The sequence below is a fragment of the Salvelinus sp. IW2-2015 genome, linkage group LG26, assembly GCF_002910315.2.
Source record: "Salvelinus sp. IW2-2015 linkage group LG26, ASM291031v2, whole genome shotgun sequence".
NCBI lineage: Eukaryota > Metazoa > Chordata > Actinopteri > Salmoniformes > Salmonidae > Salvelinus > Salvelinus sp. IW2-2015.
In genome coordinates, this window is record NC_036866.1 from 44611750 (window position 1) to 44755928 (window position 144179).

The 144179-nt window shown below is 43.0% G+C and overlaps 5 protein-coding genes across 14 annotated transcripts; 2 read left to right on the forward strand and 3 right to left on the reverse strand.

The window, feature by feature from the left end:
* Nucleotides 1–26085: 26085 nt before the first annotated feature.
* On the reverse strand, nucleotides 26086–38960 carry LOC111952838 (BLOC-1-related complex subunit 5). Of its 8 annotated transcripts, XM_070435313.1 has the most exons (6): nucleotides 38814–38958; nucleotides 38167–38368; nucleotides 29691–29791; nucleotides 27814–27957; nucleotides 27419–27576; nucleotides 26086–27198 (listed from the first exon to the last, which is right to left on the reverse strand). In XM_070435313.1, the coding sequence occupies exons 3-6, from the start codon at nucleotides 29746–29748 to the stop codon at nucleotides 26965–26967; spliced, it is 594 nt and encodes a 197-aa protein (XP_070291414.1). In that variant the 5' UTR covers nucleotides 29749–29791; nucleotides 38167–38368; nucleotides 38814–38958; the 3' UTR covers nucleotides 26086–26964. The 8 variants fall into 8 exon arrangements, with proteins under 8 accessions (XP_070291414.1, XP_023827547.1, XP_023827545.1 ...); XM_023971779.2 differs by having other exon boundaries at nucleotides 38167–38958; XM_023971777.3 differs by lacking the exons at nucleotides 38167–38368; nucleotides 38814–38958 and adding an exon at nucleotides 30948–31082.
* Nucleotides 38961–39074: 114 nt separating this feature from the next.
* Nucleotides 39075–46514, forward strand: LOC111952886 (aurora kinase B-like). Of its 2 annotated transcripts, none has more exons than XM_023971878.2 (9): nucleotides 39075–39203; nucleotides 39384–39422; nucleotides 39684–39768; nucleotides 39901–39949; nucleotides 40073–40264; nucleotides 40656–40794; nucleotides 41096–41244; nucleotides 41693–41867; nucleotides 45806–46514. In XM_023971878.2, exons 1-9 carry the CDS (start codon nucleotides 39195–39197, stop codon nucleotides 45977–45979), a joined length of 1011 nt encoding a protein of 336 aa, XP_023827646.1. In that variant the 5' UTR covers nucleotides 39075–39194; the 3' UTR covers nucleotides 45980–46514. The 2 variants fall into 2 exon arrangements, with proteins under 2 accessions (XP_023827646.1, XP_023827647.1); XM_023971879.2 differs by having other exon boundaries at nucleotides 39076–39203; nucleotides 40076–40264.
* Nucleotides 46515–55496: 8982 nt separating this feature from the next.
* Nucleotides 55497–91593, reverse strand: LOC111952416 (cytoskeleton-associated protein 5-A). 2 transcript variants are annotated; one of them, XM_023971054.2, is made up of 43 exons: nucleotides 91504–91593; nucleotides 89276–89363; nucleotides 87050–87243; nucleotides 85581–85787; nucleotides 85277–85448; nucleotides 84875–85007; nucleotides 83917–84017; nucleotides 83606–83719; nucleotides 83381–83485; nucleotides 83098–83187; nucleotides 82727–82891; nucleotides 82338–82466; nucleotides 81885–82034; nucleotides 81596–81694; nucleotides 81343–81453; nucleotides 80916–81008; nucleotides 80467–80652; nucleotides 80233–80327; nucleotides 79873–80056; nucleotides 79460–79602; nucleotides 79032–79206; nucleotides 78704–78817; nucleotides 78340–78468; nucleotides 77704–77898; nucleotides 77324–77456; nucleotides 73671–73789; nucleotides 70550–70678; nucleotides 69671–69823; nucleotides 69087–69290; nucleotides 67567–67702; nucleotides 65230–65423; nucleotides 64733–64929; nucleotides 63592–63765; nucleotides 63162–63282; nucleotides 62709–62888; nucleotides 62339–62526; nucleotides 62035–62110; nucleotides 61611–61799; nucleotides 61355–61483; nucleotides 61103–61186; nucleotides 60765–60927; nucleotides 56424–56548; nucleotides 55497–56133 (listed from the first exon to the last, which is right to left on the reverse strand). In XM_023971054.2, exons 2-43 carry the CDS (start codon nucleotides 89330–89332, stop codon nucleotides 55879–55881), a joined length of 6090 nt encoding a protein of 2029 aa, XP_023826822.1. In that variant the 5' UTR covers nucleotides 89333–89363; nucleotides 91504–91593; the 3' UTR covers nucleotides 55497–55878. The 2 variants fall into 2 exon arrangements, with proteins under 2 accessions (XP_023826822.1, XP_023826823.1); XM_023971055.2 differs by lacking the exon at nucleotides 91504–91593 and adding an exon at nucleotides 91353–91441.
* A 5894-nt stretch (nucleotides 91594–97487) lies between these two features.
* cstpp1 (centriolar satellite-associated tubulin polyglutamylase complex regulator 1) lies at nucleotides 97488–107412 on the forward strand. Its single transcript, XM_023971695.2, has 9 exons — nucleotides 97488–97704; nucleotides 97884–97986; nucleotides 98253–98383; nucleotides 102675–102759; nucleotides 104374–104459; nucleotides 105490–105685; nucleotides 106265–106374; nucleotides 106534–106597; nucleotides 106839–107412. The coding sequence occupies exons 1-9, from the start codon at nucleotides 97644–97646 to the stop codon at nucleotides 107002–107004; spliced, it is 1002 nt and encodes a 333-aa protein (XP_023827463.1). The 5' UTR covers nucleotides 97488–97643; the 3' UTR covers nucleotides 107005–107412.
* Nucleotides 107413–108227: 815 nt separating this feature from the next.
* Nucleotides 108228–124739, reverse strand: mapk8ip1a (mitogen-activated protein kinase 8 interacting protein 1a). The gene is made up of 12 exons (XM_023971694.2): nucleotides 124435–124739; nucleotides 123818–123929; nucleotides 122280–122621; nucleotides 118178–118271; nucleotides 116585–117625; nucleotides 116227–116302; nucleotides 111358–111524; nucleotides 110867–110970; nucleotides 110540–110650; nucleotides 109609–109679; nucleotides 109051–109149; nucleotides 108228–108875 (listed from the first exon to the last, which is right to left on the reverse strand). The coding sequence occupies exons 1-12, from the start codon at nucleotides 124536–124538 to the stop codon at nucleotides 108803–108805; spliced, it is 2394 nt and encodes a 797-aa protein (XP_023827462.1). The 5' UTR covers nucleotides 124539–124739; the 3' UTR covers nucleotides 108228–108802.
* Nucleotides 124740–144179: the final 19440 nt, after the last annotated feature.

Genomic DNA, 144179 nt, shown 5'->3' on the forward strand with positions numbered 1-144179 from the left:
GAGGCAATCAGCAGTTGTTACATCCATTTTTGGACTTAATGATGAATTCAATGAATGATATGTACCCATTTATTCTTGAAGAATATAACCTATAAATGCCTCATGAGCTCAGTTGAACTGTCGTATCCCATCGGAACCCAAAATATAAGCTTGTTTTACTCCAATGTTTGGAAACAAAGTGAATGTATAGCCTCAAAACATGGTTAAAACTATCATTTTGATATCGTGGATGGTCAGTCCTTGCATCCATAGCTCTGTCTATGAATTTGAGAGTATTTACATTTCTCCAGCCCCATTCCTCAGCTTTATACCGAAACAGTGGCGGGGAAGATGCTGTGTTATTGTGTCAACTGCTGATTGGCCCTTTAATGGACAGATTTCAGTAAGTGTTAATCCTCTCTCAACGAGAGCGGGTACAAAGTGTACTGGCCCATTAGTGTTCCCTTTTAAAAATGTGTTACCCCCCCGTATTTATTTGCAATTAAACGAGACTTGCTGCACCTTAAAATGTAGATACATACAGTACATAGTATACTGTGCCAACCACGGTGCTCTCTCTCATGCAATATTTCTAATGCCTAGACATGAATCATAGATTAATAAGTGAATAATAACATTGCCAGTGGTGGAGCTTTGTGGTGTGAAGCGCTTGGTGCCCTGCATAATCATGGTGTTAATAAGGCATTTCAAGGGTGGCTGCTGCAGTTTAAATGGAACACTCTAAATCATCTACACCAACACATCACCTCGTCTTGGTGTGTTGGGGTTCACTGTTCACTGTTGTAAGCATGAACTCAATTCAACTGTGCTCCATTTGATCTGCACAAGAGACCAATGTGATAACCATTCGTACAGCTAGGAACATGCCTTTCCCATCGTTCTGTAAAGAATACTCACTGATCAAATCCAACCCAGAGATGACCGACACAAGTTTGAAAACATCCTGGGTTAAAACACCAGGTTGAGCTCAGGGGCAACTCACCCTGGGGTGAAATTGCCAGCAGAGTCAAAAAAGTATACTTTGTCTGCGCTCTGCAGCAATGTCACCCTCCTCTACAGTAGCAAACAAGCTCCAAACAATTCCCATCTCTGATTTTTACAGACAGTCTGCTCTGTAGTTAATMTGAAGTTAAGTTGTAGTTAAATTGGTTAAACTGGGGGTCTATGTGTGCTTTAGATATTCACATGTACTCTACTTTGGAAGTGAGCTTGGCTAAATGAATGAATATTAATACAAATGTATGTTGTGCTATCAAGTGCTCTTCCATGGATAGCTTCTCCCTTATCTTTCACCAGCAACATCATATGGTAGAGGATGGAGGAGGAGAGGAACACTGACAAGAAAGGATGGCTTGGCCAAACACGACTATTAAAAAATCTGTACTTCACTGGCCTGTGAAGTGCCTTATTATGAGGGTCATATATGATTTTGACAATTCTTACAATGCATTTATAACAGCATCATAATGCATTACACATGCAGCCTAAGCAAAGCCTTACCAAACACATTGCATTGATTGCTTTACAACACTGAGTGAACCTTAGCCTTCTTGGCAAACAGGTGGTCGAATAGAGGGTCAGACATGAAAAAGCTATTGGAGAGATTACAAATGCCACAACTTCTCCACGACACCTGCCTCTGTTGTTCCTGGAATATATTATTAATTCCTGGAATGTATGAATCATTCTCATAGTGTGGAGGGATGTAAACTAATCTAACTCTCTGCCTGAAAGTCTTGCATATCAGCGGGTACAGCAATGTGATAACCATGGCCACTATCAAATGACGGGTAAGAGTCACTCCTAGAAGAAAATTGCCACGTAGAGAATCAGAGAACAGCTTCAGAGGGCACCCAGGTTGATAGAATAGATTGACAGGTCCTTAAATCTTACCGGCAGAATCATGTAGCATTGTAGGGCCATTCAACTTTTCAGAAAGAGACAAGTTTGTCAAATGAAATGTTTTTAAAAATCGTCCTGCTTCATCCATGTTTCATGAACTGAAATGAAAGATTCCCGAAATGTTCCATATGCACAACAAGCTTATTTCTCTCAAATGTTGTGCACAAATTTGTTTACATCCCTGTTAGTGAGCATTTTATCCTTTGTCAAGATAATCCATCCACCTGACAGGTGTAAACAAATTTGAAGCTGATTAAACAGCATTATCTTTACACAGGTGCACCTTGTGCTGGGGACAATGAAAGGCCACTCTAAAATGTGCAGTTTTGTCACACAACATAATGCCACCGATGTCTCAAGTTCTCAGGGAGCTAGCAATTGCCATGCTGACTGCAGGAATATCCACCAGAGCTGTTGCTAGGGAATTTAATGTTCATATTCTCTACCATAAGCCACCAATTGTATTTATRTCTGTAATAATGCCCTTTTGTGGGTAAAAACTCATTCTGATTAGCTGGGACTGGCTCCCCAGTGGCTCACCGTTACTCCCAAGTGTGTGGTTGATGGCTGGACTCCTGCCCATTCATGTGAAATCCATAGATTAGGGCCTAATTTATTTATTTAAATTGACTGATTTCCTTATATGCACTGTAATGTACACAAAGTCAAGGTTATGCTTCCCTGATGCTAATTACTGTCTATTTGCATGCTCTGTGATTACATGCTTGGCTTGACAGGCATCAATGTCATCATTTAATGAGGTTAGTTAAAGGTGAATGTGCGCGTGTGTGTGTGTGTGTGCGCAATGCATTGAGAGCACAGGACTTCTTCTTTCATAGGTCGTCACTCAAATCAGCCTGCCAACCTGCCATGTAGGCTCAGGCTGGCTCTCCCTGTGGAGTTGGAAGAGTCTGAATTTTTCATATCCTCTAATTTGAGGTGTTGTGGATAAATCCCAGTTTCACAGAAAATTCAATGAAGCAGAGCGGCACCCAGATTCAGATTTCACCCAAGTGGAACAAGAAGGGCAGACAAGGGAGAGCAGATGCGAGGAGAAGGAGAAGGCATGAGCTGCATGGTCCTCTCAACTGTCATCGCACAGATCAGATGCCCTCAGTGTGGGGGGTCTGATTCACAGAAATATGGTGGAATATACAACACATAGCACTGATGAGCTAAAACAGTGAGAGTGAATGGGACACCATCCCAAATCACCGCAAAGGAACTGGCAGCAAACCAAGTCGTTAAGCAACACAAGCCCCTTGGGACTTGATTGTGTGTGTGTAATAGGAAAGCTTTTCTTGAATCTCATTTTGAAGACAATATCAACAATACTGCCAAAACTGAATTACTTGGCTTGACGTTARGTTATTTAGCAGGAATGTGTACATTCAATTCAGAGCATGGCTGAACCATCTAGTTGCAGATGTTTGAGCTTTATCTCAAAAAGGTTACTTGAGGCACTATTCAATCAGAACCCCTTACCCAGTTTCAGCAGGTTTTATTTCAATTATGCAATATCTGTCTGTTGCATAATTCCATTCATTATTTCTTCCATTCAAATGCAGATTATTACTCAGTTGTATTATTTCTATGAGTGTATTACTTAGTTTTAGGAGCAGCATTTCCCTCTTAAACAGCCACTCGTGGTCGATGCAAGTTCACATCGTGTTGGTTTGAACACAAATAATACAACTGTGTAATAATCTGCATTTGAAATAATGAAGGAATAATTCATTTTCCAAATCAGGCTTTGTTCAACAGAGCACGCTCCAACTGCAAGTGCTTCAACGTCATTATGGTCGCATTACATTAAGTTGTTCCTCCTACCCGTGTTTTGGGTGTTGTTCTCACTGATGTATTCAAGTCCATCTAAATCCAATTGCTGTGTTAATCATGAATAATAAGGGCAGAGCCCAGTGACAGTTTAATTCTGAAGTGGGGTCAGTAAACGCTCACGACTTCAACTTATGTGTAATGTCGTGTGTCTAGGTGGCAGGGAAGTCAGGCGCAGGAGAATCGAACTTGGTATAAATGGAGTCGTTTAATAGACTTGACAAAACTCCGTAATCAAAATACAAGATAAAATAAAAGTGGGTGCAAGAACCCGTCGCGCACCAATACATAATACACGAATATACAGACAAACAATCTCTGACAAGGACATGAGGGGAAACAGAGGGTTAAATACACAACATGTAATGAATGGGATTGGAACCAGGTGTGTAGGAAGACAAGACAAAACCAATGGAAAATGGATCAATGATGGCTAGAAGACCGGTGACGTCGACCGCCGAGCACCTCCCGAACAAGGAGAGGCATCGACTTCGGCAGAAGTCGTGACATTATGTTATTACAGGGTCAGAACAACCTATATATCAAGACAACCATGACAATCACGTCTGACAGGATGGGCTGCTATTGGCAACACAAAACATATTTTTGTTGTAACACATTGCCTTTTTCATGTATTACTATGGCATATAAAAAAAGTAGAGCTTGGCCTACCATGTGCATGGTTTCGGGAAAATGTTATACTAAAGTAGGCTTACATACCTATTGTATATGTTCTGGTCTTAATAAAACTGACTCAACATTGTCCTGCATTATGTTCAAAATCAAGTAAAAAAAAGTAGACTTTGATTCATCAGAGCTATTCCGTATCACAAGAAGACTTCAGGGGCACTACAGTATTTTGTCAAGTGTCAGTGTGCAGCAGTTAGGACGGAGTCAGGCGCAGGAYACAGAACTGAGTAAAAGACGTACTTTACTCGAAAAGAAACAACACTAATTTCCACGCAGGGAAAAACACACCAGCTCACAGAAGTCTTGAACACTAAACAAAGAACAAACACGCACAAAACCATGTGGGAACCAGAGGGTTAAATAGGGAATAAATTATAGCGTAATGGGAACCAGGTGTGTACAATCAAGACAAAACAAATGGAAAAAGAAACGTAGATCGGTGGCAGCTAGAAAACCGGTGACGTCGACCGCCGAACGCCACCCGAACAAGGAAAAGTCGGAAGTCGTGACATATTTAAACATCAGAGACCACTCACCTCCAATAGAAAAACTCCTTGGGGCTTGAATGACTCCGTTGTCTTGGTGAATAACACAAAGAGACTCTGCCAGACATGAGTCCTGTCATGTGGAGCTTATTCCATTCTCCTCCTACAGTAAAGTGATAGTTCATGCACTGAATTCAGCCTAACATGGCCTTCACAGAAAAGAGCAGTGGCATAGTGGAGACTATGCACAGTATATGCAGTGGGCATTGCGTAGCCTACACTCACTTTCTTAAATGCGCTGCATGGTCAATCCGTCCACTGCATTGGCAGTGCAGAATTTACGATCATACGACCTCTGCAGAAGTGAGGGCATTAGTGAGCTGTTGTGAAGGAAGTTGTTAAGGAAGTGAGTTTGTGTTTATACAGCACATCCCGCCCTCACCTACCATCAACCAAATGTCAAAGCAGAGCTATACAAAGCCCTCCACATTGTTACAAAATTCAAGAGGTGCACAGCGATGCGGTACGTTGTTTGATTTGGCCTCTGCATGCCTCCAGAGGCTCCTCAATTAAGTCACACCCTCCATAGGAAACCTCCAACCCCATTTTCGGATCAAGTATAAATTGGCTTTTGATCCCCACTGATGCATTTCAAAGTAGTGTAGTGGAGGTATACGCCATATCAATTATGTAGTATGATAGAGAAATCGTGCACAAATTAGACTACCCAAACGCAAAGCAAATATTCAGCGGAATTTCATCTGCCAGGCGTCAAGAGCATGCAGCTCTCAATGTTGTCATACGGAGCAGCTCACAGAAGAACGACATCGGTAGCATAGGAAAGACGTTTCTTATGTCTACCAGTAAATAATAACTTAGGTAACAACGGGTAGGCATACCTAGCAGGTATTGAAAAAGTATGGTCCGAATTCTTGCTTGAATCTTTGCGATGTGCAATTCAGTCATCATGTGCAGTTTGAATGAACACTTCTGAAGGCTTTCCCCAAAAAACCTTCCCAAATAAATGTTGACGGCAAAGTAGGCCTACCTGGCAGAAGGATATACACTATATATACACAAGTATGTGGACACCCTTACAAATTAGTGTATTTGGCTCTTTCAGCCACACCGGTTGCTGACAGGTGTATAAAATTGAACAGCCTTGCAATCTCCATAGACAAACATTGGCAGTAGAATGGCCTTACTGAAGAACTCAGTGACTTTCAACGTAGCACCGTCATAGTATGCCACCTATCCGACAAGTCAGTTCAAGTCACTTCAAATTTCTGCCCTCCTAGAGCTGCCCCGGTCAACTGTAAGTGCTGTTATTGTGAAATGGAAACGTCAAGGAGCAACAACAGCTCAGCCAGGAAGTGGTAGGCCACACAAGCTCACAGAACGCTGAAGTGTGTAACTTGTAAAAATTGTCTGCCCTTGGTTGCAACACTCACTACCGAGTTCCAAACTGCCTCCGGAAGCAACATCAACACAAGAACTGTTAGTCGGGATCTTCGTGAAATGGGTTTCCATGGCAGAGCAGCCGCACACAAGCCTAAGATCACCATGCACAATGCCAAGCGTCGGCTGGAGTGGTGTAAAGCTCGCCGCCATTGGACTCCGGAGCAGTGGAAACGCGTTCTCTGGAGTGATGAATCATGCTTCACCATCTGGCAGTCCAATGGACAAATCTGGGCTACCTGCCGCCTCAGTTTGGGGAACGCCATTTCCACTTTCAGCATGACAATGCCCCTGTACACAAAGCGAGGTCCATACAGAAATGGTTTGTCGAGATCGATGTGGAAGAACTTGACTGGCCTGCACAGAGCCCTGACCTCAACTCCATCAAACAACTTTGGGATAAATTGTAACCCGGACCGCGAGCCAGGCCTAATCGCCCAACATCAGTGCCCGACCTCACAAATGCTCTTGTGGCTGAATTGAAGTAAGTCTCCGCAGCAATGTTCCAACATCTAGTGGAAAGCCTTCCCAGAAGAGTGGAGGATGTTATAGCAGCAAAGGGGGATGAACTCCATATTAGTGCACATGATTTTGGAATGAGATGTTTGACGAGCAGGTGTCCACATACTTTTGGTCATGTCGTGTACATCATGATGATTTGTATCAATCGGAAGTGCATATGTTTTGCAAACTCTGCCATCACATGTAGAACATTGCACAGTACAGAAACACCGGTAGCCAAATGGTCTCTTGCTAGGTGTACAATTGGATTAAAATGTAACTACACCTTCCCAAAAGTTTCTTTAAAAAAAATTTTAAAACATGGTCCTGGTGTGTTTTAAGCATTGATGTGGACTTTAAAACATCAACTATTGAGAGTGAAAACCTGAAAATTCTATAGGAAAACCTATAAAAAATACTTGTCCAGCTATATTTGAAGTGCATCTTATAAAGACTTCATAAAGCATTCATATACAGTTGAAGTCTGAAGTTTACATACACCTTAGCCAAATACATTTAAACTCAGTTTTTCACAATTCCTGACATTTAATCCTAGTAAACAATCCCTGTCTTAGGTCAGTTAGGATCACCACTTTATTTTAAGAATGTGAAATAATAATAATAGTAGAGAGAATTATTTATTTCAGCTTTTATTTCTTTCATCACATTCCCAGTGGGTCAGAAGTTTACATACACTCAATTAGTATTTGGTAGCATTGCCTTTAAATTGTTTAACTTGGGTCAAATGTTTCGGGCAGCCTTCCACAAGCTTCCCACAATAAGTTGGGTGAATTTTGGCCCATTCCTCCTGACAGAGCTGGTGTAACTGAGTCAGGATGGTAGGCCTCCTTGCTCGCACACGCTTTTTCAGTTCTGCCCATACATTTTCTATAGGATTGAGGTCAGGGCTTTGTTATGGCCACTCCAATACCTTGACTCTGTTGTCCTTAAGCCATTTTGCCACAACTTTGGAAGTATGCTTGGGGTCATTGTCCATTTGGAAGACCCATTTGCGACCAAGCTTTAACTTCCTGACTGATGTCTTCAGATGTTGCTGCAATATATCCACATAATTTTCCCTTCCTCATGATGCCATCTATTTTGTGACTGTCTCTTATACACATCTAGATGTGTATAAGAGACAGGTATCAGTCCCTCCTGCAGCAAAGCACCCCCACAACATGATGCTGCCACCCCCGTGCTTCACTATTGGGATGGTGTTCTTCGGCTTGCAAGCCTCCCCTTTTTTCCCATCCGGGGGTGACCCCTCCTGTCTCAGCCTCCAGTATTTATGCTGCAGTAGTTTATGTGTCGGGGGGCTAGGGTCAGTCTGTTATATCTGGAGTATTTCTCCTGTCTTATCCGGTGTCCTGTGTAAATGTAAGTAATTCTCTCTTTCTTTCTTTCTTTCTCTCTCTCGGAGGACCTGAGCCCTAGGACCATGCCTCAGGACTACCTTGCATGATGACTCCTTGTTGTCCTAAGTCCACCTGGCCGTTTTGCTGCTCCAGTTTCAACTGTTCTGCCTGCGGCTATGGAACCCTGGCCTGTTCACTGTGATTACTATTATTTGACCATGCTGGTCATTTATGAACATTTGAACATCTTGGCCATGTTCTGTTATAATCTCCACCCGGCACAGCCAGAAGAGGGCTGGCCACCCCTCATAGCCTGGTTCCTCTCTAGGTTTCTTCCTAGGTTTTGGCCTATCTAGGTAGTTTTCCTAGCCACCGTGCTTCTACACCTGCATTGCTTGCTGTTTGGGGTTTAAGGCTGGGTTTCTGTACCGCACTTTGATATATCAGCTGATGTAAGAAGGGCTATATAAATACATTTGATTTGATTCTTCCTCCAAACATAACGATGGTCATTATGGCCAAACAGTTCTATTTTTGTTTCATCAGATAAGAGGAGATTTCTCCAGAAAGTATGATCTTTGTCCCCATGTGCAGTTGCAAACCACAGTCTGGCTTTTTTATGGCGGTTTTGGAGCAGTGGCTTCTTCCTTGCTGAGCGGCCTTTCAGGTTATGTCGATATAGGACTCGTTTTACTGTGGATATAGATACTTTTGTACCTGTTTCCTGCAGCATCTTCACAAGATCCTTTGCTGTTGTTCTGGGATTGATTTGCACTTTTCGCACCAAAGTATGTTCATCTCTAGGAGACAGAACGCGTCTCCTTCCTGAGCGGTATGACGGCAGTGTGGTCCCATGGTGTTTAGACTTGCCTACTATTGTTTGTACAGATGAACGTGGTACCTTCAGACATTTGGAAATTGCTCCCAAGGATGAACCAGACTTGTGGAGGTCTACAATAGTTTTTCTGGGGTCTTGGCTGATATCTTTTGATTTTCCCATGATGTCAAGCAAAGAGGCACTGAGTTTGAAGGTAGGCCTTGAAATACATCCACAGGTACACCTCCAATTGACTCAAATGATGTCAATTAGCCTAACAGAAGCTTCTAAAGCCATGACATCATTTTCTGGAATTTTCCAAGCTGTTTAAAGGCACAGTCAACTTAGTGCATGTAAACTTCTGACCCACTGGAATTGTGCTACAGTGAATTATAAGTGAAATAATCTGCCTGTAAACAATTGTTGGAAAAATGACTTGTGTCATGCACAAAGTAGTTGTCCTAACCGACTTGCCAAAACTATAGTTTGTAAACAAGAAATATCTGGAGTGGTTGAAAAACTAGTTTTAATGACTCCAACCTAAGTGTATGTAAACTTCCAACTTCAACTGTAGGCTTTATAAGCACAAAAGAAATTGGTCACAAATCATCTATAACTGTATTTTATTGCTCTATAAAGGATTAACAAATGTGAACAAATAAATTGATGGTTATGTCACACAGTTATACCACATTCTGTATAGGAAATAGGAAAACATGATTTTTCACACAGGGCGCCTTTCTTTTGCCTGGCAGGCCATTTGGATAGTTTTTGGGCAAAATTAGAGTATACCCACTTTTCCAGGCACGACTACACCACTGAAAAAAATAAGAAAAAAAKAACATTACAAAATAAGACTCCCGAGCAGTAATTAATAAATAGTTTGTGACTAAAAATAATCATTGAAGATTGGCCTACGTGGATGGTTATTGTGACCTGGTATCACGACGATCCCACTTCAAATGTAAGAATTCTAGGAATTGTAACTGAATTTTAGTGAACATTAATAAATTAACTGCAAGATGGAAATTAGATTAATTTCTATTCTGGCCCATAATGTCACCTTGCTCTCCAACGGAATAAACACACAAAGCCGAGCAGAGCCCTAATGAGGTGCTGTTTGGGCCACATGCTTTTAGATGAGCAATGATGTTGTCACTCTGCCGTCATGACAACTGCCCTGTGGCACTGAGTCACTGAGTTGCCCTCAACATCCTGTACATTATTTAGGGCAAGGAGGAACTGCAGTGAGCTCAAAGTATTGGGACAGTGACAATTTTGTTGTTGTTTTGGCTCTGTACTCTAGCACTTTGGATTTGAAATGATACAGTAACTATGAGGTTAAAGAAGTGCAGACTGTACGCTTTAATTTGAGGGTATTTACATCCATATAAGATGAACAGTTTAGAAATTGCAGCACTTTTTGTACATAGACCTCCTATTTTAGGGGACCAAGAGTATTGGGACAAAACAATTCACTTATATATGTAGTAAAACGTTAKGTATTTGGTCCCATATTCATTGCACTCAATGGTTACATCAAACGTGTGGCTCTACAAATTGTTTTTGGATGCATTTGCTGTTTGTTTTGGTTGTGTTTCAGATTATTTTGCGCCCAATAGAAATTCAGGGTAAATAATTTTGGAGTCACATTTTAAATAGGAATATAATATGTTTATAAACACTTCTACATTAATGTGGATACTACCATGATAACGCATAATCCTGAATGTATTGTGTATGATGAGTGAGAAAGTTACAGAGGCATAAATATCATACCCCCCCCCCAAAAAAAAATCATACCTCCCGTTATTGTAATAGTGAAAGGTTAGCATGTTGTTGTGACTTGACTTTAACATTCATATGAAGACTGTTATTTATCTCATTAACTAACTATGTTTAATTGTTACCCGATTAAATGAATCATGTAACAATTAACTCATTAAGATCTGGGGCACCACTAGAGCTGTTCTTTAAAGACTTACCATTTCCCGAATTAAACTCTGAAAGGTCTTTACCTATCACATCTATAAACAATCAACGTATTACTCATAACCACATATCATATCATCATTCTGAACAGTCGTAAACTCCTTGCATCTGCAAAAGCTTGAGTCTTACTTATGATTCAGTACTACACAAATTGGTTTAAATATTTATTTACTAGCTAATTAAATGGGAAAAACAGGATAAACATACACACTGCACCGGTTATTGACTGAAGACGTAATACGCTGAAAACAGGTCCCTAGCGGAATGACAACAACATTTATGCTTGTTAAAGAAGAGATAGAGAGGGAGAGAGAGGAACAGAGACACTTAACATTGGTACATTCAGAAACTACTCTCACCTTCAGTAACCATATACTTTGCACATGAACCGTCGCCCACCTTGAATAAGAAATTATGAATGTATTTACGTGAAATGCCTGGGTTTGCCGGGGATCTCTCAGTGAACAGGGCAGCTTTGGAAAGGGGGGTGGGCCTTTTCGTGGCACGCTTGGAAGGCTCTGATTGTCCGAAATGGTTCCAACAAGTATTCTACTGTTGTTCTTTGTAGTTGTCCGGTATCCGGTGACTTGTCGTGTAGTCCTGAACAGAACTACAGAGTTGATTTTCCTTCCATTCGCTCTTGAAGATGCTTCTTTGAATATAGGCTAGCCAGCCGTATCGATGGTTTCCCAGTGGGGTGATGAGAGTAGAGTAATACGATGGTTTGAGCAGAGTAGTAGGATGGTCCTACTTAAATTAGCTTTCGAAGATACTTTACTTAGGACAGCTAAACAGCTATACAAGTGACTGTCCGGAAGGTGAGTTTATCGTCTCCACCTCATGTTGAGATTCAAAGTTCAGACCACTTTAAACGTGCAGCTGCAGCTTCACACTTTTCTAGTCCAATGTGTTTTTTTTCTTAACCCATCATTTATACAATTTGTTCGAAAGGGGCGGTTCCGGCAGGCTGGCACACTCCCTGACCTCACTCCGGGGGAGGGGCGGCAGGTAGCCTAGTGGTTAGAGCGTTGGGCCAGTAACCGGAAGGTTGTTGGATCGAATCCCCGAACTGACAAGGTAAAAATCTGTCATTCTGCCTCTGAGCAAGGCACTGAAGACATGGATGTCGATTATGGCAGCCCCCTGGACCTCTCCGATTCAGAGGGGTTGGGTTAAATGCGGAAAGACACATTTCAGTTGAATACATTCAGTTAAACAACTGACTAGGTATCCCCCTTTCCCTAACTACTCACTGTGCAAAGTTAGGTAAAACAATTATCTCTTATAGCTTCTCAAATCACATCCCTCTCAACAAAAACATGGAAACGTCATATATACAGTGGGTATAATTTCCAAGTTACAGTATTTCCTTTATAAAATGTTTAATGACATCACAAATTAACAAACAAAATGACATTAGTGTTCTATAGATCGCCTCTGACCATTCCCCACGTTCTATGTTAGAAATATTGAACGTGTTAGTTTCAGCGGGAAAAGGTCATTTGAAACAAAGCACATTCCTTTGGTGAATCTTGAGAGCGCATGCCTGAATCTCTCCCTTGAGAGAGGGCATGAGTTGCTAACCCCCACTAGTTATTTCCTTCCCCTTCTAGGGTGAGAAGGGGGTCTGATTGAAGTTATTCATTGCAAACCTGATCTGACCTATTTGGATTCTCGTGGACAGTCATGACAATGTCTTGGGGGTATGATATTTGTGACATGGTGACATGCTAGTAGAAATGAGGTAAAAGGGATTTCAGTTTCCCTGCATTAAAATCACCAGCCACTAGGAGCGTCGCCTCTGGRTGAGCATTTTCTTGTTTGCTTATGGCCCTATACAGCTGGTTGAGAGCGGTCTTAGCGCCAGCACCATTTTATGGTGGTAAATTGACAGCTACGAAAAATATATATGAAAACTCTCTTGGTAAATAGTATGATCTATAGTTTATCATGAGGTATTCTAACTCTGGCGAGCAGAACCATGAGACTTCCTTGATATTAGAGATTGTGCACAATCTGTTGATAACAAAGAGGCACACCCCTCCTCCCTAACCTTACCCAATGCTGCCGCACGGTCTTGACGATGCATAGAAAAACCAGCTAGATGTATATTTTCAATGTTCTTGTTCAGCCACGACTCTGAGAAACATAGGATATTACAGTTCTTCAGGTCCCGTTGATAGGATAATCTCAATCAGACCTCGTTCAGTTTCCTCTCCAGTGATTTACGTTCACCAGTACAACGGAGGGTAGAGACTGATTATTTATTTGCCAACGTAGTTTTGTCGGGGTCAGGGTCAAGATATACAGTGGGGAGAACAAGTATTTGATACACTGCCGATTTTGCAGGTTTTCCTACTTACAAAGCATGTAGAGGTCTGTCATTTTTATCATAGGTACACTTCAACTGTGAGAGACGGAATCTAAAACAAAAATCCAGAAAATCACATTGTATGATTTTTAAGTAATTACTTTGCATTTTATTGCATGACATAAGTATTTRATCACCTACCAACCAGTAAGAATTCCGGCTCTCACAGACCTGTTATTTTTTCTGTAGGCCCTAATAGTGTGTGGGCACCATTTGTCACTGTTATAGTGCAATTACATTACTATTACCTACATTACTCATCTCATATGTATATACTGTACTCGATACCATCTACTGAATCTTGCCTATGCCGTTCTGTACCATCACTTATTCATATATCTTTATGTACATATTCTTTATCCCTTTACACTTGTGTGTATAAGGTAGTAGTTGTGGAATTGTTAGGTTAGATTACTCGTTGGTTATTACTGCATTGTCAGAACTAGAAGCACAAGCATTTCGCTACACTCGCATTAACATCTGCTAACCATGTGTATGTGACAAATAACATTTGATTTTACTTGATTTAATGTATTGTTTAGTGTTGTGTTTTATTTTTTTCCCCACCAAGATTTACATGCTAATATTGCCACTGGTCAGGGCGCCCGCACGTCGGCCTCTCTTACACCGTCTTTTCCTTTTCCTAACAACTTAGACAAAAAGTTATACGGTATGACATCTTGGTCTACTTCTCTGCTATTTAAATCTGAAATAATAACAGAAATATCCATTACGGATCTAACAACATGGCTGTTTCAGTTACCGCAAACAGCCCCCGTTTTGACCACTACCCCAACAAGTTAGACAAAAAAAAGTTAGAGGGTATGAAATCTTCCTCTACTTCTCTGCTATTCATATGTTTGTGGAACCAACATTTTCACTTCAGATCTTACATTACAGCTGTTTCAGTAACTGCATTCCCACATTTTCCACAAACTTTTTACAAACAACTGCCATTTGTACCACTAACCCAACAAGTCAGACAAAGACATAGAGGTTATGAAATCTTCCCCTACTTTTCTGCTTGTCAAATTAGGAATAGGGTTTACCAATCTGTAGATGGAGCCGTTTTAGTAACCCATCAACTGCTCTCTTTCTTGATGCAGTAAATCATGTCAGAARCTAGCAGATTAATTATTTACCAACAGYTGTAGATTCCAATAAAACTACATCACGTTTTGAAGTTCACTTTCCGTGCTTTGTCTAACACTATCATGCATCTAGCAAAGACATTGTGTTAGTCAGAGTGCAGTATTTAGTTCATATTAAAAGCACAAACTTACTGTACGTTACCATGCTTCTCACACTTGCTTTAGCCAAAAACGGAGCAGTGTTGCCAAGGCTACTGTTACCTAGCAACGCTTGACTCACAGGTATGAATGTCTTCATAGCTCTTCAAATTCCCATGATTTGTCAGTCTTTTTCAGACCGAACAGCTCGTGCTAAGATTTAGACTACCTTCCCGGTCTGGACGACCTGGAATGAGAAAGATAAGATTTCTAATGCTTACTAGCTTCGTTCTCCTTTTCCAGGATCATGCTCCGTGCTCTAAATAATTTAACTGGCTAGGTTGCCTGTCTCTAAAGAKAAAGGTGGGCTGTACCCCACTGATTGGATAGAGCGGATTAGGAATAACTTCTACCAATAAAACGTTTTGGCTGTTTGTTGAAGTTTAGAGTGACATAACGTGGCTAGCTAACATCTAGTAACAGCTCTCTAACAGCTCTCTGCATCATCATTGAGCAGCCCAAACAAAGCAATTCTCAGGTCTAACCATGCCATCTGTATCAAGCCGTTGTTGTGACTGTGTGTCAAATAAGAGGAAGCACTGTCTTATTCTCCAACTGAAACCCAAACAGTCGATAGGCCTACTACAGTTGTCTAATGTTTCATTGCTCTTCTAGAAATGAATTACAACCCAAGAAATAATACAGAACATGAAGGTACAGCCTGTTCAGAGAAACATTGAATACTTATCCAGTGTGAAATTATAATCATATAACCACAAGGACTTAGAACGGTTCTCTACAACAGCGGAGAGTTTTCAGGCAGCTAATAGCTCTGCTCATTAGTATGCACCTAGTCCAGCCTCAGAGAAAGAGAGAATCAGGGTTCTGTACTTTACAGCAGGACATTTCAACAGATGAGAATCTTCTCACACTCATAATCCTAGCTATGGATCGATTCGGAATACAGAAACAAAAAAGAAGAAAAGTATAAAAACTGTCCATTTGATTTATATTCAAATGAGCAGTAGGCCTATGTGTGGAAATTGGATTTCTCAGAAATGAATTTCCTGATGGCAAATTATATTGGATCATCTTGCTATATTAATATCCAGGCTATGAGGATCATCAGGCTAGGCCTATTCTTCATTTCACAGCACAAAGGTAGGTTGAATAGAACCCTCCAACCACAAAGGAGTTCTGCACAAGAATGAACATTAGCTCTCTGTCTGTGTGCAGACTGACTCACATTTCCATTCCAGTTTCCATGTTCAAACAATTCCCCCTAAGCAATTTTGGGGATTTCGTCCTTGTTCATTTACATGTGAAAGGCGATCATATTTCAAAAGAGTCCCAACATTAGAATTCAAAGGCGCATACATTGAAAGTTACAGAGGCGAGGGAGAGAACTTTTCTCCACAATGCTAATGAAGTATTTACGCTAAGATTGAAATTCAACGGCCACATCCTCACTGAATAAGTGAAAACTAAAATGATTGGCACCCTTGATAAAGATGAGCTAAAAAAAGAGTTTAAAAAAGTTTAAAATAAATCATACAAATTCTGCACTATATTGTATGAAAATATACACAGTACCAGTCAATAGTTTGGACACACCTACTCATTCCAAGGTTTTTCTTTATTTTTAAAAAACAATTTTCTACATTGTAGAATAATAGTGAAGACATCAAAACTATGAAATAACTAGTGGTGCAAAGTACTTAACAAAAAATACTTTAAAGTACTACTAGAGTAGTTTTTGGGGGGTATCTGTACTTTACTTAACTTTTACTTCACTACATTCCTAATGAAAATAATGTACTTTTTACTCCATATATTTCCCATGACACCCAAAAGTACTTACATTTTGACAGGAAAATGATCCAATTCACACAATTATCAAGAAAACATCCCTGGTCATCCCTACTGCCTCTGATCTGGTGGACTCACTAAACACATGCTTTGTTTGGAAATGAATGTCAGTGTTGTAGTGTACCCCTGGTTATCCGTAAATAAATTWWAAAAAACAAGATAATTGTGATGTCTGGTATGACTTTTGAGTACATTTTCCACCATTGGAAATAGCACATATGGAATAATGTATTAAACAACAAAGTATTAAACAAACAAAGAAAAACATTTGTATATTTTTTGTGAGACGCAAAGTAGGAAAACGGAGGATCTCCGCATGTGTGGTTCCCACCATGAAGCATGGAGGAGGAGATGTGACGTTGTGGGGGTGCTTTACTGGTGACACTGTCTGTGATTTATTTAGAATTCAAGGCACACTTAACCAGCATGGCTTCCAGAGCATTCTACAACGATACACCATCCCATCTGGTTTGCACTTAGTGGGACTATCATTTGTTTTTCAACAGGACAATGACCCAACACACCACCTCTTTTGACCAGGAAGGAGAGTGATGGAGTGCTGCATCAGATGACCTGGCCTCCACAATCACCCGACCTCAACCCAATTGAGATGGTWTGGGATGAGTTGGACCACGGAGTGAAGGAAAAGCAGCCAACAAGTTCTCAGCATATGTGGGAACTCCTTCAAGACTGTTGGAAAAGCATTCCAGGTGAAGCTGAGAGAATGCCAAGAGTGTGCAAAGCTGTCACCAAGTCAAAGGGTGGCTACTTTGAAGAATTTAAATATATTTGATTTGTTTAACACTTTTTTGGTAACTACGTGATTCCATATGTGTTATTTCATAGTTTGGATRTCTTCACTATTATTCCACAATGTAGAAAATAGTAAAAAGAAAAGAAAAACCCTGGAATGAGTAGGTGTGTCCAAACTTTTGACTGGTACTGTATATATTATTTTATACAATGGCTCAGAGAAAGAGATATTGTTTAAAGCGGCACTCAGCACTTGAAACAATAGCAAAGCGTTCTCCCCACCACTGTTTATTMTTCAAGAATCAATGGGTACATATTWWTAGTTTATAAGTCCAAASATGGATTTAGCAACTACTGATTGCCCCTTTAACAAGTAATAATAGTACAAATTATTGGCACCCCTGTTTTCAATACTCCTGCAGCCTCCCCTTGCGAGGATAACGACACAGACTTTTTCTAAAATGTTTTATGAGATTGGAAAACACATTGTGAGGGATTTTAGCCCATTCCTTCAAACAAAATCTTTCCAGATCCTTGATATCCTTCGTCTTCTCTTATGGACTGCCCTCTTTATTTCAAACCACAGTCCGGTGACTGAGATGGCCATTGCAGTTTTTTTACTTTGTGGTCAATTAAACATCTCTTTGTGGATTTTCATGTGTGCTTGGGGTTATTGTCTTGCTGGAAGATCCATTTGCAGCCAAGTTTCAGCCTCCTGGCAGAGGCAACCACGTTTTTGGCAAAAATGTCCAGGTACTTGGTAAGGTTCATGATGCAGTTGACCTTAAAGGTCCAATATATMTGTTTTTATTTCCATATCAAATCATTTCTGAGTAACAATTCAAGTATCTTACTGTGAATTGTTTAATTAAAATTGTCAAAAAGAAACAAAAATAACTTCTTAGCAAAGAGCGATTTCTCAAGCAAAGATATTTGCTAGGACCGTCTGGGAATGGCCTGAGTGGGGAGCAGAACAATTAAAACTAGCTGTTATTGGCAGAGAACTTTGGAACTCACTTTCTTATTGGTTTACTATATAAGTTACTGCCTGGTGATAWCACCAGGCAAGCCAAAACTCCTTCCTTCTAAAAGAGGCTGACATTTCAGGCAGTTTGTTCACACAGCTCTTACACTAAAATCACATTCTTGACTGCACTGAGCCTTAAACAAGAACAGTGGAAGCAAAATAGCCTCATGACATCAAAGATCCACCACCATATTTTGCAGTCAGTATAAGGTACTTTCCTGCTGATGCCTCCATTTTATTTACTCCAAAATAAAAATAAACCTCTTTGGCCATGCAGGTCCGGTTCCACAAGGGGGCAAAGGGGGGCTTAGTCCCATCAGTTGAACTTGTACCCCTTCAGKTTTAATTTTATGTCCCTATATAAAAATTTTGATTGATTGATTTAGAAGGGCGGGATCAAGTTTACTGTTGAAGTTGCTTCACTCAACTCTGCCTCACACCCCACCACTGAGCTAGCTGTAAAACTCGTTAGTGTTATTAGCCTTAGCCTACTTAGCTAGCTCGAACCAGCTAATCTGCCATGATGGTTATCAGAAATTGGCTTCGCCAAAGTACCAAAACAAAGCCAAAAGGAGGAAAGCAATGAGCAGCAGCAGCATCAAACCATGAGGCCGACGTCAAGCCCAGCAGCGATGATGCTGACGGGCTCCAGCTAGCTCCGAGTGCAGAGCCTACCCACCCTTCCACAAGCTCCGCCAGGATAATGGCTCTACAGCCCCCTCCACCTCCGACTGTTCCTGACGAGGAGCCAGCCCAGGTTATCCTAGAATCCTACCCTAGCTGCAGGTTCTGTCCAAAAACATTCATTTAATAGCAACTGGTTCATAGGAAGAGTGGGTGGAATATTTGGTTACTGCAGAATTCAATATAATTCCAATGCGGGAATCCAAATKACGCCCCTGGGTATAGCTACATATCGGTATGTTTCATCATAGAAATATAATGAACAAAAATATAAATGCCACATTTTCAAMGATTTTTTATTAGTTAATTGAAGGAAACAAATAAATTAGGCTCTAATCTATGGATTTCACATGACTGGGCAGGAGTGCAKCCATGGTTGGGCCTGTTACGTACTGTTAAATTATCTAAAACAATGTTGGAGGCGGCTTATGGTAGAGAAATTAACATTCAATTATCTGGCAACAGCTCTGCTGGAAATTCCTGCAGTCAGCATGCCAATTGCACGGTCCCTCAAAACGTGGGACATCTGTGGCATTGCGTTGTGTGACAAAACGAAGGTTACGTATGTAACCACGGTTATGTGAGCTATATGGATCACTCCAATATATTGGTATTACTCCGCGGTGGAGGAATACATCCGAGGTGTGGATTTACAGATTTACTCCCTTGTACACCCGTGTCACGGCTGGGGTCCGCCCCTATATATAGACCCCATGGCCGCGACACACGTTCTCTACATCATTTCTGAGGCGCCTCTAGCACCGCAGAGGATTGGAGTGATCCATACAGCTCACATAACCGTGGTTACATACGTAACCTTCTTTATGTTTCACTCCAATATATTGGTATACCCATACCAGATTTAGTTGGTGCTAGAGGGACCTGGCCAGCCAGCAGTGAAGTCCYAGCGCAGGACCGAGACGTGGGGGCTGTCAATGTGGAAGGGGGGTCCCGGCACATTCCCAGGAAGGGGAGGCGACGCCCAGGACCATCAAATCAACAGCAGAGGGAGGGAGGTGCCACATTTACCCAATAGTACGTAGCAAAGGTGCAAGAGGAAGCCCAGCTGGCCGCAGCACAGATATCAGCGAGGGGCACTCCACTCAGTAGAGCCCAGGACGCAGCCACACCTCGTGTTGAATGTGCCACCACAGATCCCAGCACTGGCCTGCCAGCCAAGCGGTATGCTGTTGTAATCGTGTACACGATCCAGTGAGAGAGCCTCTGCTTTGATAACCCAGCCCCCAGGACTCTTTCTCACTGACTGTGTACACTCCACATAGGCAGCCAGTGCCCGAACCGGGCTCAGCATGCCGGAGGGAGACATGACATAAGCAGACATGCCTGTCAGACAGAACCTTTGGGAGGAATGAAAGGTTGGGGCTGAGAGATATACTACTCCCACCGGGGTTCATCCGGTAACACTCAGAACTTTCCCGAAAGAGCATGGAGCTCACCCACCCTCTTCATGGAAGTAATCGCTACCTAGAAAGCCACCTGTATATAGAGGAGTTTCAGGGAGACAGACTCCAATGGTTCGAAAGGTGGCTTGCCAAAGCTGCTAAGACCGCATCCAGATCCCAGCTCGCCATTGAGCGGGTCCTAGCTAGACGGAAGCGACCAAGGGATGGTGCTCCTCTGGCCTGTCCATCCACCCCACACGGCAGGCAGATATAGCGGCCAAATACCCTCTCAGTGTACAGGCTGCCAAGCCTTCATYCAAGCGAGACTGCAGGTATTGGAGGACATACTGCACCCCGCTTGACTCGGGCACAACCTCAATACCAGTGCACCAAGAGCAGAACAACCGCCAGCGCAACTGGTATGCTGCGGTTGTAGCCGGTGCCCTTGCACTCTGTATGGTGTTCATTACGCTCTCCTGTAGTCCTAACATGGACCATTGGTGCCTTTCAGCGGCCAAGCCCACAGACTGAGGCTGTGCGGTCTCGGATGCCATAGAGTTCCCCCAGCCTGAGACTGCAGGTCAGATCTCAGTGGCAGTTGCCAAGGTTTCTCAGACAACAGGAACAGGAGAAGGCTGAACCCGGGTCGTCTGGGCCAGTATGGCCACCAGCAGCAGACGATGCTCCGCAATTCTGGTCATGTACAGCAAAGCTTGGATCAGGTGAAAAGGTGTGAATGCGTAAAGCTCCAGGCCTGGCCAATAGTGAGCCAGAGCATCCAAGTCCAGAGGCCCTGGTTCTCCGACATGGAGTACCACAGGGGGCAGTGTGCATTGTCCAGGGAGGCAAACAGTCCACTTGCGCCCTCCCGAACTTGTCCCACAGGTGCTGCACCACCTGGGGATGTAGGCTCCAGTTCTAGTGTATTGATGTGCCTGCCGTTCCAAGGGGGTAGCCAACAGGGCTGACCAACCTGCCCTTGGTCTCACACCCTCCCCCCCAGCCGATCTTGGAGGTGTCTGTGCTGACCAGCTCCCGGCAGCACATCCTCAGCATCTCCACCCCACCTGAGAGAAAGGAGTGACAGCACCACCTCAACAATGCCCTGAGGCACCTGCAGTCACCCGCAGGTGGTGGTGAGACTTTGGGTGGAGCTGGTGAGAGTTGAACCACCATTGAAGAGGCCAGAGATGGAGCAGGCCCAGGTGAATCAGCAGCGAGGCCACCGTCAGCAAGCCCAACGGGCATTGGCAGATCAGGGTGGATACCACCTGCCCCTGCCGAAAGTGGTCGAGGCAAGATAAGATCATCTGAACCCTTCTGGTGGACAGGCATGCTCTCATGAGGACTGAGTCCAGTTCCATGCCAATGAAGGCCACCCTCTGGGCATCAGGCGACTCTTCTTGTTGTTTACAGTAATTCCCAGCCCACCGATGTGGGTCAGGTGCATATCTCTGTCTGACAGGACTTGGGTCCTGGTCGTGGCACAAATCAGCCAATTTGTCAAGGTAATTGAGGATTAACAATCCTCGGGGTGTGAGAGGTGCCAAGACAGCGTCCATGCTATTTGTTAAAGTGTGGGGTGCCAAGGAGAGGCCGAAGGGAAGAACCATGAATTCGTAAGCCGTTACTTYGAAAGCGAATCAGAGGTACTGCCAATGAGCTGGGTGAACAGGAACATGGAAGTACGCATCCCTCAGGTCCAGCGTCACAAACCACTGGTGCCTGGACACGGCCTGCAACACGCAGGTTGGGGGCAGCATGTGGAACATCAGTACCTTCAAGTACCCGTTGAGGTTGCGGAGGTCCAGAACCGGTCGAAACCCACCGTCTCTTTTTGGAACCACAAAATAAGTGGAGTAGAACCCACCTAGCCATTCTGATGTCTCGATCCTGCGGATGGCACCCTTGTCCAGGAGTGAGGCGATCTCCAGCCGCAGGGTTTTCTTCAGGGGGTCYGCCACTGTRGTGGCACCATGGCTTCTGTAGGACGGGGGCCGGCACCAGAATTGGAGTCGATACCCCTCGAGCATTGCGGACAACACCCAGGGGGACTCCACCTGGGAAGGGAGTGTCAGGGGTCCTGCCGGGGCCCGCCTCCCCTATGGCGCCCCGAGTGCCTGGGTCCCCCAGGCATGTCCCTATGGCAGTGAAGGTTGACAGGTTGTTGCTCCACTGCACACTGTGCCCCTCCCCKCTGTCGTCCCTCAGCATGAGGTGATGGGGCAGGCGGAAGCACCCCCTGGCAGACGCCCAGCTCTCCTGGAAGAACTTGCGGAACTCAGCAGAGATGGGGACAGATGGAGAGTCATCACTGTCCACCAGTTTCATGTCCAATGCAGTGGCTATCCGAGTGAGTAGGCTCCTCATAGCCTCTCGAGCCGCTGGGGGCGATGAAGCCCAGCTGCCGGCTTCTGATGGCCTGTCAGCCTGGTAGCCCCGCTCACGGTGGTGAACAGTGCCAGCATCGTCCCCCAGGAACAGCCTATCACTGGCCAAAAGGGAACAGCTATCGTCGCCATCGAAGCTATCAACCTCCTGATGCAGTGCATACGCCCTCCGTTCAAGGTGGTCCCAGCGGTCCGACTCCTGCCCTTGTCCAGGACTGGCAGCAGATGGTCTCTGCCTGGGGTGGCTCCAGCCATGCTGCCTGGGAGGGGTACTGGGCCCAGTAGAAGGACTAACAGCTTGCTGGCGCACCACTGCTGAGGGCGGGAGCTCATCCCCAGCCTGAGCCCGACTGACCCACTCGCGCATGGCCTCCAATCGCGCCAGGCGTGTTGAGTGCACCACACAAAGTAGGCATCCAGTAGGGCGCTCCACTGCCCTCTCCGTGTGGCTCAAACCCAGACAGTGCGTACACGAGGTATGCGGATCCCCAAGGGGGATGCCACCATCACACGTCACAAAGGGAAGCCATAAATTCAGCCAAGCCAACAAGGCCACGGAGCAGGGGTCCGACACCCAGGGAGAGCTTATATCGTGACCCGTTTCGAGGAATAGGAACCCGGTGAGGGATAAATTACCCAGTACCTCTGCAAAAAAACAGGGAAGACCCGTGTTGGAAACGCAGGCAGACAAAAAAACAGCAACCAGGTAATGGATTCGATTTTTTTGTTTTACGCCAACTGCAATATTACCTAGCCGGTTTAATATCCAAGCAGTAAAAACAGCACCATATAATAGAGTAATTCCGTTAAGGATCTCCAAAGTTAATGTCTCAATGTAGTGGAAAGCCCACCACATACTCTTACACTCAGCAGGGGGAAAGAACAAGAAAAAAACCCTGCAGGGTAATTAGCAGAGAAGCAGCATGTTAAAGCAATTCACAACACACACACATAGAACAAGCCAGTGGGTAAGTTGTGTAAGGTAAATTACAGTTTGTGGCAGCAAGATCCAMCATACTAATGGATGCACACGGAGTCGTAATGTATCTCTAACGAAACACAAGTACGACAAACCACGGGCGACAGATTCAGAACCGCGCGCAGCGAGTGGAGCACTCAAGACAAGCGGCTGGCCCAGCCAGTGAGGATACTTCCACGCAAGATATACACTTGCCAGTGACTTATCAAGCGAACTTCAGAAAGTTTGTACCTCAAACCATAATGAAAGAGAACGTGTGTCGCAGCCATGGGGTCTATATATAGGGGCGGACCCCAGCCGTGACAGAGGTGTACACGAAAGTAAATCTGTAAATCCTCACCTCGGATGTATCCCTCCGCAGATAGCCTAGTGATTTCGAGTGATACCAATATATTGGAGTGATGCAATATAGTGAAACATAACTGCACATTTTAGAGTGGCCTTTTATTGTCCCCAGCACATCGTGCACCTGTGTAATGATCATGCTGTTTAATAAGCCTATTGATATGCCACATGTCAGGTGGATGGATTATCTTGGCAAAGGAGACATGTTCACCAACAGGGATGTGACCAAAGTTGTGCAAAAAATTGAGAGAAATAAGGTTTTTGTGCATTTGGAAAAATTCTGGGATCTTTTATTTCAACTCATGAAACATGGGACGAACACTTTACATTTTGCGTTTATATTTTTGTTCAGTATAGATACGTTCTATTGTTGTTTTCGTGGTTGTAAATGAAACTGTACTTATTGGAAACATGTTTATGGTAGGCTGGCATTGCTTAATTGATTACGTGGGTCCGAATTTGATCCGTGTTGCTGTACTCATGGTACGCATGGTTTTTCATGTTTGAAGCAGGCCTATAGGCCTATTTGTKTGACAAGACAGCTGTGCACTATAGAAGCCTGTTTTGGTTATTTTGTAACGGGCTTAAATACAGATTGTATCATGCCGCTGGCTGCTTTGTTCACATTCATTCGTTTCTTATTCACAGTTGTGTCAGTATTCTAAACCAAACTGCTATTCAGTATTTTTGTTTGCATGCATTAATTACTAGGCTACTACTTTCAGCATTTAGTTTGCATTATTTTGGTAAGACAGCTGTATTCACATAGGTTGTTTGTAATAGTGTTATTCACCTATCTTGTGGCCTATATTCATTACCAACACAGCCTTGCTTTAATGTGTAGGGCGCTGTTCATTGTGCTGATACAGCAGAGCGCAGATAGCCTAGTGATTTCGCACCAACCTGTCACTTCAAAAGCACTTATGGTATAGCGTGAAATAAGCAGAATTCAATATAACTCCAATGCGAGAACCCACCAAAAAATGTGCCTGCTCACCGATTTCAACCTCCCCCTTAGTCACTTTATCCTGGTGCCGGGTCTGCAACCGTTTGGCGTTGGAAAGTATCCCATACCTACTGTAGAATATGGTGGGGGATCTTTGATGTTATGGGGCTATTTTGCTTCCACTRGTCCTATGGCCTTTGTTAAGGTCAACAGCATCATGAACTTTACCAAGTACCAGGACGTTTTTGTCAAAAACCTAGATGCCTCTGCCAGGAGGCTGAAACTTGACCGCAAATGGATCGTCCAGCAAGACAATCACCCCAAGCACACAAGAAAATCCACACCAAAAAAAAAGAAGAGTTAATTGGAAACAAAACTCTCAGTCTCCGGACTTTAACCCTATTGAAAATCTGTCGTTGAATTGAAGAGAGCAGTCCATTAGCGCAGATGTAGCATATCAAGGATCTGGAACGATTCTTTATGGAGGAAAGGTTTAAGATCCCTCCCAATGTGTTCTCCAATCTCATAAAACATTTGAGGAAAAGGCTCAATGCCGTTATCCTCGCAAGGTGAGTACTGACAAAATCTCTTTCTCTGAGCAATTGTAAAGTATAAAATGATTCCCCCCCCCCCCCCTTTTTTTTGCATACAATATAGCACAGTATTTGTATTATATATTTTAGTCTTTTTTGCTCATCTTTATCAAGGGTGCCAATAAATTTGGACCTGACTATGTGATAACACCAAATGTCAATATCCTATAACCAAACATCACATCCAATTGAGAGGRTAAGTATCTGATTCTTTAGTAAACAGAACAGTATAAGCACCTTTATACATTTGGAAATGTATAAAGGTCCCGTGTGGCCCGTGGTCCCGTGTGGCTCAGTTGGTAGAGCATGGCGCTTGCAACGCCAGGGTTGTGGGTTCATTCCCCACGGGGGGACCAGGATGAATATGTATGAACTTTCCAATTTGTAAGTCGCTCTGGATAAGAGCGTCAGCTAAATGACTTAAAATGTAAATGTAAAATGAAAGAAATTCAAATGATTCAAATTCCTAATTTGTTTATTTCTTTCCCAAATAAAACGCCTTTGTTAGGTAAATCATTTGAAACTCACAGAGAAACCAAAATATTCAAGCACCCAACACACATAACTTTCACAAAATTCACGCAGATTACTATCGATGSTTTGAAGTGATATCCATAAATGATCTTCCACAAAGCTGTAGCTATGTGTAGGCCTAATTTGCACAATATGCCACATTTGAGACTACTAGGTTTCTCACATGCTGCACAGTGCAACACAGAATCTATAGGTCAGTTGCCAGAGCTGAATAATAAGCTAAAGCTTATTGGCTAATAAGCTAATAAGTTAGCTTCTTTTATGGGAGTCTTCTGAGCTCATCTTTGACCAATATTACTTCTAGAGATGAAGTCATTTTTGGAAGTCATTTTGTCGCCACACTTCGTGTGGTGTCCTCAAAGTACCAGTAATCCAAGAAGTTTCCCTTCAGTGCATCATCAAGTCAACTTCTGTTTTGCAGTCTTCCAGATCCTTGACTGAAGATGGTTAACACTCACTGACATGTAAACCCCAGTGTGGGGTGCAGCTGTCCCTGTACCCCACTGCTTCTGCTGGATTTGGTGGGACGTGTGTATGGCTTATGGTGAGGGGCTGAGCTAAATGTCCAGGCCTGGTGGGATGGTGAATTGTGGACGTGAAGAGTTCAGGATGGCTTGGGGAGCTGGTGGGGCAGCGTTCTCTTTCTTTTKCTCGCTCCCTCCCTCCCTCTTTCTCTAAATGATTCAATAAAGAGCTTTCAGAAGTCTCTCTGGAGTGGTGGTTGGCAGGGGCATGGGAGGTAAGACTAGAGGTCCATGACAGTGTGTATCAGCGTACCCAGGCAATGCTGCTGCTGCTACTACTACTTGGCTGCAGCGTCCCCCTCCGGCCTCATGCCGAAGGGCTCCAGGCGTTCGCTCTCCGGCAGCAGGTTGTTGAGCCTCTCCATCAGAGGGATGGTCTGGTCGATGCCCATCTGGATACGCCGCAAGATCATGGACATCTCGTTCACCTTCTGGATCTGCTCAGCGTACTTGGCGTAGCGCTTCTGGCGGTCCTGCATGATGCTGAACAAAGTCTCCACCGATAGGTCCATCTGGGAGGAAGAGTGAGGAAGAATATGCCTTTCTGGCTGTGGCACACAAGTGACAGACGTTCTTGGTGATATGGCATGTATTTCAATAGCCTAAAAGTGCCTTCCTCTCCTCCTTTCCTACATCTGTGAGTTCAGTGCAGATGAAGGAAAAGAGACAAGGAGAGGAGGCCACCTTCGTCTATCTATAGGGATGCAGACAGTTAATTACGGCATTAGTTACCTCTTTGATCCTCTTGACCAGGGCGTTCTGGTCGAAGGCCACGGCCTCAGAACACTGGCGTAGGTGGTCCTGRTAGCGGATGCAGAGCTGCAGCACCTGGGCATAGTCCAGCCGCTCCAGACACACAYTGCTGGGGGATGTCTGGCCACTCAGCACACCTAGAGACATGGACAGACTGACCCTCAAAACACTGGACATTAGCAGTSTTTCTGTAGACTTCATGGTCATAAAGGAATGTCTAGACCTATTCATACTTTTGCACATTCTCACAATGTGATTTTYCTGGACTATTATGTAGCGTATTCAAACTTGTGTCTGCTTTCTCCTCCGAATCTCTGCAATACTGTAGAGGCAGAGAAGAAGTCTAGATCCCGGTTAGAGGCCGTTGAGCTTACCTTTCAACAATGGCTGAAAAGTTGGGATTTCCTGAAGCTTGATGACATCAGGGTCATTGTGGATGTTGCGCAATGACTGTGTCCCCTGGGCCACCACCACAATGTCATCCATTTTAGCCTTCTGCTTTGCTGGTGAGGGCACCACTGCAACAACAAAGCAATAAATTAAAAAATGCCCAACTATAAGTAATACAAATCAAATAAAAAAGTATTTGTCACATGCTCCGAATACAACAAGTACCGTGAAATGCTTACTTACGAGCCCTTTCCCAACAATGCAGAGTTAAAAAGTAAGAATACTTTGCAAATAAAAAAACGGAAATAGTAACACAATAAAATAACAATRACGGAGTTAGAAAGTTGGCTGTCAGAAGTTTTACAATGTAACTTAACTTTTAATCTACATACTGTATTTCAAAACACGGCATATCAGGGYGCGGTGAGATACACAATGGGTTGGACCATACTTATCTCAGTCATAAAAAWAWAWATATATATATACTTAAAAAATKKAATCAAATGATCCTCCATCATTAAGACAGTGGATGAATSAAATACATTATTATTTAAACATTGAAAAAATGTTGGCTACAGAGAGAAACAACATAGTGCAATTTGTGTTACAAGCACTGGAGATATCCAAAAAATGAGAAAAGGAAATGGATGTTATTGTGAGACGGACGCGATGGGTATGAATACGGTGTGAGCATGTGGGTCTAAGCAAGTGTGATGTCATTAATGATTGTTGAAATTTMTGTACGTCTGAGTTGGTGTTTTTTGTATTTTTTCTTTATGTTAAAGGTTGCGCATTAAGTCCCAGTCGACGTCATGTCTATTTAGTGGATCTGTTTGTGGAATGTTAAATTGTCTATGTACACTGAGTGTACAAAACATTAGGAGCCCTTGCTCTTTCCTTGACAGACTGACCAGKTGAAAGCTACGATTCCTTATTGATTTCACCTGTTAAATCCACTTCAAATCAGTGTAGAYGAAGGGGAGGAGACAGGTTAAAGAATCATTTTTAAGCCATGAGACAATTGAGACATGGATTGCGTGTGCCATTCAGAGGGTGAACGGGCAAGACAAAATATTTATGTGCCTTTGAATGGGGTATGGTAGCAGGTGCTAGTTTCACGCTCAATAGTTTCCCGTGTGTATCAAGAATGGTCCACCACCCAAAGGACATCCAGCCAACTTGACACAACCGTAGGAAGCATTGGAGTCAACATGTGCCAGCATCCCTGTGGAACGCTTTCGACACCTTGTAGAGTCCATGSCCAGATGAATTGAGGCTGTTCTGGGGGCAAAAGGTGGTGCAACTCAATATTAGGAAGGTGTTCCTAATGTTTTATACACAGTGTATATTTGTGTATCTGAGGTGACATGCCAAATCTTTTCAGCCTCCTGAAGGGGAAGAGGCATTGTCGTGCCCTCTTCATGACTGTGTTGGTGTGTTTGGACCATGATAGGCCCTTAATGATGTGGACACAAAGAAACTTAAACTTGAAGCTCTCGACCCTCTCCACTACTGCCCCGTCGATGTGAATTAAGGTGTGCTCGGTCCTTCGTTTCCTGTAGTCCATGATCAGCTCCCTTGTCTCCTTTGTAATTGTTTTATGTTGAAAGATTGCTAACTAGAGCTYCTAAACAATGACCTATCACTATGGGCCCTGGTCAAACGTAATGGTCTATATAGCAAAATAGGGTCATTTGGGACACATCATAGGTCACCCTGCTAATATGAAACACTGTCGTTTTGTCGTTTACATCCTGCAACCACCATTTTTTTCAGTATCCTGTAAAAGAGGGCAAGGAATAATGTAGGGTAGGCACTTTGCGCGTCACCTACTAGCCTGACGATGCGTGTTCTMCCTTACCCGAGGTGCTGTAGTCAGAGTGCTTGTGCTCAGAATCACCACTTTGCTCGSCCCCCATCGTGTCGGTTATCCTATGGCTTCAATTCACCACCTCAGGAGACCTAAATCCAAACAGTTCGTTATCAAGCTAACGTTAGCTGTACCACGCAAACAGACGGTTGAATGATAAACAAGCTCCGCTAGCTAACTTAGCTAGCACATCTCTTAGCTTAGTTTGTTTTTTCTTGCTCTAATAGACCGCGTCTGATTTCTATGAAATCTTTACCATCATGATGCTATCATGGTTTAGCAAAACGATATTTAATTTAAGTAAATTATGCTAACAAACTTAAAGACAGCTAGCATTTCCGAGCTAGCTACTTCTGTAAACAAACGTTCTCTTCTTCACTAGTAGTCTGCAAGGAGCACAAACGATGTTTCTTCTGTGGGTTTTATGGCGGACTACAACCCAAAAAGGTGTATTTCCGCCACCATCTGGACGGGTTGAAACCAAAACAAGGTAAAAAGAAAATCCATAGGTGAYAGGAAAACTAAAATAATCCGACAAAATAAAACTCCCACTTTTTCCAAGTGTCCATATCTCCCTTCTCAAGAGGGTGATAAGGCTTGTGACAATATTCCATGTAACTCCGTCGCGAAAAATCTTTCAGCCCCAGGAACCGCTTCCACAATGATTTCTATCTTCCTGGACCTTCTCTCCACCTTGGCAGTGCCCTTTAATCACCATAGCTATAAAGGCCACCAAGTCCACCTTCCTAACCTTTAAAATGTCACGATCCTGCTGGTGAAAGGCAACCCCTGCAGCCTGCAGTGAAGGCCTATCCACCACCATGGACTAGTCAAGTGCACCATTCAAACCMCCAACCCTTTAACAGCTGCTGCATATGATATGCTCTGGATAGCCCTGACTTTGGCCACCTCATTCTTTTTCACCCATGTTGGGGAATCAAAACACGTAGCTTCATGGTTCCCACCACAATTGCAAAATGTCACATTTTCCTCACTTTTAAAACACATTACATGATATTTTCCACAACTTGGACATCTCCTTTCTACAAACACTTGAAACATGACCAACAACTTTACAATGATCACACTGCATTGGTCTTGGGATAAATKAACAGATAACGTTACTCTTCACTTTTTCACCATTCACCACACGATTCATCCGACGTGCATCAATCGCTCCAGAAATATTTTTAATCTCTTCAAAATAGACTTCCCACGAGACACCAGATATAACCCCTTGAGGGGTGCCCTGTTCCAAGGAGACACACACGACTCATCAAATCGGGGGAGACGCAACGCACGATCCTTCTGGTCCAAAACAATCTAAACATGCCCGCCTGTCGTGATCCTCACAGTCTTCACTTTACCCAGCACGCTCTCCTTCTTCTTTGGTGGGATTTATCGGCGGTTGGCATCCAACGTTTTGGTGCATTACCGCCACCTACTGTACTGGCGTGCGGGCCAGAGACAGGGAGAAACGAAATCCTACCTGCTCTTTAAAAATATAAAATATTTGAGACTATATCTAATGTTCTACTCAGCAAAATAGCAAAATAGGGTCATTTGGGACACATCATAGGTCACCCTGCTAATATGGTTTCATTTAAAACCAATGTCCTGTGTCCCCTTCTCCCTCATACTATATCTCAGCCTCTCTCTTTCCCTCTGATACTGCTTACACTGTAGCAATACAGTACATGCTCCATGGTCTGTTTCCTGGCAATAATCGCACTTTCCTGTTGGATGCTTTCCTATCACATTTAAGGTCTTATTCAACTGGCCGTGTCCCACCCTTAATCTTGTAAAAATACACCTCCTCTCTTCTGTCCCTTCCTACCGTCCTCCCCTCCCCGACTTTCCTCTGGATTTTAAATAAATGCCTGCCCTTAAGATCTCTATTCCACTGCCATCTCTGTCCATATCAGGCTTTTTGCCTCTGCCTTGCTCATTGAAACTACAACGTCGCCACTACTAAGTGCTTGTTTAGCCAGTACATCAACTGCCTCGTTCCCCTCCACCAGCACTCTCTCCACCAGTTTGGATATCTCAAATGGKTTCTTCAAGATTGGTAATCTGCTCAACTGCTCCTCATTAACAAGCCGTACTCCTTTTAGATACGGAGGGACATTCTCTTCACTGTACACTACTTTGCTCCATGTTCCATTATTTTGGACAATACTCAAATTCTCCTTGATTCTACCGCCATTAGATTCAGAATCCACTTCCTCGTCCGCTTCCGCCATCTTTTTCCTTTCACCGGTAAACACAACTCAGTTTCCCACAAATGAAAGAATACCATGTTAAGACTGGTATGTTGAGAATATTGGGCTGTAGAGAGAACTTTTCTACCTGTCTAAACAAAACTGGGGTTGAAAATACTCAGTAGGTTCTCTGCTAACCAAATATGTGTATTTTTGGAGGGGGAGTGTGTCGTACATACCCAGCAACGCTTTGTTCTCCACCATCTCCATAGTCCCCAATGCAATACACTGTAATAGACTGTACMWAGGACACATATTGGCTTGTAGACAGAAAACGTTACCACCTTTCTCAGCTAAAGTAGGATGGGAAATACTCAGGATGGTCTCTCGAGTGGCGCAGCGGTCTAAGGCACTGCATCTCAGTGCTAGAGGCATCACTACACACCCCGGTTTGATTCCAGGCTGTATCACAACCGGCCGTGATTGGGAGTCCCATAGGGCGGTGGACAATTGGCCCAGCGTCGTCCGGGTTAGGGTTTGGCCAGGGTAGGCCGTCATTGTAAATAAGAATTTGTTCTTAACTTCCTTGCCTAGTTAACAAAGGTGAAATTCTTAAAACAAATATATGTGTAGTTTTGGAGGGGGACTGTGGCGCACATATCCAGCCACAAAGCTTTAAACGACTGGGTACTATGCATGGTCCTGAAATAAATACACAGTCATAAAAAAAAGAAACACAAAAGCTAACCTTTTTTTATCAAAACAAAATCAAATTTGAAATGTCATGAAAATTCACCAGGCTATTTGGACACGGTATAATCACACTTTCTGAACAGCAACAGAGAAAATTATTCACAAGTTGTAGGCCGATATATGCTTCTTATCTATCAAGGTTTGCAGTACACAGTAAAGGCATAGGCCTTGTAACCTAGTTTGAAAGAATAATAACAGAGACGAGATTATTTACAAGCTATATTGTCATGATTTATCCAATCAAGGTCAGCAAAACACTTTTGTAGAGTTAGAAATGGCTTACAATAGGCAACAAAGCTACAAGGCTAACAGTACACAGCGTAATCAAGCTTTCAGAACAATAATGGAGAACATTATTTACAAGTTATAGGCCTCTGTGTGTTGCTTTTCTAACAAGGTTAGCAGTATACTGTGAAGTCATACTAACCAAGTTTTCAAAACCAATAACAGAGACGAGATTGAAAGATAATAAACACGTCTCTGTGTTATGTATTATCTATCAAGGTCAGCAAAGGCATTTTCTGTAGCGTTTCAAATGTATTACATAGTATTTTTCTCTCTGATCACTCATATAAAACCTACTCTCGCATGCCATTGTGACAAAGCGTATTCACATTGCCCTCTAATAAGATTGCTTTAGAGAATAAGCACACACACACACCTCAACTACTACCATCTGACTGTTTTCTAAAAATGAGGGCACCAATGAGAAAATTCATAGTTTAGTGTCACATCCACCACAAATCCATGAATTGCCCGATTCTGTCATGCCGRGTATTTCTTAAGTGGAAGTAGTGTATCCTTTAATTCTCTTTCATACTGACTTAAGGAATCCATAATTGTTAGATTTCATCTATAACTGTCCAATGTGACTTTAAGTTCACAGGAACTTTCACACGCTCAAAACCCCATCAATTGTGCACCGTTCCAGGCACATCTGGCATAACCTCTTTGTTTTGTCACAGCAGACTCTGTAATTCCTGACTCGCAAAAGACGCAGGAGACATTAACACAAATTGTTCATTAAGATGCGACTTCAAAAGTGCATTATACCCGTCAATTATTCGGTCATTGAACCACTTGTTGCCATTGCTTAATATGTTATCATCTTAAGTAAGTGAAGATGCAAGAGTTTTGGTTGTCTTTAGAATTTGAAGTTTTGACCCAGATGAGTGCATTTGTGCATTTGTCAGAGCACAGATGGCTTTTGTCTTTCTGAAGAAAATGTAGTACCTTTTCACAGTATTTAWTTTCGTATGATACCATATAGAACACAGCTTGATTCAATAATTACTGGAACTTCTCTAAGGTAAAGCCCACACTTGATTTTSATACTTGAGTGCAGTCGATAGAACAGAGCTCGCTATGTAGTGTGTACAATTTCACAAATACAGTGGGGAGAACAAGTATTTGATACACTGCCGATTTTGCAGGTTTTCCTACTTACAAAGCATGTAGAGGTCTGTAATTTTGTATCATAGGTACACTTCAACTGTGAGAGACGGAATCTAAAACAAAAATCCAGAAAATCACATTGTATGATTTTGAAGTAATTCATTTGCATTTTATTGCACGACATAAGTATTTGATCACCTACCAACCAGTAAGAATTCCGGCTCTCACAGACCTGTTAGTTTTTCTTTAAGAAGCCCTCCTGTTCTCCACTCATTACCTGTATTAACTGCACCTGTTTGAACTCGTTACCTGTATAAAAGACACCTGTCCACACACTCAATCAAACAGACTAAAATCTCTCCACAATGGCCAAGACCAGAGAGCTGTGTAAGGACATCAGGGTTAAAATTGTAGACCTGCACAAGGCTGGGATGGGCTACAGGACAATAGGCAAGCAGCTTGGTGAGAAGGCAACAACTGTTGGCGCAATTATTAGAAAATGGAAGAAGTTCAAGATGACGGTCAATTACCCTCGGTCTGGGGCTCCATGCAAGATCTCACCTCGTGGGGCATTAATGATCATGAGGAAGGTGAGACGTCAGCAGCTTCGAGGTGTGGTCTGCGGGATCCACCTCCTGGTTGCATCACTGATCATCGAGAAGGTGAGACGATCACCGCTCCAGAACTACAACGCAGGACCTGGTCAATGACCTGAAGAGAGCGTGGGACCCAAGTCTCAAAGAAAACCATTAGTAACACACTACGCTGTCATGGATTAAAATCCTGCAGCACACGCAAGGTCCCCCTGCTCAAGCCAGCGCATGTCCAGGCCCGTCTGAAGTTTGCCAATGACCATCTGGATGATCCAGAGGAGGAATGGGAGAAGGTCATGTGGTCTGATGAGACAAAAATAGAGCTTTTTGGTCTAAACTCCACTCGCCGTGTTTGGAGGAAGAAGAAGGATGAGTACAACCTCAAGAACACCATCCCAACCGTGAAGCATGGAGGTGGAAACATCATTCTTTGGGGATGTTTTTCTGCAAAGGGGACAGGACGACTGCACCGTATTGAGGGGAGGATGGATGGGGCCATGTATCGCGAGATCTTAGCCAACAACCTCCTTCCAACAGTAAGAGCATTGAATGATGGGTCGTGGCTGGGTCTTCCAGCATGACAACGACCCGAAATACACAGCCAGGGCAACTAAGGAGTGGCTCCGTAAGAAGCATCTCAAGGTCCTAGAGTGGCCTAGCCAGTCTCCAGACCTGAACCCAATAGAAAATCTTTGGAGGCAGCTGAAAGTCCGTATTGCCCAGCGACAGCCCCGGAACCTGAAGGATCTGGAGAAGGTCTGTATGGAGGAGTGGGGCCAAAATCCCTGCTGCAGTGTGTGCAAACCTTGTCAAGAACTACAGGAAACGTATGATCTCTATAATTGCAAACAAAGGTTTTTGTACCAAATATTAGGTTCTGCTTTTCTGATGTATCAAATACTTATGTCATGCAATAAAATGCAAATTAATTACTTAAAAATCATACAATGTGATTTTCTGGATTTTTGTTTTAGATTCCGTCTCTCACAGTTGAAGTGTACCTATGATAAAAAATTACAGACCTCTACATGCTTTGTAAGTAGGAAACACTGCCGATTTTGCAGGTTATCAAATACTTCTTCTCCCCACTGTATATATACATGCATTATAAGGTTTAATATTGTTCCACAGTTCTTTTCTATTCTCTGCTTCTTTATAAGAAATGGTCTGAGAGATGTGTGAGTTATTGCAGTCAAAACAGATTGTCTGTGAGAAAGCGCCTCAAGGCTGAAATAGATTCATAGACTCTAGAAGTCGACCGATCAATCGGAATGGCCGATTTAATTAGGGCCGATTTCAAGTGTTCATAACAATCGGTTATCGGCATTTTTGGACACCAATCATGGCCGATTGCATTGCACTCCACGAGGAGACTGCGTGGCAGGCTGACTACCTGTTATGCGCGTGCAGCAAGGAGCCAAGGTAAGGTGCTAGCAAGCATTAAACGTATCTTATAAAAAACAATCAATCTTAACATAATCATTAGTTAACTACACATGGTTGATGATATTACTAGTTTATCTAGCTTGTCCTGCGTTGCATATAATCGATGCGGTGCCTGTTCATTTATCATTGAATCACAGCCTACTTCGCCAAATGGGTGATTTAACAAGCGCATTCGCGAAAAAAGCACTGACGTTGCACCAAGGTGTAGCTAACCATAAACATCAACGCCTTTCTTAAAATCAATACACAAAAGTATATATTTTTTAACCTGCATATTTAGTTAATATTGCCTGCTAACCTGAGTTTCTTTTAACTAGGGAAATTGTGTCACTTCTCTTGCGTTCTGTGCAACAGAGTCAGGGTATATGCAGCAGTTTGGGCCGCTTGGCTCGTTGCAAACTGTGTGAAGACTATTTCCTCCTAACAAAGACAGSCAAMTTCGCCAAACGGGGGATGATTTAACAAAAGTGCATTTGCGAAAAAAGCACAATCGTTGCACAAATGTACCTAACCATAAACATCAATGCCTTTCTTAAAATCAATACACAGAAGTATATTTTTTATCCTGCATATTTAGTTAAAATAAATTAATGTTAGCAGGCAATATTAAACTAGGAAAATTAAGTCACTTCTCTTGCGTTCATTGCACGCAGAGTCAGGGTATATTCAACAGTTTGGGCCGCCTGGCTCGTTGCGAACTAATTTGCCAGAATTTTACATAATTATGACATAACATTGAAGGTTGTGTAATGTAACAGCAATATTTAGAATTATGGACGCCACCCGTTAGATAAAATACGGAACGGTTCCGTATTTCAATGAAAGAATAAACGTTTTGTTTTCGAAATGATAGTTTCCAGATTTGACCGTATTAATGACCAAAGGCTCGTATTTCTGTGTGTTATTATATTATAATTAAGTCTATGATTTGATAGAGCAGTCTGACTGAGCGGTGGTAGGCAGCAGCAGGCTCGTAAGCATTCATTCAAACAGCACTTTTCTGCGTTTGCCAGCAGCTCTTCGCAATGCTTCAGGCATTGCGCTGTTTATGACTTCAAGCCTATCAACTCCCGAGATTAGGCTGGCAATACTAAAGTACCTATTAGAACTTCCAATAGTCAAAGGTATATGAAGTACAAATGGTATAGAGAAAAATAGTCCTATAAACTACAACCTAAAACTTCTTACCTGGGAATATTGAAGACTCATGTTAAAAGGAACCACCAGCTTTCATATGTTCTCATGTTCTGAGCAAGGAACTTAAACGTTAGCTTTTTTACATGGCACATATTGCACTTTTACTTTCTTCTCCAACACTCTGATTTTGCATTATTTAAAACAAATTGAACATGTTTCATTATTTATTTGAGACTAAATTGATTTTATTGATGTACATTTACATTTACATTTAAGTCATTTAGCAGACGCTCTTATCCAGAGCGACTTACAAATTGGTGCATTCACCTTATGTATTATATTAAGTTAAAATAGAAGTGTTCATTGTTCATTCAATATTGTTGTAATTGTCATTTTAACAAATATATATAAAAATCGGCTGATTAATTGGTATCGGCTTTTTTTGGTCCTCCAATAATCGGTATCGGCGTTGAAAAATCATAATCGGTCGACTTCTAATAGACACAGAACCCTGCAGGGGAGTGAAAGAGATACGAGACTAGTCAGGCATACAACTATAAAGCAACTTGGGGAGTGGAAAATTACTGCTGAGCCCTTAGAAAACACTGGAACCATTGTCTCTCCTGCAAGTTTGTATAACTGTATATGCATGGGATTGGTCTCATGAGTAGAAGGTGTTGACATAGGCAGTTACATCACTAGGGGTTGACTGCAAGCATATTAAAGCAACTTGAACCCTTTCCTATTTTGCAGAACTTACTCGGAAACATGCATGCTATGTTCTCGTTGTCAACTTCTGTCTGCAATTGCATTAATAAAAGGTTTTTGATTGATTTACTTAAAGATATTGTCTGATAAGCAAATGATTGACAAGGAACAAGGAACCTACCCCAACATTTGCATGTTGGCTAATAGGATTGATGGTAGAGGGGGATTACTCACTCGCCGTCGGATCCTTACAAGGCACCCGAACTACATCCCCAATATCTCCATCTCTTCTTCATGTGAATGACGGGGATTTGGGCCTTGTCGGGTGTCTGAAGTAAATCCTTTGCGTCCGACTCGTTAAATAAAAAATCTTCGTCCAGTACGAGGTGAGTAATCACTGTGCTGATATCCAGAAGCTCTTTTCGGTCATAAGAGACTGTGGCAGAAACATTTCATACAAAGTAAGTTACAAATAACGTGAAAAAACCCACACAATGGCACAATTGGTTAGGAGCCCGTAAAACGGCACCCATCTCTTCCGGCGCCATCATCAGGACTCATCATGGATATAACCCATTTTAGCATGTACATTGCCATTGAGGGCTTCCACCATTTTAAAGTCGTCAACTGGGTGGGGATTCCTATAAGTTGGGAGCAATCAGCCAATGAAGAAGAAGAAAATAGCTGGAGAGGAATTTGTGGAATGGTATCAAATAATGGCTGGAACGGAGCTAATGGAATGGAACGCATGTGTTCAATGCCATTCCATTCAATCCGTTCCAGCCATTATAATGAGCCATCCTCCCCTCAGCGCCTCCACTGATCTCTATGCCCGTTGTGCACATGCATATCTGCCCTTTTATTGTCTAGAATGGTCCCACCTGATCTTGTTTCCTCCCGCTGCCTTCTATTGTGAAGAACATGTATTTCCATTGTTAGAGCCGTCACTCGAACTTCTTGTCAATATAGTCTTTGAGAAAACACAGGCCGATAGAATAAAACGGAAGCGCGTCACTGCTGAGCTTCTTCTTCTTCGGTGGGGTTCAACGACGGTTGGCATCCAATGTTAATGGTGCATTACTGCCACCAATTGGACGGGTTACTGCTGATCTGACCAATCGACAAGGAGTTATACATTTGGTAGCCAATCACACACGACAACACAGTGTCTTTAAAACATTGGCGGTCGAAGCAAACGACAGTGTAACGTTTGCTTTCAGAATTATCGTTATAACGTTTTGTTTTATGTCACATACATCAGTATGATGCAGGTAAGAGTTTAATTGTTAATTTATCAAGGTTCTTCCCACATTGTTTTTGTCTCTAGCTAATCGCTAGCTAAAGCGTTACTAGCTATCCAGCGTTGTTTGAAAATGGTTTTGGCTAGTTAAAATTAGCTCAATGGTGGAGCTAACTTGAAGTACTTGATAAACTATTCCATCTCTTTGCAGAATAAGGAGAATTGTGATCCTAAAGGGCTACATAGACCGGTAGGTTTTGCCACAAATATATTTTCTCTATTTTTGCTTCCATCATTTYCATCTGAAATTTGAGCGCGTTGTGTCTAACGTTAACGTAACTAGCACATAACGTTGGCTAGTTAACGCTAGATGTCCGTTTTAGCTCTCTAGCTAGTTAGCTACCATTTGAATGAATTTATTACATTCAAATGACAATTCAGAACGTTGTACCAGTACTGGGGAGCTGGAGGCAATTGGGTTTAATCCAGGATATTGTTTTCTACACGATAGATGGCAACTCCAATGGATTCTTTGGGTCCTCAGCGAGTTCAGATGCCCTCTGCACCAGACGCTACAGACAAAAAGGCAATTACAGGTAACGTTACATTTCTGTAGGTACTATTTTTGCCTGCGGTGTTAATATAACTTTTCAGATGCCACATCACACTACCTCAATATAATACACTACCACTTCTGTTGCAAAATTCTGTATCCCTATCTCCTTAAGGTCCTGGGAGAGAGCTTGCCACATCTTCATCCAGTGCAGCTCTAGCAAAGTAAATATTCTATCACATAATACATCACCTGACACTAAATATGTTTAATCAAAAATACCAATTTTTAGATGTACAATATTTGTACATTCAAGTTGTGGCTTAGCAGCATCTGTGTCTTTTAAGCAGGAAATTCACCATCAATGACTTTGACATTGGGCGGCCACTCGGAAAAGGCAAGTTTGGGAACGTTTACCTGGCCCGGGATAAGAAGCTGGACTTCATCGTGGCGCTGAAGGTGCTCTTCAAGTCTCAGATGGAGAAAGAGGGTGTGGAGCACCAGCTCAGGAGGGAGATCGAGATTCAGTCCCACCTTAGGTCAATAGTTTTGATTTAGACTTTTTTTTCCATTTTTAAAGGGGTGGTTTCTCAGACACAGATTGAAACATAATACTGGAATGAAATGTATTTTCAATGGATATTTTGTGTCTGGGAAACCAGCCCTTTTGAATGTAGTAGTATGGGTTGATGTTGCCTTACTATTGTGTTTCTGCAGGCAATGTTGTGGCATGTTGATTAACACCAATATTATGTCTGGAACAATACCAGTATTGTGATACTCGTTAGTATTGTGGCAAGGAAATAAAACAAGGGGATTTAACTTCTTTAGGAAAACAGCCCTGATGTTGGAAACTAACATCATTGTGTTAATTTATCAGATTATGGAAAACTCTGAGATTAAATCCTTGCTCTCTCCTCTCTCCTTTAGACACCCCAACATCCTGCACTTCTACAACTACTTTCATGACCGCACCAGGGTCTTCCTAATCCTGGAGTACGCACCGCGGGGGGAGATGTACAAAGAGCTGCAGAAATGTGGTCGCTTTGATGACCAGCGCACTGCTACGGTAAGACAGGAATCAGTGTTGCAGGCTATTTATTTATAATGGTCGACAAGATAATTAATCTATTCTTACTATTCCTTTGTTTTATTTCACTCTATTTGCCCAAGAACACCTCCAATCATAACATTTTGTGACTGAAATGTGTTTTTGGCTTATAGATGCTAAAATAATTAACTTGATATGAATATTCACACTATGGACTAGTTTTGGCAGGTAGATTCATGAGGCTGACATGACTTTCATAGCATTTTAAATGCATCACATTGTCGTAATTATCAAATATTTGTAAAATGTTCTTTGTCAGTACATGGAGGAGTTGTCTGATGCGCTGCTGTACTGCCATGAGAGAAAGGTGATCCATCGGGACATCAAGCCTGAGAACCTGCTGCTGGGATTCCGAGGGGAGCTGAAGATAGCAGACTTTGGCTGGTCTGTCCACGCACCATCCCTAAGGTGAGGGAACCCTGAACAGAACCCTCTCCAGCCTAATATGTTTGCCTTCACAGTATTTACTTTTGGTACAATGTGTGTTTATATTGCGCAGAATTGCTAATCTACAAATCACCTTGCGTTCCAAATACCAACTCATTATGTGCTCAAGCGATTAGTGATGTGATTCTTAGCCTCGTCTTGCTCAAACGGATCCCAGCAAAACAAACTGAATGTGACCGTACTCAATATGGCTGTCCCCGACAAATCTTGGTCGACTGATAGTCGTCAGTTCTTCCGACCAATTGATTTGTCAATTTTAAAATGTGTATTTTTCCATAGAGAAACTGTTTTTAATAAAAATCAACAACTCAGCAACAAACAAAAAAAGTCCTCATCTTGACGGTCTATTTTGTACATATGGGTCAGTCTAAAAACCCTATCACATGTATTTTTTGACTTGCCCCTCTAGGCGCCATACGATGTGTGGAACACTGGACTACCTGCCCCCAGAGATGATTGAGGGAAAGGCCCACGATGAGAATGTGGACCTGTGGTGCATCGGGGTGCTCTGCTATGAGTGCTTAGTTGGAAAACCCCCGTTTGAAACCGCCAGCAACTCTGAAACGTACAAGCGCATCACAAAGGTTTGCATTTTTAGATGGTCATTAACTTGTTGGCAGAGGCCGCGAATCTGCATTTTCTGGACCCCTCTTCCTAACAGCTAAAGATCCCGAAGCTTCTGTGCATGTGCGCGATTCTCTACTTTACACACAAACTCTGCTCTACCCTGTCAAGAACCTGCCTTCACATTTCTCACTGTCAATCGTGAATGCTAATTTAAGTTTTACCGGTGAATCGTCCATGCAGCATCTGCATACCCAACCATTTGATCTTAATCAATTTCGTGGGGATATGCATTTAGATCTTGAGTTATAGTGTTTTTGAAGTAGCCTACAGTGTTTTGAATGATGTACAGCGAGCAACCATAGAGTAGCCTGTTCTCTACAAGTAGAGCAGAGACTGTGCATAAAGAATCGTGCACAGAACTTCAGGGCCCYTAGCTGTCTAAATTGCTGTGACCATATATTTTTCATTAACAAAAAATATAGTTTTTACTACTGTTTTTGAAGCTGGTGGACCAAAACCGAAAGTATCTTTTGGTTTGGTCCACCAGCTTCAAACAGCTGTAAAAATGATACTTCACAAAAGTTGTGGGTCGAGTTAAAAAGTATTACAATATAAATGTACTTTTAATCTGTGCATGTTTCAAGAATTGGCATATACATTGAGATACTTGTCTTGTATATCATCTTGCAAAAACGTATACTTAACTGGAAATCAACCAATCCTCCACCGTTAACATGATGGAAAGGTAAAATCTCCAAATGCAGGTGTGCCAAGAAGACTCAATGCTCTAATCGCTGCCAAAGGTGCTTCAACAAAGTACTGAGTAAAGGGTCAGAATTTTTTTACATTATTTAAAAAAAACATTTTACTACAATTTATAAACCTAGTTTTGCTTTGTCATTATGGGGTATTGTGTGTAGATTAATGAAGGGAAATKATTTAATCACGTTTAGAATAAGGCTGTAATGTAACAAGGTGTAAAAAGTCAAGGGTTCTGAATAATATACAGTACTGTGCAAAAGTTTTAGGCAGGTATGAAAAAATGCTGTAAAGTAAGAATGCTTTCAAAAATAGACATGGATGATATTAATCAATTAACTAAATGCAGTGAGTGAACAAATCTAAATCAAATCCATATTTGGTGTGACCACCCTTTGCCTTAAACAGCATAAATTCTTCTAGGTACACTTGCACAAAGTCAGGGATTTTCTAGGCATATAGTCAGGTGTATGATTTAAACAATTATGCCAAACCGGTGCTAATGATCATGAATTCAATATGTAGGTTGAAACACAATCATTAACTGAAACAAACAGCTGTGTAGGAGGAATAAAACTGGTTGAGGAACAGCCAAACAAGGTGAGGTTGCTGTAGACAGTTTACTGTCAAAAGTCATACACCACGGCAAGACATGGTAGTTATACTGCATCAGCAAGGTCTCTCCCAGGCAGAAATTTCAAGGCAGACAAGGATTTCCAGATGTGCTGTCCAAGCTCTTTTGAAGAAGCACAAAGAAACGGGCAACGTTTAGGGCCGTCGACACAGTGGTCAGCCAAGGAAACTTACTGCAGCCGATGAGAGCCCATGCTTACTTCCCTTCGCAATCGGAAGATGTCCAGCAGTGCCATTAGCTCAGAATTGACAGAAAACAGTGGGACCCTGGTACACCATCTACTGTCCAGAGAAGTCTGGTCAGAAGTGGCCTTCATGGAAGACATGCGGCCAAAAAGCCATACCTCCAATGTGGAAATGAGGCCAAGTGACTCAACTATGCACGAAAACACAGGAACTGGGATACAGAAAAATGGCAACAGGTGCTCTGGCCTGATGAGTCAATTTGAAACCGTTCAGTAAACAAACTGCCTTCTGCTACAGCCAAAGGGCTGGACAGCGGTACACAAATGAATGTCTGCAGGCAATAGTGAAGCATGGTGGAGGTTCCTTGCAAGTTTGGGGCTGCGTTTCTGTTTACATACACCTTAGCAAAATACATTTAAACTCAGTTTTTCACAATTCCTGACATTTAATCGAAGTAAAAAATCCCCTGTCTTAGGTCAGTTAGGATCACCACTTTATTTTAAGAATGTGAAATGTCAGAATAGGTGATTTATTTCAGCTTTTCTTTCTTTATCACATGCACTCGATTAGTATTTGGTAGCATTGCCTTTAAATTGTTTAACTTGGGTCAAATGTTTCGAGTAGCCTTCCACAAGCTTCCCACAATAAGTTGGGTGAATTTTGGCCCATTCCTCTTGACAGAGCTGGTGTAACTGAGTCAGGTTTGTAGGCCTCCTTGCTCGCACATGCTTTTTCAGTTCTGCCCACAAATGTTCTATGGATTGAGGTCAGGGCTTTGTGGTGGCCACTCCAATACCTTGACTTTGTTGTCCTTAAGCCATTTTGCACAACTTTGGAAGTATGCTTGGGGTCATTGTCCATTTGGAAGACCCATTTGCGACCAAGCTTTAACTTCCTGACTTGATGGCTTGAGATGTTGCTAAAATATATCCACATAATTTTCCTGCATCATGATGTCATCTATTTTGTGAAGTGCACCAGTCCCTCCTGCAGCAAAGCACACCCACAACATGATGCTGCCACCCCCGTGCTTCACGGTTGGGATGGTGTTCGTCAGCTTGCAAGCCTCCCCCTTTTTCCTCCAAACATAATGGTCATTATGGCCAAACAGTTCTATTTTTGTTTCATCAGACCAGAGGACATTTCTGCAGAAAGTATGATCTTTGTCCCCATGTGCAGTTGCAAACCGTAGTCTTGCTTTTTTATGGTGTTTTTGAAGCATTGGCTTCTTCCTTGCTGAGCGTCCTTTCAGATTATGTCGATATAGGACTTGTTTTACTGTGGATCTAGATACTTTTGTACCCGTTTCCTCCAGCATCTTCACAAGGTCCTTTGCTGTTGTTCTGGGATTGATTTGCACCTTTCACACCAAAGTACGTTCATCTCTAGGAGACAGAACGCGTCTCCTTCCTGAGCGGTATGACGGCTATGTGGTCCCATGGTGTTTATACTTGCGTACTATTGTTTGTACAGATGAGTGTGGTACCTTCAGTCGTTTGGAAATTGCTCCCAAGGATGAACCAGACTTTTGGAGGTCTACAATTGTTTTTCTGATGTCTTGGCTGATTTCTTTTGGTTTTCCCATAATGTCAAGCAAAGATGCACAGAGTTTAAAGGTAGGCCTTGTAATACATCCACAGGTACACCTCCAATTGACTGAAATTATGTAAATTAGTCTAACAGAAGCTTCTAAAGCCATGACATTTTTKGGGAATTTTMCAAGCTGTTTAAAGGCACAATCAATTTAAGAGTATGTAAACTTTTGACCCACTGGAATTGTGATACAGTGAAATAATCTGTCTGTAAACAATTGTTGGAAAAATTACTTGTCATGCACAAAGTAGATGTCCTAACCGACTTGCTTTGTTAACTATGGTTTGTTAACAAGAAATGTGTGGAGTGGTTGAAGAACGAGGATTAATGACTCCAACCTATGTAAACTTCCGACTTCAACTGTATGTATGAAAGATATTTAATGGTACAATGATTCATACACTAGCAATTTAGCAACCAGGAAATGACAGAGCAATTTCCACTAGGGGAAACAGCCACAGTCAGAACAGCTTTCCCAGTTTGACAACCGATACCTTGAGAGAAATCAATAGGCAAATATCACCACCAGTCACAACACTGGAGGATAAGTTATACTAGGAAACACCATCATTCCACTATTAGTGCCAGAGATATTGACATTTTCTGAAATTACAACACAAAAAATGTGTAGCACCTTTTTGTTTTTTTTACTATCTGCTATATAGAAAATGCTTTTATGCAACCTAGTTGTAATTTATTCAGAGAATGATTGATYAATTCATCCAGTAACCAATGCATAGGTATGAACAGTGATTTAAGGACATCTCCTCCCTCCATGTGTCAGGTGGACCTGCAGTTCCCCAAAGTGGTGTCTGACGGGGCTCGGGACCTGATCTCTAAGCTGCTCCGCCACAGCCCCTCCAAGCGGCTGCCGCTGCGGAATGTAATTGACCACCCATGGGTGAAAAACAACTCACGGCGGGTCCTACCTCCTGCCTTTCCCCTCAAGAAACTCTAACGTCAGTTGTTCCAGCCTGTTACAAACTGCCAAGAAACCCTAAAAGCACCATAGAGACAAATATATGTACTGCTGATTGGGAGAGACTATGGTGATGGATATATATATATTTTTTTTTTGGTTGTCTTTTTTCCTTCACTTTCAAGGGTTTCACTTTTTGTTACCTGGACAATCTTCATCCACAAGGTTTAAAGGGGTCTTAACTTCTAATTTCTCTGATTTTATAAGATCTGAGAGGTTCGGGGGGAGAGTTTAGGAAAACCTGAACTAGATTACTGTCATTTATATTTCAATTTACTCCAAGAACAGGTTAAGGCTGCCCTCTACTGGTAGAAATGAGGAAGGCCATAGAGATTAAGGATGATTCCTTTATAAATCTTAAATGGCTTTCAAGAAGAGTATGTCTGTTTACTAACTAAAGTCTTTTCAGTTTTTGTACATCATGTATATAACGTCCTCTACAAGCAAAGTTTATGTATCTGTGAAATTTCCTTKTGCAACTGTTTTGAAATAAATCATACCAAATGTGAGGGAACCTTGGAACTCTCCTGCCGAATGTTTGCGCCACAAATAAATGCTGTGAAGTCAATGTGTGTTTGAGATGGTGCAAAAGTGTGGCAAGGATTAATTGAAGTTRTGAATTTTAGCAGGTAAAATTGCATATCTTACCACCTTGGAAAGGCTGGTCATGGATCACATCAACAGCATCCTCCCGGATACACTAGACCCACTCCAATTTGCATACCGCCCCAACAAATCCAAAGATGACGCAATCTCAATCGCACTCCACACTACCCTTTCCCACCTGGACAAAAGGAACACCTATGTGAGAACCTCCCTCTGCAACTGGGTCCTGGACTTCCTGACGGGACTGCCCCGAGGTGGTAAGGGTAGGCTTCAACACGTCTGCCACGCTTTAGTCCCTGTTCACCCACGACTGTGTGGCTAAACACATTTTTTAAATTTAACAAATATCAACAAACGAGGGATAGTCAAATGCATACAAACTATTTACATTGCCAGGAATCCTAAACAAACAAATCATATTCATTAATAAGTTTTAATTGCCTTTTTGTTTTTCATTTTAGTTAGTGGTGCCATATTGTTTAAACTAATTTATAAAGTGAAAAAGGCTAAACATGACTCAACACCATCATTACGTTTGCTGACGACACAATTATTTGCATTGCCCCCACGCTGCCGCTGCTCTTATCTATACATAGTCACTTTAATAACTACCTACATGKACATATGTCAATTACCTCGACACCGGTGCCCCCTGTAATATAGCCTCGTTATTGTTATTTTACTGCTGCTCTTCAATCATTTATCTTTAAAAAAAAATATATATAGGTATATTCTTAACTGCATAGTTGGATAAGGGCTTGTAAGTAAGCATTTCACTGTAAGGTCTGCACCTGTTTTTTATAGTGAAAGGGAGCATTACATTGCAGTTTTTCAAAGCACCCATACGTATTGCGGACAAGTTTGATACTGGTGTGCAGATCAGTAGATTGACTGCAGTTTGTAGGAGGGTCAAGGAACCCCAGGATTTTGTGGGTCATGTTAGCAATAAACCTGAAGAGCAGCTCTGTCACTGCTTTCAATAATCCTGTGGCCTCAAATCTCACATCTGTGCCATATGCACGAGAAGACTCGATTTCCCCGAGCATCTGTGATGTGACTTGATTTCATGACTGACAGTGGCGAGGTGGCCAGTCCATCAATAAGTATTTTCAGTTTTTCCACCGTGTACTGTGCAGCCACCATAGKCTTCCTAAAGAAATTATACAGGGAGCTACACGCACTGAAAAAGTCCTCTATCGCCTTCTCAGTTCCTCAGACATAGCGTGCACCACAACCAAATGCAGACCTTCAACCAGGCGCTACAAAAGGCCTGCTTTCTCCCACTTAAAATGAGGCTCGGGTAAATGTCAAGACAAGCCTGCGCTGGCTCCTTCCTCCAACACCAACGTCGTCAGGTAACGGAGTTGCAGGTGCTTGTTGTGATGTTACCCTCATGGTTAGCCAACTATAATTATTCAGGGCTCCAGTACCAAAACTTAAAGAAGCTAGCTGTCTGCAAAAGTGAACAACCTTTTCTCCCCTCGGTGTGGGAAAAAAACAGTTTGACCCCGTCCTGGGATCCAATGAGCTTCCTAAATAAGGTAATGAGGACAGTACCTAATGAAATTGCATGGCTAGGTGCCCAATCAGAATGCCGTTTGGGATTTGAACCACTACATTTTACATTATTACATCACCCTTTCTCCCCACTCTTCAGATCATGAGCACACACCGGCATATAGCCTCTGTCCCGGTCTGCGCTACTGGCAAACCCATTAGCCACCGGGCATGGTAATTAATATACCAATTGTTATGTTTATGGGAAAGAAAACTGAGGGTGGGCACAAATTCTAGCTGGTGATCCATACCCGGCTTTGCCACCCCGTAGAGCCGGTGTTGTGCCGAAAAGCTCCCCCATGCCAGAATCCCCCCCTTCGCGTGAACGCGCACGCACTCAATTCTTCATCGCTGCGACTTTGCTAGTTGAACATTTAGTCCACTTTTTATGGAAAGTTTTCCAGGTGATACCGTTGCGTGGAACTCAAGCCTAACCTAGTCCTGACAGGCAGCGCAGACATAATCCTCCAATGGTGGGATGGTTTTCATACAGGACTGGTAGGAACCATCGTGGGCAGCGGTCACAACCGATCTGAAATTTATGATGAAAAATGTTAAGATATTTAAAACATTAAATACATKTTCTTGAATTACAATTATTTCATTATCAGACAAAGCAGATGATACTACCTCTAGAAATATTACTGCTTATACAAATTCATACTCCTAAAAATGTGCTTTTAGTAGTGAACAAGCAATTACCCAGTTAGTGTCTTCCTCATTATTGTCCACCTCCCCACAGAAGTGGCACAGTTGGCTCAGGTCATCTAGCAAAACATAATGTCAAGTAGTCTATACATCTTTACATGTATTTTTCAGAGCGAACAGGGAACAGTATAGGTTTATTGTAACACAATTATTTAAATACATGTGTTTTAGTGGCCATCTAGTCAGAAGTTGGATCAAAGATAACCTTGAAAGATCCATAACATTTTTTTTTTTATCTACAATTATATTAAATTAGAAATTGAACATACCAGTGTTTTGAAGGAGAGTGACTGCTATTTATTTTCTTATGATGTTAACATCTTTGTCTGTATTTGAAAAGACAATCGACTCCTCCTTCAGAACACATTCAGCAAACTGGGAAAAAATGTTGATGGGCATTTCAGTCTTCCCCAACAAAATTATGTTACACTTAAGATTCTAATTCGCAAGTATACAACGACACAGCTATAATATAATTTGACAGTTCTGTTTTGCCATTTAGTCAGTATACTTTCAGTAGGTTAATTGTGCATTACTTCTACTCTTCTACTCTACTCTACTGTTGGAATGGGTGAGGAAGGTACCACACGCCCATCTGAAGATATTACACCCCTTCTCTCTCAGGAATGATCTGAACATATATGTTAATAAAAGTACAGCATTTTGAAACACTTTATTGATTACAATATCGAGATTAATAACAGTATAGCGTTTCAAAGACTTTATTGATTCCATTGTAAAAAAAATAATATTAAAAGCAGTTTTTACCTTGTCACCCCCTGGCATCCTTTTATCTTTCTGGCACTTTTCTCCGTTCGGTCCAGGAATAGAGCCCTCTTTTGGGATGGCAGCATAACCTTAGACAGATACACACATTACACATTACACACACATACACATATTACATTCACACATAAATATACACATATGGCACACACACATTTTACACACGTGTATGTGTTCACATGTATATTCCGTATTATGTATGTATTTCTTAGTTCTTAGTATTGCCTTAGCGGCTCGTACCGTCACAGTCCAGTGGTTGTGTTCATTGATGATGCCAATCATTGGATCAATCTGAATTTTAAAAGAGCAGTTGCTTGAGTTCAAAATCTGTCAAATATAACATATAATATACACTGCTCAAAAAAATAAAGGGAACACTAAAATAACACATCCTAGATCTGAATGAATGAACTATTCTTATTAAATACTTTTTTCTTTACATAGTTGAATGTGCTGACAACAAAATCACACAAAAATTATCAATGGAAATCAAATTTATCAACCCATTGAGGTCTGGATTTGGAGTCACACTCAAAATTAAAGTGGAAAACCACACTACAGGCTGATCCAACTTTGATGTAATGTCCTTAAAACAAGTCAAAATGAGGCTCAGTAGTGTGTGTGGCCTCCACGTGCCTGTATGATCTCCCTACAACGCCTGGGCATGCTCCTGATGAGGTGGCGGATGGTCTCCTGAGGGATCTCCTCCCAAGACTGAACTAAAGCATCCACCAACTCCTGGACAGTCTGTGGTGCAACGTGGCGTTGGTGGATGGAGGCGAGACCATGATGTCCCAGATGTGCTCAATTGGATTCAGGTCTGGGGAACGGCGGGCCAGTCCATAGCATAATGCCTTTCCTCTTGCAGGAATTGCTGACACACTCCAGCCACATGAGGTCTAGGATTGTCTTGCATTAGGAGGAACCCAGGGCCAACCGCACCAGCATATGGTCTCACAAGGGTTCTGAGGATCTCATCTCGGTAACTAATGGCAGTAGGCTACCTCTGGCGAGCACATGGAGGGCTATGCGGCCCCCAAAGAAATGCCACCCCACACACATGACTGACCCACCGCCAATCCGGTCATGCTGGAGGATGTTGCAGGCAGCAGAACGTTCTCCACGGCATCTCCAGACTGTCACATGTGCTCAGTGTGAACCTGCTTTATCTGTGAAGAGCACAGGGCGCCAGTGGCGAATTTGCCAATCTTGGTGTTCTCTGGCAAATGCCAAACGTCCTGCCACGGTGTTGGGCTGTAAGCACAACCCCCACCTGTGGATGTCGGGCCCTCATACCACCCCTCATGGAGTCTGTTTTCTGACCGTTTGAGCAGACACATGCACATTTGTGGCCTGCTGGAGGTCATTTTGCAGGGCTCTGGCAGTGCTCCTTCTGCTCCTTCTTGCACAAAGGCGGAGGTAGTGGTCCTGCTGCTGGGTTGTTGCCCTCCTACAGCCTCCTCCACGTCTCCTGATGTACTGGCCTGTCTCCTGGTAGCGCCTCCATGCTCTGGACACTACGCTGACAGACACAGTAAACCTTCTTGCCAACAGCTCGCATTGATGTGCCATCCTGGATGAGCTGCACTACCTGAGCCACTGTGTGGGTTGTAGACTCCGTCTCATGCTACCACTAGAGTGAAAGCACCGCCAGCATTAAAAAATGACCAAAAACATCAGCCAGGAAGTATAGGAACTGAGAAGTGGTCTGTGGTCACCACCTGCAGAACCACTCCTTTATTGGGGGTGTCTTGCTCATTGCCTATAATTTCCACCTGTTGTCTATTCCATTTACACAACAGCATGTGAAATTTATTGTCAATCAGTGTTGCGTCCTAAGTGGACAGTTTGATTTCACAGAAGTGTGATTGACTTGGAGTTACATGTGTTTGTTTAAGTGTTCCCTTTATTTTTTTGAGCAGTGTATAATATTATGAGAATAATCCAACCAACCTTAAATTTTGATTTTTTGCTCCGCCAAATGCCAGTCATTTCAAAGGTGTCAATGTAGAAAGCTTGCTCGGTTGACTGCCTGTTAAAATTCCGCACCAGATGGAACATGTAGGCATTGATGGTCTGACAGAAAAAAAGAAAGGCAATGAAGGTAAATCTGTTACATAGAAAAACAACAATTTAGGTTTTCCTTATAAATAAACAGATTAATCACACACATACAGTGTTTACATATACTGTATGTGCAACACAGTCTTACCTCACTTTCCGCTCATTTTTGGACCAGTTCTTGTGAGATCTGATAAAAGATTTCATATGGGCGATTCTAGACAACAGCACATATACATATTTTCCCCCCAAGCCTCTGCAACACCTGGAAAAATGTACCTGTACTGAGATATATAAATGGAACCTGACAAGATTACATTCATACATTTGTTTATATCAGTAGCTGCTGCTGCTGCTGGTGTGGTGGCTGAGGAGGTGGAGGGCCGTGGTGTGGTGGTTGTGGAGGCTGCACCTGCTGGTGTGGAGGCCGCTGGTGTGGTTGTGGAGGCTGCACCTGCTGGTGTGCTGGCTGTGGAGGCAGCACCTGCTGGTGTGGTGGCTGTGGAGGCTGCACCTGCTGGTGTGATGGCTGTTGAGGTGGAGGCTGTTGGTGTTGTGGTGTGGAGGCCGTTGGTGTGGTGGCTGTGGGCTGCACCTGCTGGTGTGGTGGCTGAGGAGGTGGAGGCCGCTGGTGTGGTGGTTGTGGAGGCTGCACCTGCTGGTGTGGTGGCTGAGGAGGTGGAGGCCACTGGTGTGGTGGTTGTGAGGCTGCACCTGCTGGTATGGTGGTTGTGGAGGCTGCACCTTGCTGGTGTGGTGGCTGTGGAGGCAGCATCTGCTGGTGTGGTGATTGTGGAGCTGCACCTGCTGGTGTGGTGGCTGTGGAGGTTGTTGGTGTGGTGGTTGTGGAGGCCGTTGGTGTGGTGGCTGTGGAGGCTGCACCTGCTGGTGTGGTGGCTGTGGAGGCAGCACCTGCTGATGTGGTGGTTGTGGAGGCTGCACCTGCTGGTGTGTGGCTGTGGAGGTTGTTGGTGTGGTGGTTGTGGAGGCCGTTGGTGTGGTGGCTGTGGAGGCTGCACCTGCTGGTGTGGTGGCTGAGGAGGTGGAGGCCGCTGGTGTGGTGGTTGTGGGGCTGCACCTGCTGGTTGTGGTGGTTGTGGAGGCTGCACCTGCTGGTGGTGGTGGTGTGGAGGCAGCACTGCTGGTGTGGTGGTTGTGGAGGCTGCACCTGCTGTTGTGGTGGCTGTGGAGGTGGAGGCTGTTGGTGTGGTGGCTGTGGAGGCTGCACCTGCTGGTGTGGTGGTTGTGGAGGCTGCTGATTTTATTTTATGAGGGATCCGAGGAGTCTCCTCTACATGAGGTCTCAGGTGATCCACGCTTGTTTTAGGGAAGATAACCCCCTTGTCATCTTCCAAGTCCATACTTTTCCCTTCGAGACCTCGAATCATAAATGGGCCAAGATAGTTGGGATCTAGTTTAACCCCTTTCCTCTGCTGGCTTCAGATATTTACCCTCCACACTCTGTCACCCACATTAAGTTTTGGCACTGTGCCTTTAGTTCTTTTGGAGGATTTACTCTGGACCTCAGCAGTCCATGTCCATGGCAGTCTGGAGAACCTCACTGAGCTTCAGCATATCTTCTGTTAAGTCTTCCACTGCTAAGACCTTCTCGACACTGCTGTCAATCTATAACATACATTTCTGATATTAATTTAAACTTACAAGGACAGTCTGCACTTCTCAAATCAACTAGAATGTAAAATGATGTACACCAACCCTGTAATGTTCTGGAACCCTCTGACGGGTAGCGAGCCTCTCTACCGAACATCAGGTAGAAGGGGGAGTATTTAGTTGTCATTTGATTCTTGGTTCTTAAACCATACATTACGGCACCAAGGTGCTTGTGGGGTTTTGGCCCACTAATTTAGAGATGGATCTGAAAATATGATTGAATAGAAAATTATATGGCACAAGATATTATGAGAATAATCCAACCAACCTTAAGTTTTGATTTCTTGCTCCCCCAAATGCCAGTCATTTCAAAGGTGTCAATGTAGAAAGCTTGCTCGGTTGACTGCCTGTTAAAATTCCGCACCAGATGGAACATGTAGGCATTGATGGTCTGACAGAAAAGAAGAAAGACAATGAAGGTAAATCTGGCACAAGTTATTCTCAGAATGTGATTTTTTTTTATAACATTGCAATTGATGAACTCAAAACCACTACTGCCTGTTAAATATGTTATAACATCAGTCTACAGATGTTGCTTATACCTCTGTATTGTCCCGTTCATCCTTTCTACCAATCCATTCGTCTGAGGATGGTACGGTGAGCARAGACTTCTTCGGATCGCCAGAGTCTTGCAGACATTTTTGTTGAGTTTTTATTATAAAAGGGGAAAAAACTTTTAGAAAGCTGAAGACATTTAAAACCTCTCTGGGTCAGGTGGGACGCAATCGTCCCACCTAGCCAATAGCCAGGGAAAATACAGCGCTCCATATTCAAATAAAATGATATAAAAATCAAACTTTCATTAAATCACACATGTAAGATACCAAATTAAAGCTACACTCGTTGTGAATCCAGCCAACATGTCCGATTTCAAAAAGGCTTTTCGGCGAAAGCATAAGATGCTATTATCTGATGATAGCACAACAGTAAACAAAGAGAGTAGCATATTTCAACACTGCAGACACGAATTTGTGTAGCAAGAGATAGAAATCAATCCTAATTCAGGCAACTGACTGTATGCAATGTTCAATCAGTGAGCAGAACATTTTACATGGCTCTTCATAGCTTTCTGTTTGGAAATCAGACCCAGGTGTCATGTCAACACAGTTGTAAGTACTGCTGCAAACCACAACAAAAAAGACATGCCGAGGGCCAGGCTTCCAGTCTGGAAACACGGTTTTCTACGCTCGTTGCCTTAAAGATTTGATGACAGAAATCTGTGGAAAGCTTGATATCCTGCCATTAAATGTCCAATGTTTTCCTGCATGTGTATGACACATCTTCCATTATCCATTGGCCTTTTCAGAATATTGTATGGAATAGAAAAATAGCTTGTCAGATGTCTAAAATGTTGTGTCCTTTCGGCACTTTGTCTTGAGACATTACCGCAGATTGTATATTTATGTACACAAATGCAATTTATGTATATTTGCCTTTATTGTAACTTATGAGCTGAAGTTCTGAAATGCCTTAATATAAATGTATATCACTCAACATGTGGTGCAGTGATGTGTTCAATCGAGGAAGAATAAAATGCAAAACGTATCCACATTAGGTAGTTTGTTAAAAAAACAACTTTATTGCCATTTCACTATCGATTATACACTTAAAACCCATAAGAGCAACAATTTAAGACTACTTCCATTTGAATTAAATACAAAAACAATGCATCAGAATTAGTGACATTCTGCTACAGTATGCAAGATGGGAGTATTATTAAACCAATGACTTAAGCATATTTTAGTAATGCAAACTTTATTACAAAAACAATTACTTCATGCCATGCTCCTTGCTTTACTTCGAGAACAGAATCAATCCTTCAAGTTYTACAAGTCTTAACTTCATAGATGGAAAAGCAAAATAGCAAGTTTAGCAAACAGTGGTATGAACTGACAGAGCATAGAAACAGGGATGGGGTCAATTCCAGAAGTAAACTGACATTCCAATTCCTACTCAGATTTTCCTAAATGCTTCTCTGAGGAAACATTAGTTTTTTTGTTTACTTCCAGAAATAACTGAATTAAAATGGAATTGACCCCAACTCTGCTTGGAGGCCCAGAGAAGAGACATGTTATGGTTTGACTATGAAATTCAAAACCTTTAAAAAAAAAAAATTAAAAAAAAAAGAGGGAAAAAAAGGCTAGATTAAGTTACACATATTACAGCATTCTGCACATGGAAACTGTACACTATAACCCTAACTTGACACTTAAAAGCGTTGAGTGGTTAGCATCCATGAGTATATACACACAAAATTGTGCCACGATACTCAACAAAAAAATTGTCCACTTACAGAATATTATACAATGAGACAGGTGCTTTTTGAATTTACACAGAAGAGGGGGTTACCCAGAAAAAGAAAGCCAGGATAAGAGCAGGGTTTTGGGGTGGGTAAAGCCAAGGCTTGGTGTGTATCTGGTCGAGGGTGGGGGCTGGCTAACACATTAGATAGACTGGGTATAGAGATGAGCTTGGGGGTCAGGGGTCGTTTACTGGCGGTTGCTCTTTATCCGTTCCAGCCTCTTCTTGAGGTCGTCGAGGTTGGCGGAGGGGGACGAGCAACGAGTGGGGCTGTGGGAGTGGGACTGCTCCTGCTGGAAGTGGGACTCGCGGGACTCTTTGAGCTGAGACAGTTTGCTTTGGAGCATGTCTGTGGAGGAGGCCACCGAGGGCTTGGACAGCAGGGAGGTGATGGGACGCATCAGTCCACTGTCCCCCTCCTCCTGCTGCAACAGCTGAGCCTGCTATTAGGATGGAGATGAGAGAGGGAGAGAGAGAGAGATGGGAAAGAGAAGGGAGGGGAAAGCGGGAAGGGAGGGGAAAGCGGGAAGGGAGTGGAAAGAGAACAGGTGATCAGCTTTCAAATTTAAAGTAAGCAAGCCAAGAAACAATGCTACATCACTGGATATGACAAGCTATAATATAAATGGGTACAGTCATTAATACAGCCAGTATTCAAATTCTACATCAACATCATAATATGAATGTGAAATTGTAAGCCAAGTGGCACCAATGTGATCGACATCAAACTAACCCTGGAGTTGTTCTCCAGTCCCTGTCTCTGTCTCAGAATCTTCAGTCTCTCGTAGTACACTGCGGGTTTCATCTCCTCTCCGTTCAGAGGCACTGAGCCAGAGTCTAGGCCATGTTGGGGAATCACTGGAACAGAGAAACATTTCACTTCAACAGAACTCGTCACAGCAACTGAAGCGCTTTTCAAGCAGTCCAGCACATGCATATACAGTAATATCAATGAATGCATTCGTCCAGTATTCAAACCTCTTGACTTTTTCCACTTCGATCAAATAACATTTTATTGGTCACATACACATGGTTAGCAGATGTTAATGCGAGGGTAGTGAAATGCTTGTGCTTCTAGTTCCGAACAGTGCAGTAACATTAACAAGTAATCTAACAATTTCCCAACAACTTCCTAATACACACAAATCTAAAATGGGGTGAATGAGAATATGGACATATAAGTATTTGGATGAGCGATGGCCGAGTGGCATAGGCAAGGTGCAATAGATGGTATAAAATACAGTATATACGTAAGATGTAAACATTATTAGTGGCATTATTTAATGTGGCATTGCTTAAAACTTCTTATGGCTGGATGCTTGGATGAATAAGGTGCCCAGAGTAAACTGCCTGCTACTCAGGCCCAGAAGCTAATATATGCATATTATTATGGATAGAAAACACTCTGAAGTTTCTAAAACTGTTTGAATGATGTCTGTGAGTATAACAGAACTCATATGGCAGGCAAAAACCTGAGAAAAAAATCGAACCAGGAAGTGGGAAATCTGAAGTTTGTAGGTTTTCAAGTCTTTGCCTATCCAATATACAGTGTCATATTGCACTTCCTAAGGCTTCCACTAGATGTCAACAGTCTTTAGAACCTTGTTTCAGGCTTCTACTGTGAAGGGGGAGAGAATAAGAGCTGTTTGACTAAGGGGTCTGGCAGAAGGCCATGAGCTCAGTCAGGCGTGCGCCCGTGAGAGTTAGCTGCGTTCCTTTTCATTTCTAAAGACAATGGGATTGTCCGGATGGAATATTTTTGAAGATTTATTATAAAAACATCCTAAAGATTGATTCTATACATCATTTGACATGTTTCTACGAACTGTAATGGAACCTTTTGACTTTGTCTGGCCTGCGCCTCGTGAATTTGGATTTGTGAACTAAACGCGCAAACAAAAAGGAGGTATTTGGACATAAATGGACTTTATCGAACAAAACAAACATTTATTGTGGAACTGGGATTCCTGGGAGTGCATTCTGTTGAAGATCATCAAAGTGAATATTTATAACGCTATTTCTGACTGACTGACTCCACAACATGGTGGGTATCTGTATGGCTTGTTTTTGTGTCTGAGCGCTGTACTCAGATTATTGCATGGTGTGCTTTTTCCGTAAAGCTTTTTTGAAATCTGACACAGCGGTTGCATTAAGGAGAAGTATATCTTTAAAGTGACTAGTGATCCATATTTGTAATTTTTTTGTACCTTTTATTTAACGAGGCAAGTCAGTTAAGAACAAATTCTTATTTACAATGACGGCCTACTGGGGAACAGTGGGTTAACTGCCTTGTTCAGGGGCAGAACGACAGATTTGCTCTTTCCTGAAGTCCACGGTCATCTCCTTTGTTTTGTTGACGTTTTGTGAGTTTCTTTTCCTGACACCACACTCCGAGTGCCCTCACCACCTCCCTGTAGGCTGTCTCGTAGTCGTTGGTGATCAAGCCAACTACTGTTGTGTCGTCTGCAAACTTGATGATTGAGTTGCATGCCCATGCAGTTGTGGGTGAACAGGGAGTACAGGAGAGGGCTAAGCACACAGACTTGTGGTGCCCCAGTGTTGAGGATCAGCGAAGTAGAGATGTTGTTTCCTAACTTCACCACCTGAGGTGAAGGTTGATGATGAGCTTGATGATGAGCTTGGAGGGTACTATGGTGTTGAATGCTGAGCTGTAGTCAATGAACAGCATTCTTACATAGGTATTATTTTTGTCCAGATGGGATAAGACAGTATGCAGTGTGATGGCGATTATGTCGTCTGTGGACCTGTTGGGGCGGTGGGAATAAATATGCAATGTAAGGATTATTTTGCTCTTCACTCGCAGTCAGTAGCCTAGGCCTCCTCCTGACCGGTCAGGTTGTACATTGCCATATTTTCCTAACAGAAACCCTTAATTAAAATTGCTTTAGCCGTAATTAAAAAATTAATCAATGCTCCCTTTGTCATTTAGTTTTATAACTAAAATGCTTGACTGCATTTAAAGACTTGTATGCTGTGATGACGTGCACAAATTAGTTTATTGATGTACTGTATATTTAAGTAGGCCTTTATGCCAATAAGTAAGTTACACTAAAGCAGCTACAGTAACAAATGCATTTGAGTTTTCTTGGAATAGAAACACGCTGTACAGTGCCATATCTTCCTAACGGAAACCCTTAGGCCTACAGTTTTTTTGGAAATAGAAAAACCACAATATTCATAAAACTAATTAAGCTACATTTTAATTGTCTAAAAGTCCCTTAGATATTCATTTAGAATCCTTGTAGGTCTAATCCTAGAATTAGACCTACAAGGACATTTTATTGATCTGCCAGTATTTTCATTTAGAGATTCTGGTAAACTCTTTGATGTTTCCTTTTATGTGTCCTAACAATTATTGGATTATTCACCATGGCAACCAACAAAATGTATTTCTTAGTTAGGCTGGCTTTTGTAGAGATCAGACCGTTTTCATTTGCAGGGATATTTGTGCTTTTTTTTAACCAAATGTAAGTCAGGACAAATACTTATTTCACTTTTATAATATTCCTGTTGCTATTGTTATATGTAAGTACAAGAAATGTGCATGTAGTGGGTTAAATTTCTTCACCAGTTCTCTTACCATTTTGTACAATTGTGTGATTAGCCTACCAGTTGGTCAAACTAATGTTAATTCCCTTGAGGAATTATGGTGTGTTATTTTTCTCTTATTGTCAATTGTGTATAGGGATGGTTGACATTAGTGTTTATTTGATTTACATTGTAGTAACGTTCTATTTTTTTATTCCGTTTCTCTCTGTACACAGACCACATGTATACTCTGCTTCATCATTAAACACCTAGACTGGGCTTCTGTGTCTGTCATCACTCTTTGACCAGAGTGCAGTCTGGTATCTGTCTACTCCCAGTGGCCTATCCACACAGAGAGCACCAGACTCCGTTTTAATAATATACAGTGGCAAGAAAAGTATCTCAATCGGGTTGAGGTCAGGACTCTGACTGGGCCACTCCAGAAGGCGTCATTTCTTCTGTTCAAGCCATTCCGTTGTTGATTTACTTCTGTATTTTGGGTTGTTGTCCTATTGCGTCACCAAACTTCGGTTGAGCTTCAATTGGCGGACAGATAGCCTAACATTCTCCTGCAAAATGTCTTGATAAACTCCGTAGATGATAGCAAGCTGTCCAGGCCTTGAGGAAGCAAAGCAGCCCCAAACCATGACGCTCCCTCCACTATACTTTACAGTTGGGATGAGGTTTTGATGTTGGTGTGCTATGCCTTTTTTTCTCCACACACAGTGTTGTGTGTTCCTTCCAAACAACTCTGTAGTTGTAGTTTCATCTCTCTACAGAATATTTTGCCAGTAGCGCTGTGGAACATCCAGGTGCACTTTTTGCAAACTTCAGACATGTAGCAATGTTTTTTTTGGACAGCAGTGGCTTCTACCGTGGTGCCCTCCCATGAATACCATTCTTGTTTAGTGTTTTACGTATCGTAGACTCGTCAACAGAGACGCTAGCATGTTCCAGAGATTTCTGTAAAGCTTTAGCTGACATTCTAGGATTCTTCTTAACCTCATTGAGCATTCTGCGCTCTTGCAGTCATCTTTGCAAGACAGCCACTCCTAGGGAGGGTAGCAACAGTGCTGAACTTTCTCCATTTATAGACAATTTGTCTGACTGTGGACTATTGAACATCAAGGCTTTTAGAGATACTTTTGTAACCCTTCCCAGCTTTATGCAAGTGAACAATTATTAATCTTAGGTCTTCTGAGATCTCTTTTGTTTGAGGCATGGTTCACATCAGGCAATGCTTCTTGTGAATAGCAAACTCAAATTTTGTACTAACCACTGTACATAATGGTTAGCTACTAGTAATCCTCAATAGTAATTCAAACAATACTAACACTGCTTATACCAAAGCACTAGAGCTGATGTCAGGATTGCATTTCCTATTACACTGCTACAGATTTGTACAATCTCTGGGTTAAGACGCATGGTAGACAGTCTTATCAGATAAAATATTACAAGGCAAAGAACAAAACTTCACATTTAAACTTTTGAGTGGAATTCCCCTTTAATCTTTCAGGGTTAGTACCTGTGCTAGAAGGCTGGATCCTGCCTTTGCCCTCTCTCTCAGACTCGATCATGCGGAGGCCTCTCTCCACGTAGCTCTGGAAGAACTGAGACGTGTTCCTCAGGAAGGGCTCCAGGTCAGCGTCTGAGTAATTCTGTTTATACTCATACAGCTCCGTCAGGCCCTGGGGAAACAACAAACAGTTAACTGACTCACAATTCTGGATTGGTACTGTAAATTMATTTAGCCAGTCACTGAGAACACCATCTTTTACAATTACGACCTTAACAAGAGGGTGCAAACCGTAAAATCAAGGTATGAATACATGAACGACCAAGGAAATWAAGAAAAATAATCACCTCCTTTGTGTTTTCCTTGGAGCCAATTTTCTTGAATATCTCAGAGAGGATGTCGCTCACTTTAGCTTTCGACATCCTGTCATCCTGGAAGCAGCAAGAAYACATTAGGCTATTATGGAAGTGAACTCAAGTTGCACTACAGAGATGTTGGTAAAAAACTTTGTGTTATCCACAACTATTTTAAAAGCAGTGTATTCACTTGAATGACGTTAAATAAATCCAGTAATTAGAGGTTGGGTTAACTCAACGCACCTGGCCTTTCTCGGTGCCCCGGTCAGACTTCATGCCAGAGAAGTTTCCAGAGTGTTTGACCACTCGTCTCAGGTGGGCCTCCAGCTCAGAATCATTCTTGTTCTCTATCATGGACATGTGGTCCAGGATCTAGACACAGCAAAGCAACACGGTCAAAACAACAACAGCCTACACTATGGTCTACTTAATCAAAACCACAGACAACAATCACTCAACTATTGGATGTGAATGAGCTTTGGGTATGTATAGTACGTACCTTGGCTCCAGTGAGTTTACACAGTGTGTGCAGCAGGGTCTTGAGGGTCCTGTGGGGCACGTCAGACTTCAGCTGCTTCAGTTTCTCCTTGGGGAACACCTTCATAAAGTTGTGGACATCCAACAGGATGCGGTCCAGGTTGATGCTGTTGATGGTCTCTGGCAGGAACCGGATCATACGCCACAGGCACTAGAGAGACAGCGAGTACCAGAGGGTTAAATATATTACATTTCAAATTTGTTTATTGAGCCTCAAAATAATTATTCATAATGATTTGGAAATAGGTAATAATTTGTTTTAGAGCTAAAAAGGTAAAATGTCCCAAAGAACAGGGAATASACATCTGACTAGCTCATGTGCAAACACCATACATATCATGCCCAGACAAAAGTGAACACTCCCATAACAAATGGAATAGTAATACCTTCATGACCAGTTCAGAGCACATAGGAGACCCTGATGAGGTGGTAAGGCTGTCCTGTAGCAGCACCAGAAGAGCACTGGGAGAAGAGAAAAAGACAGACAGAAAATACTAGATACAGTATTCTGGAAATGCCTTAATCTGTATCACCCTTAGCCAGGGTGCAATCTGCTGCTCAGAGGTTCTCTGAAGTACACGAGCCATCATCGCTAACATTTCTCAGGACAAGGCATTTCGAGTAATGTTACTTAATGTGCACCGTCCCCGTAAAACTAAATGCAATAAAGTCAAGGTTCTGAGTTCTGACCTGAGGATGTTGGTCTGGTCAGACTTCTCCAGTACTCTGACCACCAGCAGGTTGACGGAGCGAATGAGCTGCTGTCCGTCCTCGATGTCCTCCACCCGGGCATCCAGCATCAGGGTGATCAGACCGTGCATCAGGTCCTTTAGAACCCCCATAGACGCCTCTCGCGCCAGGCTCTCCATAGAGAACAACTACAGTACACAGGTGACACACAAACACAGCAGTGGCACAGATGTCCACACCAGTCTACTAAGCCTACTCCGGTGTGGTTTTAGATGTTAAAACAAAACCTCTTTAGAGAGACTGAGCCAACTCTTTGAAACAACAGACCAGTATCACCCCTCAATGGTGTGAATGTGTAGTCACTACTCACTGAGAGCATGTTGCCGATGATGCAGCTGTAGAGCTTGAAGATGTCCTTCTTGTCGAGGCGGTCGTCGGCCATGTGTGTGTTGTAGATGAGACGCAGCTGCATGAAGGTGGCGATGAGGAACTGGTCGATATGACCTGACATGGCCTCCGCCTTGTCCTCCTGCCTCAACACCTCATCAATCTTGGGGGAAGGGGAGAGACAGAGGTTAATACACACAGAGACACTGTCCACTGCTTGCGCTCTTCTCGTTTCTAACTAGAGCAGAGTACTGCAGGTAGATAGGTCGAAGTTCAATGTTCCCTAGTCTCCCAAGTACCCTTCACTCAACTATTGGAAGACAGAAATCGAGGTTTGATGTTCCCTAACCTCTTTTTCAATAAAAAAGACTCCGTACAGGAGAGCCTGCTATTGCACCATGGTGTACCTGAGCCTATACTACAGTGATGTACCAACCTGTGCCAGAGCCTGGATGCTGGTGTTGATGTCTCCACTGGCCACCTGGGAGATGACAAAGTTGATGGTGGAAGCGGTGCTGTTGTGAAGATCATCAAAGTGGGGCGAGACAGAGCGGATCCTGGGGAAACACACACAACTAATTACATAACCCCTCACTGTCATTTGTCTTGGGATGCCACAACCGTCACAAGTCTCTTGGATCTTAGAAATTCAAAAAAACTTCTACAGTAGATCAATGCACATCCCTCCCAGCCAGTGTTGGTATAATGCTCAGACAGTTTAACCATGTATCCATACTTTAAAAGTTCATCCCTCTGCTATTTCAGAACTACTGTGAAAAAGACTGAAATGGAAGTTCAGGCCAGCGTTGGTCTAAGACTTGGGACGGGTTGGTATAAAGTTTGGGTCCGTTCAAACAGACACTCACTTGGGCTCTGGCATCGTGATGGGCTCCAGCAGTTCGTCCAGTTTGTGTTGGACCAGGTCGGGCAGCTCACTGACCCGTGTGTGGTCGTTCTCAATCATGTCCAGGTCCAGCTGAAACTCCTTGGGGATGGACGGGTGCGAGTGTTCCCGTAGAGCGTTCTGAGCCCGCGCTTGGCTRGGGGAGAACAGAAGAGGATAATTCAGAACAATGTCATCGAAACCAACACAGACAGACAGGTCGGGTCACACAACTCTGTTCCAATATACCCGCACACTATTTGGAATGGCTGTGTAATACATTGCTTCACCCTAAGTGGTTTGCTAGTATGGAAGGTTGCCATTAACACAGGACGACGAGGAAGGGGTTGGGGGGGGAGACACCAACTGAACTATTTAGTTTAGACTGGTGAGTGTTACGTTTAGATTCTCTACATTACATCCCCATTCTGAGTGCTTCTGGAGAGCAGAGTGCACACTGTCTGGGAGAGGCACGGCGGTACTCACATCCTATAAGTGCGATACATTATTCTGTCCATGGAGAGCAGAGCAGCGATAAGAAAAGAGCAATTATAAAGGAGAAGAGAGGCTGAGGATTAAGAGACCACACACACACACACACACACACACACACACACACACACCATGCAATGAAACCAAACAGAATAGGAGAAGGAAAGACCACGCAAATACTCTTTTCACACCCTCGTGCCAACCCAAACCGTGCAAAGCCAATTTCCCTCTGGCGACAAAGTACGATATTTTTTTTATCATCTCACTGTGCCGGATCAGATATTTCTTCTTTCAAATTGTTGTTCAAGCACGTATGACGGATGCGTAACCTGGCCAGCGCAGTCGAGCTCGGCACGGTTCGGCTCATCTCGTCAGTGTGAAAAGAGTAAAAGACGGACATTGAGGAGGAGCATAAAAGAGGGCTTATCCTTACGAGGGTTTGTGGGTAAGGTCTTAAGACATGGACAGAATGTTTTTTTGCCATGAATGTGAGTAAAGTACAGTGGCACTTGTAACTGCTAGATCACCAGACTAAAGTTAAAAAACCCATTGATCCGTTAGAATAGAGAGCCATGCTTTGGTAGGTAGGTGGTTGAGGAGGCACCAGGTCAGGGATTTGACCCATCCCATACTTGAGCTTGTCGGGCACATCCTCCTGAGGTTGCTGAGCAGGCTTCCTCATGAAGGTGGCGTTGGGGTTGGAGGAGTGCTCTCTCTGGGGCCTCTCTCTCTCTGCAGCCTGTCTGGCGGGTGGTGGGGCTGCTGCAGGGGTCTTCTTAGCGGAGCGCTTGACCCTCTCCTCTAACATACTCATCTCCTTCTCAGACAGCTGCAGAAGACAGACAGGATGTTTGAGCTAGACACCGGAGACGACATCTCCAGTGGCGTTATACTCCAAAGCAGGATACTAAGTTAGACAACTTGAAGAAACATTCACATTTTCTGGTTCATTAATAAAGTGAAAGTTGACTATGGGTTGTTGGTTGAAACAGTCCATGGCCATTTCAAGCATATAAAACATTTWAAAAAATATTCATTTCTGAACATTTAAGTTTGCTGGCTAACTCATTGATCCTGCTTTGTGACATAACCTCTATTGCAGTATATTGTAGTAGTAGGAGTATCTTACATTGCCAATGAGTTTGTAGACTTGGTCCCCACAGACATTGTACACAGCCAACACTGTGTTGAGGGCAGCGTTGCGTACTGAATTGTCCCTGTCTCCGATGTGAACAGCGATCTCTTTCAGGCATTTGGCCGGTGTTGGCTGACAGACGTTCATTCCATAGTTCTCTATCAGACAGCCCAGCTCCTCAAGACATTCTAGGGGAATACAGGGAGAGAATGGTTCGTTCGTGCCACAACGAGGAGATACAAACAAGGATATTGAAGGTGGCACAATAATGTCTTGTCTTCTCAACCCTCAACAGGTCTTGTCTTCTCAACCCCCCTTGTCATAAATACATAAGGCTCATACAGTGCATTCGGAAAGGATTCAGACTCCTTGAGTTTTTCCACATTTTGTTACGCAAAGGTATTAAATAATTAAACTGAAATATAGATTTACAGCCTAGGAACAGTGGGTTAACTGCCTTGTTCAGGGGCAGAACGACAGATTTGTACCTTGTCAGCTCGGGGATTCGATCTTGCAACCGTTCGGTTACTAGTCCAACGCTCTAACCACTAGGCTACGCTACCATGCCCTGTGGACGGCGCTTAATCGGAGCCAATTTCCTCCTACAACAGTACAATGACCCAAAGCAGAGCTCCAAACTATGCAATAACTTTTTAAAGTAGAAGCAGTCAGCTGGTATTCTGTCTATAATGGAATGGCCAGCAGTCACCGGATCTCAACCTTATTGAGCTGTTCTGGTAGCAGCTTGACCGTATGGTACGTAAGAAGTGCCCATCAAGCCAATCCAACTTGTTGGAAGTACTTCAGGAAGCATGGGGTGAAATCTCTTCAGATTGACAACTAGAATGCCAAAGGTCTGCAAGGTTGTAATTGCTGCAAATGGAGGATTCTTTGACAAAAGCAAAGTTTTGAAGGACAATTATCTTAATTAGAAATCATTATTTATAACCTTGTCAACATCTTGACTATATTCCTATTCATTTTGCAACTCATTTCATGTATGTCTTCATGGAAAACAAGGACATTTCTACGTGACCCCAAACTTTTGAACGGCAGTGTACATTTCAAGAGTCAAAATTCAGCCTTAGGCTTTCAATAAAAACAATGAATTTGTCACAGTTCGCAGATTTGTGAATCATGCATTCACTGACAACGGAGCAGAGTGAAGCCTGCATCCAGCAACGTCACAAGTGACATGACCCGTTTTGCAGCCTTCTCAGTTCTGCACTCCAGAGAGAAAGGGCAAACTCAACTGAACTAGTTTCAATGTATGGAATCACTTGTGAGTTTCTGGATTTWGGGTAAATTTCACTTTTAACTTCTTTGGGACTGAGGGGCACTATTGAGTAGCTTGGATGAATAAGGTGCCCAGAGTAAACTGCCTGCTACTCAGGCCCAAAAGCTAGAATATGCATATAATTAGTAGATTTGGATAGAAAACACTCTGAAGTTTCTAAAACTGTTTGAATGATGTCTGTGAGTATAACAGAACTCATATGGCAGGCAAAAACCTGAGAAAAAATCCAACCAGGAAGTGGGAAATCTGAGGTTTCTAGTTTTTAAGTCTTTGCCTATCCAATATACAGTATAAATTGGGTCATATTGCACTTCCTAAGGCTTCCACTAGATGTCAACAGTCTTTAGACTTGACTGTTTTCTTGTTTCAGGCTTCTACTGTGAAGGGGGAACGAATAAGAGCTGTTTGAACCAGGGGTCTGGCAGAATGCCATGAGCAAAATCATGCGCACGGCCGTGAGAGCGAGCTCTGTTCCTTTTCATTTCTAAAGACAAAGGAATTGTCCGGTTGAAACATTATTGAAGATTTATGATAAAAACATCCTAAAGATATACATCGTTTGACATGTTTCTACGAACTGTAATATAACTCTTTTGACTTTGTCTGGACCTAGTGCCTGCGCGTTTGGATTACTGGACTAAATGTGCGAACAAAAAGGAGGTATTTGGACATAAATATGGACTTTATCGAACAAAACTAACATTTATTGTGGAACTGGGATTCCTGGGAGTGCATTCCGATGAAGATCATCAACGGTAAGTGAATATTTATAATGCTATTTCTGACTTTTGTTGACTCCACAACATGGCGGGTATCTCAGGCTCTACTCAGATTATTCCATGGTGTGCTTTCGCTGTAAAGCTTTTTTGAAATCTGACACAGCGGTTGCATTAAGGAGGAGTATATCTTTAAGAAACTTTGGGTCCTTGAAAAACACTATATAAGTATTACTATTATTACAATTAACATAAGATTTGACAATGCAATAAATGATGTCTAGTTCTTTATTCTAGCCTTGGTCCACTTGGTCTTACCAGCTCTTTGTTTGGAGTTCTTGGACTTGGTCCCATCCATGAGGAAAGGGAAGACTTTGCTTGCAGGGTAGACCTTACACAGCATGGTGAGGATGGCACGCACGTCTTTACGCACCACATCCTTTGATTCCCCAACCTGTCAGGGGAAAAAAGGATGTAAAAAAAGAAATGGTTAGTCACACAAACCATAGCTTCTATAAACAGAGACCACACACCACATGGAGAAACTGTGTGGTGGTCCCAGACCTAGGTTGAGGTAGGGGGTGAAGGATGAGGTGAACTTGAGAATGAGGTAGGAGATGAAGAATAAGGTGACTTAGTTTGAGGATGAGGTAGGGGATGGAGGTGACTTACACTATATATACACTTTTTTGTATGTGGACACCACTTCAAATTTGTGGATTCGGCTATTTCAGCCACACCCGTTGCTGACATGCGTATAAAATCGAGCACACATCCATGCAGTCTCCATAGACAAACATTGGCAGTAGAATGTCCTTACTGAAGAGCTCAGTGACTTTCAACGTGGCACCGTCATAGGATGCCACCTTTCCAACAAGTCAGTTCGTCATATTTCTGCCATGGTCAACTGTAAGTGCTGTTATTGAAGTGTAAACGTCTAAGAGCAATAGCTCAGCCGCGAAGTGGTAGGCCACACAAGCTCACAGAACGAGACCGCCAATGGCTGAAGCGCGTGAAAACTGTCGGTCCTCGATTGCAACACTCACTACCGAGTTCCAAACTGCCTCTGGAAGCAACGTCAGCACAAGAACTGTTGGTAAGATCACCATGTGTAATGCCAAACGTCGGCTGGAGTGGTGTAAAGCTTGGAGCAGTGGAAACTCGTTCCTTGGAGTGATGTATCACGCTTCGCCATCTGGCAGTCCGACGGACGAATCTGGGTTTGGCGGATGCCAGGAGAACGCTACCTGCCCCAATGCATAGCGTCCACTGTAAAGTTTGGTGGAGGAAGAATAATGGTCTGGGGCTGTTTTTCATGGKTCGASCAATGCTCCTTAGTCCAGTGAAGGGAAATCTTAATGCTACAGCATACAATGACATTCTAGACGATTCTGTACTTCCAACTTTGTGGCAACAGTTTGGGAAAGGACCTTTCCTGTTTCAGCATGACAATTCCCCCATGCACAAAGCGAGGTCCATACAGAAATGGTTTGTCAAGATCAGTATGGAAGAACTTGACTGGCCTGCGCAGARCCATGACCTAAACCCCATCAAACACCTTTGGGATGAATTAGAACGCTGACTGCGAGCCAGGCTTAATCGCCCAACATCGGTGACCGACCTCACTAATGCGCGTGGCTGAACAGAAGCAAGTCCCCGCAGCAACATCTAGTGGAAAGCCTTCCAAGAAGACTGCAGGTTGTTATAGCAGCAAAGGGAGGACCAACTCCATATTAATGCCCATTATTTTGGAATAACATGTTCGATGAGCAGGTGTCCACATACTTTTGGTAATGTAGTGTACTTTGAGAACGAGGTAGGGGATGGAGGTGACTTACTTTGAGGATGAGGTAGGGAATGAAGGAGGAAGCCTCGTATTCGTTGAGGTGGTAGTTCTCTCTGCTCAGCGTGGGGAAGAGCAGCTTGAGGTACTCCAGAACCTTCATCAACACAGTGCTGTTGGTCTCAAAGAAACGCAGTGTGAACCACTTCAGGATCAGGTCCAAGCAGCTGAGTGTGCCCTCAAGCTCATCCTCCATTCGCTAATGAGTGGAAACATAACATTGTAGTCAGTCAAGTAAACAAACGCCCTTAGGTTTCAAAGAAACACTAATGGTTTTAGTCTAAAATAAACTTGTAGATAATAGGCAGAATCTACCACAYGGCCTTGGCTGATTTGTGAAGGTGATGGAGGCAAAAAGGCAATACTGGAGAAACAGGAGACTTTTTCCTGTAACTCCCGTCAGAAATAAACTAAAAATAAGATTAGATATTTTAATCCTTTTCACTCTTAAGAATATAGTTCTCTGTTGCAAAAAAGATAATCTCAATAACACAAACCTGTATGAATAAGAAAGAAAGACTCACCAAGGGCTCTATCTAATAAGAAAATGTGTTTTGCTGTCTCCTACGGGGTTCTTACCTCTCCCATGACCCCAATAGCCTTGACCTGGCGTTGGAAGTCAGAAGCGTGGAAGAGTTCATCCTGGAGCCATCTGGCRAAGCAGGTGGACATCTGAGTCTTCAACTGGTCCACATACTCATCTCGCGGGGTCTGGAAATTCCATTTCAACACCTGCATCACAAGTGAGATGATTATTCAGCGTTATTTACTCACATTACCGGGGGGTATAGGTTTTAAGATGGTCATGCCAAGGATCATTTAGATATTAAATGTTTTACTTTTATAACCAAAATAAATAATCGTTGCTGAAACAAAGGAGTTTAAAAAAATGTATTATGCCRATTAGATTTTCCGCAAATTGACTCAGTTTAACTGACTCGCCAGGTTAAACAAAGGATAAAATAAAACAATATTTCTTCCTCAGCAAACAGTATTATCTTGGCCATCCAAAATGCCACAAAAAAAAACTGTCAGGGAGCAGATGAAACACATTTAACATTTAAGTCATTTAGCAGACGCTCTTATCCAGAGCGACTTACAAATTGGTGCATTCACCTTATGATATCCAGTGGAACAACCACATGACATGACTCATTTCAATACTGTCCTTTTGATCAACCCCGAGTTTCCTTCAACACTGCACAACCTCCCCTGACAACAAAGAGACACCTCACCCACTCCTTTTATCAAAGTGAAAAGCTACAAGGTGACAAACTGAATAGCTAAAAAGGTGACGTGACTTCTCTGTAGCTCAGTTGGTAGAGCATGGAGCTTGCCACGCCAGGATATAGGTTTGATTCCCGGGACCACCCATAAATGAAATGCAGGCATGATTAAGTCGCTTTGGGTAAAGGCGTCTGCTAAATGGCATATATTATTATATTCTATATTACGTGCCTTCAGCCCTTTTTCCTCCTTTATCCTCTGTTCCTTGCCATTGGGTACCAGGATAAAGATAACACCAGACCTGTCCTCCTCATCCTTGGCAGTGGCCTTAGTGACCGGGGCCTTCTTCCCAAGCACACCCTGACGACGGGACAGAGAGAAATGGGGAGGTTTACAAGACAGCAGAGACATTATCAGAACAAGATAAAAAGCACAGAAACAACATCATTACAAGATACAAAGCTACAGGTACCTGCCAAAATAAAGGAAACACCAACATAAAGTGTCTCAATAGGRCATTGGGCCACCACGAGCCAGAACAGCTTTAATGCACCTTGGTACAGACTCTACAAGTGTCTGGAACTCTATTGGAGGGATGCGGCTCAATTTGTCCACAATCCATTCCATCATTTGGTGTTTTGTTGATGGTGGTTTCAGGCGCCGCTCCAGAATCTCCCATTAGTGGTCATTTGGGTTGATATCTGGTGTCTGAGACGGCCATGGCATATGGTTTATATCGTTTTCATGCTCATCAAATGATTCAGTGACAACTTGTGCCCTGTGGATGGGGGCATTGTCATCCTATGGGGGCATAGCCACGGTAACCAAAATAATGGCCTGCCCAGCATTTTTGTACATGACCTTAAGCATAATGGGATGTTAATTGCTTAATTATTATGAAAGCACTTGCTTTCATTTACTCAAGTGTTGCCATCATTATGGCAATTTCCTGTATATAAAAGCTAGAGATATATATTGTGCTCAGAATATGTGGTAGAGAAACGGGGAGGTTTAAAAGACAGTTCAGAAACATAAGATATAAAAGCTATATACAAAAGTTGTAAAACTCATTTATAGCATGGTCAGACAAAGACAAAGGTTCAAAAGACTACATTATAAACATATGTTTATAATATAGAGAACTCGGATTTCAGCCTGTAAATGAGAATAAGTCAAGGGGTATGAGAAGCTAGACAAAATATTACTACAAGATAATACTAAATATAAAAGCAAAAACATACATCGTTTAGATATTGTGTTCAGCCTCACAGAGTGTGTGTGGGTGTGCGTTAATACCCACAAAACATGCAAAAAAAATTGACCAACATAGTTTTAGAGACAGACACACGTGCAGTGTCTCAACACCCGGTACAAGGCTCAGTCCACCCAGTTAGTAATACCTGAGTCACGTATTAGTAACACAGTGGTGCTCGACTCCAACCATGTACCTGCTGGCTGCTAGGCTTCCCCTTTGTAAGTCTTTTAAGACTACTGACCCTATCTTTATCCAAGCTCACAACAGATTCCTGGGGGGTGTTCTATTAAAACGCAGAATGAAATATCCAGTTCACAGAGAGAAAAGCTGGCACATAGTAGTAGCATGGTGTGCCAAGTGCTGAATGAGATTGTCATGAAAAATCTAATTCGGTACAAACATTATCGGTCTAGCCACAGAGCCTTCAAAAAGCATTTACACCCCTTGACTTTTCCCACATCTTGTTGTGTTACAGCTTGAATTTAAAAATTGAGATTGTTTGTCACTGGCCTACACACGATACCCCATGTCAAAGGGGAATTATGTTTWTCGAAACTTCTACAAATGAAGAAGAAAAACTGAAATGTCTTGAGTTAATAAGTATTCAACCCCTTTGTTATGGCGAACCTAAATCAGTTCAGGAGTAAACATGTGCTTAACAAGTCACATAAGTTGCATGGACTCACCGTGTGCAATAAGTGTTTTTGAATGACTGCCTCATCTCTGTACCCCACTCACAATTATATGTAAGGTCCCTCAGTCGCGCAGTGAATTTCAAACACAGATTCAACCACAAAGACCTGGGAGGTTTTCCAATACCTAGCAAATAATGGCACCTATTGTTAGATGGGTAAAAAATAAAAAAGCAGACATTGAATATCCCTTTGAGCATGGTGAAGTTATTAATTACACTTTGGATGGTGTATCAATATGTCCAGTCACTACAAAGATACACTTTGGATGTGTTTGAAATTCACTGYGCGACTGAGGGACCTTACATATAATTGTGAGTGGGGTACAGAGATGAGGCAGTCATTCAAAAACACTATTATTGCACACAGTGAGTCCATGCAACTTATGTGACTTGTTAAGCACATGTTTACTCCTGAACTTATTTAGGTGTTACACCATCTATTGATACACCATTGATACACCATCCAAAGTTGCCGGAGAGGAAGGAAACCGCTCAGGGATTTCACCATGAGGCCAATGGTGACATTGAAACAGTTACAGATATTTGTAATGGCTGTGATAGGAGAAAACTGAGGATGGATCAACAGCATTCTAGTTACTCCACAATACCAAGTGCAAAGCAATTAACTTTTTGTCAWGTTTGGGGCAAATCCAATACTCTACATATTTTCAAGCAGAGTGGTGGCTGCATCATGTTATGGGTATGCTTGTAATCCTTAAGGACTGGGGAGTTTTTCAGGATAAATAAAGAAACGAAATGGAGCTAAGCACAGGAAAACTTGTTTCATTCTGCTTTCCACTAGACACTGGGAGATGAATTCACCATTYATCAGGACAATAACCAAAAACTCAAGGCCAAATCTACACTGAAGTTGCTTACCAAGATGACAGTGAATGTTCCCGAGTGGCTGAGTTACAGTTTTGACTTCAATCTATGGCAAGACCTGAAAATGGTTGTCTAGCAATGATCAACAACCAATTTGACAGAGCTTGAATAATAAWAAAAATTCACAAATRTTGTACAATCCAAGTGTGGAAAGTTCTTAAACKTAACCAGAAAGACTCACAGCTGTAATCGCTGCCAAAAGGTGCTTCTACAAAGTATTGACTCAGGCGTGTGAATACTTAAGTAAATTAGATATTTTTTATTTCACTTTCAATACATTTGCTAACATTTCTAAAAACATGGTTTCACTTTGTCATTATGGGGTATTGCATGTAGACGAGTGAGAGAAAAAATCTAATACATTTTGAATTCAGGCTGTAACAACAAAATGTGGCATAAGTCAAGGGGTATGAATACTTTCTGAAGGCGCTGTATATCTGGAACAATGCATCAAATGTATGTTTTAATTGTACACGGTGCCAGACAAATAAACACTTAATAAATGAATAAATGCATACCTTTTTAGCAGCTCCAGGCTTAACCACTTTCTTAGTCTTAGTTTCGGGCTCAGGCTCGTCGTCATCATCATCATCATCGTCGTCATCAATAACAGGTTTAGGTTTAGCTTTAGACGAAGCTGCACAACACCAACAACAGAGTGGTTAGGAAGTTCTGGGATGAACACGGCTTATATAAACAATACTCTATTATAGAAGACACTTTTATATAGATTTACAGTCAAAGTCGACATTTTACAAAACAGGCTACCTGTCCAAGGGAGCTAGAGAAATGTTTGCTTGCTCAAGATGTTGGGTTCTGAGAATATGAAATATACTTATTCATGTCACGGAGGGAGTGCTGAGGTTTAGAGGGTCTACACCAGAAGTGAATGGTTATAGGAGGAAGGTATATAGTGTGTGCAATTAAGCTTGGAATGTATTGAGTGCAGGGAAGTGATTACGTGGCAGGCATTGATAAGTGGAGAGAGCCATGGATTAGTGTTGGAGGGGGGTTGAGGTCAGGTTACCTTAAGGGAGAAATAAAAGTTGATGGCCCGTATCACTAGTGTCCTGCCTAGCAGTAAAGAACGATGTTTGAGGAGACTCAGCCTATGAGGAACCGTTAAATATCAGTGCTTGGGTGATATCAGTGCTTTTTGTCTAATGCAGCTGTATTGATCCTCTGGGCAGAATAAACTTGGTTAAGCTTTCATAGTGTCCGTAGAGTTTTTTTACTCTGAGAATTAGAACCTAACAAAGGTAAGAAAATTGGAAAAGATAGATCCCTCTCTTCAAACTCAATTGCTGATGCTACATTGCTGATATAGCCATATGAAAGATGCATACTCCCCTATTTAGGGCTTCCCTAAATAGGGGAGCCCTACTGAACCTGGTCAAAAGTAATGCATATTTAATAGGGAATAGGGTGCCATTTGGGATGCACCCTGTGTTCTGCACACTCATAGTTCTACAGCTGCACCATCGAGAGCATCCTGACCGGTTGCGTCACCACCTGTTACGGCAACTGCTCGGCATCTGACCGTAAGGCGCTACAGAGTGTAGTGCGCACGTTCCAGTACATCACTGGGGCCAAGCTTCCTGCCTTCCAGGACCTATATAACAGGCGATATCAGGCCCCCCCCAAAATTGTCAAAGACTCCAGTAACCCAAGTCATAGACTTATCTCTGCTACCGCATGGCAAGCGGTACCGGAGTGCCAAGTCTACGTTTCAAAAGGCTCCTTATCAGCTTCTACCGTGCTGTATGATCAAATCAAGTTGTATTTGTCACATGCGTCGAATAGAACAGGTGTAGGTAGACCTTACCGTGAAATGCTTACTTACAAGCCCTTAATAACTTCTTGTGAATAGGGGGGCGCTGTTTTCACTTTGGAAAAAATCGTGCCCAAATTAAACGGCCTCGTACTCTGTTCTAGATCATACAATATGCATATTATTATTACTATTGGATAGAAAACACTCTGAAGTTTCTAAAACTGTTTGAATTATATCTGTGAGTAAAACAGAACTMATTTGGCAGCAAACTTCCATTCAGGAAGTGAAAAATCTGAAAACGAGGCTCTGTGTCAGGRCCTGCCTATTCAACTGGCTTTTATTTATGGATCTGTATGCACTTCATACGCCTTCCACTAGATGTCAACAGGCAGTAGAAGGTTGAATGGGGTGTCTAGCTTGATGTGAGGCCGAATAAGAGCTTTTGGAGTGACAGGTCAGCTCTTTTGTCAGTTTTCGATGGCGCGCGAGGGAACTCCACATTGTCTTCTGAAAAGCCTTCGGTATACACGGCGAATTGCTCCGGCTCTGATTTTATTTGATACATATGAGAAAAACATCATAAAGTAGGATTTTTCAACCGAGTTTGACCAGTTTATTCAACGTTTATTGGGACTTTTGGAATTTTTCGTTCTTTGCGCCAAGAGATGGACACGTGCGCTCCACAATGCTAGCCAAAGTTGCTAATTCGACAGAAGAAATGGACATTCTAAAACCAAACAACGATTTATTCTGGAAATAGGACTCCTTGCACTACATTCTGATGGAAGATCAAGAAAAGTAAGAGAATATTTATGATGTTATTTCGTATTTTTGTGGTAAATGTTGGCTCCAACGAGGCGGAGAATATGTGAGCGCTGTCTCACAATACTGCATGCTGTATGTTCTACTAAAGTTATTTTTTTTTAAATCTAACACAGCGGTTGCATTAAGAACCAGTGTATCTTTCATTTGCTGTACAACATGTATTTTTTAGTAAAGTTTATGATGAGTTCTTTGATTAGATTAGGTGACTGTCCAAAATATCTCCGGAGATTTTGGTGAATTGTTGCTACGTATTCACAATGTATAACCACGATTTGCAGCTCTAAATATGCACATTTTCGAACAAAACATAAATGTATTGTATAACATGATGGTATAAGACTGTCATCTGATGAAGTAGTCCAAAGGTTAGTGATTCATTTTATCTCTATTTGTCGGTTTTGTGAAAGCTATCTTTACGGTGAATAAATGGCGTTGTGTGTTTGGCTATGGTGGTGAGCTAATATAAATTATATTGTGTTTTCGCTGTAAAACACTTAAAAAAAAATCTGAAATATTGGCTGGATTCACAAGATGTTTCTTTCATTTCATTCTTTCACCTAATAATCCCCAGTTTACCAATTGGCTCATTCATCCCCCTCCTCTCCCCTGTAACTATTCCCCAGGTCGTTGCTGGCAAATGAGAACGTGTTCTCAGTCAACTTACCTGGTAAAATAACGGTAAAATAAAAAAAATAAATAAATAAAAATTTGCTGTACATCATGTATTTTTCATAAATGTTTTATGATGAGTATTTATGTATTTCACGTTGCCTCTCGTAATTATTCTGGCTGCTTTGGTGCTATTTGTGATGGTGGCTGAGCAATGTAAAACTACGATTTATACCTCAAATATGCACATTTTCGAACAAAACATAAATGTATTGTATAACATGATGTTATAAGACTGTCATCTGATGAAGTTGTTCAAGGTTAGTGATTAATTCTATCTCTATTTCTGGGTTTTGTGAAAGCTACCTATGCGGTGGAAACATGGTGAAAACATGCCGTTGTGTGTTTGGCTATTGTGGTTAGCTAATATAAACACATATTGTGTTTTCGCTGTAAAACATTTTAAAAATCGGAAATGATGGCTGGATTTACAAGATGTTTATCTTTCATTTGCTGTATTGGACTTGTGATTTCATGAAATTATATTATATCCCTGTTCCGTTAGGCTAGGCTATGCTAGTCAGCTTTTTTGATGAGGAGGATCCCGGATCCGGGAGAGAGAAGCGGTAGAGGTTTTAAACAATGCAGAGTTAAGAAAATATTTACTAAATAAACTAAAAGTAACAAATGTAATAAAAAGTAACACAAAAAAAACAGTAACGAGGCTATATACAGAGTGTACCGGTACCAACTCAAAGTGCGGGGGTACAGATTAGTCGAGGGGGGGGCTCAATGTAAATCGCCCGGGTGACCATTTGATTAATTGTTCAGCAGTCTTATGGCTTATAAGACTGCTGAACAATTAATCAAATGGGAGCGACCATTTGTGTATTCGGCACATGTGACAAGTACAATATGATTTGATCACCTATCATTCAAACAGTAACTGAGAAGCAAGCCAACCTGACTTTGCAGCAGGGGCACCGCCGCTGATAGACTTGGCTGCGCCAGCTTTGCCAGGAGGTGGAGCAAGCTTGGCTGGCATCACTGCCCGGGCCTTCTCCAGCAGGGCAGACACAGGCTCCTTGGAGGCAGGCTACAGGGAGAGTGGGGGACAGAGTCACTACAGAACAACAATACAAGCCCATTGGCTTCCGAAAGATTGCGTCATTCTAACACGACAGCGTAGCCATGAACCGGACGTAAGACTCTAGCCTGGGAATCCAGACTGAAACCAGCTCCGTTTCACTTTCTTTCACTCCACTATCAATTAGTCATTCAGTCATCTTTTATAATCTTTAAATTTAGCCTGTCCAAGTCATCTTCTCCATGACAGGGCGTACCTTGAGTTTGCCAGTGGCCTTTAACATCTTCTCGTAGCCCAGGTGCATCATAAAGATGGGCAGGGCGTCCTGGGCCTTCTTCCTCACGTCTCCGTTGCGGTCCTCCAGACAGGAGTACAGGTAGGGCACACACAGCATCAGGTCAGAGGGCACCGTACGCATGGTGGGGAGCTTCTCTGCCAGCCAGCCCAGCACCTGGGGAGGGAAGGGGCATGCTATATGGGTCTTTCTCAATCAAATGCATTTATAAAGCCCTTTTTACATCAGCAGATGTCACAAAGTCCTTATACAGAAACCCAGCCTAAAACCCCAAACAGCAAGCAATGCAGAAGCACAGTGGCTAGGAAAAACTCCCTAGAAAGGCAGGAACCTAGGAAGAAACCTAGAGGAACCAGGCTCTGAGGGGTGGCCAGTCCTCTTCTGGCTGTGCCGGGGAGAGATTYTAAACGTACATGGCCATCCAACATGGCTGGGAGGTATTACGCTTCCCATTCCAGATGCCCCCAATGTTTCAACCTTGTGCTCAGATTCCACACAATACCCATGATACCAGCACCTAACCACATCTTTATTACATATTACTGCAAGCTACAAGAGGCAGGCTTTAAGAGATGACCTGAAGGGCTGTGTTTGTACCTCCTGCCTAAGAAAGGGGTTCTCTCTCTTGAGCTCTTCAGACATGTCCTCTCCCTCCAGCCAGTCCTTCATGCCGGTCTGTTCTACCCAGGCCTGCAGGGTTGTCATGGCAGCAGCACGCACGTTGGTCTACAGGGGAGAGGGGGATACACAGAGTCAGTCAACACCAATTATTCACTCAATACAATACTGAGAGACAACTGATACTGAGAACAACAAACAGTCACTCAGTCTATCACTTGTACTAGATCGTTATCCTCGTCATATGTGTGTACTATGCGTACAGTATAATATTCTCTATCGCACTAATCACAATAGCTACCTATGCCTTTGTACAAGCATGTCAGAGTATGACAGTCTTTACCTTGCCGTCTCCCAGTACAGTGATGATGGGCATGCCCAGGCTCTTGACATGTTGCTTCAGAGCTGGGCCCATCGCTACGGCGATCTGCTGAAGAATGGTCAGGGTTTGCTGGACCTGGGGAGAAAAGAGATACTTTGGTGTCAGAAAAAGCTATACATTCTACTATCAGACAGAATAAAATATAGCTTAGACTTAACATACTAAAGAGTGCCTGCAAAATGCTTGAAGACTTCGTCGTAAAATAACTGCCTTTAAAACAATACATATGTCTTCATCATGCTTTATATTGACAGGTAGCTCTTCAGTCAGAGCCCAGCACACTTCTTACCAGGATCTTGTTGGAGTCGTTGAGGCGTCCCTTCAGTGCCATGGGTAGCTCTCCGATGCTGGGCTGGATAAACTTGGCCTCAGAGATGACCGCTGCCACCTCGTCCAGACCCTCCTTACGAATCTTCCAATTCTTGTCACCTATCTTATCCACCATGTCTTGCGTGATCTTATCACTGCACAGGAGATGGAAGAATGGAGTGGATTAATGAGGTGGAATGGCTAAACCATTAAAAAAAACATAGAACGGAACCACCATAATCAAAATAGTCAAAGTAGTATAGGGTTCTTCCCACTGCTGAGCTGAACAGAGCCAAACCGATCTAAGCAGTAATGAGCTGGCCTGATTACGCATCCATCATAGTTGCTGAAAATATGGAGCAGCGCCGACAAGGTAGTGTGAAAAAGGGTATGAGTGGAAAGTCTAACCTGATGTCAGTTCTAGGTAGCAGATCCATGACGTCAGGTGCTCCTCCTCCATCCTCCTCCTGCTCGTCCGCCTCCTCTCCATCCTCCTCCGCTCCTCCTTTCCTGGCTCCTCTGAACGCAGTCGGAGGAGACTGGCCTTGCATCTGAAGCAAGCAGTCTCATCAGTCACATTGAAAATATATACATGTACATACAATATATACATTTCTTATATTCCTTCCTGACAATCTTATGTAGAGCGAACAGATAGCAGATGAAATCAACCTGTAGCTAGCAACTTCAAAGAGAGTCAAGAGAGGCCATTCATTAGAAAAATACAAATACACAATTGTATACATACTATACATATTAGATACTGCCATATTGTTGTGATCTTCAAAATCAACCTATTCCTCACCCATGTTTTTTCTTACCTTTTCAAACTCATCGTCTATCTGTTTCAGCAGGGCAGGTTTCTCGTCCTCGAAGAACATGCGTAGAGGAGCGCCCATGTACAGGTACATGACTCCTAGGAGGGTGATGGCTGCGGTCCTCACCGCAGGGTTGGTCGCTCCCAACGCCGTCTTGACATTGTTGATGAAACCCTTCACATTGATGCTGCAGGGGATAAACACGCACATTATCATACATATTTAGAACAAGTTACAAAGCGTTATACTTGTGTTACCACAATGATCGTGTAAATTAGAACATCTTATCATAGGACACTGAATGATTTGATATTGTTATTGGCAAATGAATACACCGACAATAACGGAAAGTAAGACACTTACCCAGCAAATCCAAATTCCTTCATGGCATTAGCCAACCAGTTGAGGGTTTCAGCTTGATTTTTAGGATTCTTCTGTGCAAAAACCATGGAAACCAACTGAGGGATGAAGCACACTAGTGAACAACTGACATTTCTTACCGGTGTTCTTTTTTTAAATTCAAAGACACGGGAGGCAAAAAATTGTAAAAGCAGAACCGCAGTGTCAATTAGAAATGGAGTCAGAAAGACAACAGACCTGTTCAGCAGTCCAGGGTAGGGAGCAGGCCTCGGCGGTAGCAGTCAGGCCCTCCTTGGCTTTGCCTCCACACTTCACATCTCCTATTTTATCCACCAGGCCATCCAACACCACGAAGGCTGACGTCTTGGAGAACGATCCCTTCTGGGCTATCAGACCCACAATGTGAAGCTTCATCTGCATCACCTGAACCATGAACAAACCCAAGAACCAAAAGTCAGTGATGACGACAGAGCAATGTGGATCCATCTAGTGAATAGAGTTTCTTATTTTACACATCCACAATAATGACAGGCGCTGGACAAATACAAGGTCCAATACATAGGTCTAAGCCGTAAAAAAWAAWAAAAWAAAAATAAACTCAGGTGATATAATCAACATTTGTATCTATGCATCCATTTTAGCTCTTGTTGTTGTGGTAAGTGTTTAAAAACTTTGGTATGCTGTACCTGGAAGTTGGTCTCTTTCCAGCCTGGTTTCTTGGCAAGCATCCTAACCAGAGCCTGGCAAGGCATCTCACTCTTGTCCATCTGCTCCACAGCCTGGTGACAATCACATGATAAGAATATAACATAAAAGTACCTAACTTCAATAATTATTTACACATTGTTGTAAAGAGCAGGTTCACAGATGTGAAGCCTGGTTCCTCTAGGTTTCTTCCTAGGTTTTGGCCTTTCTAGGGAGTTTTTCCTAGCCACCGTGCTTCTACACCTACATTGCTTGCTGTTTGGGGTTTTAGGCTGGGTTTCTGTACAGCACTTTGAGATATCAGCTGATGTACGAAGGGCTATATAAATACATTTGATTTGTTACATTTGACGAGATCTGAGTAAGACAACACTAAAGAAATCAGATTATACAGTGAAAACTAGTCACCTTCTGAAACTCCTCCATGCTGGCCAGTCTCTCCTTCCAGTTAGCAGAGTCCAGCAGCTGCATGCAGGAGGCAGGGAGCACCGCGGCGGATCTCTCCTCACACACCTCAATCTGGTGGACACAAACAGAAGGGAAATGAAAGAGTTAACTGCAGAAAAACTGGTTCTCGCTCATTCAGTCAGACCAATAAAGCACGAGTATTCCTACGGTTAAAAGGCTGACACATTGCGGTCCTCTTAAACAGTTGACTTACCGATAGCTCGGTCTCTACGAATTCCTTTGTTTCGGGACATTTCTTTCCTTTCGCACTCGGAGCGGAGGCAGGTTTCCCTTTCTTAGGAGGTCCACCCAACTGCGAAATAATGAACACAAATAATCATTTTTAGTAGTTTCTTTACATACGCCTACAATGGTTACAGTTTCACATCGGGGACAGTGCAGCGAGCCTGGTGAAGAAGACTGACAGCCTGGGCTTCACCCCGTCTCAGGTTGAAGTGGCTTTATATGCATTTTAACCGACAAATCAATTAAATCCATCAAACCTTAGCTGCTGGGGCCTTCTTGGGCGCTCCAGAGGATCTAGCTGGAGCCACAGCAGGCGGTGCTGCCTTTGCAGCAGGTGCCTTCTCCGCCCCACCACCACCACCTCCTTTCTTTCCAGGCAGTTCCACTTTATCGGCACTTTCTTTAATCTGTTCATTTAGAGATGGATGGAGGCCAGGTCATTTCATTTGTTGTCTACTCTTCAAAATGGGTCAACTTTAAGGATACAATCTCATTTACTCATAATAATACAACCCTATATCCAATAAAGAACTCATCTACATTGGCATTAGTTCACCTTCAGTTTCAAGAGGTAAACTAGTTTTACACAGGATACACAATATAACACGGCACACAAGATCGACTGATGCCAACGATAAGGACATGCTGTATATTGACGATTGACTAACACACTGATATTAATGATAAGATATACTGATAGCAATCCGCACCTTGTCAAGCTTGAGTTTGTCCAGATCAGCCAGGAATGGGTTGACAGCCTTCTCCCCCACCACCTTCATGGCTGTCCCCAATGCTTCATACGCAGCGTCTCTCACCTCTGGGGCCGAATCATTCACTTGCTGAGAGGGTTAATCAAGAGATGGGGCATAATAGGAGCATAATTCCACACACATTCACAAAATGGAGGACAAAACATTATCATTTGTGAACACAGAGGGACATTTTCCCAGGCACAGATTAAGCCTAGTCCTGGACTAAAAAGTACTTTCAATCCAGACTCTCAACTAAGCATGCTTTTTAGTCCAKAACTAGTCTTAATCTGAGTCTGGGAAACCAGCCCTGAAYTTGCCTGTTTATGAATATAAAATGTTTTCGGTACCTTGAGAAATGCAGGGCAGAAAGCTTTGAGCATGCTCTTTGGCAACGTGGCTTGGGTGCAGTGGCGGAAGCTTCTGGCCAGGAACAGAGAGGCCTGCTGTTTGATGGAAGGGTTCTTGTTGTCCATCACACCCAACACATCCTCACTGATATTCTGGAGAGATGTCTGCAAAACAATAAGACATGGAAAATATTATGTTAGGCACAGAAAATAAAATATAGGCAGTCCCTTGACCAAGTCAAACAGCAATGAATATCTCAAAACAAGAACAGTACAAACATCCCAGATCTCACAAAATCAGCTTGATATGAATCACATAGCAACAAAGCCCAAGCTATTACCAGTGAATCCACACAGTACAGTTCACTCACAGTAAGGAAGATTGCATCAATAGCCTCTTGCAAGGCCTGGACCACTTGGGGTTTCTTCTCTTTAAACTTTTCTAAAATTGTTGGCACCACCTTGAGAAACAGAGCATAATATAAGCACGGTATTTCTGGCACAGTAAATCAGGATGTACAAAGACATGTTGCCACTGCTCCCTACTGTTAACCCACTCAGCTTGTTCATGCATCAGCTCACCACATCCACTGCTCTTGGCTAGCATAACTGTTGTGAACACAATTCTATACCAATGCCTTGAAGGTAACTTACATGTCCTGCGTATGTTCCAAACTTCTTCCGAAGCCCAGCTGCTAGTCCAGCCACACATTTGGCTGCTAGGGTCACCAACATAACATTAGCATCTTTACCAATCACCTGGGAAACAAGAAATCATTATTTTCAGGACGTTGATCATTGTCCTACTTCCTGGAGACACATTCCATTACCCGGTATCCTCGTTAGTGGTTTCCCCGTGAAGCATAAATGTTACAGTACCTTTCTTAGTGCTCTGACCAAGTCACCAAAGTCCCCGTTCTCCAATTTAGGGTTTTTAGCCAAGGTCTCCACTGCTTCCAGGGCCTCTTTCCTCTCCTGCCATTTTTTGGCCTCCTAAGGACAGATATAATGAGAGATGGTTTGTGTCTAATGACATGGATTCCACACAACACAAGAAACACATAATAGCTTAACTTTTGCTTTCCAAAAATATTACTACATATGTTTAGCAATATATTAATTCAATAGATTCACTTAAGGCCTTTTTAGTTTAAGGGTCATGTCCCTTAAACAGTGGTGCCCAAACTTACAATTTTGTCATAGAAGTCTTTAGGCAGTTTTGAGAGGATCTCCACTGCTTCCAGCAGCTCGTAAGGGTCTACCCGAGGTGCAGGTTCATCATCATTATCTCCTGAGAGTTTACAGTGTTAGACCTTCAATTTGATAATGTAGGCCGGCCTACCCATCTCATCAACAACGCGATTATAGAAAAAAAACAAGACGAGACTATACAGTACCAGTCAAATGTTTGGACACACCTACTCATTCAASGGTTTTTCTTATTTTATTTTACTATTTTCTACATTGTAGAATATTAGTGAAGACATCAAAACTATGAAATAACACAACCAGCTTCATGAGGTAGTCACCTGGAACGCATTTCAAGTACCGGTAACAGGTGTGCCTTCTTAAAAGTTCATTTGTGGAATTTCTTTCCCTCCTAATGCGTTTGAGCTAATCCCTTGTGTTGCTAATCCCAAGGTAACACTAACACTTTTTTGGTTACTACATGATTCCATGTGTGTTATTTCACAGTTTTGATGTCTTCACTATTATTCTACAATGTAGAAAATAGTCCAAATAAAGAAAAATCATTGTGTCCAAACTTTTGACTGGTACTGTATAGTCTCGTCTTGGTTTTTTTCTATAATCGCGTTGTTGATGACGACGCTTCAGCAAAGGTTTTTTCACAAGACCAGTTTCCATCAACAAGATAACATGGCACATTTACATACATCTTCCACAAAGACATAAAGCGTTGCACAAATTCTCTCTCAAAAGCCATTGATGAAGATCAATTGTTTCACAAATGGAAATAAGCCGCTGGGGAGAAGCCTAGTCACAGATCTGTTTGTGCTATCTCGCCAACAACTCCATAAGGAGTTCCATAAGACAGCGCAAAGACTGCTATCCAAGGCTAGGAAAAAAGAGGAAAAGTGGCTTAAAATGTGGACTTCAAAACTATAGGCTAAATCTGATAAAGTATACCATCTGCCTCGTCTCCTCCAGCTGCCTGCTGCTGTTCAAACTTGGCCTTGAGGGCCTGCTGTGAGCGGAGGAAGCGGCTCTGTTTGGGGGCTGTAGTTGGCAGCTTCACCCACTCTTCCTCCAGTTCCTTCAACTGTGAAAGAAAGAAGAGGAAAGACCGCTGTTAGACATCCCATTCATCAGTTGTTCCAGCATTTATGGAGACCCATATTGCAGTTGAGCATAAACAAACTCTGGCTGCATCTCAATTGGTCTTTTCGAAGATTCCATGCATCAATCCTATTATTGAAGAAAGTCCCTCCCCTCAGACCTACTTCTCCAATGTGTTTTGAGAAGGAAGCGAGGATGTAAATGAACTGAGAAAGAGCCTCTGTATCAACGTTTTCAGAAGCCTTATCTCACCTGAACAGAGTTGATGCCCTGGAGAGGAGGTCGAAGAGCATCCCGGATCCATTTATAGATCTCTACTGCTAGTAGTTTGGCCTCATCTCGAACTGCCTTTTCTCTCGACTCAAACTGTTTGGGCAAAACTTTCACCACTGGCTTCAGAGTAATAATTTTGGAGCCAAACTCACTGGAAATGAAAAAAAAGTGTTACATTTCAGGATTTAGGCCTATGTAATGACATAATAGCTATGGTAATAGCTATGGCTGAATTAATTGGTTGGAGAAATCTTTAGGAAAACTATGAAGTAGAAAAACTCACCTAAGTGCTTTCCTTAAAGTTTCAATACAGGTGACAACAATCTTGGGGTTTTTGTTATCGAGGCCTTTGATGAGCTCGTCCTGAACYACCTCAGCCCTCTCAATCTCCATGTACATGAGGCAGATGTCTGAGCCCAGCTCTTTGGCCCGAGCTTTAGGCTGGTTGAACACTTTACTGACCACTCCCGACACCACCTCTCCTGATGTTCTGGAACACATGCAAAACACTTAAGCCGAAACCACACAGAGAGACACCTTTAAAATTTCCGTGCGAGAGTAAATTGTCAATTCACAGACACTGCGTAACGTATACCAGCTTAATTGTCATTAGAGTCCATAATAAACAGTCGAATGATATGTTTGCTACGTAGCCCTTGTGAATTATTGTTGTGTGCTCCTTTTGACTGACCTGATATGTCCTACGGGAGCCTCCTGTTATGTTAGCTCACAAACGTGAGGAGAGTTATAGCTAATACAACCTAGCCGTTTATTTAAAAAAATTGCTAGTCTCGTTCTTTCTACATAACAGTATTCTCTCTTGAACTGAGTTTCCCCAGACGTAGCCTGCATAGGCTATATAYGCCTGTGCTCGAAATCAACAAAGGCAGGCATAAAGTTATTGTTTTCAAATATGTATTATTGGCACTGGCAGCTACACTTAAACACTAAATAGACGCGTTTTAACTATACAYGTCACAACTACAGACATAACAATCCACAAACTGTCTATTTTCTAGCTATTTATCCGCTCACTTTACCAGCATTGCTTCGGATAGACGCGAGGAAAAAACACTTGCTTTCCAATTTGAAACGCATGACGCCGTTGATGCTCGCGGCCCGTCTTCTCTCATTCACTACCGTGCATTCTAATTCCAGCATGTTCACACACACGTAAAAAAGGCTTTTGGTTTGACTTCAAATATAGGTTAGGCTTTGATATTTTGTACAATGTGTAAATATCAACCTACACTAAACATCACAAAGTAGACATCATCCGGGTGGAATCTTGAAGTGTAAACTCTGAGATAGACTCAAAGTCCCTACTAGTCATTCCTAGAATCATTCAGTGGTGTAATCCTTGCTTGATAGGCTGCACACAATATACAGATCTGATGTCAGACTGGCTCTCTCCATAAATAAATATCAGGCAGGCTTAAAATGTATCCTGTGGAAGCTCACTGGAGCTTCCACAACTAGCCCAGTTTCACACAGAGAGCAGCACTTAAAACAGACAAAGCTTTCATTGGGAGATGCAGATATATTCATCCATCTAATTACAATGAGTCTCTTGTATTATAATTGTATGCATTCACCTAACCTGTAGACCAAGGCTATGAGTTAGGCCTTTTCACGACTTCTTTTCAACTATTCACGTAGCCTGAAGATCTAGGCAATGAGTTACTATTACCTCTTCTTGTATTTACAAAGTTCCGTTTGTGTCGTCAGATGAGATCTAGGTCTAATACTTACTTGCCAGCCACATGAGCATTCTCGACGTAGGCAAGTGCTGCCTCAAGGCCCTTAAGCTGGGCCACCGCGTTCGAGTCTGTCACAAACTTCTTAAGCAGGCCCAGGTATTTGCCCCATTCGGGGCTCTTCTCATCCTCTATCCTGTTGAAGAGCTTCAGGGCTTCTTCATAGCCATTTAGTCTGGCTTTCCATACCTTGGTTGGGATGAAGGAGAATAGTGAGCCTTGTGATGAGAGGGAGTCAAGGTACATTTTAGTTCATAACTAAGGGATTTGATGTGACCCAGATTCTAGTTGTACAGCCAGAGTAAAAAACAAATTTTAAATGGGCTTTCTTTTGATGTTACGTACAGAGRACAGTTGTTTGGCCTAGCATATCCTCCGTTGTGATTGAAGCAGTCAGTGAGTGTAAATCATTTGAGAGAGACTGAAGACAGGGATTGGAAACTTTAAATCATAAGCTTCACTGCATGTTAGGCTATCCTTTTGGAAAATCCATTTAGCAGTGTTCAGTCTAGCTCTTTGCTGCGGGAAACAGTCTAAATTAGCTGTTTTTGTGGGGGAAACGGTGTTCAAGAAAAGCTGCTCCATAAATGAGCTTACCAGTGTTTTTCACAAGTACATAGACTAGCCACCAAAGAGAAACATTTGCCAGCCAGGCACCCCCGGGCCAGTAGTGTGAAATTATTGAATTGGCTACTTTATCGAGTTTACCTCCCAGATTGGAAAAATGTATTGTGTAGAAAGACATGACAATTTAAATGACTGAAAATGTATGAATTCAGTGTATTTGGTAGTTGTTCTGGATTTTGTCTAGGTCTATATGATAAGGGCTATTTTCTAAGTATAAGAATATTAAACATTTCATATTTAACCTGTATTCTCGAGATTAAAGTCTTATTTACAGTTTTACTGCAAGATATGCATTGCCACGTTTMTTTTTCAAATGATGTATTTTATTAGAATAGAAAAATTACGTAAATAGCCCACATTATCTTGAAAAATAAATGAAAAAAGGTTCAATGGAAACCGTCAAAGGCTTACGTCAGTCTTAAGTATTATACTAAACACAAAATAAAAAAACTCAACATGTAAGGTGTTGGTCCTGTTTTATACGCACAAAAAAATATTTTGCTAAAAATGTCAATACATTCGTTACATTGTTGAATTCCGTTTTAATGCCCAGATTCCGTAAGGGCCCTAATGATAATATTTGGACCAGAATGAGGCTCTCCACAACATATTGTTCCTGCAGTGATGGTTCTTCATCGAATGTTTYCATTATTTATCTGCAGATAATCATCCAAAAAACATTGGCCTACCTGGTCCACATGCAAATTAGAGAGTCAAATGAATGGCTCTCTCACCTACGCGATAGGCTACACTGACCGATGAGACAAGAGTCACTCACTTTAGCGTCACTGTCTGGCAAGCCCCGACATCCTAGGAAAGGAAACCCTTTGGTTTACTTGTCSCGATGCGATACCATGTACATAACCACGCTGCATGATTTATGAATGGCAAAGGGATATAGGACATCGACTTTATTCAGTCGGTCCGACACCTTTTATAACAGTCAGCACTTGCTTTTCAGTTGTCAAATAAAGCACAGTAAATGGCCTATGCGTCACGACTCTGCGTCACGACGCGAAAKAAAATACATTGCCGCAGAAAATAATAGTTAGGCTAAGTGGATTTCGACTCATTGTTACAACTTACATTACATGGGATGTACAAACTCACGAGCATCATGCTCTCTCCCTCCTCCATGTAAAGAAATTCAACTGCAACCAACCACAGCGCACACAAATTATACCGGGGATGGGACAGACGGCGCTTCCCTGTCGTCGCTCGCTTTGTGTATAATAGGCACCTATCCTATCAATAGATTGCTAGAAACTGCATGTCATTCATTCTAGTGGGAGAGKGCTCGAGGGACTAGCCAATTTAAACTTTTAAATGAAAAGTAGCCTTGTTGTTAATAGGAAGTGGAAAAGGTAACCGGCTGAAAATGAGTCCGTAACCGGCTGATTAGCCAACGGCTGGCACTAATGGAAAAGACTGGCTTACAATGTGAGTTCAGGGTGTGCTATTGGATAACATTTTCTGAAACAAAACCACAGCTGCTGAAACACATCCAGCAAGAATTCAACACTGTGGAAAGTCAGGTTTGTCTTAAGTGTGTGTGTTAAGTGTGTGTGTGTGTGTGTGTGTAAGGGGTAATCACCTTGTGTTCACACTTCTGGTCGATGGGCAACTTCATCCACTCACTGTCATCACCCATGATGACCTCTGTTTTCGCCTTACAAATTCAACTGTAACGACAATATCAAAACAAAGTGGGAGTCACCAGTTTTGCTATCCATTCTCAGAACATCCAGTTGGAGTGAGTGCTGTTATGTCAATAGTAAAGTCATAACAGAAAATGACATCAGAAAGTAGCCATAACCCCTCGACTTATTCCACATTCTGTTGTTAGAAGYCTGAATTCAAATATTACGTCACACTGAGTGAGTCCGTGCAACTTATGTGATTTGTAAAGCACATTTTTACTCCTGAACTTATTTAGGCTTGCCATAACAAAGGGGTTGAATACTTAAGACCTAAGACATTCCACCTTTTCATTTAATTCATTTGTAAAAATGTCTAAAAACCATATGGGCTATTGTGTGTAGACCAGTGACAAAATCTMAATTTTAATTCAGGCTGTAACAACAAAATGCAGAAAAATTCAAGGGGTGTGAATACTTTATGAAGGCACTGTACATTTGATTAAATTAAATGTTTATTTGGCTTMATTTCATCCATGACACATAACCTACTATGTATGCATCAAAAGATTGAGAAGATCATACCAAGAGTGAATTTAGAAAACAACATGCCACTCACAAAAGCATCAGTATGAGATGCTCTGGCCTGCACCAATAACACTTGTGTGGAGAGTGCCAACATAATTCAGTTAAACAATTTGCTTGTCRAATGCACTGTGAGTGGAGATCTGAAAACAAAACTAGCCGTTACAATATAGCCAGCTAGTTAAGTAGTTTAAAAATGGCTGTAGTAGGTGCTACAACTCTATTTCAACGGACAAGCATGTCATTCTCTCCTAATGCCTGTCAGATTTCAAATTGACCAATGCACGTTGGGGTAAACAGCTTTCAGAAATTACATTTACGGGTACAACTATCATGTCGTGGGTAACGGTATTCCTCAACATGTTAGCTATCCATCTATCTAGCTAGGCAAATTAACTACTTGCAAATAGCTGAGCGATATGTAAAGATTTGCCAAAAAGCATGGCAACAGATTCTGGCAAGCTACATCAAGTACATTACTGGGGCTGTGTTCCCACCCATCCAGGACATCTACTTGAAACGGTGCCTGAGGAAGTCCTGCAGCATAATCAAGGACCCCACACCCCAGCCATGAGCTGTTTACTCCCTTACCGTCTGGCAGGCGTATCTGAGCATGAGGTGTGATACCAACAGGCTCAGAGACAGTTTATATCTACAAGCCATCAAGCTGCTGGACCCTTAAACTGGATTGACCACCTGCACTGACTCTCCACACCTTAGCACACACCCACACAATGTAAATACGTGGCCCCAATTCCCCCCATTCGCTGATACATGTCTAACGTTAGCTAAATATTGTACTACAAATTGTGCCTTCCTGTATTATACTAAAATGTTTATTCTACTTCCATTTACTTGTTCCTATTGTTATATTTTATTGTTGTTGCATTGTCGAGGAGCATGCAAGTACGAATTTCGTTGTATCCTGTACATACGACTAATACAACTTGAAACGTATGTCTGACTGGCTRGGACGAGTTCAATATTTTGGCTGGGCAGAATGAACTAGCTAGCTACATTACAAGCTAACGTTAGGTTGCTAGTTACAGTAACATGATGAACATTGCTCGCAGAGCCCCACTCGCAACTAGTTAGCGCGCTAATATTTCGGGAAAAAGCTGTTAGTTAGAAAACTAGATTTTGTTGTAATCAAATAACGGTACAAATGTGTTGCACACGTCTTAAACATCAATGCAGTTAGCTTGCTATGTTAAGCTAAAACTGATGCCGTTGCAAACGTCAGCTGACAACGTCAAGCTAACGTGGCTAGTAACAGTAACGTTAGCTAGTAACTTTGCTAGCTGGACCTGTCAGCACGACCAAAACCAAACAACCATGTTGACTATTTACAACGACGCTTTCTCACCAACCAGTGTAATGTGGAGCAAATATATAAGTTACGACATTGCATTAACCTGGCATGTGTACAAAATAAGACTCTACCGTTACCTGACATTCAAAAAAAGCTATTTCATCTGCACCACAGCCAGGCCCAGACAACGCAGCAGTGAGCGAAATGAATGAAGTCTGTCTGAGTGAACTCTCCTTTCATTAGCTAGCTAAGAAGCAGAACAATGAATACTGGCTTTTTTTAAATTACCTGTGGTCTATCTGGTAGGCAAAATTGTGTTAGCTATTTAGATGGAGCCGATATTCGATCATTTCTTTCTCCAGTCCAAGCTTTGAAAACGCCTCCAAGGGCGGGGAACCAGAGGGAGGGTCATAACTAGAGTAACGTACCACAACCACAAATGGCTAAACCCCGCCTTTTTCTACCGTTCTCTTCGTTCAAATATGATTTTAAACCTAAACCTAACCTTAACCCTAACCTTAACCACACTGCTAACATTATGCCCAAACCTTAAATTAAGCAGTCTTCCTAGGTAATTGTCAGTCAAAATATATTGACTTTTCGACCTCAACAATACATATATTCAGATGCCAAATCCTGCCAATATGGCAAACGCCATATGGCATATGGAATGAAAACATTTGTGAGCCCTGAAATGGTAAAGTTATAGTCAGCATGAGCATGGTCTCAACTCTCTTCTGTCTATTTCATCGCCAGTGTTTCCCTAACTGTCCCTACCTGCCCTGAGGTCAGCTTGGTGCTCTACTGTATCCAGTCCTCCCCTGCCCCATCCTTCCTTTTCTCTGCCTTCCACCCTTGCCCGCCTCCTGTTTCTTGCCCTGGCTTGCTCCAGCCTTGATCTTTGGCCCATGATGCCCTCTTTCTGGGGCTATACCTGACACAGGACATACTGCCTTGTCTTCACAATTTGGATTATTGTTTGACCTGGTTGGCCTACACTATTTATTATATTCATGTTAAAGGGATACTTCAGGATTTTGGAAATGCATGCTAGCAGTTACCATAGACGTCCAGACATTGCGCTAACGCTAGTTAGCAATTACGCTGACTCTAGTTAGCAACTTCTTTCAAACTGAACCTAAAATGGTACGGTWTCCGCAAATTCATCTGACTGGGGAAGTAGATAAAGGGCTTCATTACCAAAATTATGAAGTATCCCTTTAATGTATTTGACTAGGGAYAGATACAATAAAAACATTTACACATTGAATAACAGTCAGATACCTTGCACCATCACACTTTAGGTTGAACTAATTTCCAGTGCAGTGCAGGGAGTAATATTCTAGTGATTATGCTATTTCCAAGGATGATGATATTCTGAGTTCTTTTAGGAATTCTGTGACAAATTAATATAAATGTAGAAAGCATTACAGTACATAAAGTTGAGAATTCCACTGATTGACTTATACAGCATAGACTAGAATATATTCCTATGGTATACACAGTAACAATATGCTGTAAACTTGTTAAATCAAATGTCAGTTTGTGTACTTGCATATTGGCGTATGTATCAATGAAAAGATGGAGAGGACAATGATTTCCATGACAGGACAATGGCTTACCTTGCTTCCATCTTCTGATTTTGCCTCATTGTATAATTTTTAAAGACATGGAATATAATAAATGTTGCATGTTGTCAGAACAACAGGAACCAAATGAATGGATTAATTAGTGGAAACAGCATACTGTACTCATCAAGTTCAGGGTTGTCAGACACATTGGAGCCAAGGGAGATAGTTGGATGCCCTGAAGAGAGAGCTATTGCCTTTTAAAATGTAATATATGTACAGTACCAGTCAAAAGTTTGGACACACCTACTCATTCAAGGGTTTTTCTTGATTTTTGCTATTTTCTACATTTTAGAATAATAGTGAATATATCAAAACTTTGAAATAACACATATGGAAACATGTAGTAACCAAAAAAGTGTTAAACAAATCAAAATATATTTTATATTTTACATTCTTCAAAGTAGCCACCCTTTGCCTTGATGACAGCTTTGCACACTCTTGGCATTCTCTCAACCAGCTTCTTCATGAGGTAGTCACCTAGAATGCTTTTCAAACAGTCTTGAAGGAGTTCCCAGATATGCTGAGCACTTGTTTGCTGCTTTTCCTTCACTCTGCAGTCCAACTCATTCCAAACCATCTCAATTGGGTTGAGGTCGGGTGATTGTGGAGGCCAGATCATCTGATGCAGCACTCCATCACTCTCCTTCTTAGTCAAATAGCCCTTACAAGCCTGGAGGTGTGTTTTGGGTCATTGTCCTGTTGAAAAACAAATTATAGTCCCACTAAGCGCAAACCAGATGGTCGCTGCAGAATGCTGTGGTAGCCATGCTGGTTAAGTGTGCCTTGGATTCTAAATAAATCACTGACAGTGTGGGAACCAAACATACAGAGATCATCCGTTCACCTACTCTGCGTCTCACAAAGACCCAGCGGTTGGAACAAAACATCTCAAATATGTACTCATCATACCAAGGGACAGATTTCTACCAGTCTAATGTCCATTGCTCGTCTTTCTTGGGCCAAGCAAGTCTCTTCTTATTATTGGTGTCCTTCAGTAGTGATTACTTGAAATCTGTGAAGCATTTGTTTGGGCAGCAATTTCTGAGGTGCAGTTAACACTAATGAACTTATCCTCTGCAGCAGAGGTAACTCCTGTGGTGGTCCTCATGAGAGCCAGTTTCATCATAGCGCTTGAGGGTTTTTGCGACTGCACTTGAAGAAACTTTCAAAGTTTTTGAAATTTCCCGCATTGACTGACCTTCATGTCTTAGAGTAATGATGGACTGTCGTTTCTCTTTGATTATTTGAGCTGTTCTTGCCATAATATGGACTTGGTCTTTTACCAAATAGGGCTATCTTCTGTATACCACCCCTAATGTATCTTGTCACAACACAACTGATTGGCTCAAACGCATTAAGAAGGAAAGAAATTCCACAAATTAACTTTTAAGAAGGCACACCTGTTAATTGAAATGCATTCCAGGTGACTACCTCATGAAGCTGGTTGARAGAATGCCAAGAGTGTGCAAAGMTGTYATCAAGGCAAAGRGTGRCTACTTTGAAGAATCTCAAATCTAAAATWTGTTTGGATTTATTTAACACTTTTTTGGTTACTGCATGATTCCATACGTGTTATTTCATAGTTTTGATGTCTTCACTATTATTCTACAATGTAGCAAATAGTAAAAAATAAAGAAAAACCCTTGAATGAGTAAGTGTGTCCAAACCTTTGACTGGTACTGTATATATTTGTTAACTTTTTTGTATGTTATGCTTTATTTATACAGGTGAGTCACTGAGTTAAGAATCTATTTTCCATACCTGACAACTATTCACAGAACAGAGGAGTGTGTTTGTGACAGGGGGAGTGGGTTATCGATACAGTACTTGTTTCCCGTTGTTCTGACAACATGCAAAATGTATTTGTCTTTGATTTCTTTGAACTAATACAATAACCTCCATTGGTGAGGTCATCGCATTATATGTAAAGAAATCAAGACAAATACATTTTGCATGTGGTCAGAACAACGGGAATCAAATACTGTAGATGCAAAAGTGGAAACATCGTATCCATAAGGTACAACACGACAGACACATTGGGGCCAAAGAGAGAAAGAGTTGGGTGCCCTGAAGAGACAGAGAAGTAGTAGATATTCCTGATAAGTAACATCTTGATGCCACAGAATACTATTTTTATTTGATGTATTTGACATGTAAAGTTGGTTAAAGCACAACAAATAAATTCAAAATKGTGTAATTGTGTAATGTACTATAATATAATTGTGTTATTAATAACCATTAATGAACCATTCTATAATTATGCTAAAATGATCCTTAAATGTAATTGTTATTTTATTATAGGTGTCACCTTCCTTCTCCTCATTCACAGTGCCGAGACACGTAATATMATTTCTGCTTTCCTCTGTAAAACAGTTGGCCTAAAGACATAGCAATCGCTGGATTTTTTTAAATTTAGTTGATGATGAGCCAACATCATAAACACCCCCTCGGTTATGCAGGCATTCAAATAACTGAGTGCCTTACATTTTCCAAAGACCCACTCCTTTTTGGCTAATCTACCAGACATTTTGATTTRATATTTTCTAGAGAACGTGGCGTTGAGAGGAGTGGCCTCTCAGTTCTCTCTGGTATGATAGTCAGGGTGAATCTGCTCATGCCATTGACCAGGACAATAACCAAGACTATCAAGCAAGGTCCTGTAGCAGCACTTCATGGCAAACTTTCCCAGATGTGTTGTCATCTCCCAAATCCGACCAGGAAAGACYGAAAATGTCCAGTGTAATTAGATGGAGGGTCGCTACATCATTGTGGTCATTCCTGGAAAGGACAACCTGCTCATGCTATGTGAGGTRGAGGTATATGCCACTCCTGCAGGTAATAGCCTATGACTGTCTTCACTGTTCATCTTCATCAGACAGTTGAACTCTTCCTGTATTTCATATTGACCGTTTCAATCTTTTTTAGATCGGAAATTAACTTTTCGACTACATCGGGCACATTTACAGAGATATGCATTGGCCCTGTCAAATACATTTAATAAAGTAAAGGAAACATTTTTGGTATTGTGGTAACATTCCCTGCATGCTGTGTCAGTGAGTGTACCCGTGTCAAGAGTGAAATATTGGAAACTCTCTCTCTGTTTCAGACACACCCACCTCTGTGTCCTCCACTCAACCTTYCAAAATCTTTTCTCCTCTCTTCCCCAATATCCACTCCTCTTCCTTCTTCTTCAACCAGTGCTTCAACTCCCCCATCTTCTCCCACACCCGCTCTCCTGCCCACCACCCCTCCTCCACTTCCTTCCTACTACAGTGTCCTCTTGAGGGGGAGGAAGGTGACAGTGGTGAAAAAGAAGCTCTGTTTGTCCGACTCTCTGTTCTACTGTAGGGATTGCTATGGGAACCTGCTCTATGTCCGCAGCAAGGATGAACAGAGAGCGGTGGGGGATCTGCTGCGGCGCAGCGACCTGCCCTTCCTCACACCCCACTGTGGCTGGGCCTTCGCAGGTATTTACAGATGTGATGAGAACCTATTTGCCACACCCTGATGAAGGCTATTGGAAATGTTGGYAATAAATCCACAAGCAAGGAGAGATGAGTGTGCGACTTTTGTTTTTTCATTCTATGACYCTATGCAGGTACATCATGACAGACAGGTGGTGCTGGATGACCGGGGACCACATGGACTACAGACACTGGGAGGGAGTCACACCCCCTAAGAAGGACTTCTCCAACCCCTGTGGAGCGATGACCAACGGGGGAGGCTTCCTATAGGTAGAGCTGCGCTACGATGACCATCACAACTTCCTCTGCTACTCAGGTGAAGATGACAGAAATGCACTGCCTTACCGCCCCATGGTCACTCAGTGAACCTCAACAAACCTCTTTTCATCCTGTGTTTCAAATGACTTACTGTACCTCCAATACTTTAACTATGTGTTATGATGCTGTGTCTGAATGTTTAGTACCAAGATACCACGATTCCAAAACCCCTGTCTCGTCTTCCTCCTGAGTAACATCTCTCCTTTTCACTCCCTCTCTCAGATGCAGCACATAAAGATGCCTCATACAGATGCTTCAAAATGTAGATAATAGAGAGATAATAATAGAGAGAGATCAATTCCAATGTATTTATAAAGCCCYTTTTACATCAGCAGATGTCACGAAGTGCTTATACAGAAACCCAGCCTAAAACCCCAAAGATCAAGGCTTTTTGGGAATCCTTTGTCTCTCTCTCCCTCAGGTGCTGAGGAAGGGGTTTAAAGAGTGTGGTTCTACAGCACCTACAGAGACAAACGGCCAGAGACAGGGTCTGTGGAAAGATAGTCCATCCATTGATTCAACCGGTAGTGGAGATGTTTTGTGTTGTCTTTAACTAAACGTGGCCCTTAATTTAAATGTTAATATGACAACAGCAAAGGACGGTTTTGTGGTTGAAATTAGACCATTGAGGCTACTCAGGCCAACATACTTCATATCTTGATGTATTGCATATACGGACTGCTTTAATAAATGTGTAATAAGCTATTTGAATTATTGTCCATTATATTAATAGTTCATCAATCACTTATTGTCCATTACATCAATAGACCCATGATTGTTGCATTCTGTTTGGGTGTTACACTAGGAACCTTTCAGTGAATACCGATGTTCCATGGGGGTTTAGTTGATAAAACCCCAAAACATCCGGTACTGTTTCCCATGGAAACGAAATCTGTGCCGAAACCTACCACGGCTAGATCGTCACAGTAACATGAACAYGCAATGTCAGCTGTAAAATTCAAACAGTGAATACATTAAAATATCAACATATAACCTTAGAATTACGGACCCTGCAATGTGCACGAAAATGAATCCTGATCGTTTCAACCCTACCCTCTCAGTTGATGAGTACCTTGGTGAGTAGCTAACGTTAGCTAACCAGGCAGCAGAGCCGTCAGGCCTATGGGTAGAGATATGCTGCTCTGCGTTACAGTTCTTTGTTAGCTAGCAACACCTGCACATAAAAGGACACCAATATTGCTTGACCCAATGCTAAATAATAGTTTGTAGCTACTCACCCTCTCTCCTCTGGCAGCTGAGAGCAACGTGCTTTTCTACCTGAACGATGCTGTGACCCAGCTTCTGGAACACAAGGAGGAATACACCCAGTTTGGCATCGTCCGTTACTTTGCAGAATAGTACGTTTCTATTCTATTCTACCAGTCTGTTTCTTCAGAGCAGATCATGAACAGTGGGGTGGAATACGTTTCCCTGCCACATTCCTCAAATCAAGTAATCTTATATCAAAGTTTTTACATTGTAGCTACAGTGTAGGTATGTAGGTAGATATACATTCTTACGTTAAACTACTTATAGCCATCTCCTGTTTATGGATTATTATTATGTTTTTGTCAAATAACTGGACCTTATGTTGTATTTCACTTCCTTTGTGATTGGTTGACAGCTTTAGCAGTGTGAAGAACGGCAACCATGTACTGTTCAGAGAGTTCGGCTACATCAAGGCCACAGCTCATAACAGGGCCTCCTTCATCCGCGTCCTCTGGAGGTGCTTCCGACAGATCGGGAAGAATGGAGGTAGGCGTAATGAGTGTGTGTGTGTGTCTGTATGTGTGATGAGGTAACACTGTCTTTGAACATTTGGAAAATGTGAAAACAATTGAGTGAAAAAGTGACGATTAAAAACACAATGCTTATGCAATTATACTCTAGCTTCAGCTTCCTGCAAGGACCTCCTGTGTGTGTGTCAAATCAAAATCTAATTTTATTTGTCACATGCGCCGAATACAACAGGTGTAGATCTTACAGTGAAATGCTTACTTACAAGCCCTTAACCAACAATGCAGTTTTAAGAAAAATAAGTGTTAAGTAAAAAATAAAATACAAAAAAATAAAAGCAGCAGTAAAGTAACAGTAGCGAGGCTATATACAGGGTTACCGGTACAGAGTCAATGTGAGGGGGCACCGGTTAGTTGAGGTAATTGAGGTAATACGTACATGTAGGTTAGAATAAAGTGACTATGCATATAGATAATAAACAGAGAGTTGCAGCAGCGTAAAATAGTCTGGTAGCCATTTCAAATCAAATCAAATTGTATTTGTCACATACCCATGGTTAGCAGATGTTAATGCGAGTGTAGCGAAATGCTTGTGCTTCTAGACAATGCAGTAATAACCAACGAGTAATCTAACCTAACAATTCCACAACTACTACCGTATACACACAAGTGTAAAGGGTAAAGAATATGTACATAAAGATATATGAATGAGTGATGGTACAGAACGGCATAGGCAAGATGCAGTAGATGGTATAGAGTACAGTATATACATATGAGATGAGTAATGTAGGGTATATAAACATAAAGTGGCATAGTTTAAAGTGGCTAGTGATACATGTATTACATAAAGATGGCAAGATGCAGTAGATGATATGAGTACAGTATATACATATACATATGAGATGAGTAATGTAGGGTATGTAAACATTATATTAAGTGGCATTGTTTAAAGTGGCTAGTGTACATTTTTACATACATTTCCATCAATTCCCATTATTAAAGTGGCTGGAGTTGAGTCAGTATGTTGGCAGCAGCCACTAAATGTTAGGGGTGGACCTTGAGATAGAAGCTGTTTTTCAGTCTCTCGGTCCCTGCTTTGATGCACCTGTACTGACCTCGCCTTCTGGATGATAGCGGGTGAACAGGCAGTGGCTCGGGTGGTTGTTGTCCTTGATGATTTTATGGCCTTCCTGTGACATCGGGTGGTGTAGGTGTCCTGGAGGGAGGTAGTTTGCCCCCGGTGATGCGTTGTGCAGACCTCACTACCCTCTGGAGAGCCTTGTGGGCGGAGCAGTTGCCGTACCAGGCAGTGATACAGCCCGACAGGATGCTCTCGATTGTGCATCTGTAGAAGTTTGTGAGTGCTTTTGGTGACAAGCCGAATTTCTTCAGCCTCCTGAGGTTGAAGAGGCGCTGCTGCGCCTTCTTCACAACGCTGTCTGTGTGGGTGGACAAATTCAGTTTGTCCGTGATGTATACGCCGAGGAACTTAAAACTTACTACCCTCTCCACTACTGTCCCGTCGATGTGGATAGGGGGGTGCTCCTCTGCTGTTTCCTGAAGTCCACAATCATCTCCTTTGTTTTGTTGACGTTGAGTGTGAGGTTATTTTCCTGACACCACACTCCGAGGGCCCTCACCTCCTCCCTGTAGGCCGTCTGTCGTTGTTGGTAATCAAGCCTACCACTGTAGTGTCGGAAACTTGTTGATTAGCTTTTCAGGAGTCTTATAGCTTAGGGGGTAGAAGCTGTTAAGAAGTCTTTTGGACCAAGACTTGGAGCTCCGGTACCGCTTGCCGTGCGGTAGTAGAGAGAACAGTCTATGAATAGGGTGGCTGGAGTCTGACAATTTTTAGGGCCTTCCTCTGACACCACCTGGTATAGTGGTCCTGGATGGCAGGAATCTTGGCCCCAGTGATGTACAGAGCCGTACGCACTACCCTCTGTAGTGCCTTGCGGTCGTGCCTTGCCATACCAGGCAGTGATGCAACCAGTCAGGATGMTCTTGATGGTGCAGCTGTAGAACTTTGGAACTCATGGATCTGAGGACCCATGACAAATCTTTTCAGTCTCCTGAGGGGGAATAGGTTTTGTCGTGCCCTCTTCACGACTGTCTTGCTGTGTTTGGACCATGATAGTTTGTTGGTGATGTGGACACCAAGGAACTTGAAGCTYTCAACCTGCTCCACTATAGCCCCGTCGATGAGAATGGGGGCGTGCTTGGTCCTCCTTTTCCTGTAGTCCACAATCATCTCCTTTGTCTTGATCACATTGAGGGAGAGGCTGTTATCCTGGCACGACACGGCCAGGTCGCTGACCTCCTCCCTATGGTAGCCTAGTGGTTAGAGCGTTGGGCCAGTAACCAAAACGGTTGCTGGATCAAATCCCTGAGCTGWCAAGGTAAACATCAGTTGTTCTGCCMCTGAGCAAGGCAGTTAACCCACTGTTCCCCAGGCGCCAAAGACGTGGATGTCGATTAAGGCAGCCTCCCGCACTTCTCTGATTCAGAGGGGTTGGGTTAAATGCGGAAGACACATTTCAGTTGAAGGCATTCAGTTGTACAACTGACTAGGTATCCCTCTTTCCCTTTAAATCGTTGTCGGTGATCAGGCCTACCACTGTTGTGTCGTCGGCAAACTTAATGATGGTGTTGGAGTCGTGCCTGGCCATGCAGTCATGAGTGAACAGGGAGTACAGGAGGGGACTGAGCACACACCCCTGAGGGGCCCCCGTGTTGAGGATCAGCGTGGTGGATTTGTTGTTACCTCCTCTTACCACCTGGGGGCGGCCCGTCAGGAAGTCCTGGATCCAGTTGCAGAGGGAGGTGTTTAGTCCCAGGGTCCTTAGCTTAGTGATKWGCTTTGAGGGTACTATGTTGTTGAATGCTGAGCTGTAGTCAATGAATAGCATTCTCACATAGGTGTTCCATTTGTTCAGGTGGGAAAGGGCAGTGTGGAGTGCAATAGAGATTACATAATCTGTGGATCTGTTGGGGCGGTATGCAAATTGGTGTGGGTCTAGGGTTTCTGAGATAATGTTGTTGATGTGAGCCATGACCAGCCTTTCAAAACACTTCATGGCTACAGATGTGAGTTCTACGGGTCGGTAGTCATTTAGGCAGGTTACCTTAGTGTTCTTGGGCACAGGGAAGCTTGAAGCATGTTGGTATTACAGACTCAGTCAGGGACAGGTGGAAAATGTAAGTGAAGACACTTGCCACTTAGTCAGCGCATGCTCGGAGTACATGTGAATGTTGACCTGTTTAAAGGTCTTACTCATTGGCTACAGAGAGCGTAATCACACAGTCTTCCGGAACAGCTGATGCTCTCATGCATGTTTCAGTGTTGCTTGCCTCGAAGCGAGCATAGAAGTAATTTAGGTGGTCTAGTAGGCTCGTGTCACTGGGCAGCTCGCGGCTGGGCTTCCCTTTGTAGTCTGTAATAGTTTGCAAGCCCTGCCACATCCGACGAGCTTCGGAGCCGGTGTAGTACAATTTGATCTTAGTCCTGTATTGATGCTTTGCCTGTTTGAGGGTATAGCGGGATTTCTAATAAGCTTCCGGGTTAGAGTCCCGCTCCTTGAAAGCGGGAGCTCTACCCTTTAACTCAGTGTGGATGTTGCCTGTAATACATGGCTTTTGGTTGGGGTATGTACAGTCACTGTGGGGACGACGTCATCGATMCACTTATTGATGAAGCCAGTGACTGATGTGGTGTACTCCTCAATGCCATTGGTAGAATCCCGGAACATATTCCAGTCTTTGCTAGCAAAACAGTCCTGTAGTTTAGCATCTGTTTCATCTGACCACTTTTTTATTGACCAAGTCACTGGTGCTTCCTGCTTCTGCTTGTAAGCAGGAATCAGGAGGATAGAATTTTGGTCAGATTTGCGAAATGGAGTGGGCAAGGGAGAGCCTTGTACGCGTCTCTGTGTAGAGTAAAGGTGGTCTAGTGTTTTTTCCCCTCTGGTTGCAYATTTAACACGCTGGTAGAAGTTAGGTAAAACAGATTTAAGTTTCCCTGCATTAAAGTCCCCRGCCACTCTGGATGAGCTTTTTCCTATTTGCTTATGGGCGTATACAGCTCCTTGAGTGCGGTCTTAGTGCCAGCATCGGTTTGTGGTGGTAAATAGACAGCTATAAAGAATATAGATTAAAACTCTCTTGGTAAATAGTGTGGTCTACAGCTTATCATGAGATACTCTACCTCAGGTGAGCAAAACCTCATCATTGAGTTATAGAGATTAATGAATACYTCTGGTGTTGCTTGTCAGTGTTTATATATTTGATGTGCTTTTGTATGCTTGCTATAGACCTCCTGGCCATGTTGGAGTACAGCTCACTTCTGCAGCTTCTCTGTCCAGACTTCCCAGTGGAGATGGTACAGCATGCAGCAAGGTCTGATTTGGCATAATKTATTGATATTGTACAATATTATGTTAATTTAGCTACATTTAAGTTACATTACGTTCAGTGTGTTTTCATCTCTGTGAAATGGAATTCCAACACATGATTGTAAACATTTAAAGTATACACTATTTGTATTTATTATGCATCCCCATTAGCTGCTGCCAAGGCAGTTATACAATTTTAAATGCATTACAGTACATTCACAGATTTCACAACGCACTGTGTGCCCTCAGGCCACTACTCCACTCCACATATCTACAGTACAAAATCCAYGTGTACCTGTTGTGGTAAACCGTGGGGTGTTGGGTTGAGCGTGCAGMGATTGACACAGAGACAGGGAGGCTTTAGTCCGAAAAACAACTTTACTTAAGACAGAAAATAAATATGTCAAAGAAATAACTCAAGTTTGCTCGGTCTTCCGTCTCTTTCTTCTCTGGTGTCCGTCTCTCTCTCTTCTCTCACGCGGTGTGTCACCGTGCTCCTTTTATTTAGCCTCCACGGCTGGTTGGCACTTTCCTCTAATTACCTCCACTTAGCTGTCCCTGTCGGGGTGCCCAGCTCCCGTATTCCCAGCAGAGGGAGCCAACGTCGCCTCACGTACCTCCCCTTTATTACCATCCCCCGGGGTAGACCTCCTGGGATACCACAGTGTGTGTATAGTGCGTATGTTATCGTGTGTGTGTGTATGTGTGTGCATGTGTCTGTGCCTATGTTTGTGTTGCTTTACAGTCCCTGCTGTTCCATAAGGCATTTCTTTTATCTGTTTTTTAAATCTAATTTTACTGCTTGAATCAGTTACTTGATGTRTAATAGAGTTCCATGTAGTCATGGCTCTATGTGGTACTGTGCGCCTCCCATAGTCGGTTCTGGACTTGGGGACTGTGAAGAGACGTCTTGTGGCATGTGTTGTGGGGTGTGCATGGGTGTCCGAGCTGTGCGCCAGTAGTTCAAACAGACAGCTCGGGTGCTTTCAACATGTCAATACCTCTCATAAATACAAGTAGTGATGAAGCCAATCTCTCCTCCACTTTGAGCCAGGAGAGATTGACATGCATATTATTAATATTAGCTCTCTGTGTACAGTACATCCAAGGGCCAGCCGTGCTGCCCTGTTCTGAGCCAATTGCAATTTTCCTAATTCCTTTTTTGTGGCACCTGACCACACGACTGAACAGTAGTCCAGGTGCGACAAAACTAAGGCCTGTAGGAGCTTAACTCTTTGTTAAGTGTTGTAGCTGACATGTATTGTTGAGTCATCCTCATACATAGACACGCTGGCTTTACTCAAAGCCAGTGGCATGTCATTAGTAAAGATTGAAAAAAGTAATGAGCCTAGACAGTTGCCCTGGGGAATTCCTGATTCTACCTGGATTATGTTGGAGAGGCTTCCATTAAAGAACACCCTCTGTGTTCTGTTCGGCATGTAACTCTTTATCCACAATATAGCAGGGGGTGTAAAGCCCTAACATATACGTTTTTCCAGCAGCAGACTATGATCGATAATGTCAAAAGCCGCACTGAAGTCGAACRAAACAGCCCCCACAATCATCTTTTTATCATCAACACTATGACTATATCCAACTGATATCTCTTTCAACATAGGATAGTGCTAATGGATGATGCCATGGACTGCCTCATGTCCTTCTCGGATTTCCTCTTCTCTTTCCAAATCCAGTTCTACTTCGAAGGTAAGTACATCTGTATAAACCCACGACGAGAGAACTTTTGGTTCACCACTATGTACCTGACATGATGATCAAATCAAACTTTATTTGTCACATGCSCCRAAYACAACAGGTGTAGACCTTACCGTGAAATGCTTACTTACAAGTCCTTAACCAACAGTGCAGTTCATGAAAGAGTGACGAAAATATTTACCAAATAAACTAAAGTTAAAAATAATAACAAAGGGGGCCTCCCGGCCACCAGAGGCTCTGGGTTYGCGCCCAGGCTCTGTCGCAGCCGGGAGGTCCGTGGGGCGACGCACAATTGGCCTAGCGTCGTCCGGGTTAGGGAGGGTTTGGCCGGTAGGGATATCCTTGTCTCATCGCGCACCAGCGACTCCTGTGGCGGGCCGGGCGCAGTGCGTGCTAACCAAGGGAGCCAGGTGCACGGTGTTTCCTCCGACGCATTGGTATGGCTGGCTTCCGGGTTGGCTCTCCCGAGCCCGTACGGGAGTTGTAGCGATGAGACAAGATAGTAATTACTAGCAATTGGATACCACGAAAATTGGGGAGAAAAGGGGGTAAAATTAAAAAATATATATATAATAATAATAACAAGTAACGCAATGTATATAGTCCGTTGGCCATTTTATTAATTGTTCAGCAGTCTTATGGCTTGGGGGTAGAAGCTGTTAAGGAGCCTTTTGGTCCTAGACTTGGCGCTCCGGTACCGCTTGCCATGCGGTAGCAGAGAGAACAGTCTTATGACTTCGGTGACTGGAGTCTTTGACAATTTTTGGGGCTTTCCTCTGACACCGCCTAGTATATAGGTCCTGGATGGCAGGAATCTTGGCCCCAGTGATGTACTGGGCCGTACGCACTACCCTCTGCAGCACCTTATGGTCAGATGCAGAGAGCAGTTGCCATACCAGGCGGTGCTGTTACATAAACTCTAATGCTAGAGCACTAGATACTTTTCAGCCTCTGACTGGGTAGACTCTAGGTTGCACAGTGTCACCTGAAATCCTGTATTCCTTTTACTTTCCACTAACAGAGTTCCTGGAGAGTATTGCTGTGATCTACCAGGACCTGCTGTCAGGGAAAAGCCCCAACACTGTGATCGTCCCAACCTCTACCTCAGTGGAACAGCTCCCCCAGGTGGCCACAGAGGAAACTGAGGCCCAGGAAGGAGTGGACTCCTCTGTCTTTGGAGAGTGCATCGAGGTGCTTTGTGAAAGGTTCAAACACAAGTAAGAAATAGTTCCACGATTACAATACATCTAAATAAATATTGTGACTAGCCTACAATGACAATATGAACAAACATTCAATGATTCTCAGGTAACACCAGCACTCGGGAGAAGATTATACGGGGGGTCAAATTAAGTTGTATTGAACCAATAGGGTACATATCTCCTGATTAAAGATGCTCTATGTTGAAATTGCTCCACCATTTCCTGGTTGCTAAAATTCAAATAGTTTGCCTAATATCAGTTTATGTGACAAAACAAGCAAGTATAGTGTAGAGAATCATTGTACCATCTAAACAGCTTTTAAATATATTTTTCCAAACCCAAAAATGTTGTAATTTCAGCTGTTTGAAGCTGGTGTACAAAACCGAAAGTAAAGGACGCAAAAACTAAGCTTAAAAACAGGAAGTATAGAAATAGTGCCCATAGAACAGATCTACTGCATCTTAGACTTGCTTTCAATGGGAATGACAGATCTATAACACACATTTCTATGTGAATTTGGTCAGGTCACCGAAAAAGTTACATATTGCCGCTTCAAGTTAGAGTGATTTATTGATCTTGTGTGTTTCTCCATAGCCATCCTTCTACATCTGCCATTAGAGAGGTTCTGGAGCTAACACAGAGAGTGACATTCTATGGCTTTGTGATGGCTCTGGTCAGACATGAGGGCGTCAACCAGGACATTGGTGAGAACTAGCCTACTGTGTTGTTATCTATTGATAAACAAAGACTATTGTTCCAATAATGAAATAGAACTACAATGCATTACAATAAATGTTCCCTACTAGGCTTTTCATTTAATCACTGTTTATCTAGTGTTTATAATTGTGAGTTGACCTTGCTAGGTGCCCTACCAAACAAGTCAGAGCTTCTCATTGACCCTGAGATGGACCAGGAAGTGGAGAAACTGTGAGTAAACTGGAGCACATAATGTACCATAATCAAAACCTAAATTTGCCCATGTTTCTACTCCACTGTTAAAAATGGCTAATAGATCATGTTGCATGCCTTCATTGCCTTGACTATGAACCTTCAGTCACCCTCTGGTTGGAAGCTCAGTCAGTTCCGTAGTACTGTGTGTCCTCTCCTCTCAACAGGATTAAATAGTATTATATCGTAATGTGTTATTATATCTCTATGCTCTCTACAGCATTGCCCAGATCGCTATCAGTCCTACGTCCAACAGCAGCAGCAGTGTACCAGGACACAAGGAGCCCCCTAGGAAGGCCTCCCCACGCAAGTCCCTTCACCACCGCAAGAGGATCGAGATGGAGAGTGACGGATCCACCGAGGAGACAGACTCCTCAGAGAACTGAGCCTGGACTGAGGCTGACCTCCCAATGGCCCTTGGTCTCCCATTAACACACTTGTACACCCACTGACGGACTAAACTTGTCATTAACCCTGTTACAGCTATAGTGTCTGTGTTACAACTGTGTACTCTAGGCGAATTTCTGTAGAACTGTTATATATTTAGTACTATGAGAACCTGTCTGATGATTGCATTCCCTGTCTGAAAAGTGTGAAAGTTTTATTTTACAATAACGTCTCTTCAGGTTGGAGCTGTAATTCAGTGTTCCCTATCTGGTAACACGCATTCTTTCATGTAGTTATTTATGGTGTGATATATCTGTATGTAATTTATGATTACCAACCCTGTATCAACTAATATAAAGATTGTTGATGGGTGTCACAATGTCGCCCATGGCAATAATGTCTCACTGCATGGCCAGGAAGATTTTTACACCTCAGGTTACCTCTTAGAGGGTTGTTTAGAGATGGAATCATCAAGAAAAATATAAATCAGTAAGTTCAGAGAGGATGTAAACACCTTCACATTTAATGACAAGAATTGACATCCTGTGTTTTTTTTCTCTACATTGTTTTGTTTGACATTGATATCATGCAATACACACTGGGTTTGATCAAACTTACTGTAGGACATTTCATTTACAAACAGCATATTTATATTGTACAGGTATTACATCTGTCCCACAGTGCCAGGATAACCTTCTCAAATAAAAAGGAAATACATAATGTATACAGTAATCACAATAATTAGAAAATAGGCACTACTTGTGGTTTGAAAACATGATTTTAGAACACATGCCTTCTGGGTGACTTTTAAAGTGGAAAGACCACAGTGATTCCAAGATCATATTTATTAAAGTGTTTTCCTTATACAGTAATCCCACCTTACAATTTGGGCCAAAAATATTGTTTCCAAGTTACAGTAGGAGTATGGGCTCTATTAAATCATATCCGCTTTGGCCGACATCCGCATTGCAGTTGTTTTGGAGGTGTCAGAGGTGGAACTGTGCTAAGAGCTGTCAAATCTACAAGCCTAAAGCGGACATTGCCATTGGCTGTACGGAGTCACATGAATAAGAGAAAAAGAAAAGTGAATTCACCTTTTTGGTATTGGAAGATAGATGACAGGCCCTAGTCAAAGTTCATTGGTGAGAATGATGAACTGGACTTCATTTAAAACCTGTTATGATGTGATGGGGACCATTAATCCATTAATACACTTTCCCATCCAACATACATACTAACTGATTCTGAAATCAAACACAGTGTGATTTTAAAAACAGTCCAGGGACACATACAGACAGATTGAAATCACTGCCTCTCTGTCTTCCTCTGTACAAAGACAAGGTTTCCAGGTGACTTGATATAGTGATCTCATATCATTTGGAATTGCTCGTAAAGCCACACATATAGAAACATATTCTATCTTGATTTTGAGTGTGATATTAAATTAGATCTGAAATCTGTAACTACTTTTGGGAATTTCTGTACTGTAGTGCCGGTCCTTACATTTGGCTGCACACGTTACATTTTAAAAGTACTGTATTTTTGGCCAATTACCTTTTTTTTAAAAGAAAGATACATGTATGCTCTTTTGGATAGGATTGGTAATGCTTTAGTTTGGGTATTTCTGTAGACATGTTTGTGCTGTGGAAACATGACAGTGAATAGGAAGCCGCACCAAGTAGACCTGTGTGACAGATCAATATTACTAAAAGCCTTACCATTCAATGCAGTAATCCACCATGCGAGTTGTTTCATCATGACACAACATTGGAGAAATGTACTATAGCGAGAAGAAAGCTACTCAATGAAGATGTCCTCTGTCGGGCATGAGTAGCCCACCGTTTCCTTGTAGTACAGCTGGAAAGCTTTCCTATAGGTAGGAACAACGCAAGAGAGGTTAGGTACAAATAGTGAGCAGTAGTTTGTGAATGGAAAGATGTATCATTATAAACAGTATGATGTTCATAATCATTAGCATATTTGGATAGTAAAGAAGAGATGAGTGGCAGAGAGAAAGGAGGAGAGAGAAACGTTAGAGAGCTTACCCAACCGACTGAGCCAGAGGCATCATGGAGTCGTCTGACATAAACACATGGCAAGCAAACCTCTGGTGATCAGGATGTTTGGTGATGAATCCAAAATACCTGGAATCAATGGGAGAGGCGTGGTACAACATGCTCCAGATACAGTAGCTGCTACTTGCTAGTCTTTTTGCCCTTGAGATACAGCTCTTGAAGTTTCGTTAAATAAGTTGCCCACTGGGCACAGACGTCAGTTTTGATTTACATTTGGTTGAGTGGTCAACGGACATGGATTCAACATGGAATCAACAAAAAACTGGAACCGTGTCATTGGATTTAGGTTCAAAGTTTAAAGTGAAAAAGACGAAATTCCCTTTCATTGATGACTGTGCAAATCCAATCAGTTTCCCACGTTGATTCAACGTCATCACCTAATTTTTGGGGGGGTTGAAATGACATGGAAAGTTGATTGAACCAGTTTTTGCCAAGTGGGTGAGGTGGCCATCGATCTGATTTGGTATTTACAGGCCTGTAGCCTGGAGTTGAATGACTTCCTTAGTTAAGTATGTGTCATTTACTCACTTGTTATGTTTTGGGTGACAGCCGCAAAAGGAGATGTTCTTAAGCTGGAAAAAGTGAAAGCACTTATCCCCCTGTGAAAATATACATAGAGATGAGAGATCGTCACGGTGAGTTCCTGCACTAGCATGTGATGTCATAGAATTAGAGAGTACTTATAGAATGTGCTAGTTCTATTTCTATGGGTACAGTGGCTGTTGGGCCTGAGTGGGTGCATTATACTAGCGTAGCCTGGGTTCCAGTCTGTTTCCGCTCATGTTTGCCATGGCAATTCAATAAAGAGTTGTCAAGAGAGCAGAAACAGACTGACTCTCAGGCCACACCACACCATACACCACACCTCGGTAAGAACAGAACATAATGTTAGGCTCAGACCCTATGGTCTGTGTCTGAGAGTTTACTCATACAGTAAGCCAGTCCAATGGGACACACTGGTGGAACCACGAGTGAGGAGGATTAAAAAGTCTTAAGACTAAGTGGTCATTATGCAAGAGGGGTTATGTCACCGACCACAGGACCACAGTATCCCAGGAGGGAAATGTCCACCCTGCTAAAGGACTGCTGCTTTCCACCCAAGACTGTTTTGAAAAGATCTAGTCACACTTAACCTTGTCTTGAACCTTGTTTGAACCCTGTTTTGAAAAGGTCTAGTTATACTGTATTTTCCATGCCTACAGAAATACTCCAGACTTGTATTTTCCAATGTATGACAAACGTATGAGGGACTAGGACTAATGTATGACTACAAATTACTTACAGGATTAACTTTGGTCTGACTGGAACATTCCTTATCACAACATGTGTCTAGCTAATCGAAATGAAAAATGTGTATTTACATGGGCCTTGAACACTGATGCATAAACTAATAACAGTGAGGCATTGTGAACACAGATATCAATAAAAAGGGCATTTCAGTGTATAAGAGAGGACATACTCTTTCCGAGGTCCTACATTCATCTTGCACAATGATTTTCACCCCCTTCATGTTGATTTCCAGAATACATGCAGAGGGAGGCTGCATAGTCATCCGGCGGTTGTTAGCAATCTGTTGACGAACACAATAGCGCAGCTTGATTGTTTACATGTGCACGCCAGCATATCCACTCAGGTTTTAAATAAGCCAATCCGTTCTCAGACTTTGCTGTAAGTACAATAGGCTGCCTAATCACGTTCTGTCTGTATTGTTCTTCCAATTGAGGATTGTGAAATTATGGTTGAGATTACAAACCCCAACACACCACCAGGGGGGCGGATACTGTACCTTTTGCATAGCAGCACAAAGCACATCGTTGCCTTTGTGGTAGGGTACGTTAACAGAACCCAGGAACTTCACTCGGAACCTGTCTACCCAGTCCTCTTTGTCATCTAACGGAGATAGGGTAAGACAAAGGCAAGGGCAAAGACACACTTAGAGTTCTATTTGTCAGCATATTATGCATTAGAGGTTCATTCAGAGCCAAATCAGGCTATTTAAAGATCCTATCCATCCTATACTGTTTGTGCTCTCTTGCCAAAATGCCAACTCCTATGTGCAAACATATTTGGCATGACAATAAGGGACAAGGAGTTGGCAAGAGGGCACAGACTTGCACTCAGGCTAATGAACTGAATGCATTTCATAGAACGTCTATATTGATCCTATAACCAAACACTGATGCCCAAAGTGTATTGATGACAGTACCTTTGCTGTGTCCAAAGCCTGTCTAATGGATTAAATAAACCATCATAAACAGTATAAACCATATTTGATACCTTTGATGGGTTCCTGGGTGACCTTGGCAGCGTAGTAGGCAGGGAAGATGCCACAGGCCCCAGTTCTCATGTTGTAGGCCTTACACCACAGATCATCAGCCTGAACCTCCATAAGCAGAGGGTCGTCCACTTCTAGCTCCAGCTCATCGCCATGGCGAGGGACAAACCTGTCAATCACACAGACGGCATGGTTAATCATTCAATCAATAAATCAATCAAATGTATTTACAAAGTGTTTTTTGGATTATCTTGCTAATGAGGTGTTAATCACACTGACCACTATGATGTTATGTTTGATATTAATCCATGTAATGAATCTCTAATGTGTTTGTCGGTACCTGAAGGAGGACCCTGTGTAAGATTGCTTCAAGCGTTTATAAATATTTCTATCACAGCATTGTTGAGTACTCGTCTCTGATTGGCTAGAAGTCCATTCTAGGGTTTGAGCCGGTGTTTGGAGGGGATATATTGGCACGGTATTGTTAGGCCCGAGACAAAGTAATTCTAATCATTTTATACCATAGCATTGTTGAATAGTCGTTTATGATTGGCTGGAAGGGCATTCTAGAGTGGACATTTAAACCAGATTGGACAGTTGGAAAATATATCGGGACAGTTAGAAAAGATGTTGGGACACCTTGCAATCATGACACAATAAGCGCAGACACATGCAGACTGTACTTGCTACAAACAACCACCCAAACTGAAGTTGGATACATTGTAAACGCGGGTCCAACGAGGAAAAAACGTAGCTAGCTAGCTAGCATTGATTTGTTTTTGCAGAGACACATTTTTTGGGGAACATCTCATGACCTAACGTGGTGAGTGATAAACATGAATTTCTCTGGTCCCGGCTACTGTTGCACGCAAGTGCTGTCAAATCCTCCCACGTTTCAAGTTTGACCAGCTGTTTTCAACAACTGATATTTTTATAATTCGGTTGTCATATTGGCAGGTTTGCTAGCAACAAACTAGCAAGCKTCTAGCTTAGTGTTTGATATGCRATCCGATCTCCTTGTAATGAAYAGTGTCGAGTGTCCTGACGAGAAGGCAAACTTTTCTAGCTATGCCAGGCAAAATTGGACATTATCAGCTCATTGTCATGGATGTATCCAAATGAATGYCAATAGAAAAMAGCTACTTTGCTGTTATTCTGRCTGCAGAGGTTGTGACTGTGTTAGCCGTAGCTAGCTGGCTAGCTAGCGAGGGATAAGAACATTGCCAGCAGCAGGATGGCAACGGAACATAAAGAATGAATGACTGGGTCACATCCACAAATATCGAACTAATCTAATGAACGACTGGATGGCGTCTCTAGCAACCAGAAAATTAGAAAGTACTAGTTTGCTTATATAAATGAAGATATCAACGGAAAAATGTATTTACTTGTTACTCCCAAACTTTGGGATATCTAATTGGAAGTTACAGTCTTGTCCCATTGCTGTAACTTCCGTATGGACTCGGAAGAGGCAAAGGTCGAGAGCCATGCGTCCTCCGAAACACGACCCTGCCAAGCACCCAACCCGGAAGCCCGTTACCCAACCCGGAAGCCTGCCGCACCAATGTGTCGGAGGAAACACCATACAACAGGCGACCATGTCAACATGCATGCGCCCAGCCAACCACAGGAGTCGCTAGAGCGCGATGGGACAAGGACATCCCTGCCGGCCAAACCCTCCCCTAACCCGGGAAACAACTGTGCACCGCCCTATGGGTCTCCCGGTCATGGCCGGCTGTGACAGAGCCTGGACTCGAACCCAGAATCTCTAGTGGTACAGCTAGCACTGCGGTGCAGTGCCTTAGACCACTGCACCACTCGGGAGGCCTCTGGCAACATTCTTATCCCTTGCTTGCTAGCTAGCTACAGCTAACACAGTCACAACCTCTGCAGCCAGAATAACAGAAAAGTAGCTGTTTTCTATTGACATTCATTTGGATACATCCATGACAATGAGCTGATAACGCTCGATTTTGCCTGGCATAGCTAGAAAAGTTTGCCTTCTTCTCAGGACACTCGACAAGGAGATCTCAATACATATTGTAATGACCTGACAAGATCATAAATGAACAATTGTCCAGACAGAGGCTTGAGTTTGCTAATTGACGGTTTATTAAACCAACTTTACACAGGCTACTGTTTGGGCCGTAGCACACGCCAAATAAATGATAGATAACCCACAAGCCAATCGTGACCTTCTCTTGTGAAGCCCAGACGTAAGAGAGAGAACAAAGGCGAAACCTGGTCTTAACTTCCAATGCTCCATCCCCCTGCCCAACCCCCCTCCACGCCACTCCGCCAACCGCCAGGATGCCCGGCATCAGAACATTCCAGGCATTCCCGTGATTGGCAGATAGCAGGTTGATTGACATGTCGGACCCCGCGAACACTGGGTACTGGTCAGTACAACACAACCACCTACTAGCCTAACACATAACACACAGCTGTCTGTGCGGGTCGCTACAATATCAAACACTAGGCTAGAAGCTAGCTAAGTAGTTTGTTGCTACAAACCTGCCAATATGACAACCAAATAAAAAAATATCAGTTGCTGAAAACAACTGGTCAAACTAGTCTAGAACTGTGGGAGGATTTGACAGCCTACAGTTGAAGTCGGAAGTTTACATACACTTAGGTTGGAGTCCTTAAAACTCGTTTTTCAAACACTCCACAAATTTCTTGTTAGCAAACTATAGTTTTGGCAAGTTGGTTAGGACATCTGCTTTGTGCATAACACAAGTCATTTTTCCAACAATTGTTTACAAACAGATTATTTCACTTATAATTCACTGTATCACAATTCCAGTGGGTCAAAAGTGTACGTTGACTGTGCCTTTAAATAGCTTGGAAAATTCCAGAAAATGATGTCATGGTTTTAGAAGCTTCTGATAGGCTAATTGATATGATTTGAGTCAATTGGAGTTGTACCTGTGGATGTATTTCAAGGCCTACCTTCAAACTCATTGCCTCTTTGCTTGACATCATGGGAAAATCAAAAGAAATCAGCCAAGACCTCAGAAAAAAAATTGTAGACTTCCACAAGTCTGGTTCATCCTTGGGAGCAATTTCCAAACGCCTGAAGATACCACGTTCATCTGTACAAACAATAGTACCAAGTATAAACACCATGGGACCACGCAGTCATCATACCGCTCAGGAAGGAGATGCGTTCTGTCTCCTAGAGATGATCATACTTTGGTGCGAAAAGTGCAAATCAATCCCAGAACAACAGCAAAGGCCCTTGTGAAGATGCTGGAGGAAACAGGTACAGAAGTATCTATATCCACAGTAAAACTAGTCCTATATCGACATAACCTGAAAGGCCACTCAGCAAGGAAGAAGCCACTGCTCCAAAACCGCCATAAAAAAGCCAGACTACGGTTTGCAACTGCACATGGGGACAAAGATCATACTTTTTGGAGAAATGTCCTTTCGTCTGATGAAACAAAAATAGAACTGTTTGTTCATAATGACCATCGTTATGTTTGGAGGAAAAAGGGGGAGGCTTGCAAGCCGAAGAACACTATCCCAACCATGAAGCACGGGGGTGGCAGCATCATGTTGTGGGGTTGCTTTGCTGCAGGAGGGACTGGTGCACTTCACAAAATAGATGGCATCATGAGGCAGGTAAATTATGTGGATATATTGAAGCAACATCTCAAGACATCAGTCAGGAAGTTAAAGCTTGGTCGCAAATGGGTCTTCCAAATGGACAATGACCCCAAGCACAAAGTTGTGGCAAAATGGCTTAAGGACAACAAAGTCAAGGTATTGGAGTGGCCACCACAAAGCCCTGACCTCAATCGCATAGAAAATTTGTGGGCAGAACTGAAAAAGCGTGTGTGCGAGCAAGGAAGCCTACAAATCTGATTCAGTTACACCAGCTTTGTCAGGAGGAATGGGCCAAAATTCACCCAACTTACTGTGGGAAGCTTGTGGAAGGCTACCCGAAACGTTTCACCCAAGTTAAACAATTGAAAGGCAATGCTACCAAATACTAATATAACGTATGTAAACTTCTGACCCACTGGGAATGTGATGAAAGAAATAAAAGCTGAAATAAAATTATTATCTCTACTATTATTCTGACATTTCACATTCTTAAAATAAAGTGGTGATCCTAACTGACCTAAGACAGGGAATGTTTACTAGGATTAAATGTCAGGAATTGTGAAAAACTGAGTTTAAATGTATTTGGCTAAGGTGTATGTAAAATTCCGACTTCAACTGTAGCTCCACATGCCTCAAGACTGCAACAGTAGGATTCATGTTCATCACTCACCACGTTTTTTCCTTGTTGGACCTGCGTTTACATTTTATCCAATTTCGGTTTGAGTGGTTGTTGGTTTAGCTTTCTGTAACGTTGTATGGTTTGCATGTGTAGGTGCTTATTGTGTCGTGATTGCAAGGTGTCCCGATATCTTTTCTAACTGTCCCGGTATCTTTTCCAACCATTTCCGTTATATGGTTAATATGCTTTTATTGTCCATTCTAGAATGCTAACCAATCAGAACCAGTATTCATCAACGCTGTGGTATAAATATATATACATGTCATTTAGCAGACGGTCTTATCCTAAACGACTTGCAGGAGCAATTAGGGTTACATGCCTTGCTCAAGGGCACATCAATAGATTTTTCACGTAGTCAGCTTGGGGATTCAAATCAGTGAACTTTCAGTTACTGGTCCAATGCTCTTAACCACTAGCCTAGCTGCCGTGGCTCTATGCGCTCTCTGGCAAATAATGTAACTTTTTCCATAGAACGCTCGTCATTGATTATCACTTACGGATAACTCATTTATAATGGCTCATTCATGAGTTTTTATATAAACCAAGTTTTTATGAAGAGTAAAACCATACAATGTCTCACCTGAACACAGCTCTGTGGCTCTGCTCTTGCTCTACTCCATCTAACACACAGGAGAACAGGCCAAAGGACTCCGCACCTGGAGGACACAAGGCAGGAGAGGAGCTTTAGGTCATTGTGATAAAAATGGAATAACAAAGTGCCAAAACAAGAGTACTATACAGGAGTAACTTTGCTGAATTTGGTGTCTTTCAATCATGTTAAATAGGGCATTCTAACTTCTGTAATTCCTTTGAAGTAAGAAAGTAAGTTCAGCTCTTTGTCTTCAGAAATATAAACATGGTATGAGCATTATCCTGAGCCTGGTCTGCCTCGGGGGGAAAAAAGGATCATTGGCAGCAGCCAGTCACACAAAACTCACCAGAAGAGTGTAAATGTCTGTTCACGAACACATTGCGGAACTTGCGTGTTCGAGGTCCCCCGCCAACTCCTGCCTCAGAGGAYGAAGAAGCCCTCGACAGTCGTGATGACTTCCTTTCTCTTTTCAGCTCGCTGTGATCAACCTCATAGTCCTCTTCCTCGTTGGCTGACTCATATACCGTCTCTGTGTCGCTTTCATCACTGTAGCTCTGGTAGCACTGCTTCAAGCTCACCAGTTCTAACTTGGCGTGCTCGTCCACCACTAGGGTGTACTTAACAGAGTCATAGGAGAGGCCATCGGCCTCGGAGCTCTGAGCGTGTGCAGTCCGCAGGGCCCCCGACCCCCCCGACTCACCCTTAGACCTAGACTTAGAGCCCCTGTCCCACAACTCCCTTTCCCGCTCCCCTCCCTCACTGTCAGATGGCCTAAAGCATGAGGAGATGGAGGAGGAACGCGGAGGAGGTGCAGGGGGTTGCAGGTAGACCTCGTCCTCCTCGCTGATGGAGGGGTTTGTTCGGTTGGGGAGGGCAGTGTTTGTGTACGCTGGGGGTCCCTCCGCGTCGGAGCTGATCGACATGCGATTGCCCTCGCTGCTCTGAGACAGGAAGGGTCGGTCAGAGTCTGGACGGTCAGTGTCTGCGTTCTTCTGGTGTACCGGTGTCAGGTAGATCTCCTCCGTGGCTTCTGGCTGGCGCTTCTCCTCGCGGCAGCACCCCCGCCCTTGCCCCTGTCCTCCTCGCCCCCTGCTCCCATCCCCATCCACAGCTTTGTCTCTCATACTGCCTGCTTTCGGCTTTGCTGCTGTAGTCTGGTTGTGTGGAGCAGTGGAGGCCTTCTTATCCCGCTGCTTTGCGCCACGCTGCCTGCCCCGTGATTCTGTAGGTCCATGTGAGATGAACGTGGAGTAGTCCTTGCTGTATGCCTTGACTGCCTTCTCTGGTACTGTACCTCTGTGTTGGGGTTGTTTGGCCACAGAGCCATCGTTGTGCTGCTGGACTTTAGACTCATCGTTGACCTGCTCATTAGTGGGTGTCAGATCGCCTTTAACACACACAAGCAAAACAACAACACAAGCAAAAACGAAAGATTATTAATTAGGCCTCAAACTGCTGAAGGATTATAAGGGATGTAGCTACAGTAGCAGTATCCGTGCTGCATGGTAAAGAGTTACAGGATGAGAGCCATTGTCGGGTTTCCTGGCCAACATGTTCTTATTGTATGTATCATACTGAAGTATGAGAACACTGAAGATGTTGGGCTTTTAATATTTTCTATCTCTTGAAAATGTTAAGGATTATGACTGTGAGTGTTCATGTCGGGGTCGCCTTATGAGGGGATTAGCGGATTGGAGTGGAATAAAATACTGTACTGTGGTGTTGACATATGTGCAATTACTTTGTGCTCATTGACACAAATGAAATAAAAATGTCTMGAAAAACGCCACGGGAAGTTGTCGTTTTCAAAATGCGTCCACTTCTGCGAACAGAAACGTTGCTGCCTTGTTCAAAGTTAATGTTGGTATATTACTCTCACAAGAAAGTACTGTATACATGCACGGTATGTGGTTTATACCAGTGAATATCCCATTCTCACCTGTTATGTGGGGGGAGGAGGAGTTGGAGTTTGACAGATTCTCCTTCCACGTGTCCTTCTTTCCAAACGAGTTGTTGTTAATCGTATCCTTGTCCTACAATGATATTACAGACAGAGAGAGGTAAAGATCGAGAGACAGGAAGAGAGAGAGAGGAGAGAAAGAGAGTTAGATGTAACTTTTATTTGATAAACATTACATCACCCTTTAAGAGTGTGCGTACACACACAGTATTGTACAGCTAACCTTGTAGGGACACACAATTCAGTCACATTCAATTCAGTCACATTTCCCTAACCCCAAACCCTAAACCTAACCTGTACTCTCACCCTTACCTTAACCCTAACCTTAACCTAAAAACCTAACCCTAAATTAACCCTAGCTCCTAACCCTAACCCTTAACATAATTATAACCCTAATTATAACCTTAACCCTAAACCCCATATAAATAGCATTAGCCTTCTGGTCCCCACAAGAATAGTTAGACACACACACACACACACACACAAGGGAGTGGCTGTTAAAAAGCATGAGTGGTTGTTCTGCCTAAGAAGATGGCTGTTCTCTATTATTACCACACAGTCCAGCCCAGTCAGTCCTCACCCCTTTTCTAGCCAAGCAGCTCTATGATCAATGACTTGTCTCAGCTGTCAATCACATCTATTCAGTCCTAGCCTCTGTTCCAGGCTTCCTGCAGCCGAGTGATGAACAAGGCTTTGGAGCACGGTAATGCGAGATCACAGCCATCTAAATATATGGCGCTGGCTTGGGGCGAGACTCACCAAGCCCTGATGACATCATCTCACATACCATCACAATCTGATCCGGCTGCCAGGAAGAGGAATCAGGAGCTAGCCAATAAAGAGGAAGTCAAGACTGTTACACTACACAGCAGCACCCTGTCATAGAGATCATTCACAGTGATGATGCTGACTCACAGTCGTGATGCAGCTGCTGCTGGGCACTGGAACTGGCTCTGTTACCATGGTTACCGTGGCCAGGAACTGGAGGAGAGAGAAACTGTGTGTAGGTGTGTGTGTGTGTTTCTTTGGTGTGTCGGGTTTGTGTTGATAGAACGGTTTGATGTTGAAATGCTCCAAGTTGTATTTATGAAATGAAAATAAGACATTTTGGAATTCATGGGACTGACTGTTTATCAAGACTGTGTTATCATTTTGGTAGCTGCTATCCCTTTGGTTGAAGTCTTCGGGTCTCAGGTAAGGTTACTCTTCACGTAGCTACACAAACTTTGGTACACTTCACCCTTCCCCTTGGCCTCCTGTCCTCCTGTCCACAGTAACCAACCCCGGCAACTGATAACCATCCACTGTGTAATCCGATTCATGACACCACCATAATCAGTCATATTGCTCTGAGAGATTCAGGTCTCTTCAGGTCTCAGATAACATGGCACCGGCATAGTTTAGAGTAGTATCATCATGTCTAATAGCCTAATTGTCAGAAAAGTGTTCAGCCCAAATAAACAACCATGATGACTGTAATGATAATTGAACTGCCGTGTGCTCCATAAGCTGCATTGGCCACACATTGCATTGTCCAATGCAGCTTACATACGTACTCACGCACGCGCGCACGCACACACACACGGCTCAACCCATCCATCACAACAGCGTGATGTAACAAGGTGGGACACATAGTGACGGCAACAGCCATGGTGACATATGGCTGGCAGATGTTGTTCACAATCAAAGTAATCCGGTTTTTAGTCTCAACAAAGGGGCTAAAGTTTCTAAGTAATCGTTCACCTTGATCACATTAGAAACCTGAGTGGGTGTGATATAGTATATAGCAGGGCTCTACAACCCTGTTGCTGGAGAGCTAGCCTCCTGTTGGTTTTCACTCCACCCCAGTTGTAACTAACCTGATTCAGCTTATCAACCAGCTAACTATTACTAGAATCAGGGGCGCTAGACTAGGTTTGGAGCTAAAACCTACAGAAACAGGGTTGGAGAGCCCTGCTATAGTCACTTGATCTTGAGGGGGATGTAATCTCAAGGACTGTGAACATAGGCAGTGAACACCACCATTCAGATAGCCTGGTCCCAGATCGGTTTGTGCTGCCTTGCTACAGCACAAACAGATCTGGGACCAGGCTATCTGATTCAAGCTTTCACTACCTGTTTCCCCAGGCCTTGAGCTCAAGTGTCTCTGTCATTGTACCAGGCTACCACTCAGACAGAGTAGGAGTGAGACATAAAACATGGTTAGCCTAATCCTTCCCAACACAGCGTGAGACCACGAGCGGCAGCAGGACTCTGAGGTCAGGTCGTGTTGTGGTGCCATACACAGACACGATAGTCACGTGACCAGGTCTGACAGGGCTAGAATTAGGAATTACACCTCCTAGAGGGGAAAACATCCTGGGCCTCCCTCTATCCAACCCAAGGCCAGACCTGGATTCAAAAATAAATACTTTCAAAATCTTTCGAATACTTTTTAGCATTTGCTTTAGTCTGCCGAGAGTGCCAGACGGACAGAGTCTGAGTCTAAAGTGGATGTGATGTTAAGTTATTTGATGGGAAGGAACCTTGACAGGGTAAGGATTAACCAGTCAGTGTAGCAGGTTATCCAAACCTACATCTGGTCACGCACCTTATCCTGGTTTTCCTGATCTTCTTTGAATTTAATCTGCCATAAAGACATTGTGCTCATCATTCATGAATATCCTTGTGAAACAGATTTTCTGAAACATTTTCTTCTTAATGTTTTGGTTATAACTGATTATAACCGGTTGTATCTGATTATCACTGGTTTCAACTGGTTATACCTGATTTTAACTAGTTATAACTGGGTGGAGATGTTTGGGTGGGTACATATATCATACATACAGTACATACACTACAATACTCCTACTAATGGCTTAGGTTAAAAGATGAAACCGTCAAACATTCAACCTGCAGTCTGCACTCTACTACTAGAGACTGTAGAGTATTTGGTCGTGCTGAGCATTGTGGGCAATTACTAAGATCATTCCAAATCTCCTCCAGAGAAATGACAGCCCTCTCCTCGTCGTATACTTCTTCAATGAAGACAGGTCTGAAGCTCACTGGACTATATCAAAGCATCCAAGCAATAATAAACACATTTTGTTACGACAAATGCTAACCTACAAAATCTAATTCTGGCAAGAGGTCTATTCTGAGGGAAAGATCAAAGATATTTTCTAAAGATCAACATGAGATGCAATGGATGAAAGATGAGGGAGCAGATCCTCACTCGTTTAGTCACTCTACATAGGATTGTCATTGTAAACGGCCCTATCCTTGGACTGACACTGATGGACTCTGACCTGTCCTTTCCATCGCTATCCCTAGTCAGCAGAGCACACCCTTCCTTCCCTGTCTGATGCCACTCAGCTGGCGGTGGAAGCTGACAGACTCACAGAAGGACGGAAGGGTGCGCTATTTACAGACAGCAAAGATCAAGGACAGCAGTCGAACGGAGCACATGCTACAAACACCGTCGTAGGCACGGGCTCCGTCGAGAGAGAACGAGCACATTCGTTGTCACACGAAATAGCATTTCCTCTACTGTTACAATGCTTCGATCGAGAACCACGACCGTCCCAGCATGATGATTTTTCTGGTATACAGTGGCTGTCAATGTGAAATGAAAATATTTCCATTTAACGACGTTAACAAATACACACTGTAGACATATTGCTTACATTACATTAAAAGGAAATCCGTATTGATAATTGGTGCCTGGGTAAGGTATGCTGCCTCGATACAGATTCAATTCTATCTCATCTCCCATTAATTATTTAAACCAAACAGACGATCTGTAATCACAGAGGAGAAAATAAGCAGGATCTCTACTGTAAATTGGTGCTGGGTGTAAGCTACCAGCTTCTATACTGCTCTCATACAGATCCCATCCTATTGAATCTCATATTTCAAACAAACCTAATATGATCTATGATACAGTATATGATCTGCCTGTCATCCCAGGGAAGATATAGAAGCAGCCCCTTTAATGCCTCTTTACAGATTCCGTTCTATGGCTAATCCAACATTATATGAACCAAACAGATGATGTGATGATGCCGTGTCATCACAGAGGGTAGAAATAAACAGTCCCCACCTGAGTCCTGGGAGGCTGAGGCTGCACCTGKGGAAACAGCGCTAGTGTGGTGGGTCTCTTGGGCCTGTACGTATCCATAGCGACTGGATGTTCAGCAGATTTGAATTCTATCACATTGGGCTGTTTCTGTCTGACAGGAGTTAGAACGACGGCCCCTCTCTCTTCCTGGTTGAGTCTGTGGTCGTCGAGGGAACCATGGATCAGGCCCCAGTGCTCCTCTTCCTCCTGGATCTCCTCCTCAGCATCGATCAGGTCCAAGTGGAGCACCTCCGCCTGCACTTCCCTGAACCCCCGCCCGTCTGCCTTCCCYGCCTCGCTACTGGCTGGCCACGTCACATGGTCCTGGGAAGAGCCAGGCAGCAGTGTTGCAGCAGATAGAGAGAGAATAATTCAGTGAGGTGGAGGGGGAGAGGGAGAGGGAGAGGGAGGGAGGCGGAGAAAGCAAGAATGAGAGCGAGTGGAGAGAGAGAGAGAGAGAAAAGGATTCAGTGAGGAGAAAGGGAAGGGAGGGGAAGAGGAGGAGGAGAGCAGAGAGGGAGCCAGTCAATCACGGCCTGGCAATGACATCAGCAGCCTGAGCCTGTGGCTCGTTCTCTGCTCATGCTCACTGTAATGCCATTCTAATTCAATCATACTGTCGTAGGATAAACCTCCCTGAAAACAAACACAGGCGAAGCTAGGCTACTCTTCTGTTCTGTGAGGTATACAACAGCAGCGTGTAACATCCTTACCGTCTTTACACGGACGTCAAATCTAAAGATAATGTAAATACGGAATCATTTCCTTAACCACAAAATATTAAGATGCCCACAGACCTGCTGTACTGTGCATCAACGTCATACAACCTTCCCTTAAGCTAACGTATGGTCTGGCGTCTCCATTTGACTGGTACTAAAATGACAGTTCACCCTAGCAGCTAGTTAAGTAGACTATCTGCAGGGCTAAAGGCGGAGGCCAGTGATGTGATGGCCAGGCTTTAACGACGTGTGGCATGTTAGTTCTACTCGGCTCTGGAACACATGTGTACCAAGACCATCCCCGCCTGCAGTCGTTAATCTGATTAGTGACTTTGGACTACTTACTCTGGATTCTACTACCGCTTGTGCTTTCGCTGCGGCTACTATCTCACAGTGACAGCCCCAAAATAACAGCAAGCACACAATGGGAGCGACATTTATCTCAATATCTCAACCTTCCGTTATGAATATTCATATTCTGAAAAAGAAGACCGCAACAGAGTGAAGTCAGACGGTGTGTTGTGGGAGACGGGAGGGAGGAGTTTGTTGAAGGAAACTGGTGCAGAGGAGCTTACTTGKTCATCCAGGTTGTCTAGGTTGAGGCTGGCACCACACTGTGCGTACCAGACCTRGGTTCATATACTATTCAAAATCCTTTCAAATACTTGATCTGTGCTCGATTGAGCTTGCCTGGCTKAATGGACCAATAGAAAAGTCGCAAAATTGCAATCCGAGCACATTARACACTTTGAAAGTGTTTTTGAACCCAGGTCTGGTGTGTGTACATGTAGATTAGCTTACTTGAGAGTCAAGGTCGTCGTAGTTAAGGCTGGCTCCAGCCTCATCAGTGATCTCTGTGACCTGAGAGAGGTCCTCGTCCTCAAACTCCTCCAGGCTGATGTCATGGGTCAGCCTGAGGACACGACACATACACACACCGCGTCACACCACACTACAGAAAACAAACCACGCCGTCACTCAACATCTCTGAGAGCTGAGGGCAGAGCACACTGTTTTTACACACATCAATGACAGGGGTGTCGCTCTCTGCAGACAAACGACTTAGTCACACTTTCACCTTAGTGAGGTAGTGCTTGATACGCCTGATGGTAGGTGGCAGTTGTACAACCAGGTGGACAACCATCTGTGCTGACATCAAAAAGCTCTAAACCCTTTAATAAAAAGGCTTCCATTGGGGTTCGCATGAAGGCCCGAGAAAGACAGGAAAAAAGTGTGGTCTCTATGTCTTACATTAGCATTACTGCACGGCACTGCCAAGAAGTCTAGACCTTTATGGCAAATAAAGTGCTTGTCTGGTAAACACTTGTTTTAGTTATCCATTGAATTTTTTTWAAAAACTTTTTACCCTAATGAATGTGACCCTGGTTTAACTCTACAGTATATAAATACTACTGTACCATTTCTCCCACTGGTCCTCCATCCACTTCTCTCCATTCTCCTCCTCCCTCCAATTCTCCCCATCCTCGTTGGACTCCATGGCCAGACTGAGGTAGAGCAACATCAGCTGGGCTGGGCAGGGTAGGCAGATGGACCAGGAACTGATCGATTCAACAGGCAATTACAGCACTTCCGCCTTTCAACAGAGCATCATTCACAATCCTGACTTTTCAATCTCCGTCCGCACTGGCCCACACATCAGCATCAGCAACAACAACAACAACAACAACAACAACACACCACTGATAGAGAGGGACTCTGAAGATAAAGACAGCTTATTTTCCTTTTCCCCACACACAGTATAGAGCTCTCTTCTCTTCACCACCGGCTCCACCCAGGCACTTATCTCCTCTCTGTGTATTTGTACTCCCCCTCTGGTTCAGAATAATGACTGGAGGAGGACGGGAGGATGGGGGAGGAGCAGGCTGCAGGTGGACAGTAAAGAGACTGGAGATCGGGGGACTCAATCACCCGCTTAAGCGCCAGCCCATCAGCCCTGGCTGAGTAGGTTCTCCTCCTGTAAGTCCCTGCCGCCTGTATGATAGACGGCTTGAATCGATGCAGCTCTACTCAGGTTGCCTGCCTCCTCCTCCGCAGGCCAGGCTGCCATATACAGGGAGGGCCAGACTGAGGGAAGGGAAGCGGTGACGGCTAGGATCGATGGAGCTGCTGTAGTGCTGAAATAGAATCTTCTTCCCTTTTATCCCTGATCTGAGGGAGGGAGGATTTGGAAGGTCCTTGGCCCTGCTTAGAACATCATGGCTTCCGTTGTGTTGTGGTGTAGGTTGGTTCTCACGCCATGGAATGACCCACGCCTTCTTCTCCTCACTCATCACAAACTGTGACGTGATGTGTGAGCCGGTGCAGCAGAGAGAATTAACAGCTTACGTATGTCGGGGGTATAATTTTTAAAATGGCGGCGGAGGGCAAGTGGGCTAAGCGGTCATTACATTATTACCTCTAATGTGATTTGCTGTCCCTGTGGACATGTCCACACATTACACACTAAAATACTGTTTAGGACATGACATGCACACACATTTTACACACTACAACCCTGGCCACTAATACGTATACCACGCCAGGGGTGTGTACATTACAGTTCCTTTATAACTGAATACAGCAAAAAGAAAGGAGGGCAAAATCACAGTAAAAAGTTTGACAACCTGGGCCTGTGTACATTCATAGACACAATATCCTATTCTTGGTATCCTAATCCTGTCCTCACTTTATCAAGTTACAAACCTGGATAATTATACTGTACAGGAAAGCTAAAATGTCACTTTCACTGGGCCATGTCTGTATCAGATATCCGAACGGTGCTTAAAGACAGCCTTTAGCTCATTTGTCCCACCTCATCCTTTTATTCTTTATTGTTCACCGTAACAGAGGGATCGTCAGAGGAGGTTACACAACCATTCAGGAATTTGTTTCTATCAGAGTTGATATCAGGGAGCTAGGCGAGAGAGAGAGACAGAGACAGAGACACAGAGAGAGAGAGAGAGAGAGAGAGAGAGAGAGAGAGAGAGAGAGAGAAGAGAGAAATAGATAAGAGAGAGGGAGAGAGAGAAAGGACTCAGGCCATTAGTAGTGATCCCTAAGGAGATCACATAAGCGTTACTGCTGGTCAACAAAGCACGGTTAAACCTCATCCTTCACATCCTCCTCCCAGACTACAACTGACCTGTACAGTATCACATAACAAGCCTCTATTGCTATAACTGACCTGAGACTACCACTTCAATGAACCAAAGTTTGGCCCTAAAGTGTTGATGGATTGTTGATTAATTGATAAGTCTATTAATGATACATAACTATTGACGAGACACAACTATTTTCAGAAAACAAGGGTTGTTCGAGTGAAGTGCAGATGACCCGTGGTCCAAGTTCAGTTCCAGATCTAGACTTTATACAGTCTTGTCGACCAGTCTTGTTTACCTCTAGCACTGCACATAGCTTTCAGCACATTCTGTGCTAAGAACCTACTGCATGTGGCCCTCCAGTGGCGAAACGTAGTACTGAAAAAGTGGTACTGTAACTACCTACTACCAACTATAAACTGGGTGGTTCGAGCCCTGAATGTTGATTGGCTGACAGCTGTGGTATATCAGACCATGGGTATGACAAAACAGTTATTTTTACTTCTCTAATTACGTTGGTAAACAGTTTATAATAGCATTAAGGCACCTCAGAGGTTTGTGAAATATGGCCAATATATCACGGCTAAGGGCTGTATCCAGGCACTCTGCGTTGCGTCGTGTGTAAGAATAGCCCTTAGCCGTGGTATATTGGACATATATCATACCTCCTCGGGCCTTATTGCTTAAATATACAATGCTATGAATGAACTATATTTATTACCATCGACAGTGAATTCCAGCATCAGGTATAGATTTTCATACACAGATAAAATCACGAAGACTGAGTGGCTCGCTATTCTATCAGCGCTTTAATGAAAATAAAACTATTTTGTACAATACAAAACAAATAAATACAACTAAATACACGTTTCACAAAGCTCATCATGGGATTTTTTTTTTAATAGTGAATGTACTCTTTTTGCATGGAATGTACAATATTTGGTGACTGACAAATAATGACAAGCTTTAGATGTTAATGGGAAATATAAATGAAGTGTACCTCTTTTAGTATATTCTAAAGGCTTATTTATAGTCAATGTAAGTATGCAACGCAAGAATGCAAAATGGCTGTCCTGAGTACTTAAGTAGACTCAAAATTAGGCAAACCTCATCCCCTTCTGGGCAGATCCACAGACAGAACAATGCAAACAAAGAAAACGTGTTTTATGGTAATATATGCAGTATAATATATACACAGGGCTGATGGATGTGCAAATATAAACAGAATATAGCGGGAATTAATACAAATATTTTATACACATGGTACTTAGCGGAAGTAGTTATTATTGTATTAGTATAGACACTATTATCATTATGGGATCTTTTTCAATCAATTTAGGTTGCGGCAAGACAGATTTAGTATCAGTCAAAAAATGTATTGAGGCACAGGATTTTTCTATGGGAGTCATAGGTTGAGGACAACAGAAATGATAAATGTCTATGCACAGCTTGATCCGTATTTTTTTTTTTTTAAGTTAGCAACTCATATGTGAAAAGGTGAAACGAGTTGAATGGACAGCGAAAAATGCATATAAATTTTTCATACGTTTTCATCCATCTGTGTGGCCACAGACTCCCTTCTCACTACCCATAGTGGTTGAGAACAGCTGTCTGTTTGACAGTAAGCACAATGACAGTTCATGATGTTTCATAACTTACACGAAGGGCACTAAATCATATGAAAACATTAATTCTAGGTTCTTTCACTGGTTGATATATCTTCTCTGGCAATGGCAAAATATTTGTTTCTAAACCAGTGACATCGTTGTGATCAAAGTGAAAATATCATACAGAGGACAAACAGATGAATGACAGTAGAACCTCAGATGAAGAATGGAGGTCGTTGGGAACACTGAAATAACTTTGACATACACCTTTATAGAAAATATGAATTGCATATTTTACATTAATGTTTATTGTTTTAATGCGTTTTTTGGGGGGGATAACAAAAAAATATCCAGGTTAATATTGCCTGCTCGCTTGACCGGTCAGTTCGTAAATCTAAGGTTTGTATCTTTGAGGTTCTACTGTAGTCCTAAGGCAGTTATTCACTCACTAATAAAAGTGTGTGGTGGTGCAAAAAAACGACAACAAAAAACAGTTTAGGAAAGCTGAAAGGAACGGTGTAAGCACTAACTTGCTATATAATACACTGTTTGTAACCTTTCTGTATGCAAATTATTATTGGCAATTACGAAGGTGTTCTTGCTGCTCTTATACCTTATAAACCGGTTATTGTATGTAAAACTCTGTGTATGTTTGTGTGTGTGTGACTAGGAAAGGGGTGAGCACAAGACATCAGAAGTCTTCGGCCATGTCTCTCTGGCATACACCATCACACATGGCAAGCTCTGAAAAACACAGAAACCAAATGACACAGTTGGTTAAATGTCTGCAAATAGCCTACAGCAGGCTTCCCCAACTGGCAGCCTGCGGGCCGACTTTGGCCCGTGGGTGGTTTTATTTGGCCCCCCAGTTTTGCAGAGCAAAGGAAAATAAAACAATACGATCACGTGTCTCTCTATTATGCGTGGGAATACTTGGGAACAGATACCTTAAATAAAAATCAATTGGAGTTGATTTCCTGGTGTTTTTCCAGTCTTTTACACTACCGGTCAAAAGTTTTAGAACACCTACTCATTCAAGGGTTTTTCTATATTTAACTATTTTCTACATTGTAGAATAATAGTGAAGATATCAAAGCCATGAAATAACACATATGGAATCATGTAGTAACCAAGAAAGTGGTAAACAACATATTTTAACAAATTATTTTATATTTGAGATTCTTTAAATAGCCACCCTTAGCCTTGATGACAGCTTTGCACACTCTTGGCATGGAAAGACTGGAAAAACACCAGGAAATAAACTCCAATTAATTTTTATTTAAGATATCTGTTCCCAAGTATACCCACGCATAATAGAGAGACACGTGATTGTATACAAATGTAAGCAAGGTTAGAAATGATTATGTTTTAGGCTAACATTATACAGTGCCTTGCAAAAGTATTCACCCCCCTTGGCGTTTTTCCTATTTTGTTGCATTACAACCTGTAATTTAAATGGATTTTATTTGGATTTTGTGTAATGGACATGCACATAATAGTCCAAATTGGTGAAGTGAAATGAAAAAAAATACTTTTTTCAAATAATTCTAAAAATAAAAAATGGAAAAGTGGTGCATGCATATGTATTCACCCCTTTTGCTATGAAGTCCCAAAATAAGATCTGGTGCAAACAATTACCTTCAGAAGTCACATAATTAGTTAATTGCACACAGGTGGACTTTATTTAAGTGTCACATGATCTGTCACATGATCTCAGTATATATACACCTGTTCTGAAAGGCCCCACCACTAAGCAAGGGGCACCACCAATTAAGCTGCAACATGAAGACCAAGGAGCTCTCCAAACAGGTCAGGGACAAAGTTGTGGAGAAGTACAGATCAGGGTTGGGTTATGAAATAATATCCAAAACTTTGAACATCCCACGGAGCACCATTAAATCCATTMTWAAAAAAWTTAAAGAATATGCACCACAACAAACCTGCAGAGAGGGCCGCCCACCAAAACTCACGGACCAGGCAAGGGGATTAATCAGAGAGGCAACAAAGAGACCGAAGATAACCCTGAAGGAGCTGCAAAGCTCCACAGCGGAGATTGTAGTATCTGTCCATAGGACCACTTTAAGCCTTACACTCCACAGAGCTGGGCTTTACGGAAGAGTGGCCAGAAAAAAGACATTGCTTAAAGAAAAAAATAAGCAAACACGTTTGGTGTTTGCCAAGAGGCATGTGGGAGACTCCCCAAACATATGGAAGAAGGTATTCTGGTCAGATGAGACTAAAATTGAGCTTTTTGGCCATCAAGGAAAACGCTATGTCTGGTACAAACCCAACACCTCTCATCACCCTAGAACACCATCCCCACAGTGAATCATGGTGTTGGCAGCATCATGCTGTGGGGATGTTTTTCATCGGCAGGGACTGGGAAACTGGTCAGAATTGAAGGAATGATGGATGGCGCTAAATACAGGGAAATTCATTAAGGAAACCTGTTTCAGTCTTCCAGAGATTTGAGACTGGAATGGAGGTTCACCTTCCAGCAGGACAATGACCCTAAGCATACTGCTAAAGCAATACTCAAGTGGTTTAAGGGTAAACATTTAAATGGTTTGGAATGGCCTAGTCAAAGCCCAGACCTCAATCCAATTGAGAATCTGTGGTATGACTTAAAGATTGCTGTACACCAGCAACACCCATCCAACTTGAAGGAGCTGGAACAGTTTTGCCTTGAAGAATGGGCAAAAATCCCAGTGACTAGATGTGCCAAGCTTATAGAGACATACCCCAAGAGACTTGCAGCTGTAATTGCTGCAAAAGGTGGCTCTACAAAGTATTGACTTTGGGGGGTGAATAGTTATGCATGCTCAAGTTTCAGTTTTTTTGTCTTATTTCTTGTTTGTTTCACCCCAAAAAATATTTTGCATCTTCAAAGTGGTAGGCATGTTGTGTAAATCAAATGATACAAACCCCCCAAAATCCATTTTAATTCCAGGTTGTAAGGCAGCAAAATAGGAAAAATGCCAAGGGGGGTGAATACTTTCGCAAGCCACTGTATCTGTTTGGGCTTTTTGCGGTCAATTTGCAGTCTACAAATGATTTGTAATTATGTTCCGGCCCCCCAACCCTCCACTCAAGAGGGTTGGGGGGCCGGAAATTGGCACATGGCTGAATCTAGTTGACGATCCCTGGCCTACAGAAAGAGTATTGACATTTTTTATTTGACTGAAATTTGATGACTTCCGAAGAGGTTCCAGTGAAATGCCTCACATTTCAGAATACAGAACAACCCAGTGTCTTATTACCGTGTGCCACTGCAGATCCATTGGCTGTTCTACAGCCTGCTGCTCTGACTGTTCCTCCCACTGCTCCTGTTGCTGTTCCTGTTGTTGCCGCTTGTCTCCTTGGGCAGTGACGGTGTGCTGGTGTTTCGAGTGGGTGCACTTCTGGGTGCTCTATGGTTCGGAGGGCCTGCCTCTCTTCCAGAGTGTTGGACCGGGCAGACAACGTGTGTGTGGGTGACTGCATTAAATAGAGTTCAGATTGGTCATGTCTTTTCCTGTACATGTATCCTTCACTTTCTGTTAGACGACATTTATTTGTTAAGCTGATACATTGAAACTTTGAGAAAAGAAAACGCATGCATTCAATTTCAAATCATAGCTTGTTTTTTATATTAATCTAAAGCAGCAACTAAAACCTGGAAAATACTGCTTTCTTGACCAGGACTTTCCTGGTTAATTAAATGATAAATAAAAAAAACTACACCTCTCAACATACCACAGGTGCAGCTGCTGATCTAAAAGTCGTCTGTCAGGGGAGGCACTGCCTCTTCCTGGATGGTGGGCACAGAGGCCAGGAGACCTGATGGACACACACACACACACACACACACACACACACACACGTTACATCACTGTTACCATGGCAGCCACTGACTGGTAATAGCCTACATAACGGCTGATGGCAGAATGAAAACATAACATGGAAAAAATTATAATGCAGGACATCGAATGAAAAAAACAACAGCATTTAACCACTAGGTGGCACTCTCTACGTCCATAGAATAAGCCAGGAGAAGTGCTTTGTAAAAACAGGATGCAAAAAGAGTCAAATGACTAGCTAGAGGATTGTGGTGGAGTTGTGGGCCGAATCAAGAGCCACACTGCTTCAGTTCTCAATAGGAACTGTGAGAGAGAACCATGATGTGGAATCAGAAGAGAACGAGTGGGAGAGTTGCTGGAAGACCTTCTTCATCTTTTCTATGTTGAGCCTTCTGCCCTCTGCGTGGTTGATCATGGGCTTAGGGTAGTCCACTCATGATGCAGTTAGCCGCTTCCTGGACAGGCTCTGAGGCTCTCCACGGCTCATAGATGTAGTAGTTGGGCTCGTCCTTTAGAGTAAGGATGTAGCGCCTGTGAGATAGACAATCACAGATATGTTAGGGACATGCATTGTTATTATGGATGTGCATCTGGAACGAATCGAATTGTTGCATGAACCTATTCATTTTCTATTCAAAATGTTTATACGGTACTGATGGAGCTCAGGAGCTGAGCTGGATCTATCTGAATTGACTTCTCTGAGCGGCTCTGTGTGTTTGTGTGTGTGTGTACATCTACCACTATCAGATTAGGGGGGGGMAATTTCTGTTTTTTTGTGCCCCCACTTGTTATCCAACATCCTCATCACCCACTGGTTAACTTGTCATATAGCAGATTCAAATGCTTTGAGCTAGTAATATGTTAAAATCTATTTTTAGAAATGAACTATGACATAAATAGGGAATTAATATAACACTGTTTTGGATTTGATCCCCATCTCAAAAGCAAATGGTTGTGACCATTTGGAAGTTTACGGAGGAGAGCTGCTCTCTCCCAAAAATGGTTGCTGTCCTTGTTATGAAATTACACCTTTACCCTGATCATGTAAAAATTACCAAATGCACTGACTGTYTAAAGCAGACAAAACCCCACATTTTTTACAATGAACCTGGCAATCAAAAAGCCCCAATCAGCAGTAAGATGACAGCTCCATTTTCTACACCGCATTTGRTGACAATGACCCAGAAAATTACGTTGGTTGTCACTCAATGAACAAAGACTATGATTTAATATTGCGAAAGCCATTTTACAAACATCTAAATGCTGAAGGTGCCATGCAGATGAAGCCTACGAATGTTAGAACAGKGAAAGGGTAGGCCTCGTTGGCGCAAGCAGCTGCATCAATTATTCTGCCAAAGCACAAACATTGTGGTAATCACGGACCAATCACCGTCTTTTGTCTGAAGCCCAGGAGGGCAGTAAGTGAGTGTCTGTGTTTGTGTGTAGTGTGGGTGTCTATGTGAGTACCTGATGTAGTGTGTGTGTAGTGTGTACCTGATTTAGTGTGTATGTGTGTGTCTACGTGTGCGTCTATGTGTGTGTATGTGTCTACGTGTGTCTATGTGTCTACGTGTATGTGTATGTCTGTGTGGTGTGTTCTTTAGTGTGTGTGTATGTGTGTGTGTGTGTGTGTGTGTGTGTGTGTGTGTGTGTACCTGATGTAGTCTCCGCTCGGGTCTTTCCTTCGTCCGAAGCCTACAGGACAGTAGCAGTGGAAGAACTGCTGGAAGAAAGACACTGCAGGAGAGCCACACCCAGTGCCTGAGTTTACACTCCAGTCTGCATCCAGGAGCACCTATTCAAATACCTGACAGGATAAACCAACCAGCACAGAATACAGAATATAGTCTAGATTATAGTGAAGCTGCACCACTACTGTCTCTCTTAAAGCGTCTATCATAGTCCAAAACGTGTATGTGTATGCACAGCAGTGTTCGAGTATATTGGACTGTTGGCTTTCGTACTTTTTCAAATTCTCAGAGCAGCTCAAGCTATTTCTCCAACGTCACCACATTAAAATGAATAGAGGATGTGTAGCGGAGCCGCGTTGGTTGGGAATCGTGGGGAGGTGAGCGTTTGTGATTTGCATCCCCCGCAGATGGTGGTCTCAAAGCAGTTTAGCTATGTATCATTGCGTCTTATCGTCTGTGGACTATGATTTACGCTCAATGTCTTTATGCCATGCTTTGTATATTAAGTAAATCCCCATGTCCCCCAATGCTTTTATGTGTGTGTAAATGTCTTGAATTTGTGAGAAACATATTGGACTGTTATGTGGAAGTAATAGGCTAAGGTAAAGGAAACACTGAGTTGACATTCTGTATTCGGTAAAAGCTCTTTAAACTCATGGACAAGGGGAAAACGCCCCAACAGGGAAAAGCCCCAATAGGGAAAAGCCCCAATAGGGAAAAGCCCCAATAGGGAAAAGCCCCAATGTTACATGCTCTAAGACACTGACAACATGCTTTGTGGCTTAGCCCAGATATATTTGCACTGGGCTTATGACAAGCTTTACAGGTTACTTTTATATGTCCTCCTAACAAATGTAAGGTTTGAAATTATTACGTTTTAGTCAAACYATATCTGTTTGGGCTTCTTGCAGTCAGTTTGCAGTCTACAAATGATTTGTAATTATGTTGACATTTTATATATTTAGTAGACGCTCTTATTCAGGCTCGGGGATTTGAATCAGTGGCTGTTTGTGGAAAAAATCACATATTACTTGATTTGTTTAATGTTAATAGTTAACAATTAATATGCTTAAACAATGGTATAGACATTTCTTTAGTGCTAATGCTGTGCTTCTGAGAAAGGATGGTTTATTTCTTCCACATTCACTCCCCGCAGCTGTCTGGGCGTGTAGTCAGGGACATGGATAGAGATCAGCTGGTCTGGGCGTGTAGTCAGGGACATGGGATAGAGATCAGCTGGTCTGGGCGTGTAGTCAGGGAAATGGGATAGAGATCAGCTGGTCTGGGCGTGTAGTCAGGGACATGGATAGAGATCAGCTGGTCTGGGCGTGAAGTCAGGGACATGGGAAGAGATCAGCTGGTCTGGGCGTGTAGTCAGGGACATGGGATAGAGATCAGCTGGTCTGGGCGTGTAGTCAGGGACATGGGATAGAGATCAGCTGGTCTAGGCGTGTAGTCAGGGACATGGGATAGAGATCAGCTGGTCTGGGCGTGTAGTCAGGGACATGGGATAGAGATCAGCTGGTCTGGGCGTGTAGTCAGGGACATGGGAAGAGATCAGCTGGTCTGGGCGTGTAGTCAGGGACATGGGAAGAGATCAGCTGGTCTGGGCGTGTAGTCAGGGACATGGAGAGAGATCAGCTGGTCTGGGCGTGTAGTCAGGGACATGGGTTAGAGGTCAACTGGTCTGGGCGTGTAGTCAGGGACATGGGATAGAGGTCAGCTGGTCTGGGCGTGTAGTCAGGGACATGGGACAGAGGTCAGCTGGTCTGGGCGTGTAGTCAGGGACATGGGATAGAGTCAGCTGGTTGGGCGTGTAGTCAGGGACATGGGACAGAGATCAGCTGGTCTGGCTGTAGTCAGGGACATGGGACAGAGATCAGCTGGTCTGGTGGTGTAGTCAGGGACATGGGATAGAGATCAGCTGGTCTGGGCGTGTAGTCAGGGACATGGGAAGAGATCAGCTGGTCTGGGCGTGTAGTCAGGGACATGGGATAGAGATCAGCTGGCTGGGCGTGTAGTCAGGGACATGGGATAGAGATCAGCTGGTCTGGGCGTGTAGTCAGGACTGGGACAGAATCAGCTGGTCTGGGCGTTAGTCAGGGACATGGGTAGAGATCAGCTGGTCTGGGCGTGTAGTCAGGGACATGGGATAGAGATCAGCTGGTCTAGGCATGTAGTCAGGGACATGGGATAGAGGTCAGCTGGTTTGGGCGTGTAGTAGGGACATGGGATAGAGATCAGCTGGTCTGGGCGTGTAGTCAGGGACATGGGATAGAGATCAGCTGGTCTGGGCGTGTAGTCAGGGACATGGGATAGAAGGTCAGCTGGTCTGGGCGTGTAGTCAGGGACATGGAGAAGAGATCACGCTGGTCTGGGCGTGTAGTCAGGGACATGGGATAGAGATCAGCTGGTCTGGCGTGTAGTCAGGGACATGGGAAGAGATCAGCTGGTCTGGGCGTGTAGTCAGGGACATGGGATAGAGATCAGCTGGTCTGGGGTGTAGTCGGGACATGGGAAGAGATCAGCTGGTCTGGGCGTGTAGTCAGGGACATGGGACAGAGATCAGCTGGTCTGGGCGTGTAGTCAGGGACATGGGACAGAGATCAGCTGGTCTGGGCGTGTGTCAGGGACATGGGACAGAGATCAGCTGGTCTGGGCGTGTAGTCAGGGACATGGGACAGAGATCAGCTGGTCTGGCATGTAGTCAGGGACATGGGACGAGGTCAGCTGGTCTGGGCGTGTAGTCAGGGACATGGGACAGAGATCAGCTGGTCTGCTGTAGTCAGGGACATGGGATAGAGATCAGCTGGTCTGGGCGTGTAGTCAGGGACATGGGACAGAGATCAGCTGGTCTGGGCGTGTAGTCAGGGACATGTGGACGAGGTCAGCTGGTCTGGCGTGTAGTCAGGGACATGGGATAGAGATCACTGGTCTGGGCGTGTAGTCAAGGAACATGGGATAAGAGATCAGTGTCTGGGCGTGTAGTCAGGGACATGGGATAGAGATCAGCTGGTCTGGGCTGTAGTCAGGGACATGGGATAAGAGATCAGCTGGTCTGGCGTGTAGTCAGGACATGGGACAGAGATCAGCTGGTCTAGGCATGTAGTCAGGGACATGGGATAGAGGTCAGCTGGTCTGGGCATTGTAGTCAGGGAATGGGATAGAGTCAGCTGGTCTGGGCTGTAGTCAGGGACATGGGATAAGGATCATCCTGGTCTGGGCGTGTAGTCAGGGACATGGGATAGAGATCAGCTGGTCACACGCCATAAGACATAGAGCCTCTGAGAAGTGACCACTGTACTTCAGCCCATCCTGTTCGTTTACTATCTTCCAAGGGCACAGCCGTGGGAAGAGAGAAGAGAACGGAGGYTAKCTTGGTAGAGAAGGGGAGTAAACGGAACTAACGTCTGCTATGACCCGAGACACATAGCCACAAGATGAAAACAAGGTAGCTTATATTGCCCTGATCTGCCAGGGAGGGTGGAACCAACCATGACTAAGCAGTTTTGTGTTTCAATTGAAACCCCTTGCTTCTCTGTATTGTTAGAGCACTCAATCGATTCACCTTGTATGTGTGTGTTGTATTGACCTGCTCCCTTACWAATAAGTGAATAAAGAAGTATAACTCTGACTTGTGTGATAMGCTTGTCTTTCCTCATTTGATAATACAGAAATAACCACTACACGGTCCACGGCTGACTCGAGTGGATGATCCCTGCTGTATAGGCTACTTGCTCAGCCCACTAATGAAATATAAAATCACCTGCTATTGAAATGATGCACGCATCATTCCCTTTCCTGTCAGATCGACTCGGGGCAGTATTTGTTTCATTCGGGCCWGTAGCTTTCGGTTGAATGTTGAGCCCTGCTGTGTGCCCCAAGAGAATGTTGCAGGAATGGTAATCTTATCGGTTTCTAACAGAAACGACATCAGAACAATCTGAGATGATGAATGTCAAAATTCTCTTTTTTTTGCTTTTGTAGGTGGAACAACCCACATCCAATTCTGTTGTTTCAATATATTTTTAAAGTGTGATTTTGAGAGCAAAAACCTGACAAAATGCGTTAAAATCACTGCCTTTCTCCCCTCTGTTTTTTGTTTGTTTGTTGCCTTGGTATCATTTTGGTATCAAGTATAGTTTTTTCAAATTCTATTATTTTACATGAATATTACATGGCGATCAGCGAACACGTGTTGATCCTGGTCCACTCAAAGTTAGCCACCCAGGCTTTTCTGTCTAAGTGTTTGTGGAGTCTCTAGTGCTTCAGACTCCTCGCCCTTCCACGTCGCTGGGTCCAGTCCTTGAGTCTTGAATCCTGGGAAAACRGAGTACAAGTATAGCACAGTCAGACAACAAGCACCAAATGTACATGGACACTGTGCCTCTCTATTTCTCCTTGTCAACAGACAGTCCTGCAAACAGTACTGCACACAGTACGTGAGGAATAACAGGATGTAACAGTTCTGGATATCACAGTGGTGGAAATGTGTCAAGCACTATATTATACTGTACATTCACACTGTTGTTCCACCAGGTGTTAATGAAACAAAAAGAGTAGATTTAGGTCAAAGTTAAAATGACCTTCCATAGAACAAAAGACTTCCATATGGTCGGAGTCCCTTCTCTCTAGTCTGGATTACCCTTTCTGACAACTGCTGACGTAAAAGGGGATTTATACAGGGCCTTCAGAAAGTCTTGCCTTTTACTAGTTGGGCATCTCCGGCGCGGCCCACGCTTGGATTGCGTCCTACCTGACAGGTCGCTCCTACCAGGTGGCGTGGCGAGAATCTGTCTCCGCACCACGTGCTCTCACCACTGGTGTCCCCCAGGGCTCTGTTCTAGGCCCTCTCCTATTCTCGCTATACACCAAGTCACTTGGCTCTGTCATATCCTCACATGGTCTCTCCTATCATTGCTATGCAGACGACACAACAATTAATCTTCTCCTTTCCCCCTTCTGATAACCAGGTGGCGAATCGCATCTCTGCATGTCTGGCAGACATATCAGTGTGGATGACGGATCACCACCTCAAGCTGAACCTCGGCAAGACGGAGCTGCTCTTCCTCCCGGGGAAGGACTGCCCGTTCCATGATCTCGCCATCAGCGTTGACAACTCCATTGTGTCCTCCTCCCAGAGTGCTAAGAACCTTGGCGTGATCCTGGACAACACCCTGTCGTTCTCAACTAACATCAAGGCGGTGACCCGTTCCTGTAGGTTCATGCTCTACAACATTCGCAGAGTACGACCCTGCCTCACACAGGAAGCGGCGCAGGTCCTAATCCAGGCACTTGTCATCTCCCGTCTGGATTACTGCAACTCGCTGTTGGCTGGGCTCCCTGCCTGTGCCATTAAACCCCTACAACTCATCCAGAACGCCGCAGCCCGTCTGGTGTTCAACCTTCTCAAGTTCTCTCACGTCACCCCGCTCCTCCCGCTCTCTCCACTGGCTTCCAGTTGAAGCTCACATCCGCTACAGACCATGGTGCTTGCCTACGGAGCTGTGAGGGGAACGGCACCTCGTACCTTCAGGCTCTGATCAGGCCCTACACCCAAACAAGGGCACTGCGTTCATCCACCTCTGGCCTGCTCGCTTCCCTACCTCTGAGGAAGTACAGTTCCCGCTCAGCCAGTCAAAACTGTTCGCTGCTCTGGCACCCCAATGGTGGAACAAACTCCCTCACGACGCCAGGTCAGCGGAGTCAATCACCACCTTCCGGAGCAACCTGAAACCCACCTCTTTAAGGAATACCTAGGATAGGATAAAGTAATCCTTCTAACCCCCCCCCCCCTTAAAAGAGTTAGATGCACTATTGTAAAGTGGTTGTTCCACTGGATATCATAAGGTGAATGCACCAATTTGGTAAGTCGCTCTGGATAAGAGCGTCTGCTAAATGACTTAAATGTAAATGTAAATGTACTACATTTTGTTGTGTTACAAAGTGGGATTAAAATAGATTTAACGCTGTCGGTGTGATCGAGGCGAAAGAGCTTTGCACACCTAGATTGTACAATATTTGGGCATTATTCTTCAAAAAATTCTTTAAGCTCTGCCAAGTTGGTTGYTGATCATTACTAGACAACCATTTTCAGATCTTGCAATATATTTTCAAGCTAATTTAAGTCAACACGGTAACTCGGCCACTCAGGAACATTCCCTGTCATTCTTGGTAAGCAACTCCAGTGGAGATTTGGCCTTGTGTCTTAGATTATTGTCCCACTGAAAGGTGAATTCATCTCCCAGTCTTTGGTGGAAAGCAAACTGAACCAGGTTTTCCCAAGGATTTTGGCTGTGCTTAGCTCCATTCCGTTTCTTTTTTATCCTGGAAAAACTCCCCAGTCCTTAACAATTACAAGCATACCCATAACATGATGCAGCCACCACTATGCTTGAACATTTGGAGTGTGGTACTCAGTAATGTGTTATGTTGGATTTGCCCAAAACATAACACTGTATTCAGGACAAAAAGGTAATTGCTTTGCCACATTTCTTGCAGTATTACTTTAGTGCCTTGTTGYAAACAGGATGCATGTTTTGGAATATTTGTATTCYGTACAGGCTTCCTTMTTTTCACTCTGTCAATTAGGTTAGTTTTGTGGAGTAACGATCATCTTGTTGATTCATCCTCAGTTTTCTCCTATCACAGCCATTAAACTCTGTAACGGTTTTAAAGTCACCATTGGCCTCATTGTGAAATCCCTGAGCGATTTCCAGAAACTGAGTTAGGAAGGACGCCTGTATCTTTGTAGTGACTGGGTGTATTGATACACCATCCAAAGTATAATGCATGCACAAAGGGTTAACCCCCTAGATTCGATGTCTGTGCCCCACACACACACAAAAAAAATCCACATCAAAATCAGTTTAAGCCAGAGATATCCACCGCATCCACCAATGGCGGCCTTCCACATCTGCGGAACATGAGACATCCCGAAAATCGATCTTCTCACCAAAACGTCTGTAGCGTTCAAACTAATATGAAAAGAATGGAAAGATGAAGCTCTCACGAACACGATGGTGTTCTCCGTTTTGCTCTACGACCCCCACAAGCGTCACGGGAATCATCTGAAGCTAGCCCGGTACCGGTTTAAAATGTTTTATTCAATGCGTTTCTATGGGCTAATAGCAGTAAGGTCAAATTCAATGTTTCATCAAATAATTGTTTTGATACCTAAAAGGGTCCTGAAATTCAAAATCAAATGCCTTAAATGATCCTTGCTATGACCATCTTGGTCTTCTCAATTATCCTGATAACAGCAGAAACATGAAGGACAGTGAGATTAAAACATTGACATCTGGGCCAATATTTATGAAGCTAATCAGAGTAAGTGATGATCTAAGATCAGGTCCTTTAGGTAAGGTCTGCACTTGTGACAAATAACGTTTGATTTGATTTGATTATCCTGTTCTTGTAATCTTACTCATTATTTATCTCAAAGGCATAACTGATCCTAGATTAGCACTTCTACTCTGAGACAGTTTCTGAATAATTGGCCCGAGGTAWCTTTGTAGAAATGTCAATAATAATGCTGTTGGTGTGGTGAAATGATGCTGTTAATAAAAACGTCTTCTTGCGGATTACGCTACAAGCTTCGCACAACTGTATTTGGGGAGTTTCTCACCTTCTTCTCTGCAGATCCTCTCAAGCTCTGTCAGGTTGGATGGGGAGCGTTGCTGCACAGCTATTTTCAGGTCTCTCCAGAGATGTTCGATCGTGTTCAAGTCTGTGTGTTGTCTGTGTGCTTAGGGTCGTTGTCCTGTTGGAAGGTGAACCTTCACCCAAGTCTGAGGTCCTGAGCGCTCCGGAGCAGGTTTTCATCGAGGATCTCTCTGTACTTTGCTCTGTTCATCTTTGCCTCGATCCTGACTAGTCTCCCAGTCCCTGCCACTGAAAAACATCCCCACAGCATGATGCTGCCACCACCAAGCTTCACCGTAGGGATGGTGCCAGGTTTCCTCCAGAGGTGACGCTTGGCATTCAGGCCAAAGAGTTCAATCTTGATTTCATCATACCAGAGAATCTTGTTTCTCATGGTCTGAGAGTCTTTAGGTGCCTTTTGTCAAACTCCAAGCGGGCTGTCATGTGCCTTTTACTGATGAGTGGCTTCCGTCTGGCCACTCTACCATATAGGCCTGATTGGTAGAGTGCTGCAGAGATGGTTGTCTTTCTGGAAGGTTCTCCCATCTCCACAGAGGAACTCTAGAACTCTGTCAGAGTGACCATCGGGTTCTTGGTCACCTTCCTGACGAAGGCCCTTCTCCCCCGATTGCTCAGTTTGGTCGGGCGGCCAACTCGAGGAAGAGCTTGATGGTTTCAAACTTCTTCCATTTAAGAATGATGGAGGCCACTGTGTTCTTGGGGACCTTCAATGCTGCATAATTCATTTGGTACCCATCCCCAGATCTGTGCCTCGACACAATCCTGTCTTGGAGCTCTACGGACAATTCCTTCGACCTCACGGCTTGGTTTTTGCACTGACATGCACTGTCAACTGTGGGACCTTATGTAGACATGTGTGTGCCTTTCCAAATCATGTACAATCAATTGGACTCCAATCAATGTAATGTATCAAAATGTGGAAAAAGTCTAGGGGTCTGAATACTTTTCGAAGGCACTGTAAATGTAGAGGTAGAAATGATTAAAACACAATTTCAAGATTAAAACAGAGCATCACTTTTTGAAATGCCAATTGATACTGATCTGGCAATCTTTGCACAACAAAAGATCAACAAACTGGTTGTTTCAAGTTAAACTACACAGTACATCATTTCTCAGCACAATTCAAAACATCACAATACCAATACAGTTTTACTTTTCAGTCTTTGAAATTCTGTAGTTTTTACATTTAGTATAATCTAAAATCCTACTGTATAAATGATTTATAGTCAACCTGTAAAGTAAGCATAGTCATGGTACTTGTTGTTATTCATCTTCTCCATTACTCATATACAGGATGTACAAAGTACATATAAAATATATATTTAACAAATTAGAATAAAATGGCTATATCATGACTCATTATAGAACAGCGGGCAGTATCTACATAGCCATTCCCTAACCATGCCCTGATGAAGTTACAGCACGTCATCTATATCAGCGTTGGCTGGAGCCTTTCAGACCTTCCTATTGGATCCTTCCCTGTTGTGGGCCGGGCCAAACAGGCGTATCAAGAGCCCCCAGGAGTCTCCAGCAGAAGCATGGTTGTAATGGCTGAGCGCTGCCACCCCACCAGGACGCCACTCGCAAGTCTGCCACGGTGACTGCCTCCCTGCTTAGCTATTTCATATTCTCACTGCTTGGAGCCCGCACATGTCGTGTGGTGTGACAGCACTGAGCTACGGGACTCTCTGCTGCAGGAAGTAAAAAATCAAAACTCTTTCAGTTGGTTCTACATCAGTGAGAGCTTTTCTCCTTTGACCTCTGGAGCTTTGCTCGCGGCATGTGTGCCTTTTGAGCATCAATCACATTTATGTAACCCACTGTGCTCTAGTTTAGTTACAGTAGCATACTGACATCAGTTAGCCTACTGGATAGAAAGAAATAGGCTGAATGGAAGCTACTATGCTGACAATAGAAGTTGTGGAAATGTGAATGTAGAAATTATAATCTTATTGATCCCTCCCAGGCAAAATACCCCACCAATGCTGGTATTTTACACTGTCCTGGGGTTCCGGATTTTCTGCTCAGTGCTCCCACTGCTCTGCTGCCGCTTCCCTTTCATTGACATGGAGGGAGAAATGTCATGTTGTAGACTAAAGATATGGTTGACATGTTCAAACTATGAATTCCATAGTTTGAACACGTCCTCCTCTCCGAGAACTCAGTGTTCACGGCCTATAATTGAACGTGTTCTTAGATGTGCCATTTCCCTACCCGCTAGCATTTTCTCAATTTACACTCTTATTTTCCAGTTGGCTCTTCTCTATCCAGCAAGCAACAGTGTTGAATATGCCACCGGAAACAGTTTGAGCTCAAAATTCAAATACTATTCAAATCACTATTGAATGTACTGTTATCGGACTAATCAGAAATGGGAGACATAATTTCAAATGACATGGGTAGCACTAGCCTGGTCTCAGATCTGTTTATGTCGTCTTACTAACTCCTATGGTCATTGTCCTCTGGCTACAGAGCACAAACAGATTTGTGACTAGATTTTTAAAATTATTTAATTTTTTAAAATTTCACCTTTATTTAACCAGGTAAGCTAGTTGAGAACAAGTTCTCATTTACAACTGCGACCTGGCCTAGATAAAGCAAAGCAGTGCAACACAAACAACAACACAGAACATGTGTGAACAAGCGTACAGTCAATAACACAATAGAAAAAAGAAAGTCTATATACAGTGTGTGCAAATGGCGTGAGGAGGTAAGGCAATAAATAGGCCGTAGTAGCAAGTAATTACAATTTAGCAAATGAACACTGGAGAGATAGATGTTGATTTAGCATTTGATGATGTGCAAATAGAAATACTGTTGTGCAAAAGAGCAGAAAAGTAAATAAAAACAATATGGGGATGAGGTAGGCTATGTACAKCTGCAGCGATCGGTTATCTGCTCGGATAGCTGATGTTTAAAGTTAGTGAGGGAAATATAAGTCTCCAGCTTCAGCGATTTTTGCAGGTAAGCACTATCATGAAGAAAAGCATTTCACTTATTGGACCCTTCCTACTGTGTGTGACAGTGAGTGACTAACCTGTCCAAGTTGTAGAGTGTGTGACAATTCCCCACTATTGTCTCCACTACAAACTCCTGGGCCATTTTAATGATGGATTCATCTCTCTCCTTCCCAAAGATCAACCGGGTGATGTTCCACTCCTACAGACAATACAAAGACAGGAGGAGGGATAGAGACAGGTATAGAGGTGGAAATGAGAGAGGATGAGAAATGATAACAAGACATACAGTATGTACTGGGGTTG

What these genes read in the sequence shown, in the direction of transcription:
- cstpp1 (XM_023971695.2), top strand. Translation starts at nt 97,644, where the DNA reads ATGTGCACGAAAATGAATCCTGATCGTTTCAACCCTACCCTCTCAGTT. An exon ending in GTCCGTTACTTTGCAGAATA is followed by an intron (nt 97,987 to 98,252) that starts GTACGTTTCTAT and finishes ATTGGTTGACAG; the next exon opens with CTTTAGCAGTGTGAAGAACG. An exon ending in TGTGAAAGGTTCAAACACAA is followed by an intron (nt 105,686 to 106,264) that starts GTAAGAAATAGT and finishes GTTTCTCCATAG; the next exon opens with CCATCCTTCTACATCTGCCA.
- LOC111952886 (XM_023971878.2), top strand. An exon ending in CTAAAGGGCTACATAGACCG is followed by an intron (nt 39,423 to 39,683) that starts GTAGGTTTTGCC and finishes TCTACACGATAG; the next exon opens with ATGGCAACTCCAATGGATTC. An exon ending in CGTACAAGCGCATCACAAAG is followed by an intron (nt 41,868 to 45,805) that starts GTTTGCATTTTT and finishes TCCATGTGTCAG; the next exon opens with GTGGACCTGCAGTTCCCCAA.